At 46.7% G+C, this 144,179-nt stretch overlaps 1 long non-coding RNA gene and 1 pseudogene across 4 annotated transcripts; one reads left to right on the top strand and one right to left on the bottom strand.

The window, feature by feature from the left end:
• Positions 1-53,619: 53,619 nt before the first annotated feature.
• On the bottom strand, positions 53,620-92,346 carry LOC103692198 (uncharacterized). 4 transcript variants are annotated; one of them, XR_015686932.1, is made up of 6 exons: positions 91,965-92,054; positions 90,240-90,315; positions 80,616-81,200; positions 68,707-68,839; positions 54,652-54,768; positions 53,736-54,475 (listed from the first exon to the last, which is right to left on the bottom strand). It is a non-coding gene; the product is annotated as an uncharacterized LOC103692198 (long non-coding RNA). The 4 variants fall into 4 exon arrangements; XR_015686930.1 differs by lacking the exon at positions 68,707-68,839 and having other exon boundaries at positions 91,965-92,082; XR_015686929.1 differs by lacking the exons at positions 68,707-68,839; positions 90,240-90,315 and having other exon boundaries at positions 53,620-54,475; positions 91,965-92,346.
• Positions 128,489-129,000, top strand: LOC120102174 (macrophage migration inhibitory factor-like; annotated as a pseudogene).

Raw genomic sequence — 144,179 nt, 5'->3', positions numbered from 1 at the left:
CCTTTCTCCCTCCCTTTGCATGCCGCCTTGAAAAGATTAAAATGAGGTAGATGTGTACGTGATCCACAGAGGGATACGGGTGCATGACATTCTAGAAAGGGATATGATTAAACAATAACTCATGTGTGCTGATTTAATAAAATGAGGTCCCCTGAGGACCATCAAGGCCTCTCCCTGATCTTGCCCCCATGAGGAGCTACCTTTCCAAAATAGGATAGATAGATAGATAGATAGATAGATAGATAGATAGATATGATAGGTGGATGGATGGATAGATATAGATGATAAATGGATGGATGGATGGATAGATAGATAGATAGATAGATAGATAGATAGATATGATAGGTGGATGGATAGATATAGATGATAGATGGATGGATAGATAGATAGATAGATAGATAGATAGATAGATATGATAGGTGGATGGATGGATAGATATAGATGATAAATGGATGGATGGATAGATAGATAGATAGATAGATAGATAGATAGATAGATAGATATGATAGGTGGATGGATAGATATAGATGATAGATGGATGGATAGATAGATAGATAGATAGATAGATAGATAGATAGATAGATGATAGAGATGATAGATGGATGGATGGATAGATAGATATAGATGATAAATGATGGATGGATGGATAGATAGAGATGATGGATGGATGGATAGATATGCATATACATACCTATAATATGCATATGATTAAGTGGATTATAGATAGGTAGAAGGGGACACAAACATATCTAGATAGATAATAGGAGCTTCTTGGACCCTCCTCCTATGACCTCCATAGTTGACTTTGCTCTCAACACAGAGAGGCCAGAAAACAGCTCAACACTAGAGCATGTCTGCCCAGCCAGGTTTGACCTGTCAAGCTGAAAACCACAAGAAGGGGAAAGGCAGGTCTCCAACATTCTCGAAGAACCTGGTTTTCCTGCTGTGCCTACAAGTCAGCCAACAGTCACTAACAGAAGAGTTGAGTTTGGGTCAGACATTTCCAAGAATCCACCCAAAGGCACCTGCAGGTCACAGTCTGGAATAAGTCACTCTATGGGACGACTGCCTGAAGCAGCTCACTCCAACTCGGTTGTGTGAGTGGCCCTTGGCCTGAAGCAAGCAGAAAGGCTCTGAAGGGATGCCAGAGTCAGAGCTGCCAGTCTGCTCTTGGGCTGGAGCTCATGGGCCAGGTTTCCTTTCACTGGCACGGCCATGCCCCACCTATGCTCTTCTTGCTACTGCCTCAGTGCCTGCTGACCTGTTTGTTCACTGCCAGCAACTCCCTTTCTTTGCTGGGGACTTGCCTTTTGCTGGTTTCCTTCTGAGCACCCCTCAACTGATTGTTGCTAGAAGTAGGTGTATAAGTATCCCTCTGCCCCTCCCCAGGACAGAGCGGCTCAGAAGGGGCATTGCTACACAGACCCCAAGAGTCTCTTAAGTAGAACTGAGTGCCCATCAGTAACAGGGGTGGTGTCTTAAGAGCATTTTTCTTACTTTGGTCCCTTCTTTCTATCCTTGCCTGTCTCCTGATGCCTCCTTCCTTTTAAAATGCGCTACTGGCACTGCTGTCCTGATCTCAGAGACCTCTTTTGGGAAGGCTAAACAAAGACAGCTGGCCTCCCATCCATCCACATTCCTTCCATCCTCCTGTGTACCAAGTCTGTGTTCACACAGGTGACACAGACCTTATTTAAGTACCATGTTAACCAATCACACCACCGGGGCTTCTATATCACAGAAATTTTAACACTGCCTTTGGCTCTGCCTAATGCCTTTCAGAACAACCTCTGGTTTCTGCATGTGAGCAGGCTAGGGGAGGAGGAATCCTGCTGAGACCAAGTTAGCATCCCTGGGCCTGCCTAGCAGCTGGCGCAAATTCACTTACTTGCAAGTTCACAGCTTGGCATTCTGATATGTGTCTTGCCTCAGACTCCCAGGAGGCAGCGGGTGGGGGAGCTCAAATAATGTGAGCCACTCTCTAAGCATGGCACAGCTAGTGACGCATCTCACGATGCAGAGGTTCACAGAAGCTCTTGGGGCCAACACAAGACCACACCTCAGTGCCTACTGGCCTGATTATTCATCGCCAGTCCCTCTGTTTCCATGCTTGGGAGTTTCCTTTTGCTGGTTGAAGTCCCAGTGAGCAGCCCTTAACCGACAGCAGATGGGAGCAGGAGACTCTCAGCTCCTTCCCTCAGGTCAAAGCAGGAAATGGCTAAACCAGTACAGTGCTTACCTCCTTACAAGTGTGAAGACTGAATTCAGGGACCAGAACCCATGTAAAAGAGATATGGTGGCTCATGCTTGCAACCCCAGTGCTAAGGATGCAGAAACAGCTAGATCCCTAGGGCTTGCTGGCTTGCTAGCTCTGCATATTCAGTGAACTCCAGGCCATGAGAGACTGTGTCTCAAAATACAAGATGGGAAGAGACTGAGGATTGACAGCGGAGGTTGATCTCTGGCTCACAAGCACACACACACACACACACACACACACACACACACACACACACGCACACACAAGCACACCTAGCTGGTAAGATTGTGTCTTTTCTGAGCATCTTTTTTTCCCTCATTACTCACTAATGCTGTCGTATATGAGGAACTGGAACATCTATACAGGAAGGCTAGAATCTATAGGGGTTGGCTATGCAAAAAAGCGTATGTGTTAGATGCCCCGTCCAAGAATTTCTGGGTGCATTTAAAGACACACACATACACAGAGAAAAAGAGTCCAGCCCACTGCTCAGTGGAAGCTTCACGGTGGGAGAGCTTGGTGCAGCTCCCAGACCCTCTTCTCTATTTACCTAGAACATCTTCAAGGGAAAATCCTGAGCTGGCCCAGCCTGGAACATGACTTACATTAACCAAGTCACACACACCCCATCCCACCCCTTGTGCCTGGGAGTCTGAGGCAAGGTACAAATCAGAATGCCAAGCTGTGAGCTTGCAGTAAGTGAATTTGTGCCAGCTCTAGGCGGGCCCAGGGATGCTAACTCAGTGTCAGCAGGATTCCCCCTCACCTAGCCTGCTCACAGGCAGAACCCAGAGGTTGTTCTGGAAGGCACTGTGGAGAGCCAAGTGCCTTCGACAGACTTTTGAGTCTGGAAAGAGACAAATGGAGCCTCCCTGAGCATGAGAGGGATTTTTGGATGATACAGCCAATCTGGAGAGCACTGGGCTATGGGCACAAAACATAAAGGAGTAGGTGTGTACAAACTGTGGCCTGTGGGCCACATGAAGGCCAAGGATAGATAGCTAGGAATGTGGCCCCGGACAAAATGGAAAACTTACTTCGGGCGTTATGAGACTTCCCTTTCGTATGTGTGACTGGGTCATACACAACTCTCCAGCTTGAACGTTGTGGGTGGTGATGATGTAATTGCTCAGTGTCAAGAGGTTGGGCACACCTTCTAGACCCTGAGAAGACTTGATACAAAGGAGTAGCACCAAACACCCCAGTTCTTTGTATTTAGATATAATACACCACAGGCTCCAGTGAAATGTGCCACCAAAACTGTCACTTACTGACTTCTTTTTAAAATGAAAAAAAAAAAAAATCAGTTGCATTATGGCTTACATGAAGTTGCTATTGAACGAGCATTGGCCTAGAAAGAGCTCCTGGCTTCCACTCTCTTTGCATCTTCCCAAAACTTACCCTCAACAATTCCTGGGGAGCCCTGGAGAAAAGTGGAATCATGGCTCAGAGCAGGAACAAGCAGGCCCAGGGAGCCCTTGGGAGGAAGACGGCAGGGACATGCCAAATGATTCCTTGCAAGAGCAGAGCAATTACCAGGGGGTCAGCTGGGCAGCCTACATCTCTGAGATGCCAGCCTGCTGGGCTCCAGCGCCTTCTGTCTGGGCCTCTTCAGTCCTTTCTCTGCTTCCTGTCCCATCCTTGGCGACAGGTGATTAGCAGAGCCAGCTGGCAGCTGGTGGTGCTGGGCACTGCCGCCAGAACGCCGGGAGCCTGCCTGCCTTGGCTCCAGCCCTGCCTGACTTTCCACATAGAACTCTATTCAGCAACTCCGTGAAGTGGTCCTGCTGGGCAGCTGTGACCCTTCCATTCTCGTGGTGCCTCTTGGCGGGGAGAGAACTGCAGAGGAAAGTGTGCAGTGTGTTACTTACTCCAGGCTCTCCTCCCTAAATACCTGGGCCCCTAGACACAGATGCTGCTTGTCGGTGGGGGAGGGGATGAGAAAGGCCCCAGTGTCATCCAAACCGAACACTAAAGCTTTGAATGAACACGTGTCCTAGTAAGGGTTATCACTGCTGTGATGGACCACCATGACCAAAAGCCCCAGGGGAGGAAGGGGATTTATTTCACCCTCACAGTTTACTTCACTGTTCCAAACAACAGTTCATTATCAAAACTCGGGAACCTGGAGGCAGAGCTGATGCAGAAGCCATGGATGGGTACTGCTTGCCCAGCCTGCTTTCTTATAGGACTCAGGACCACTGGCCGTAATGGGCAGGTCTTCCCCCATCAATCACTAAGAAAATGCTCCAAGATTTTCTTACAGCCATATTTATGGAGATTTTTTTCCAACTGAGGCTCCATTCTCTCTGACAACTATAGCTTGTGTCAAGTTGACATAAAGCTAGCCAGTGCAGCATAACAACATATAGTAACTATAAATAACATTTAGTGTGTGTGTGTGTGTGTGTGTGTGTGTGTGTAATAGAGCTAGTGATACATAGATAGATAGATAGATAGATAGATAGATAGATAGATAGATAGATAGATAGATAGAGAAGAGTCTCCCTTTCTACCCTGTTGCAGCCAGGTCTCTCTTATTTCTGCTGCTGGCCTATGTACTCAAGCCTGGCTGGCCCACACTTTCTGGGTGACTCTCCTGTCTCCACCCGCCATCTCCTACAATGCATAGCACTGCTGCTATATTAGCCAGTTTGTAAAAGGTGGGTTCCAGGGATCGAACTCGGATCATGAGGCTTTTGGGTTGAGCCCCTTTACCATCTGAGCCATTTCCCTGTCCCTCATTATTACACTTGCATATATGCATATAATGTTTTAACCATATTCACTCGTCATTACCGCCTCTTCACCCCTCCCCTCCATCCTCTTCCTCTTCCTAACTAGTTGCCCTTCTACCTCTGTGTCCCTCACCCCCTTTTCTTGTACCAGTGAGTTCAGTTAGAGTTACTCAGAAGAGCATGGGCAACTCTTCAGGGGCTACACCACTGAAGACAACGTCTCTTCCCTCAGTGATCAGTAACTGCATATAAATCCTTGGGAGGGGGGCTCTCTGGTTGTTTGACTGCTGCATTACATATTATACATTACATACATATAGTACATACAGCACATTACGTAACACAGTACACAGAATGTATTACATGCATTCAATACATACAGCACATTACACATATATAATACACACAGTACATTACATACACACAGTGAATACAGCGCATTACATATATACAGCTCATATACAGTACATACAGTGCATTACCAATACAGTACATACAGCACATTACATATATACATATGTATATGTACATACAGCATACTACATATAGTACATTATATACACACAGTACATCCAACATATCACATATATACAGTATAGTATATACATACAGAACATATAGTGGATTATTTAATACAGTACATACAACACTTTACATACATACAGTGCATTACCTACATATAGTACATTAATGGAGAGTATGTTACATGAGGCCAAGATCTGTCTGAAGTGATCGGTATGGACTGTCCTAGTGTCTATGGTAATCCTGTACTTGTAGGAGACTGTGTAGTCTGTTACTGGTTAACGGGAGAGAGGAAAGGAAGGGAGGGGAAGAACAAAAGAGAGAAGGAAGGAAGGAACAAATGAAGGAAGGATGGGAGGAAAATACCTTCCGAATTCTGACAGTCCGCTATACTACAAGTTACTCGTGGTTCGTGTCTACCCATAAAGGCTGAAGCTGGGAGCCAGGCCCTGGCTTCCCACGGTGGGCTTTACAAAGCAGAAGTCAAAGTACAAGTGTAAGGCGGGCTGACGGATGTGTGTGAGGGAGGTGACAGCCGGTGCTGCTGCTTGCTTCACCTTGGTCCCAGTGGGCCCAGGGATCATGGCACTTCTTCTAGTCGGCAACTCCACATTCAGTTGCAGGAGACTGTGACTCAGGGGGCCCCAGGGAGTCAGACGAAGGCTGAGGCAAACACTGGCATGGAAGACCCACATCCTTCTGTATGATTGGCTGGCAATGTGGCCACGAGTGCCTCCCAGCAGATGGCCATGAGAGAGACGCCTGAGCACAGCCTGGCTGCCATGTGGCTTCCTGGCAAGGGACGGATGGCAGCCTTCCCAGAGACCTGGAGCCCTTGTCTCACTTGGCACTGTCCCCATGGTCCTATGTTCCCTCCCCTCCCAAGGGTGGAGTCTTTCTGTATATCTGGGACTAGGGAAAGTCTGGGACTAGGGAAAGTGTGTTTATCCTTCATGTGTGCACACATCAAGCTCTGCCTTAAAGACAAACTGTAGATTTTCTGCCCCACTTCTCAGAAGTAGTGACTGCTTCCCGGAAGAAGTGGGTGACTCTTTCTAGTGGTGAGAGAGAAACGTGGGCCGGGGAATGCTTTTCCAGCTTTTACCTGTGTCTCCATCCTCCCAGGACTCCGCTGAATTTCAGACTCCACCGGGCTGCAGTAAGGTCAAACAGTACAGTTATGAAAATTCTCAGGCAATGTCAATGCTAGAGGCCCATGGCTCCCCCAACAAGGGGAGAGGAGGAGGGGGCTGAGAGGGAGGGGAGACGTGGAGAGTGTAAGAAGGGGGGCAGGGGAAAGGGAAGGAAGGAGAGGAGGAGGAAGACGGAATAAAGGAAGAAAGAAATCTAGATGTGGCGGGAACACGGGAAAGAAAGAAGAAGGTGAGGAAGGGAGGGACAGAAAGAAGGGAAGGAGAGAAGAGTGGAGAGACAAGAAAGGAAGGAGGGATGGAGAAGCTGGGGAGAGGAAGGGATGAAGGAAAGAGGGAGGACAAGGGAGAGATAGGGGAGGAAGAAGAGAGGGAAGAAGCAAGAAGGGAAAGAAAGGAGAGGGGGTGTGAGCAGGGAGAACAAGTGTCAATAATTAAAAGCATTCTTGCACTATAATCAAGCCCTTGTTCTAGGAACAAGTTTGGGGTGGGGTGGCTAACTGGTCAGCTCTTCTACTTTTGTTCCAAAGTGAGGCCAAACTAGACGTTGAAGTGTTTGCTACCAGAGATCACTTCCCTAGCTGGATGAAGGAGGGAGGTGTGGCCATGGAAAACTTTTCTTCTATAGCCCCACCCTACCCACCAACCCCTGAGACTGTCCCTTAGAGATGTGGCAGAAGGTAGTACACAGGGCCCCATTCCCTGGCCATCTGCCCCTGGCTGTAGAACAACTCAGCCTCCCTGCTTCTCCCACACAGCCCTTTCCCCAGGGCTTCCGGCCAGTGGAGCTAAGGCAGGGATACGGCGTTGGCCTCGAAGTGGCATTTTCCTTTTCTTTGGCAGAGATCCAGGGCCCAGAGCTCATTTGGGAGCATAGCAGAAGGCGGAGAGAGGACCCATGAGTGGCCTGCTCTTACACTGCTGAGAATCTAGTGGGCTTGGACATTGGGGTCACCAAGGGACAGACGTTGTCCTTCACAGGCCTCGTGTTGTCCACTGCGTTCTGAAGTGGGGAATCAGCAGCAGCCCCAAGTGGATCAGAAGCTCAAGAGCTCTTCTCCGCTACTTATCCTTTGCCTATTGGGATTTTCAGATCCACAAGAGTCTTTGTACATTTCCTTTTGAGCCAAATGTCAGCCAGCCCTGTGAATTCTCCAAAAAAGAAATAGAAGAGGACTCAGAGGGAGACGTGCTTAGTCTGCCCATGAAGGCATCGGCTGCCTAGGTTTTGTCAGAAGTAGAGTTGCCTCACTTTCTAGCTGTCTACCTAGGGTCAGAACAGGAAGCCCAAGTGCCTCTGAGTGGCATGGGAAGGCATGGGAGCCAGCAGGGTGGATAGACAGTGACAGTACAGCAAAGTGGCAGCTTCCAATGGGGAGCGGGGGGGGGGGTGTGGGACTGGGGACCTGTGTTTCTCAGACAAAGGCTTTGGGGGACATTCTAAGACTATTGTTTTGAATGGTGATAATGGTGGGCTTCTTAAGGAGAAGTGTACCGCATGCCAGGCACACTCTGTGTTTTTATTTCTTTGACCCTGACCATGACTTTGTAAGGAGGTACCTTAGGAGTTCCCTCTATCCACCGGCTATAAGTTATATGGCCCACAAAAAATGTTTGAAACCACAGAATATTACTGAAGCCAGTTTACATTACATTCTTTCCATATACATACCAAACTATGATAAAATCAGCATGTAAGTGAGACACAGGAAGAGATTAACAATAGTAACTTAGCAATGATGTTATTCGTAATAGAAGCTGTGCGAATCTGCCTCCCCCAATGTATCTTACTGAACTTACACATTTTATAATTTAAGGCGGTGCTTCTCACTTCTCTTTGGATGATTCAAAGTGCTCTCACAGATATTATTGTGTTTCGTGGTATAAAAAGGGAATACTTACATTTGACTGCAGTATTGTCATATCCTGTACTATAATGTACTATATTATACTATACTATACATGGGGCTAGGCAAGACAGAGCAGGATGTGCAAAAGTAACTTTTTATTCTCCAGATGTAATTGTTGTCTCAGAGGCTTACTGCTAAATAAACTGACTTTCTAATTCTTTCTGAACTCTGGCTGGCTGGTTCAACTCAGCTGTTCTGGCTCAAACTCCTCTCCAATCTGACTGATTCAAACTTGCTTCTCTCAGCTTCTGACTGAATTGCTCTGCTTGACAAAATTGCCTCTGAACTCTATGAACTGAACTACACTGATCGCATAGAACTGAACTGAACTGAACTGAACTGAACTGAACTGAACTGAACTGAACTGAACTGAACTGAACAATTGCGCTGCACTCAACTAAACTCAATGGAACTAATGAACTCTCTCCCTGTGCTGCTCTGAAGTCGCTTCTCTTTCCTGTGCTGTTCTCATAAGAGTTGGGCGTATCCTCTCTCTGACTCATTCTGTCAAACCTTTCTCTGATTTGTCACTTTGCCCCTCAATAGATGTCACTTTCAAACATGACTGCGGCCTTCCACAAACTACCTTCATCGTTAGGGATTAAAGGTGTATACTGAGGGTGTGTCTGTATTTCAGCCAGATCATATTACAATATGTAATCCAGAGTGTGTCTGCATCCTGGCTGGATCATCTTTGTGATGTGATTCCTTTCCAGAGCAGCTGTGTTACTGGATTAAAATTCCTCAGCAAGAATGGCATGAGAATTCAGGAGAGAACACAATTCGAAACTTAAGAATTATTAATTTCTGGAACTTCCCATTTAATATTCTCAAGTGGCTACGGGTATGCGAATTCAGATGGGTAGTATGGTGGGATATGGGGGGCTGAGACGATTAAATAATCCTGATTGTTAAGTCACAGAATTTAGGATCATGAAAACAATCTCTGAGAGTATCTGTGAGGGCATTTCTAGGTCAGGTTAATTGAGAAGGAAAGACTCGGTCTGTATGTGGATGGCATCATGCCCTAAACTGAGCTCTTTGACTCAATGAAAAGAGAAAGTAAAGCTGGGCAGTGGTAGTGCACACCTTTAATTCCAGCCCTTGGGAAACAGAGGCAGGTGGATCACTGAGTTCCAGGCCAGCCTGGTCTACAGAGCAAGTTCCAGGATAGCCAGGGCTACACAGGGAAACTTTGTCTCGAAAAACAAAAATGAAAAGAGAAAGTGAGCTGGCAGGCAGTGTTCCCTCTGCTTCTCAACTGAAGAGGCCATGTAACCAGTTACCCCAAGCTGCTTGACTTCCCCACCATGTTGGACTGAGCCTTCAAACTGGAGCCAAAAATATGCTTCTTTCCTTAAGTTGATTTGCTGGGTATTTTATCACAACAATAAGAAAAACTATCAACAAATACAGGACCCCCCACTGTGTACCCATTCATGTGAACAGGGAGGAGCCCCAGCCCCAGCTTGCTAGTCTTTTAGCCACTGAAATGACAGAGCTGGGATTTAAGGCTAAGAAGAGCAGCTTGAAGTCCATGTCCTACAGATGCCTGGAGAAATTTCTAGATTTTTTTTTCTTTAATGGTCACGCTTGAATTTGTTTTCTATCCTGTGTAACCAATTACCACAAATGGCATCTGGTTAATAGCTCACCATTCTGTGGATCAGAAGTTCAAGTGTGGTTTGTCAGGACAGTCTTTGCCACCTGCAAGGCCAAAGTTGAGGTAGTGTTGAGTAAGATTCAGCTTCCAGCCCGTTTTGGTAGTTGGTAAGTCTTAGCGTCTGACAAGTCTCCTACTGCGTTCTAGTTCCTATTGGCAGATGCTCATACATGAACACCCCAGCATACACAAATGTGCCTTATCGAGCAATTGTGAGCCAAGAATCCCCAGGGTCCAGGTTTCATGTTCTGCCTACCTCAGCACTTAATGAAAAAGATCAATCGATCAGATCTCATGTTCTGATGAGCTAACTGCAGGGCAAGGCCTGTTGTTGGGTTCTCTTCTTCATTCAGCAAATCTATATCCCACTCCCTAGACAGTAGGGAATAGAGCCACAACCCACCAGCAAGCAGCCGCAAACTAGGCAGGCTCCATGCTTCCCCTCTGGGATAGCTCACAGCTGCAGCACCCACAGAGGGGTGTCTGAGTGAGAGTTTGTCTTGAGTTACATGCCCACAGTCCCTGTCTGCTCTCGTCCTTCCCTATGAATATTCATGATGACAGATAGCTGAGTCCCTGGTCGGTTTCCTGTGTGGGCTACAATTAAACAGGGATGATATCTAACTTCTGCTTTCTAAAGACTTGGCCAAAACAAACAGAATTATGGAAGAACGGAATCCTGCTCCATCCCTGATCCTGGATGACAGCTGTTAATTTGACAGGGCAGCCTCCAGCATGACCCCACAGGTAGGCTGGCCCTGTGAGGGCAGAGAGAAACTAGCATTCATATGGTTTGACATATCAGGATTGTCTTCTAAATGCAGAGCATCCTCACACCCTCCCCCCACCATTTGGAGCTTAAAATCCCCAAGAGCTTCACATTACCTGCAGCTAAAATATGATTATGCACAGGCAAACGGCCTGATCCAATATGCACAGCCTCTGGTTTAATATTCTAATTAGAGTGATTTTCTTAGTAGTTCCTCGGCCCCTTGAAGTGCGTGCTTTAGGAATTCAAGTGGTTTCCTCACTCTCACCTGCCCACTCTTGTCTGCACACATTCCACCTAAGTATAGCAATCTCTCTCTCTCTCTCTCTCTCTCTCTCTCTCTCTCTCTCTCTCTCTGTGTGTGTGTGAGTGTGTGAGTGTGTGTGTGTGAGTGTGTGTGTGTATGTATGTGTGTGTGAGTGTGTGTGTGAGTGTGTGAGAGTGTGTGTAGGAGAGTGTGTGTGAGTGTGTGTGTGAGTGAGTGTGTGTGTGAGTGTGTGAGTGTGTGTGAGTGTGTATGTATGTGTGTGTGAGTGTGTGTGAGTGTGTGAGAGTGTGTGTGAGTGTGTAGGAGAGTGAGTGTGTGTGAGTGAGTGTGAGTGAGTGTGTGTGTGAGTGTGTGAGTGTGTGTGTGAGTGTGTGTGAGTGTGTATGTATGTGTGTGTGAGTGTGTGTATGTGAGTGTGTGTGAGTGTGTGTGAGTGTGTGTGAGTGAGTGTGTGTGAGTGTGTGAGTGTGTGTGTGAGTGTGTATGTATGTGTGTGTGAGTATGTGTGTGAGTGTGTGAGAGTGTGTGTGTGTGAGTGTGTGTGAGAGTGAGTGTGTGTGAGTGTGTGTATATGAGTGTATGTGTGTGTGAGTGTGTGTGTGAGTGTGTGTGTATGTGTGTGTGAGTGTGTGTGTGTGAGTGTGTGTATGTGTGTGTGAGTGTGTGTGTATGTGAGTGTGTGTGAGAAGACAATCTCAATGTTGATCCTCCCATCTTGTTGGAGAGTCCCTGCGGTTTGCTGCTGCTGTGTGCCAAGCTGGCTGGTCTTCAGGCTTCTGGGCATTCTTCTGTCTCTGCTTCTCATCTTTCCCATCTCCATAGGGGTGCTGGGATTACAGACACTTGCTTGTTCCAACAGTCCGGGCTTGGCTCCACTTGGGTTTTGGGGGATTTGAACTCATGTCTTCATAATTGCTTGTCAAGCCCTTTACCCTCTAAGCCATAAACATACATGTTTATGTGTTAAACATGTATCCATCTGTCAGGGCCCTCGGAGAAAAACATCCAAGGAGCACGGGTGTGGTTTAAGGAGGGGCCTCTTGTTAGAATCAGTCTCTTCTGCTCCCACTTCTTTTAAGACTGACTCCCAAATCTGGGATTCATTTGCTGATTAAGGTAGACATTGTGTAGTGTTATTTGACTGAGTGGCCCTCTCTTGTTTCTTGGGGATGGACCCCAGGCGCCACCGTGGGCTCCATAGAGTTTTAGTCACTCTGAGCTACACATTTAGACCCTATCTCTCCTAAACCCCAATGAACAAACAAAACATGTCACCAGGCTCCTCTTTGAGAATTCTTACAGGCCACCGGTGGGAGCAAGCCAACAGGGTTTTATTTGCTTAAAGACTTAATAGACATCAGGGAGAGTCAGTGACTAATTTTGGGTGGTAGTTACAGGCCTAGAGCTATAAACCTACCTTAATCTCTCTCTCTCTCTCTCTCTCTCTCTCTCTCTCTCTCTCTCTCTCTCTCTCTGTCTTTGTCTCTCCACTTCTCTCTTTGTCTGCCTCTCTGTCTCTCTTCCCTGTGTCTCTTTCTCTCTGTCTCTTCTTTCTTCTCTCTTCTCTGACTGCCTCTCTGTATCTCTCTGTCTCTCTCTCCCTCTCTCTCTCTCTCTCTCTCTCTCTCTCTCCTCTTCTTTGTCTCTGCCTTCTTCTCTGTCTCTCTTCTCTTCTCTCTGTCTGTCTACCTCACTGCCTCTCTGTCTCTCTGTGTCTCTCTCCTCTTCTCTCTGTCTCTGTCTGCCTCTCTGTCTCCCTGTGTCTCTGTCTCTTCTCTCCTCTCTCCTCTTCTCTGCCTCCCTGTCTCTGTCTGTCTCTCCCCTTCTCTCCTCTTTCTCTCTCTTCTCTCTGATTCTGTCTGCCTCTCTGTCTCTGTCTCTGTCTCTCTCAATCTTCCTTCCTCAGTTTCCCCGGTAAGGCCTTGAATGTTGAAAACATGGCACCAACAGGCTTTGCCCTTTACCCTTCTCTCTGCCTTGCTAAAAACTGTTAGATTCCATTCCTAAAGCCAGACCCCAAGGCCCTTCCACTTATTTGGCCACAGACTCATTCCTGAGGCAGAACACCAAGGTCCAACAATCAAAATACATTATTTGCTAACACAGTCAGTCAGGATTTACCAACTCGCCCTAGCACAGACTGACACACACACACACACACACACACACACACACACACACCCTCCCTTCCTAACTTTCTCCTTAAAAACCAACTCTTGAAAACAACAATCACCACCTGGGGAAAAAACAAAACAAAACAACACCTGGTGCTGCTGCCTGCCTTGGCCAGATCTAACACCCTACTCTGCCCTGTCCCCACCCACTACCCCTGCTTGCCCCTCTCAGGTAACAGCTCTCCTTTGTGCTGAGAACTTGGTGTGCCCTGTATCTTGGACCAACTCCAAGGGGCTGCACTCCCTTACATGGAGTCTTTCCCCAGGAATCGAGAGGGATAAAAAGTCAATAGAATTGAACAACATTGAGCTTTATCACCAAATGAGATTGGTTGATCTGAGAGTCAGTGTTTAAAGGAGCGTGACAGAAAAGATTATTTTGGAGGAGAGGGGTGAGTGCTGAGGCCACTCCTCCACATCTAAGGTGGGGGTTTGGAGCTAACACATGTTGTTTCCCCCGTGTGTGTGTGTGTGTGTGTGTGTGTGGTGCCCAGCCTGGGCCTGCCCCATCTCACTTAGTCCTCACAATGGTGCCAAGTGCTGCATTCAACAATTACCAACAGTCGTCAGCTGAGCAGAGCAGTCTATGGGGATTTTGTACCTCCCAGGTTACACAGGTGGCGAGGGGGGGAGAGCATCCAGACACCGGGCCTGGCTTTCTTTCAGCTGAGAGACGTTTTCCAGAACTCTGGGGTACCAATCTACCTCTCTTCCCACTCCAGCCTGTAAGCCCAGTGGTGGAGAGCTTCAAGAGTGAAAAACTAAAGCTCTTCTTTTTTTTGAAATTTCAATATTAGCCTCTGAAGTCTGCCAGGGAGCTGAGAAATGAATTCTGGGCTTCTCCTGGGAGAAAGTGCTCACGGTTTTATTTGTTTTAATTTTCTCTCCTGATGAGAAATGTACCCTGGTTAGAGAGGCCCAGAGTAAAGCAGACCAATGATTGGTATTTTCCAGTTTCCTTAGTGGACTCACATAGGTTTTTGAGTTCTACCGACAGTCCAACAGTTTCAACAGGGTTCCTCCTCTAGGAAGCTGAGGTAGAACCAGGCTCCCTAGTACCCTCCTTCCAGCTCTGTGTCACCAAGACCAAGGCAGAGATTGCAGGAATTTTGTTGGGAAGAGGCCAGTTGTAGTGGGACAGGACAGAGTTAAAACTCTACATGATAGCGCTCTACCTAAGTGGATAGCAGTACCCAGTCAGATGTCGTCTGTTGGGACAACTCTGAGGTCATGGCCTGCTTTCTCCCAGAATTTATGGCCCCTATACTGCCTGGACAGAGCCCGGGACTCCTCCTCCTCATTTCTATTCTACATGTTTCTCTCCCTTGAGCTTCTGTTCAAACGTAGTTTGTATACATCTTCACTCATGGCTGCTTATGGGAAGCCTCAGCCTAAGATCTTGGAGAGGAATCTCAAGCCAGAGAGTTCCAGAGGGCAAATCCAGATTACATACCAAGGTTCAGAAACCCAGGAAGAGAACTGTGTCGATGACATGGGGTGAGGGAAGTCTCAGAACAGGTGTACCAGGGTTAGGGATGCTGTGGTACAGGGGTAGACTGTGTACTGGGAAAAACCCTAGATACAGCCCTAGCGCTGTGAGCAAAACAAAACACAAGACACCAGCCAGGAACACAGGGCCTCATGATGTGGAACTTGGGGGTGTCCTCCTGCATCCTACCAGAAGGTGGGGGACCCTTCTCAGGAAGGCATCATGATTTTCTCCCAGTGTTCCTCTTCTTCCTGTGGGAATGTGACAATTCAGAAAGCAGAGAGAGTGCTCAAAGGTCTTTGATAGTCACACTGGGGAAGGGCCCCAGAGACTAGACCGAGCCCTTACTCACATGGGACAGAGAAACAGAGAAACATGAACAGTGAGTCTGTACTGGAGGTGGGGACAGACGTGCATTTCTAGAATGTTCTTGAGCTCTGTTATGCTTGGCAGCACATCTGTGAGGTCCACTCACTCTCTTGTGAACTCTCACTGGGAGTGTGCTTTCTTTCCCCACCTCATGCTGCAGGTTCAGCCCTCCTCTGCTTTCCTCAAGGCCCCCAGCCTCTTTTCTGCTTTCCTAGTTAAAACTCCATCTGCCAAAGGCTCCCAGTGTGCCCAACACCAGCTTCTAATACGGATGAGTGTCTCTAATGGCGCGCCCAGTGCTAAGTGCTTTAAATCACAGGTATATTAAATCCTCATTTACATATGAGAAAACAGAGCCAGGGAGGTGACGGCCATCCAGCTCCTCTGCCTCTCTGGGATCTGTTCCTGGGCTGGCTGCTCCTGCAATTTGGGCCCTTAACCACTTTCCACTTCTGGAGACACGTTGGGGAGGAAGCCTCAGTGTCTGAGGTAGGTAATAATTTGAAACAGATTTTGGATGTTTTAAGATGCACTTGACAGTTTACAAAACCTCGGATATACAATGCACAACAAAACCTTCCTGGTAAGTCTGGGCCATCCAGGGCAGTCTGCGGAAGGAAGCGGTGCTCGGCGTAGTATATAAATGGCGAGCCAAGCGCTGTCCACCCTCGTCAGGAAACGGAGTCTCAGTTGAAGCGAGCGGCCAGAGACCCAGAAAACAAGAGCTGCATCTTGTTTGTGCTCACCGGCCGCTAGCTCATCCTTGCTGGGCTCTCGTTTTCAGAGAGCGCCCTGATTTTCTCTGGAATGTACTGGCCTTTCAAAGAAGCTTTATTCAGTACTAGAAGCCCAGTGGGGAAATCAGAAACAGAACGTCAAAAAAAAATACAAAGGGCTCAGGTTCCAATAATGCTGTTGGAATGTGCGACCAGGAAGCATTCCTTTCTTCTCTGGAGAGCTGGCTTAGCCTTCGTGGAGGCTTGAGAACGAGGTGAGAGGAGCCCAAAGACGTTCGGTGGAACTGCCAGGTCGGACACCCAGGCCTATGCCTGCCATGCCTGTGGGAATTCGCCAGGGAGCCTGAACGATGCCAGGCCTGAGGATCAGGGAGGGCCTGTCTTCCAGCTTTGATTCGTTCTTCTCTTGTGGATTTCTTTTCTGTTTTCATTTTTTTTTACACTTGATCTTAGCCAAAAGGCCAAGAAGCGATGTTTTCATTTTTTTTAAAAGCTAAAACTTCATTTTTTAATTTGCTATCTTGAAAATAAACAAGCTCATTTATCCTACTGTTTCTCACCCAGAGGGGAAGATTTTGCCCCAACCCAGAATTATTTTTGGTTGTCACAACCAGAGACTTGGGAGGATGCTATTGGCATCTAATGAGTAGGGGTCAGGGGTGTCCCTAAACACTGTACAATGCACAGGACAGATTGTCCAACCAAATGTCAGGAGTGTCCGGGCAGAGTTCCCTGTGCTGAGCCCTTTGGAATGTTCCTACTGAGTTAACATCCAGAGCACAGATCAGGGCTGAGGAAACCTTAGGTGTTTTGAAGGTGAACAACGGCATCCCTTTGAATTGTCTTGGTGGAAACTTCAGAAAATTTACATTGAGCCCTGATCTACAATTCCTTCTTCCCCTCTCCCCTTCCCCCCGCTATCATTTGCTGGACTCCTGCCTTGACCCACAGTCACAGGAGGCCTCTGTTTTGCTGTATAACCTATCATTGCACTATGAGCTGCCACATCCCCTTTAGGATACGTCCCTGGGATAGAGCCAACCACTTGTCACTCAGTCTCTTAAGCAATTTCTGTGTGCACAGCCGGTGCACATCACAAACATCCCAGTTAATTGGAAGGAGACAAGCACAATCACCCTGTAGTCCTAGAATGAGCTCTGGGCTATACCCTGAATTAACTTATTTGCTTGTTTGTGTTTGCTTTTGTGGTACTGGACTTAAACCCAGGGCTTGTATGTGCCAGGCAAGTACTCTGTCACAGAGCTACATCTCCGGCTCTTCTTTTTTTAATTAGATGTATTTCTTTACTTACATTTCAAATGTTATTCCCTTTCCCAGTTTCCTGTTGATAAGCCCCATCCTCTCCCCCTCCCCATACGGGTATTAACCCCATCCATCCCCCTTACTGCCCTCCATATTCCCCTGCCCTGGGGGTCCAACCTTGGCAGGACCAAGGGCTTCCCCTTCCACTGGTGCCCCAACAAGGCTATTCTCTATTACATATGCAGTTGGAGCCCTAGGTCAGTCCATGTATAGTCTTTCGGTAGTGGTTTAGTCCCTAGAAGCTCTGGTTGGTTGGCATTGTTGTTCTTATGGGGTTGCAAGCTCCTTCAGCTCTTTCAATACTTCCCCTAATTCCCCCCAAGGGGGTCCTATTCTCAGTTCGGTGGTTTGCTGCTAGCATTGACCTCTGTATTGGACATGCTCTGGATGTGTCTCTCAGGAGAGATCTATATCTGGTCCCTTTCAGCATGCATTTTTTAGCTTCATCAATCTTATCTAGTGTTTGGTGGCTGTATATATATGGGCCACATGTGGGGCAGGCTCTGAATGGCCATTCCTTCAGTCACTGCTCTAAACTTTGCTTCTATATCCCTTCCTATGGATACACCCCATTTTAAGAAGGAGTAGGAGCATCTGCATTTTGGTCATCTGTCCTCTTGAGCTTCCTGTGGTCTGTGGATTGCCTCTTGGGTAGTTCCAGCTTTTGGGCTAATATCCACTTATCAATGAGTGCAAACCAAGTGTGTTTTTCTGTGATTGGGTTACCTCACTCAGGATGATACTTTCTAGTACATTCCATTTGCCTATGAATTTCATGAAGTCATTGTCTTTGATAGCTGAGTACTACTCAGTACTCCACTGTGTAGATGTACCACATTTTTTTAATCCATTCCTCTGTTGAAGGGCATCTGGGTTCTTTCCAGCGTCTAGCTATTACGAATAAGGCTGCTATGAACATAGTAGAGCATACGTCTTTGTTGTATGTTGGAGCATCTTTTGGGTATATGCCCAAGAGAGGTATAGCTGGGTCCTCAGGTAGTGGAATGTCCAATTTTCTGAAGAACCTCCAGACTGATTTCCAGAATGGTTTTACCAGTTTGCAATACCACCAAGAATGGAGGAGTGTTCCTCTTTCTCCACATCCTCGCCAGCATCTGTTGTCCCCTGAGTTTTTTTATCTTAGCCATTCTGACTGGTGTGAGGTGGAATCTCAGGGTTGTTTTGATTTGCATTTCTCTGATGACTAAGGATGTTGAACACTTCTTTAGGTGCTTTTTGGCCATTCAATAATCCTCAGTTGAGAATGTTTTGTTTAGCTCTGTACCCCATTTTTTAATAGGTTTATTTGGCTCTCTGAAGTCTAACTCCTTGAGTTCTTTGTATATTTTGGATATTAGCCCTCTCTCAGATGTAGGATTGGTAAAGATCTTTTCCCAATCTGTTGGTTGCCTTTTTGTCCTAATGACAGTGTCTTTTGCATTACAAAAGCTTTGCAGTTTTATGAGGTCCCATTCTTTGATTCTTGATCTTAGAGCATAAGCCACTGGTGTTTCGTTCAGGAAATTTTCCCCAGTACCTATGTGTTCGAGACTCTTCCCCACTTTTTCTTCTATTAGTTTGAGTGTATCTGGTTTGATGTGGAGGCCCTTGATCTACTTGGACTTAAGCTTTGTACAAGGTGATAAGAATAGATCAATTTGCATTCTTCTACATGCTGACCTCCAGATGAACCAGCACCATTTGTTGACAATGCTATCTTTCTTCCATCGGATGGTTTTAGCTCCTTTGTCAAAGATCAAGTGACTATAGGTGTGTGGGTTCATTTCTGGGTCTTCAATTCTGTTCCACTGATCTATCTGCCTGTCTCTGTACCAATACCGTACAGTTTTTATCACTATTGCTCTGCAATACTGCTCGAAGTCAGGGATGGTGATTCCCCCAGAAGTTCTTTTATTATTGAGTATAGTTTTCGCTATCCTGAGTTTTTTGTTATTCCAAATGAATTTGCAAATTGCTCTTTCTATCTCTATAAAGAATTGAATAGGAATTTTGATGGGGATTGCATTGAATCTGTAGATTGCTTTTGGCAAAATGGCCATCTTTACTGTATTAATCCTGCCATCCATGAGCATGGAAGATCTTTCCATCTTCTGAGATCTTCCTCAATTTCTTTCTGTATGACTTGAAGTTCTTGTCATACAGATCTTTCACGTGCTTGGTTAAAGTAACACCAAGATATTTTATGTTATTCGAGACTATTGTGAAGGGTGTTATTTCCTTAATTTCTTTATCAGCCTGTTTATCCTTTGAGTAGAGGAAGGTTACGGATTTGTTTGAGTTGATTTTATACCCTGACACTTTGCTTGCTTATCAGGTTAAGTAGTTCTCTGGTGGAACTTTTGGGGTCACTTAAGTACACTATCATATCATCTGCAAATAGTGATATTTTGATTTCTTCCTTTCCAATTTGTATCCGTTTGACCTCCTTACACTGTCTGATTGCTCTGACTAGGACTTTGAGAACTATATTGAATAAGTAGGGAGAGAGTGGGCAGCCTTGTCTAGTCCCTGATTTTAGTGGGATTGCTTCAAGTTTCTCTGCATTTAGTTTGATGTTAGCCACTGGTTTGCTGTATATGGCTTTTACTATGTTTAGGTATGGGCCTTGAATTCCTATTCTTTCCAGGACTTTTATCATGAAGGGGTGTTGAATTTTGTCAAATGCTTTCTCAGCATCTAATGAAATGATCATGTGTTTCTTATCTTTGAGTTTGTTTATATAGTGGATTACATTGATGAATTTTCATATATTAAACCATACTTGCATCCCTGGGATGAAGCCTACTTGATCATGATGGATGATCATTTTGATTTGTTCTTGGATTCGCTTTGCAATCCAAAAATTAATGCAAAATTCAATAAAATTTGAATTTTACTGAGTATTTTTGCATTAATATTCATAAGGGAAATTGGTCTGAAGTTCTCTTTCTTTGTTGGGTCTTTGTGTGGTTTAGGTATAAGAGTAATTGTGGCTTCATAGAAGGAATTCGGTAGTGCTCCATCTGTTTCAATTTTGTGGAATAGTTTGGATAGTATTGGTATGAGGTCTTCTATGAAGGTCTGATAGAATTCTGCACTAAACCCATTTGGTCCTGGGCTGTTTTTGGTTGGGAGACTTTTAATAACTGCTTCTATTTCTTTAGGAGTTATGGGGTTGTTTAGATGGCTTATTTGTTCCTGATTTACCTTTGGTACCTGATATCTGTCTAGAAAATTGTCCATTTCCTCCAGATTTTCCAGTTTTGTTGAATTTAGGCTTTCATAGTAGGATATGATGATTTTTTAAAATTTCTTCAGATTCTGCTGTTATTTCTTCCTTTTCATTTCTATTTTGTTAATTTGGATGCCCTCTCTGTGACCTCTGGTTAGTCTGGCTAAGGGTTTATCTATCTTGTTGATTTTTTTCAACGAACCAGCTCCTGGCTTTGTTGATTCTTTGTATTGTCCTTTTCGTTTCTACTTGGTTGATTTCAGCCCTGAGTTTGATTATTTCCTGCCTTCTACTCCTCTTGGGTTTATTTATTTCTTTTTGTTCTAGAGCTTTTAGGTGTGCTGTCAAGCTGCTGACATTTGGTCTCTCCTGTTTCTTTTTGCAGGCACTCAGAGCTATGAGCTTTCCTCTTAGCACCGCTTTTATTGTGCCCCATAAGCTTGGAAATGTTGTATCTTCATTTTCATTAAATTCTAAGAAGTCTTTAATTTCTTTCTTTATTTCTTCCTTGACCAAGTTGTCATTGAGTAGAGCATTGTTCAATTTCCATGTATATGTGGGCTTTCTGTCATTATTGTTGTTATTGAAGACTAGTCTTAGTGTGTGGCAATCTATAGGATACATGGATTATTTCTACCTTCCTGTATCTGTGGAGGCCTGGTTTGTGACTGATCATATGGTCAATTTTGGAGAAGGTTCCATGAGGTATATCCTTTTTATTTAGGGTGGAATGTTCTATAAATATCTGTTAAATCCATTTGGTTCATAACTTCTGTTAGTTTCTCTATGTCTCTATTAATTTCTATTTCCATGTTCTGTCCATTGATGAGAGTGGGGTGTTGAAATCTCCTGCTATTATCGTGAGGTATAATGTATGCTTTGAGCTTTAATAAGGTTTCTTTTTTGAATGTAGGTGCCCTTGCATTTGGAGCAGAGGTATTTAGGATTGAGAGTTCATCTTGGTGGATTTTTCCTTTGATGAATATGAAGTGTCCTTCCTTATCATTTTTAATGACTTTGGTTGAAAGTCAATTTTATTTGATATTAGAATGGCAACTCCAGCTTGTTTCTTGGGGCCATTTGCTTGGAAAGTTGTTTTCCAGCATTTACTGTGAAGTAGTGTCTGTCTTTGTCTCTGAAGTATGTTTCCTGCATGCAGCAAAATGCTGGGTCCTCTTTTTGTATCCAGTCTGTTAGTCTATGTCTTTTTATTGGGGAATTGAGTCTGTTGATGTTGAGAGATATTAAGGAATAGTGATTGTCGCTTCCTGCTATTTTTGTTGTTAGAGGTGGAATTATGTTTGTCTCTCTTTTGGTTTCCATTGCAAGGAAATTATATTCTTGCTTTCTGTATGGTGTAGTTTCTCTCCTTGTGTTGGAGTTTTCCATTTATTATCTTTTGTAGGACTGGATTTGTAGAAAGATATTGTATAAATTTGGTTTTGTCATGGAATATCTTGGTTTCTCCATCTATGCTAATTGAGAGTTTTGCTGGGTATAATAATTTGGGCTGGCATTTGTGTTCTCATAGGGTCTGTATGACATCTGTCCAGGATCTTCTGGCTTTCATAGTCTCTGGTGAGAAGTCTGGCGTAATTCTTATAGGTCTGCCTTTATATGTCACTTGACCCTTTTCCCTTAGTGCTTTTAATATTCTTTCTTTGTTTTGTGCATTTGGTGTTTTGACTATTATGTGACAGGAGGAATTTCTTTTCTGGTCCAATCTATTTGGAGTTCTGTAGGCTTCTTGTATGTTTATAGGCATCTCTTTCTTTAGGTTAGGGACGTTTTCTTCTATAATTTTGTGGAATATATTTACTGGCCCTTTAAGTTGGGAGTCTTCACTTTCTTCTATACCTATTATCCTTAGGTTTGATCTTCTCATTGTGTCCTGGATTTCCTGTATGTTTTGGGCTAGGAGCTTTTTGCGTTTTACATTATCTTTGACAGTGTCCATGTTTTCTATGGTATCTTCTGTCCCTAAGATTCTCTCTTCTATCTCTTGTATTCTGTTGGTGATGCTTGTATCTAAGCTCCTTGTCTCTTCCTTAGGTTTTCGATATCCAGGATTGTCTCCCTTTGTGCTTTCTTTATTGTTTCTATTTCCATTTTCAATTCCTTCACCTGTTTGGTTGTGTTTTCCTGTAATTCTTTCAGGGATTTTTGTGTTTCCTCTCTAAGGGCTTCTACTTGTTTACTTGTGTTTTCCTGCATTTCTTTAAGGGGAGTTCTTTATGTCTTTCTTAAAGTCCTCCATTATTATCATAAAATGTGATTTTAAATCTAAATCTTGCTTTTCTGGTGTGTTTGGATATCCAGTATTTTCTTTGTTGGGAGAACTGGGCTCTGACTATGCCAAATAGTCTTGGTTTCTGTTGCTTAGGTTCTTGTGCTTGCCTCTAGCCATTGTGTTGTCTCTGGTGTTTGCTTGTCTTGCTGTTTCTGAGAGTGACTTGACTCTCCTGTAGGCCTCTGTGTCAGCACTCCTGTAGAACTGTTTTCCTGTTTTCTTTCAGCCTTTCCTGAGAACAGGTGCTCTGATTTCAGGTGTGTCAGCGCTCCTGGAGACTGTCTTCCAGCTCTAGGCTCGGGAAGGAATCAAAGGTTCCTGCCTCTGATTGCTCCTAGATCCTTGCACCCAGGAGGCACAGTTGGCACTATGTGATTCCCTCTTGGGTCTGGACTATGGGCAGAGGGTATTCTCCTCTGACTTCTCAGGAATGTCCAAACTTCTGAGGGTTTAGCTCTCTCCCCCACGGGATTTGGATGCAGGGAGCTGTTTGGCTGGCTCAGTTTGGTCCTGGGTGCAGACCAGAACTGAGGGTACCAGCAGCTGTCTGTTTCTATATTCCTGTGTCCAGAGGCACTGTGCAGTTTCCCCTTAGACTAGGGATGTGGGCAGAGGTGTGCAGAAGTGGCAGTCTGTCCTGCGGTCTCAGAATGTCTGCACTCCTGGGTGTTCAGCTCTCTTCCCCATGGGATTTGGGTGCAAGGAAAACACACACTCTCTCTCTTTCTCTCTCTCTCTCTCTCTTAATTTGATTTTTTTCGACGTTTATTTATTGTCTAGGGGAAGAGGAAAATGTAGAGATCATAGGATAACTTTCAAGAGAGTCCATTCTTTTCCTTCTACAATGTGGGTCCCAGGGTTTAAACTCAGACTGCTAGGTTTGATGACAAGCCCCCTTACCCTCTGAGCCATCTCTGGCTCTTTTTACTCTAAGACAGGATCTCACAAAGTTACCCAGGTTGGCCTTGAAACTTGCTCTGGCTGGGTCTGCAGGAGAGAAGCCTTTGACCTTGACTGAGTCGGGCCCCCATTCTGAAGCTCAGTGTACATCTTTGCTAGGAGAGCATTAAATGAACCTCCATGCCAGGTGGTCTGTTTGTTAACATGTCCCTTGCAGCTCTGTTCCCAAGAAATATTAATCCTTTGACCTCAGTCTCTCAAGTAGCTAGGATTACAGGTGTGTCACCTGGTCCTGTGGGGCCACTGGGCCTCCATTTTCCAAATGAGAAAATAGAGACACTGGTTATTCATTATTTGTGATATGAAGCAATAAACCAATGAATGACACATGTACATGTGCGCGCACACTCTTTCTCAGGAAGATGCGCTGTATTTATGGTGAGGCTCATTTACTAGCTGATCCTGTAGTCCCCAGGGTCGTGATCTGAGAGGTTTCAGGGAATTAGTATTTTACCTGAGCTCTGGCTGGGCCCTGCAACTTCTTCTGAAGGATGAGCCTTCCTTGAGCTCAGTCTGCGAAAACACAGGACAATCGAGAACAATTGTTCTAGTTTGCTGTTAATTGCTCTGCTGCTAAACGCCATGGCCAAAAGCAAGGCAGGAGGAAAGGGTTTATTTCATCTTAGAAGTTTATAGCCCTTCCCTTGAATTTCAGGGTAGAAATTCAAGGCAAAAGCCAGGAGGAAGGAACTCTGCTCACTGGTTTCCTCTGCATGGCCTACTCAGCTTGCTTTTGTATACAACCCAGGAGCACCTGCCCAAGGGTGGCACCGCCCATGGTGAGACGGGCCCTCCCCCATCAATTATCAATCAAAAATAAATGCCTGACCAATTTGCCTATAAGTCAATCTGATGGAGGCATTTTCTCAATGGTGGTTTCCTCTTTCCAGATTACAAAGTGTGTCAAGTGGACAAAAACACCTAAGCAGCACAATGGTATTGGGTCTGTTTGCTCAAACTGTGTCCCTTGCAGTTCTAATTCCAAGAAATGTCATTCCATTTGCCACCGCAAAGTGATGAAAGGTCCATGATTGGGAATATGGGGAGGTGTGTGTGTGTGTGTGTGTGTGTGTGTGTGAGAGAGAGAGAGAGAGAGAGAGAGAGAGAGAGAGAGAGAGAGAGAGAGCAAACCTGAGGAGAACCTTGAACTTTTTTTCTTCAGAAGCTTGCTTGTTACTTTATTTTGTTTTGAGACAGGGTCTCTCATTGACCCAGAGCTTGCCAGCAAGCCCCAGGGATTGTCCTGTCCCTACCTGTCCCCGTTTGTTTCGACTGCTGTAATACAACACTGACCAAAAGCACTTTATGGGAGAAAACAGTTTATTTGGCTTCCAAGTCTGTATCATAGTCTGTCACTAAGAGAAGTCAGGGCAGGAACTTATGGAAGGAGCTGACACAGAGAACATGGATGGTGCTGCTTACTGGCTTGTTCTTCTGCTCATGCTCTTATACAGGCTTGGTTCACCTGCCTAGGGGTGATGCCACCCACAGTGGGCTGGGGACTTCCATATCAACCAGTTGTCTTGATAATGCCCCCCAGACATTGCCCAAAGGAAAGTCTGATGAAGGCAGTTCCTCAGTTGAGGTTCTCTGTTCTCAGTTGTGTCAAGTTGACAACCAAGACTAGCCATCCTATCTGTCCCCTCCCACCCCCATCCCAACACTGGGATTAGGAAACTGTGCCAAGTGCCCAGCTTTTTCACGTGGGTTCTGTAGACTGAACTCTGTCCCTCATGCTTGCAAGTCGAACACTTTTCAAGCTTTGCAATGTTTTAGATGAAGGAAAAGTTTTCAAACTCAAGATCGGTCATTCCATACCCCCATTTCCCATGAATTCTGGGAGGAATAAGTTTTCATTGCATGCCAAACATGTGCCCAAGGAGACCGTTCTCTGAGGACCTTGAATTCCTCCCATGTATTTTAGTTCTTTTTTTTTTTTTTTTTTTTCGGAGCTGGGGACCGAACCCAGGGCCTTGCGCTTCCTAGGTAAGCGCTCTACCACTGAGCTAAATCCCCAGCCCCCTCCCATGTATTTTAGACAATGTTGGGTGCCACAATGTCCAGGTCCCCAACTGACTTAGACATTCAGCATCTCCACTGTGAGTGTGGGGGAATAGGCTCCTGAAGAAACACCTCTGCTGTAGGCATCTGTTATTGTCAGCTGGGGACACAGGTGTGTCCGAGCCTTCTGTTGAGACTTTCCTGGCCTTGGATACTCCCTGTTTCTCACCATCTACTCTGAGGAGAAGGTCTGTGTCTTTCCCCTGAGGGCAGATGCCTGCAGGTGGCCTGCTTTCTGGACGCTCCCTCAGGCTTTCATTACTTCCCTCCCAGATGCTCCGCAGAATCTTAGGAAACTGAGAGTTGTAGGTGAAAAGAATCAAAGCCTTTGATGGGACCACGGCAGGCATTGGAAGTCAGCTGGCCTCCATAAGTCCCTGAGCCCAGTGTGTCATTCTGCAGCGAGCCACTGCTGCGCATTGGAAGGCAGTCACACTCCCCACCTCCACACACATTCCCCTGTTAGAGACAGTCAGAAAGGAAGCCTAGACTTCATCTCGTTCCCACTTCTGATTCAGGCCACAAGGCAAACAAGGCCACTGCTGACAGTCGCAGGTGTCTTGTATTTCCTGATGTCAGCAACAGGAGTTAGCAAAGACATGGTGTGTGTAATAATGTCCCTGTGGCAGGACAGCTTTCATTGTGATGCCTGCTGTTCACAAGGACACTCTCACTTTTCTTCCTTGGTGGAACCAGGCAAATGAAAGCCCAGGATTCGTGTCCTTCTCTCAGAAGCACGTGTGGGCATCCCTCCCCTCAGTCTCTGGCACAGCTCTCCTTCCTGGAGTAAGGATGCCTGCCAACAGCTCTGGCCATCCAGTTGTACAAGCAGTGAGCTGGGGAGGACTAGCTCTCTATAAGCTGCTAGGACCACAGGATGCCCCTGACAAGTGCCAGCCAACTCCATACCCAGCCGCAGGAAGAATCAGAGCTCTTGCTGTGTTCCTGGCAGCCTGAGCTTCAGGAACTTGGCATCTGGGCTGCCCATGGGACAGGAGGCAGGCCAGACTGGGCTGGATTTGGCTCCATCTGTCTTCAGCTCCTATCTGGCCTTTTGGCTGTGAGGTGGGATGGGAGCCTACACAGGTCCCCACCTCTTTCAGCACCTGTTCAACAGGAGACAGGATGACTGAACACTCTCCAATGGGCAGGGTGGCGGTGGGTGGGATGGAGCTTCCCCAGGACACCATGGAGAGGGAGGGAAGACTTACAGTGGCCAACAGTCAGAGACCAGGACACACTACGAGACCCAGGCCTGGCAGGCAAGTCTAATTTCCACTCCATGTCTTCACGTCCTCCTTCCTCAGCATGGCTGCTCCAAGCAGAGATAGATGTCCAGATAAACTCCCCATGCAAACTCATAATCCCAACAGTCCCTGCCATTCCTGTCCATTCTCTTAAAGGTTAATCTACTTTTCTCCTTATTAATGACGGACCACCGCAATCTAGCTGGGTCTCTCCCATGTTTGGGTAGATTTAGGCTAATAGGCTATTTTATTTCCATGGTAACAGCTTCCAGTGTTACAGGAAGATAATTTTCCAGACAAAAGACTTGCGGGCCTTATTATTCCGCACAGATCTGACGGGGAAGGCAGGAAGACCAGGCCCAGGGGCTGCTCAGGATGCCCGAAGTCTAACATACTCAGGTACCTGTTTGCCTCCAGCTTCCCAGTCTCCCGGGCTTGTTAAGGGGAAGCATTGTCAGAAACTGGCAGAAGCTGAATGAAGATATTCTTCAGAAGACAATGCCATGAATGTGTTTCCTTATCAACTAATGGGGCCAGGGTGACAAGTGGCTGGCATTATAGTGATTGCCACCACAACAGGACATCCACCCTTTCCAGTGAGCTAAGGGATGACCTTAAAATAGTTTTTCTGCTTCCAAGGCACAGAAAAGGCTTGTGGTGCGTGTGGCAATCAGATAGTCAATACCTGCCTCACAGCCATCAGACTGGTCACAGGCTAGCCCGGCTCTTGGAGAGCTTAGAGTCTATTAGAGAAATAGGAGGGTGGAGTTTTAAATAGAGAAAAGGAGCTGGGAGATGGCTCCATCAGCAACATGCTTGCTGCACAAGCACAAGGGCCTGGATTCTGATCCCAGAACCCATGTGAAAAAGCCAGGCCTGGTGGTTTGTGCTTGGAATCCCAGCCCTGGGGAGGCAGCATTAAGGAGATCCCTTGAGGAATCCTGGGCTAGCCAGTCTAGCCACGTCAAAGAGTTCTAGGCAAACAAGAGATCCTAGAAAGAAAGGAAGGAGACAAGGAAGAAAGGGAAGGAGGCAGGGAGGGAAGGAGGCAGGGAGGGAAGGAGGCAGGGAGGAAGGGTGAGTGAAATGAAAAACTAAGGGCTGTGGAGACACACAGACACAAGATTTCCAGTGCTTTCTGAACAGCCAGTCTACCCAAAACAATGCACTTCAAGTTCAGCAAAGGGCTCTGTCTCAAGAGGAAATCAGGTTACCTTCTGTCCCTCTCCCCCCATACACATACACACACAGGCATATATGCATATATCCCAGCACTATATGCACACATGAGCATGTACACACATGAAAGGTAGAAGCATCCTGTACCTGAAGTAAAATACACACACACACACACACACACACACACACACACACACACAGTAGAACAGTGGTTCTCAACCTTCCTAATGCTATGTCCCTTTAATATAGTTCCTCATGTTGCGGTGACCCCTAACCATAAAATAATTTTCATTGCTAATTTATAACTGTAATTTTGCTACTGTTATGAATTGCAATGTAAATATGACACGCAGGATATCTGATATCCTTCAAAGGGGGTTGTTTGACTCCTCCCCCCAACCAACAGGTTGAGAGACACTCAACTGGGGGAAAGAAACCAGGCAGGAACAATACCTTATGATGTTATGATATTGCATCAAGGATGGGAAAAATGCTAGGGTCCCGGTAAGTAGTTTGAATGAGATGTCCCCTATATCCTGGGCCTTTGAATATTTGGTCCCTCCTTGATGACCTTCCTTGTAGAGACGTAGGAGGTATGGCTTTGCTGAAGGAAGTGCATCATGAGGGGTAAGCTTTGGTGTTTCGAAAGCCACATGTCTTTCCCAGGTTGGTCTCTTTTTACTCTACCTAACTCAAGTTATGAGCCCTCAGCTCCCAGCTTCCAGCTCCAGTCACTGTGTCTGTCTGCTGCCATGCTTCCCTCCATGCTGTTAGACTCTTCTTCCTCTGGGACGGTAAGCCCCACACAAACTCTGTTTTCTATAAACTGTCTTGGCCACCGTGCTTTTTTTTTTTTATTCAGAGCAATAGGAAAGTAACTAAGACCAAGGCCAGAAGAGACCCTTGGGAAAGAATTCTTTTAGAGGGCTGTGTAAGAGAAGAAGCCATTCCCTTGTTAACTAATCAACTCCTGTGAACATTATCTAGGGTTTGGGGATTCAACCAGGGCTAAATTGACTGACTCTGTTTTTATACCTTGATGGGGTAAAGATACATTAATTAATATTTAGCATATTAATTAGAGCAGTCCCCAGGGAAGTTCTTAATGTGGCCAGAAGCAGAGAGATGGGAATTACCACCAGAACTCCTTCATAGGATTAGGCAAGACCTGAACTGCACCAGGGGAAACCAGTCTTCTTATGGACACTGTAGGTTTATATAGTTATTGGGAGTTTTCTGGAAGGTGGCATCCAAAATGTCTTAGTGAAGGAACGCCATGCTGTAAGTTGTCCATAATTAACACCATGGTCTGGCGAGGCTCAGACCAGGAACAAAGTCTTTCCCAGGACTTGTAGTCTAGGTAAAAGCTTGAATGGTAATGAGAAGCCAGGCATGAGACCTAGATATAGCAAGCACCAGATGCTGGCTGCCACAGGGGCATCCCAGGGACTGAAAGAGCTCTTGTGGCTCCTTCCAGGATAAGGATGGGAACAAGGTACCCAGGGCTGTTGAGAAGATACACAGGGGCTGCTCTCCAGTAATGCTGCTCAACAGGGACACAAGACAGCCACAGGTAGATCAGAAACAGCTACGGGAGGAGCCATGGCTAGTGTGTAAAAGGAACTGTATCACCTCAGGGACCCCGAGACCAAGTCCTCAGTACAAAGGAGATTTATTTGTCCCAGAGGGACAATGGGCAGGGACTAAGGGACAAAGACAAGAGGCAGAAGACAAGGGAGAAGGGGAAGAGAACAAGAGAGTGAGAAGAAACAGGGGCAAGGGAGATGGGGAGCAGTATTTGTCCTGGAGCACAAAGGCCTGCCTCTGGATAGAGAGGAAAGAGACATGGCGCAGAAGAAGATGGCAGTTTATAAAGGTAAAGTTGGAACCCCCTGTTAGGATGAGGAGTTTAACTTTAATTGGGCATGTTAATTAGGTGAGCCAAAGGGGCTTCTGATTGCTGGACTTAATACTTGGATAGCTGGACTTTGACGGTCAGCCTCAGGGGAAGGAATTGGCCAAAGAAGGGAATGAACTTTCATGGCTAGCCTTAGGGATAATAATAATAATTATTATCATTATTTTTTAGCAAGGCAAAGGGAATCTTGGAGAAGGGTGAAATTTGCCAGAGCCATGCTTGTCATTCTCAAGCTGGTTGGCCAGAGTCCCTTTAGTATGGAGACAAAGCAAATGGTGGCCTACATTCAGTTCAGAGATGAAGACTCTTTGCCACAGATCATGCCCCCTCCCATTATTTAATTTATTTATTCACTTTACATATTGGTCACAGCATCCCCCCTGGTCCCCTCCTCACAGCTTCTCCCCTACCCTTCTCCTTCACTTCTGAGACAGGAAGCCCATACTGGGTTCCAACCTACCCTGGCACTACAGGACGAGGCACATCCTCTCCCATTCAGGTCAGACAAGGCAGCCCAGTTAGGGGAACAGGATCTACAGGTAGGCAACACAGTCAGGGTACCCCCAAAAAGACCAAGCTGCACATCTGCTACATATGGACACAGATCACTTCTATTAGAGACACTCAGGATGTAAACCCTCGTCACTTTCTAAGTCTCGCCGAAGTCTGTCTGAAATAGCTTGTCTGGGGTAAGGTCTCGGACTCTGCATTATACCCAGGATGCCCTGGGACTGTTGCACGGCAGGGTTAGGAGCAGCAGCCAGTAACTGTCAGAGCTCTAGTCTGAGCCTTGTCCATCCCAGCTGGGTGTGAGAGAAGGCGGTGGGCTTCCCATACACCTGTCTCCTTCTTAACTCACTGATTCCCACCAACACCTTCGTTCCTCCCTTCCTAAGTGCTCACTGAGGGACAACTCCAAGGACATGAAAGAGTTTTATTCTCTGCTCCAGAAGCCCTAAGCTAAGAAGGATTCTGAGGCCGTAGCATGCCTGTGGGAAGGAAGGCGATGAGGTATACAAATGAGAAGTTATAGAGAGCTTTTCAGACCAGCTAAACCAGCACAAGGCACCTCTCTCCTTGATCATTTCTGTGAGAACACACACCACCCTCTGCGGCCATCTTGCTTAGTTTCTCTCTTGTCTTTGCCCTGGTCTCTACCTTGCTGATTCTAAGCTCCGTAGGCTCTCTGAATATTGGGCAGAATGGAACCTGTCAAGCAGAGAGGACACATGGATGGTTACCAGGGAACGGAGGGGAGGTCAGCTAGGGGGAGGTTGATGTGGCCCATGGACTCACATGTGGATGGAAATTTCGGTCCTGTATGTGTGTGAGTGTCAGTATCTTTCCGTCATGTGCCTTAGTTAGGGTTTCATTGCTGTGAAGAGGCACCATGACCAAGACAACTCTTATAAAGGACAACATTTAACTGGGGCTGGCTTACAGGTTCTGAGGTTCAGCCCATTACCATCCTGGAGTAAAGCATGGTAGCATCCAGGCAGGTATGGCTCTGGAGGAGCTGAAAGTTCTACATCTTGTCTGAGACAAACAGAAGACTGTTTTCAGGCAGCTAAGAGGAGGGCAAGGGCACACCTGCTCCAACAAAGCCATACCTCCGAATAGTGCCATTCCCTGGGCTAACCGTATTCAAACCACCACAGTATGTACGTGTGTCACTGTGTGTATGTGTTTGGATCTATATGTGCATGTGTGTGTACTATGCTTTGACTGAAGGTGATATGTTAGCAAACATGCATGATATATTAGCACAGAAACATGCACACAGACACCGGCAAAGGGTCAGGCCAGCTGGGATGCCTGGAGTAACGTTATCCCATGTTAGTTTATGTCAGGCCACTCCATTGTGAGTTATACAATGACACCACTGGGAGAGTGTGGCAGAGTGTGCCCAGCTCTCTCTGAGTACTTCTGCAATTTCAAGTGAAGCCTGCTTAAAATCAGAAGGGACTTTAGGAGAAAATAATTCAATGTCACATCTTTTAATGTGGCCAGTAGCAGGGTCCCCATTCTTCCTCTATCCCCCACTGCTGGGTGAGCAGTGCTGACAGTCCCTTCTCCCAGGCACTCCTGGCACCCTGGTCATCTCAGCAGAGGTTTCTGAAAGCTACTGCTCTGAGGGCCAGCATCTGAGACTTCTCACCAGCTCCAGGTCACATACAGGAGCCTGTGGGTATCCAAATGGCCTCCAATGGCACAGAGATGTCCCGTGGTGAGATGTGCCTATGGGACTAAAGTCATGGTGAGCCTGTGCCACGAACATCATAGCAGATGGCAGTTCAGCACTGCAAGAGAGGTCACTAGAGTGATAGAAATAGTCTGCCTAACCCTCCCTTCTGCCTCCTAGGGGACACTTTTCACTGGCCACATCTACTATATCACCCATGTCCTAGTGGCCCCCATCCAGAACCTCCAATTTCCTACACCCAGCCTAATCTTCCCACGGACCCAGTAGCAACCCTCAGCCACATCCAACCAGGATCCTGAGAAGCACAGCCCACAGGCGTCCACCTCCGGTCTTGTGGAGCAGGGCAGTGGAAATTGAAACCTGTGGTTTGAATAAGAACAGCTTCCATAGGCTCACATATTTGAATGCTTAGTCATCAGAGAGCGGCACTACTTGGGAGGGATTAGGAGGTGTGGCCTTGTTGGAAGAAATGTGTCACTGGGCTTTGAGGTTTCAAAAGCTCAAGCCAGCCAGATCTCTCTCTCTCTCTCTCTCTCTCTCTCTCTCTCTCTCTCTCTCTCTCTCTCTCTCTCCTGCCTTCAGATCCAGGTATAGAACTCTCAGCTCCACCAGCACCATGGCTGTCTACATGTGGCCATGTGGATAATGGTTTAAACCTCTGAAACTGTAAGCCAGCCCGACGAGTTGCCATGGTCATTGTGTCTCTTCCTAGCAATGGAATTTGACTAAGACAAGAACCACGAGAAAATAGAGTAGGGCTGCACACTGTTGTCAGCCAGGAGCCACCACCTCTAGATTCCTACATGTGGTTGTCCCCTTCACCCTACAGGAGCCACAAGTCCAAGGCTTTTTCCACACTCCTGCTAAGAATGAAACGGTACAACCACTTTAGAGCAGTTCTGATCAATCTAGCAATTCTGCTCCCGGCACTTACTCAAGAGCAATGGCAATATTTCACAAAAAGAATTGAGTAAAAATGTATCATTGTCTTCATAATACAGAAACTATATTTTTAAAAAATGTATCCAGCTGTAGAAAATCAAGAACAACAGCATAGAAAAGCAAAACAATGGAAAAATACTTAACCATGAAGAGGAATGTTATGGCTACATGCAATGTAAGCGGTGAGTCTTAGATGTCAGACTTGAAGAGGGATTTCCGTTTTGTTTGCATTTCTTTTATATAGAATCCAAGAAAAGGAGAAACTCATCTGTGGGGACAGAGATTAGATGGTGGTTAGGGTTGGGGTGGACACTGACTTGGGAAGGACAATAGGGAATTCGGTGAAGAAAGTTTCCCATGTCTTGTTCTGGTCTCATAAGCAATGCCCCTTCTTTTGCAGTCTTTGTTTCAGATGAAGTCTGATGGGAGGGTTTTTCTTTTTTAAGAGTATCATGAGCCCAGGCTGCCTGAAATTTGCCATGTAGCCAAGGATAGCTGCTCCTCCTCTCTGGATCCTTCTCCCCTCAGTGTTAGGATTATAGGTGTGCGCTACAATGCCTCATTTTATGTTGTGTGATGTGAGTGAACCCAAGGCTTGGGGCATGCTAGGCAAGCATTCTGCCAACTGCCAAAAGTGAGCTACATGTCCAACCCTAACCAGACGCTCTGTCTGGTAGAGAGGACGCCCCCTGCAGTTCTACTCAGCAAACCTGACCCTTCCCCCAGCTTTCAGCCAGCAGGAGATGCCCAATGGCTTCCTCTCCCACAGCCTCCTTTGGGTTGAAGTATTTTAAGTGAGAGTGGAAGCTACTTCTGAGTCACTCAGCTACTCCCCATGGCTACAGACTCACGTGCCCTGTTTGCTTTTCTCTGGCGAATCTGCCTTTCATTTGGGGAGGTCCCTGCTGGGAATTTAGAAGGCTGGAGGGAAACTGAACACTTTGACAATGTCAAATTAGGCATCTTGAAAGAAGAGGCAGGCCAGAGGGCAAATTCCATAGTTCTTACTGTCAAGAAGGGCAGGATGGTTTCTGCTCAGCAGATTTCTTGTCTCCCCTTTCCTTGCCCTGGGATGTCACCCAGGAGCAGCACATGGTGTCTCAGGCAGAGGGTCCTGACAAAGCTGGAGCTAGAATGTAGCCAGAAGCCTTATCACACACAGAACTCAGGGGCACCAGACAGGCTCCAGGAAAATGGTTGATGGGTGTTTTACATCAAACTAAGTGGCCATAAATATTTAATAACACGGCCGCTACTTTTAAATATATCACCTGCTACTCGGCAATGGTCTCTTCTGGCTTCATTTAGATACCTTGTAAGAATCGGCAGGAAAATGTAACAAGCACTCTGCAAGTATTCCCTGAAGCACTCCTGGCCACGCCCCCAGCCCAAATCTTGCTAATGCTCCCTGTGGTCCCAGAGGAGATAACTCTCCCCCACCCCACCTGCCAGTCGCAAGTCTGTGGCACAGGATTGTTGCAGCCTAGTGTCCCCCTGCCTCGGACACCATGCTACCATCGCCTGAGAGAAGAGGACTAAGAGAAGATTCTTCCTGGGACAGCTGAAGTTTGGAAGTGCAAAGTTGGGGCCAAAGTAGCCAAGCTTCCTCTATGATATGGGCCAGGGATGGTTAGAGACACTCAAAATAGGAGAGAGGGAACTGCAGAGAAGCTAGCCCTAGCCCTCCAGAGGACTTAGCTGAGGTTGGTCCCTCCCTTAATCCTTCCTGCTATGCTTGTTAGAGCTGCACTTCCTCAAAACCCAGAAAGGGCCATCCTCACCACTGACTGAGAACAGCATAGCAGGCCTACTAGGTGACAGTCTGTGAGAGATTAGGTGGCTTGGGTGATAGTTCAGTGAGTAAAGCGCTTTCAAGGCAAACAGGAGGATCTGAGTTCAGTCCCTGAGTCCATGTTAAAAAGAATGCGCTTGTAATCCCTGTGTTGAGGAGGCTGAGACAGAGAGACCCCCGAGGCTTCCTAGAAAGCCAGCTGTAGTGGTTTGAATAAGAATGGCCCCGTAGATTCCTATGTGTATGCTTGGCCCACAGGGAGTGGCACTATTAGGAGGTATGGCCTTGTTGGAGGAAGTTGTCACTGTGGAGACAGGCGTTGAGGCCTTATAAGCTCGTCTGGTCAGTGTGTCACAGTCTCTTTCCTTCTGCCTGTATACTCAGGTAGCTCTCCAGGCTCTCCAGTACCGTGCGTGCACACACAGTGCCATGCTTCCCACCATGATGATAACAGACAGAAGCTCTGAACCTGTGAGCCAGCCACAATGAAATGCTGTCCTTTATAAGAGTTGCCCTGGTCATGGTGTCTCTTCACAGCAATGAAACCCTAACTAAGACATCAGCCTAGCTGAACTGGGTAAGCTTCAGGCTAGTGAGAAACCTTGTCTTAAAAAAGGGAGGCATCTGTCTCTGAGAAACAACAGTTGAGGTTGTCCTCAGCCCTCCACATGTACATGGATATGCGTACATGGACTCCCACCCCGGCACATGGGAATGCACCCACACACATGACTATGCACACACACAAGGACTAGAACTAGGAATGAGAGACTTAGTTCAGGGTCTCCACTGAGCTGTAGGATCCTGGACAAGGCCTTAATCGGGGTGGATTCAGTTCTGGACTCTTTGTATGGTGGCTACATAGACCAAGTCTTTAAGTGGTTTTTACATCAAAAGTGTCAAGAATAATGATGATAGGGGAAGCTCATTAGGGTCATCTGCATTCTGGGGCTCTTGGAGGTTAGGACACACCAAGCGCATAATTTATGACAATGTTTAAAAGTTAAGCAAAGTTTAAAAGAAAAATAAGCTGGTATATTTATTTTTCTTTTTTTTTCTCTCCCTTCTCCTCCTCCTCCTCTCCCCTTCCCTTCCCCTCCTTGTGTGTGTGTGTGTGTGTGTGTGTGTGTGTGTGTGTGCATGCACAAGTTCCCATATGTGGAGAAGGTTACATAGTCAGATGTATGTGCTTGTGAATGGATGCCAGAGCAAGTGTATTCCTTGAGAATTGTTCTCCATTGTATGTTTTGAGGTAGACTCTCTCACTGAACCTGAAGCTCCATTACTGGCTAAGCTGTCCAGCTAGTCTACCAGAGTCTCTCCCTGCAGCTCCTCTACTCAGTGTTGAGAGTGCAAATGTTTACCACCCCGCTTGGCTTTTTGTACAAGTGGCAGGAATCTGAACCCAGGTTCTCAGGCTTGCACAGTGAGCACTCCAACAACCAGGCCGTTTCCCTGACCTACTCAGCTTTCTTAAAGAACTAGGTTTTGACAGTAAAACTGTAAGGTGGTTTATGAGTGTGTGGTTTAGATTTAGGAATAAGAGGAACATAGGCATAGTTAAGCCCAAGAGCAGAAGCTTCCTGGTCCAAAGTTAAGACAAGCTGAACAACTGGTCCAAAGCTATTGTTGTAGATGGGCACCAGGAACCAGAACCAACCCAAAGACTTCCCTGCATTTAGTCCTTTTAAAATCTGTTCACTTGTTTCCCACTTGCAGATTTTTCTGAAAGAAACAGCTGATTTTATTCTTATCTTTCCCCCACCTCACCCCTTTACCTTTCCCCTTACTGATCAGTGTCTTCAATAACCCTGTCTCTTGCACTTTCATATTCTCAGTCCTTCACCCTTTGGTTCTTTGGTCCCATGACCCCATGGCCACAAGATGTCTGCCGCAGTTCCTGGCAACACACAGGAACAATACACAGGAAGTGACAGCAGGCATCTGGAGAGTTCTTTTCTCTTGAGACTCCTGATGATGGCTAAGAATCTTTTCACCAGAAGTTCCAACCCTGGGCACTGGGCCATCTGTGAATGTTCTGACTGATCTTGGAAAACACATCTGAATCCAGTGTTTTCAGCTCCTTCCTAACCAGATGACTTTGCTGGCAAGAAAGGAGACAGAGAGAAGGTGATGGACAGACATACACCAGAGTCTCCCATTCCCTAAAAGCACCTTCTCTTGTCACCTGAACTTAAGGTGAAATGTTTTGTCTATGTCTAGATGTCATCAGCATCACCATGTAAAAGTCCAAAAGCTGACAGGCCCACAATGCTGTGTTCTCTACAAAGGGCCATTGATACCCCTCAGGCACGAACTGAGCATTTGCAAGTGGCTAGTCCCTAAAGAACTTTTGAAGGTAGATTCTTCTTGGGGGTGGAGAGGTGGCCCAGCACATTAAAAGCACATGCTACTCTTCCAGAGGACCTGAATTCAGTTCCCAAACTCCATGTCAGGTGACTCCTAAACAGCCCGTTTCTCTAGTGCCATGGATCTGATGCCGGCTTCTGGTCTTCACAGGCACTCACACACATGTGCACATAACCATACAAAGACGCACACAGATGCATATGAATAAAGATAAAATAGGTTCTTCATGATGCATCATCCTACAGCTTAAAAACAAGAGAAGCATTTTGGTTTTTTTTTTAGGCACACTGTGCGTCTAGAGACTGAAAACCATACTTTACCCTCCTCCAGGTCAGGTTTCTCTCTAACTGCTCTGTGGCCCTACCCATCAGCCTGATTGTCTTAGTCAGGGTTACTATTATTGTGACAAAATGGCATGACCAAACAGCAAGTTGGAGAGGAAAGAGTTTATTTGGCTTACACTTCATATTGTTAATCTTCATCATGGAAGGAAGTCAGGAGGGGAACTCAAGCAGGGCAGGAGTCTGTAGTCAGGAGCTGATGCAGAGGCCCTGAGGGGTGCCGCTTACTGGCTTGCTTCCCATGGCTTGCTCAGCCTGTTTTCCTGTAGAACCCAGCCAAGGGATAACACCACCCATGATGGGCATGGCCCTCCCCCATCAGTCACTAATTTTAAAAAATGCCTTACAGATAGATCTTATTGTGATATCTTCTCCATTGAGGCTCCCTCCTTTCAGATACTCCAGTGTGTGTGTATGTGTGTGTGTCCAGTCAACACAAAACTAAGCAGCACACTGACCTCCATATCTGGAGTTCTTTCACACAAGGGTCCAAGTCTCTCAGTAATGTGGCTGTTATTGTCTGTCCAATCACAATGTCTGGATCTATCACCCAGTCATGAAGAGTGGCAGGCTCCATTTCTGACTTTTCAAACACAACTCTAAGCTGTGTGTGCTTTTATGTGGTGCTGAATGTGAATCCAAAGCCTCATCTCTGCTGAGTGCATAGTCTACCACAGATACACCAGATCCACCCCAAGGCCTTGACTCAGTGTTTACCAACCTCTGCCCAGAGTGCTTACCATAACGATAGCTGACAGAGACTGAAGCGGCACGAGAAACACACCGACATGTTGGAGGAGGCAGGCTGATGAGTTGAGACTGATTGGTTGCAAGAAATGGGAAGAACTTCAGTTGACTCCATAACAAGAGGGGCCAGGAGAGGACATTTAACTAATCTGATACTAAGCAGCTTCCTACAGCTACTGTAACAAAGCGCCAAGCACTACATGGCCAGAAGGTCCATTTCACAGTGCTGGGTGCTAGAAGTGGAGACTAAGAGGAAGATGAGGTGATTTACTCTGATGTCTCTCTTCATGGCTTGGGTAATCTACATCTTCGTGTGGATTTTCTGTGTACACACAGCAAGGAATATCAGGTCTCCCTGGTGCCTTGGTGTCATCTTCGTTTTATCTTTTTTCCAATCTTCTTTTTCCTTCCTATCCTTTGTTACTTCTCTTCTTTCCCCCTCCTTTCCCAATATTCTCTTCTCAACAGGGTCTTACTATGTTGCACAGGCTAGCTTCAAACTTGTAACCTCCTCTCCTCACCTCCCAAATACTGGATTGCAAATGTGTGCCATGAAACCTGGCCATCTCCTTGTCTAATAGTTCAGTCATATCGATCACTCTATTAACCCAATTAACGCCATTATCTCTTTAAGACTTGCTCTCTTAATACAAGGGCATCCTGAGGCCCCAGCGATTAGGACTTCTATGTATGAATGGGTTTAAGGGGTGACATCCAGCCCACAGCAGCCTCACAGCTCTGTCATTGGTTCCATTATCAGGGTGACTGTCTTAGTTAGGGTTTTACTGCTGTGAACAGATACCATGACCAAGACAACTCTTATAAGGACAACATTTAATTGGGGTTGGCTTACAGGTTCAGAGGTTCAGTCCATTATCATCAAGGCAGGAACATGGCAACATCCAGGCAGGCATTGTTGTGCTAGAGAAACTGAGAGTACTACGTCTTGATCAGAAGGCAGCCAGGAGAAGACTTGTCTTTCAGGCAGCTAGGATGAGGGTCTTAAAGCCCACACCCACAGTGGCACACCTACTCCAACAAGGCCACACCTACTACAACAGGGCCACTCCTTCCAATAGTGCCACTCCCTGGGCAAGCATATACAAACAACCACAGTGACCAAACAGGTCTTGATTGGTGCCAGGGTGGCATTAGGGTTCTATCTTGGGCCGGACTCAGATTGCACAGTTCCCGTGCATGAGGGAGGAAGAAAACAAAGGCAGCAGGAATCAGAGTGGCTCAGTAGAGTCTGCTGCGTGGCCTCTGTCAAGGGGCCATAACTTAATTCCTGTTAATTGCTCCTTTTAGGATCCCAGGTTCACTGTGGTCAGACGGTCCAGTTTTGTTGGAGAAGTAAATATTCCTGGGATATTGCTAAAGTTCACACTTTTTACGAAAGCTGTCCCTACCAGATGAACTCTGCCTGCCAGCCCCACCTATCTGGTTGATAGATTCTGCTCAGGTAGAGCCCCTGCCTCTGTGATAGGGTCCACAGTGGGACTATGAAACTTTTGACATCAGCAAGATTCACACACCAGGAGGCAGACAGCTGGATTAATTTTAAGCATTCTATGCATACATACTCCAGAGGAGAAAGGCCATTATCTCTTAAGATTTGGTAGTTTATATGTTATCTTCATAAGGATGGGGAAAGGGATGTGGGCTCCTTAGAAGAGAATGGTTGGATGTTGGGGAAGATTCATGGACAGATACACTAGTGAACAGTAAGCTTTGTCTAGAGGTAGTGTCACCTTATACTCCACTGTCACTGAAGCCAGTGGTCAAAAATGAATCCTGAGAACAGTGGGATATAAACTTCCACTCTGCCTTTATCTGCATCTGAACCTCAGACCTAATTGAGAACCTCTGGGTTTGGCAGTCTCTCCTCTGATTGGTCCTTACTTTTCACCTATTTTGCATATATACAGCAGGCACTCAGAGCCCACCTGAGCCTCCAAAATTTCCTGAACTCAGCCTTCCCTGGCACCTGAGAGTTTTCTCTCATTTCCTACCTGATTCAATAAATCCATGTGCCTGGTAGAAACAAGGGAGAAACTTCAGACACCCTGATAAGCATCACCAGAGCTGGCAGGGAAAGGGTTCGGGATGTGTGAACTCCTTCCATCGTGTCTGATTTTAATGAGGTCATTTGGAGAGTGCTGGCTGTAATTTGGCACCTTGCTCAAAATAATCATTGCACCAAAGAAGGGTGTGTTGAGGCTGGCCCTGCCTGAACTCCTTCTGAGCTCTGCTGCCAAGCCTCTCCTCCTCTTTTCAGAGGGAGCTTTCCCACTGGCCAGATGGAAGGAGGGGAGGCTGAGTCAGCAAAACCACGCTCTGCATGGGTTGAGCCACAAACCTTGGAACAAGGTCTGACAGCAACTTGCTGACTCCCTGAGGCAGTGGAGATAAGGTCATTTGGGACCCTTCCGTGTCCAATTTGTATTGCCAATGGGAGGCAACTTGGGACAGGTCTGGTAAAGCAAAACTGAGGTGACGAGGAACAAAGCTGGAACCCAAGGGACTGAAATTAGACATTTGGGGACAGTGTGGCTCTGAGAATCTGGAGGGAAGTAGCAGGTCTCATCAGATGACAGCATGTCTGTCATGGTGGGTCTCTAAGCCTACCTTATCAGTCATTCATCTTGTACTCCACTCTCCTTTAGGCCCCCAGGCACACGTGTGTACACACGTGTACACACACACACACACACACACACACACACACACACACACAAGGCATTCAACAGGAACGGCCTGGCGTTTCTTACCTGACCAGCTTACAGATCAGTTTGATTTTAGTGTGGGGCAGGACCTGGGGGCTTCCTCTTGTCTTCTCATCGAGCCACCAAAGTCCCAGCCCACCATCTGAAGTGGCTGCTTTTGTATTTAAGTAAAGTCTCCATCTCAGATGAGCTGGCGCCCTGGGAAAGTAGCTTTATCATTTGTTACTAGGAGATATAATATTGTGAAGAGGAACGTAAGTCACATGAATAGTAAGCAGGTTAACTCTCTATCCAGTTTGGCTGCTTTGGCATACCCCTTCAGCCACATGAATCTATTTGCTGTAGCTGTTCTCACTGACGCAGTGAGAATCCAAGAGATCAGCGGGGACAGCCGAGTGGGGAAGGAAACACATTAAACCACACCCACTGAACTATTGTGCTGTTTAAATCCATTCTAAAGACATGGTAAGACCCGTGAGGCTTTTCTCTCGGTCAATCAACCCCGCCAGGGCTCCCAGAACATCTGTGTCATTGGTAGTTCAGTGTCAAACACAGAGAGCAGCAGCTACAGAATAGCGACTTACAAGCTCAGACACTTCCTAGCCGCCGAACTCTGCGTCGACCTGTTTCCTGTGACTTTTATTTCCCTTTTCACTTTTATGATTCATTCACCCTTTACAGGCTGCGGTGTCTTCTGACCTTTTTCATTCGTTGGAATGGGTTTATGAGATGCCTGTCACGTGCCGGGAAAGCCGAGCATAGCGGGCAGCAGTCTTGCTTTTGAAGGATCCTGGTATTGCGCTGTGGAGGAGGGGAAGCAGAAGAAAACAAGCAAGTCACTGGCAGTTAAGTGTGGGCCCACCCAAGAAGCCACATTAAAGGTGGGGTTTAAATGTCAGGAAGGAGCTAGCTTTAAGACTGGGGAAGAAAATGGTCTAGACTAGCAGCTCACCACTAGGGCAATTCTGTCCGTCCTTCTGGATATCTGGCAGGGTTCGAATCTGTTTTTGGTTGTCACAACTGAGGATAAGAAAGGGCTGGATGATAGTGGCATCTCGTGAATAGGTGCCAGGGATGCTGACTAAATTCCCTAAAATATACAGGACACAGGATGCCCCTTGGCCCCCATGCATACCCGGTATAGAATTATCCAGCCCTCACTGCCAAGAGAACCAAGAGTGAGCGATTCTGTATTGGTCAAGGAAAAAAGATTCAAGCCAGGTAAATAAGAGGGAAACGTCAGGAAATAAGACGGAAGGGGTCTGAGTGTGTCCGTGACCCCTCGATATAGCATTGCATACTACCCCCAAACTCAGCAGCTTAGGACAATGAGTGTTCATCTTTGGCATGCAGAACTCTGTGGTCCTCTGGACTCCTCTCTGTACTCCTTCAACAAACAGCTAACTGGGGGTGGGCTTGGTTCTGGTGGACCTGGAAGCACAAGGCCTACAGCGCAGACCCCAGCATGTCTACTTTTCTGCCTGTGTCACAACCCTAAGGAAGAACTGGCGAAAGTGTCACAACTGAGGTCTAAGTGCACACATAGAAGTCCACTCTGGAGTATATAGCCAGAGTAGGACTATTCTGGAAGGTGGAAAAAGCAAGTTCTGGGAGCCGTTCTCTGGGTGTGAGGAGGAGGAGAAGGAAGAGGGCACACAGGCTGGTGCAAATCAGGGAGGCACGGACTGTGGATTGTACTGGAGGTTCATGGGAAGGAAAGCCATTGGGTAGGTTCAAACTGAGGAATTACACAGCCAGCTTCACACTAGAGAATTATACAGTCCTATCGCACTCAATGCTTATAAACAGCTGCTTTGTGAGGGGTGGGGGGACTGCAGGAGCGAAGGGAAGACAGAGAGACCAGTTAGGGCACATCGCAATACACAAATAAGAGGAAGTTATCTGGGATTGGGGTGGGGTGGTGGAGATAAACAAACGAGCAGGTGCAGCATTTCTTCCAGGATAGAATCTTCCAGGCATCCTGAGAGACATGAGATGCAAGGAAGAGACAAGTAGTGTGAACCTTCAACCATGGGTCTTCCCCTCTCTAGACTCCTGGGTTCAATAAATCTTTACTCTGTTTGTTGGAGTTGGAGTTGGGGATTGAAACAGTCTCTTTATGCAACCCAAGATGGCCTCCTGCCTCTTGATCCTCCTAAATTTTCAGCCTCCCAAGTTCTGAAATTCCAGGCCTGTGCCATCGAATCTGGCCTGAACCTCTACTCTTTACAAGCCTCGCAGAGTGTAGCATTCAATTATAGCAACAGAAAACGAGCTAAAACATTTAGCTAAGAATTTGCTTTTAAATTTGGCCTTGAGGTACTGCACTAGGTCAGCTGGGTACCATTTTCTAAAGCCAACAACTAAAGAATGTATTGGGGGAAGTGCCAATATTTTGTTTAACTTAACAATGTCAATAAACCTATACAGAAGCACTGGGCTTTTTTGTCTTTTGTTGTGTGTGTGTGTGTGTGTGTGTGTGTGTGTGTGTGTGTGTGTGGTTGTTGTTTCTTTGTTTTATCTCCTTTCTCCAGAGCAGAAAAGAGAGCATTACAGAAGAATGGCACATCCTAGACCATGAATCCGCCAGTAGTAGAGCAAGTGGGATTAACACCTAATTAGTCTGTATGGGAACTACATCACTGCAAACTCGCCCTTTCTCTTCCCAGGGCTGGAGGCAACTTAAAAGCTTCTTCATTTTGAGACTTTTTTTTTCTAGCTAGCTCTAGTATTAGCCATTGACATAGGATGCAGACATTAGGTTGAAAGCAGAAAACCTAGACTGTTTTCCCAGCTCATCCACTAATGAGTGTGTATAACCCATCGCAGTTGAAAGTGTGCTTCCAAATGTCTCCAGCCCTTGGCTTCTGCCCCAAGGAGGCTGTGACTCTGTGTACCCACCTTTCTCTTCTGGTTTTTAAGGTGGAAGCATGCCAGGTAGTCACAGGTCTCTGATGGATGTGAGAGCAGCTGCTGGTTTCTGTTTGCTCAGCCTTTTAGTTGTTATGTGGGAGACTGCCAAGTTCTCCGCATGCTGGATCAGAAACCAACTATGCTTTTCCAAAAATCATTATTATTAGGTTTCTATCTGTTCCCTTCTCACCCATATACTAGGCAGAGAGACTTCCCATTTCCCTCTACCCAAGACTGTCCAGCACCCCCTTGCACATGAAAGAAGCCAAGATGTGGGGATCACAAATGGACATGAGAGCATGGGTACACTACTTCATGTTGATTGTCTCAGCTATAAATGAATCGCATAATCTTGCCACAGTCCCTTTAAGTACATAAACACCATGGCAGCAAGGCATGGGGGACTCCTTTGGACTGCGTGACCCAAAGAAGAATTCACCAAGCCACAAAGACTACCGATATACATACAGTCGTCCAACTCAACAGACATTCTGCCTATGGAGTTTTTACATATGGTACATTTAACAACTGGGGACCACAGTTATTAAGTGAGGGAGTCCTCCTAGGGGCTAAGAAAGATAGGAAGGACAAGAACGGGACAGTTTTCTTTAATGTTCCCAGTAACCGCATATTCTTATGCTTCTCCATTATTGGAATTTATTAATTTTTAGATGAGTCACACTGCATGCATGCTGGCTTGTTTTGATGTTATGAAAACAAAGCATTATTCAGAAGAAGAAAATTAAACAACTTCTCGGTGACATAAAAACGCGGGAGGGTGTCTTAGGGTTCTCTAGAGTCCCAGAACTTATGGAATGTCTCTCTATATTGAGACAATTCATTGTGATGACTTACAATCTGTTGTCCAGCTAACCCAACAATTGTCAGTGTGAATGGGAAGTCCAAGAATCCAGCAGTTGTTCAGTCCCACGAGGCTAGTTGTTTCAGCTGGTCTTCTGTAGAAGTAGGTTCCAACAGATGGGCTGGCAGGTAAATACAAGCAGGCAAAAGAATGAGTCTTCCTTCTTCCAATATCATATGTAGGCCTCCAGCATTAAAGATGTGCACCACAATGCCTGGATCTGGGACTTACTTGTCCCAGGCTGACCTTGAACTCAGAGATCTCCTTGTCTCAGTCTCCTGGGATAAAAGGTATGTAGTATCTTCCCTGGGCCTAAGATTTTCATGGCCACTATGCCTCAAGATCTCCATGCCAAGATTCAGGTCAAAGACTTGTGTCTTCCAGCCTCAAGATCTGGATCACAGGTGAGTTTTCCAATAATGTAGTTCATTCCAGATATAGTCAAGTTGACAAAATAGGACTAGCCAATACAGAGGGAGAAGATAGGAAACCCTGAAGGTGCCATTTTGGTTCCTCACACTTCCGTCTCATACAGCTCTCTCCACCAAGTTAGAACCTATATTATTTTCTTCTGAAATAGGTTTACCCCTCTTAAGGGCCACATGAAGTGACACCTGGTAGTCTGGCCTGCTCCTAGTCCCCCCCAGCATCGACCCAGTGGCAGCATCTTTGTTCTCCATAGGGAAGCTATGACCAGTGCCTCTCACGCCTTAAAATTTGCATGGAATTAGCTCTACCTTTCTTGGCTGTTTTAGAAGTCAGTGGCTGATCTGATCAACAGACATATGCCAACCCAGGTATGGGAATGTAGCCAACGTGAACCATAATCAGGCCTGGGATTTAAATGGCTGGGCATGGGAGGGAACTGTGCCCACTGGGTCAGTCACTGGCAGGGTCCCAACCTTGCAGCTATCTTACTAGGAAACAGCTGGGCTGCCTTTGCACTAGCCTCTGAGGAGACGCTAAGGAAGGTGTGTATGCACACCAGGGTTTTATTTAAACAGTGATACCAGAGGGCATGGGTCAGAGGAGAGAAGTGAGATCAGTTAAGAAGCATAGCAGGGTGCATGAAGGAATGGGTGCTGCTTGGGCGAGCTGGAGACACGAGAAGAATGTAGACGGTGAACAGAGATACTCACCCAGAGATAGTAACTCAGTTTTGAATCTACTAACTCAGTCACTCTCCAAGGGGACTTTTCCCAGCCCTCTATAGACTCAACAAGATCCTGCAACAGGATAAGCCCCCAGGGCGATGATTGTAGTGACTGCAGCTGGGAGCTGTTGAGAATCTCTGAAAACACAGGCGCTGTGCTCAGAGCCTGCCTGAGGATGGGGCAGGACGTGAGGTAGAAAAGAGCCTCCTTGTCCTGAATGCTGGCTACTGTTGCAGAGTCCCTTGGTTTCTTGTTTAGTGAAGGAAGCAATTCGGTTGAGAGATGTATACAGTTTATTCAGCAAACGAAGCAAGGCAAACACTTCAAAGAGAGATTGGCGTGCGCTGTCCGAGGCAGTGAACCACTCGGTGGGTTCTGTGTTACAGATTTTAAAGACATTTTCATGAATTGTTATGAGATCGGTGGCATCTCCATTTCAAACCACAGTCAACTGGATCTTTCTTTCAGGGTACTTTTCTCGGTAACCTCCCCCCCCAAAAGCAGGGAAGTGCCAAAACAACTGTTCAAGTAATATATAATTGTCTGGCGTTTTGAAAGTACAGAACCGTTGTCGGTGCACACATGTGGGCAGATGCCCCTGTGCCCGAGTTTCTGACACATTCACAACAGCCTAATAGATGCTTAACCACAAAGGGCATTCTATCCAAAGACATAGCTACCAAGGTGCAGTTTGAGTTTCTCTGTTACTTCTCAACTAACCCCTTACCAGCCTGCATCACCACAATTCACCTTGACTCAGCTCGATCTGCCCCAGCTGATGGTTTGAGGTTTGGTTTTGTCACTTGTACTGAGAAGAAATCTAATGACTGGATGGGGGCAGATTCTGTAATGAATGGCTGTCGAGTCCTCTCTGGCACCTATTATAGAATTTATAGAGTTTTCAAGAGATTCATGCTAGAACAGTGGTTCTCCACCTGTAGATTATGACCCTTTGGAGTCCAAGACCCTTTCACAGGGTCACCTAAGACCACTGGAAAGCAGATATTTACACAATGATTTCTAACAGTAGTAAAACTACAGGTACGAAGTAACAGCAAAAATAATTTTATACTAAGGGTCACCTCAGTATAAAGAACTTTGCTAAAAGGGTGCAGCATCAAGAAGGCTGAGAAACACTGGACTAGAATAATGAAAAGACCAGTATGACAGAAACTCCCAACAGGCACATGGTTTGGTGACAGGCATGGGGAGGAGGCTGTCAGAGATCCTGACAGCAACACCCTTCAAGGGAGGGCTTGGCTCCTCCCACTGGGCCTGCAAATAAAGGTGCCCAAGTGTTAGCTCCCAATACCAGATGCCTAGAGCTTTCCTGGTTTCTTTGCATTAGTCCAAAGCCTCGTGTCTACCTTTCTGTCAGTGCAAAACTCTTCAAACACAGTTTATTATTCCTTTATTCGGCCTCTAAAACAAACAAACAAACAAACAAACAAACAAGCAAGCAAACACCCAGGGCCTCATATAACCCAGACTGGCTTTGGACTTACCGTGCAGCTGAGGACAGCCTTAAGCTCAGGCTTCTCCTGCTTCCTCATCTTGAGGGATGCCATCCTAGGCGTGCACCACCACAGCCAGTTTAGACAGCGCCAAAGGTCAAACGCTGGGCTTCGTGAGCACTCGAGGCAAGGGCGCTGCTGACTGAGCCACAACTCCCAAGACCTCAGCCTGGTATTTTGACTCGTTCTGTCACTTGTCACCTGAGGATCCTGGCTCGTGCAGAGGTGCAGAACAAAGCTGTCCTTACACAAACCAGTGCCATCCCTTTATCTCATTTCCAGACACTATCGTTTGGGGAGGCGTCTGGGAATTGTCACCAAGTCATACGCTGTCTGTGATGCCAACTTGAACAGATGAGAAATGTGCTTCTACAGCTAACATGAGTGAAATTCCAGGCCCTTTGTTACTGGGCTATGTTCCTACTCACGAAGCACATTTCCAGGTTAATCTGTTAGAATTACATGGTTAATTGCCTCATATTTTCAACTCATGTTATAGGCTCTATGAGTTAGAGAGAAATACCGTGTGTCATTTCCCACATGGGGGACAAACCCTCCTGAAGAGCAAGACACACAGAAAATGGCTTCCTCACTGGTATTAACGGCCAATGATAATTTGGGGCTAACTCCTGCATATAACTAAGTTATAAAAGAGCCAAAGGTCATGATGAGGATGGGACATGCAAGACTCTATGGGAGGAAGGGTGGAGGGTGAAGACAGAGAGGTGCCCCAAAGTTCCAGTCTAACTAAAGTACTATGTGTGCTCATCCAAAACAGAGACCGAAGATGCAGCTCAGTGGTAGAGGGCTTGCCTTTTATGTAACACACACACACACACACACACACACACGCACAGGCACACACACACGCACACACAAATGAAGTTACAATACTGAGTGAGAAAGAAATATATGCTGGAAGTTAATCTTGTGCCAGCTACAGGAAAGCAAATTCAGCCAGAGAGGTGAGATCCGTGGTCATAGGTGGGAGTGCTGTATACCGTAAAGGAGGGCTGGGTGAGTCAGGGTGACGTCATTCCATAATATTGAAATGGCACCAGGAGACTCGGGGTGTACTGCCATTACGCCCCAGTGTAAATGTTTAGTTGACAGCCGGAAGTGGACATTGGCTGAGGAGCAGCTGGAACCTGAGATCAGCAGCTGAGCCCGTTAAAGGGGTCCTGATAAGTTGTAATAACAGAAACAGGCAATGGCCATTCTTTGTGAAATGAGTTTGTATTTGTGACATTAAGCCTTTTATTACCTGTGAAGGGAAGTGGTTACATCACAAAGTCATTACCAAACCTAGCTTGGTGATTTCACACAATTCTAACGGATTGGGAAATCAAGTGCTACCTGGCTGGGTCTCTCAGGAGCTTGGAGTCTCTCAGCAGGCTATAGGCCAAATATCAGCCATCGTGTCCATGGTCATATGCAGGTGTGACTGGGACTGGTGGATCTTCCAGGTGGCTCACTCTTCTGACTGGGCCTCTGTGGTCTGGGAGCTTTGGTCTTTCATTGGTGTATTTGAATGTCATTGGGGGACGCAGGAAGTAGAAAGTTCAGGGTTGTTTATGACACAACCTTGGACAGCTTGTTCTTAGCTCTCCACAAGGCATGCCTATTCTGTGTAGAAGCAGAAGCTTGGGGGGCAGGAACTGAGAGACCGGAAAGTAAGTGTCAAGGCTACGCCGAATCTAGAACTTTGAAGAAAGATGCCAGCGATTTCTCTATCTTATAGAAGTGGAATTGGGGGAAGTAACTAAATCTCCTCTTTCCATAACCCACAAGTGAGAGAGCTGAGATTTGAACTCAGGTCTGACCGTGTTGGGAAGCTTCCCATTGTTGTGAGTCTCTCTGTCTCTGTCCCTCTGTCTCTGTCCCTCTGTCTCTGTCTCTCTTTGTCTCTCTGTCTGTCTGTCTGTCTGTCTCTCTCTCTCTCTCTCACACACACACACACACACACACACACACACACACACACACACCACACATTCTAACATAAGTCAGTGTTCTCTGTAACTCTGGGCAGTGAGTCACGCTATTGGTATTAGCAGTCGTGACCTGGGCAGTTGCCATGCCTGGCACTGGTGGATCATTCACAGAGCAGCTCTTTGTGAATCACTGAGTAAGACCCCTTTTCACCTTCTTTCTTTTCCAGGAAGTGCTCACATCCTGTCATTTTTCTAATGAAGGTACTGGGAACTAGAAATGGTAGAGAGAGCAGACCAAGAAATGTGCTCTATTAAGTTTTTGGCTTGGGCTCCTGTAACTCAAGATGAATTTACAAGAAAGAAGCACATATTAACTTAGCATGACGTTTGAAAGGCATGGGAGCTTACGAGGCAATGAAGACCTAAAAAAAATGGCTTAGTCTGGGTGCTCTTATATTTGGTTCAGTTGAAGAGTGGAGAGTCATGGGAAACTGACAAGATAGTGAAGGCAGAAGGTATCAGAGTGATCTGGGGATAGTATAGATCCTGACACCAATGTCTCAACGTCCCCTGTGACAGAGCAGATGGGACCACTGGGAGGGTATCCATCACCTTAAGGCCCTTAGGAGAATCCTTCCTGTACCCATCATTGTGCAACCCTTCCACTTAACATGTTCATTTAGGGGTCATATGCCCTGACTACTGTCTAGGGTACCTTGGGACTGTTGGGTAACAGGCTGGGGATACAGAGGCAGGAAGGCTGAGGAGCAGACTTGGGTGCCCCCAACCTGACCTCAAGCTGCAGGAGACACTCTTTCGGGAACTGCTATAAGTCTTTGATGTGAAGAGGGGAGGTTGGATGTTGGGCTGCTTAAGTTGTCTTTCCTTCTGAACATTTCCCTTCAGTTGCTAATCAGGGCTGTGCATTCCCTGCCCACAGCTCTTCACAGCTTTTGAAGGGTAGGATGTTGGTGGCAGCATTTATTTTGGAAGAACTTTAGACCTATAGAAAACTGGTTAACCATGCTGCAATGGGCGGCCATACTCACAGGTGTATATGGGCAGTATGACTAGTAACTGATGGGTTAAAAATATATCATGTTATGTATATTATAGAATATGATATATATGTATATATACATGCATGCATGCATGCATACATACATACATACATACATACATACAGGGATCAGGGAAAATGGATTAGGATTGGGGAACATTTGAGGGAGGGGTGAAAATGCTCAAAATACATTGTAGAAAATTCTCCAAGAATAAAAGATGAGTTAAAAAGTTATAGGAAAAGAGCCCCAAATAATTTCCTGATGCCTTTACCCAGATTTCCTGTTTATTCCTACTTTATGACATTTGCCTGTGGTCGGGAGAGGGAAGGGGACAGACTGAGGAAAGGGGTGGGGGGGGTAGATCTGTTATCCCTAAATATTTCAATGTTTATTTCCAAAGAACAAGTCTGTTTACATTAATAACACAATTACCCAATCAGAAGATTAACATTCAAGTAAACTTCCCAGTCAGGCTACCTCTCCAGTGCTGCTGTTTGTCTTGATTCTGTGACAGTTCCACACCATGCCTTGCTGTTTGTGGTAGGATCAAATCTTGTTCCATTCTGCCAAGCCGGCCCCCATCCCCCACCTCCACTCACACCCTTCTGGTTTTCCTGACTTTGTTGAGGCCTACTGAAGGTCTTTAGCATTCCCTTTGTGTTTGTAACCTTGGCGTTTTCCCCAAATGCACACATTCTCCCCCTGTCACATGTCTGGCTGAGTGCTTTCTCACAGTGAGATCTGCCACAGGCATTGGGGATAAAAAACGTCCCAGAGTGGTGTGTTTGAGAGCGTGACCTCTGAAGTCAGGGGTCACGGTAATTTGTTGACTTAAAGGAGTTTTGTTTCTTGTGGTTAAGATGGAGCCCAGGGGCCACTGCACAGGCTGGAGCAAACTCTGTACCACTGAGCTATACCCCTGGCCTGAGATTTCTAACTGTAAAAGAGATTTTGAGATTTCCTGTTAGTGGTTTATTTAAGGAGCAATGTCAGGACAGAGAAGTGAGGAGTGGGCCTGATAACACATGCTAACCACCAGGCTCTCCGAGAGCCTCAAGAAGCATTCTCAGTTTACAGTGAGCTGTGCTAGGCAGTCACTACTGTGGACAGATGAGCGAGCTGTTCAGCTACCCCCAGCAAGCTCTCAAACACAGTCTCCACGAGCAGAAGACAAGCCCAGGACTTTGGGTGGGAGGCTGCCAGCTTTCTGGAAAAGGCCTTTGCTGCAGCTACTGTGTGGGCCTCTGCAAAGGCCTGGGTGATGGCAACAGCAAGGTTTCATGGGAGATAGCACAAACAGTAACAGTTTTAGACATTCTTTTGTTGTTTTTGTTTGCTTTGGTTGGTTGGTTTATAGTTTCAACACTTGTAAGGGAAACAAAATTTGACTAGTGTTCTAGATTGATGGCCCCCTTCCGACAGGACAGAAATAGCAGGAGCCACAAGCTGTGAGAAAATGCAGGCTTGAGGGGCATGCCCCAGGACTGAGCCACAGTGTGTGGGGCAGCTGGAGAATTCTGATGCTCTGTGCTGTCAACAAGGCCCCTCGGAGAGGCTGAGCCGACTGATAAATCACAGGGCTGACTAACATAGATCAGTTGGTAGAGAGCTCACCTGGCATGTGTGAGGACCAAGTCCAACCTTTAGCTTATCTCTAGAACTATGTAAACCAGGTATGGTGGTACACATCTGGAACCCCAACCTTGGGCAACGAAGGCTGGAGAAACAGAGGTTCTAGGTCATCGGCTACAAGAGCCTGTCCTCTAACCCCACCCCTCTCATCCTGCAAAGCTGTACAAAACCAGGACTCAAACCAAGGCCTGAGCGATCCCCAAGGCACTCTCTTTGTAGATCTGAATATAATTGTAAGTGATCTCAAAATGAAAAATTAAGTTCATGGTCATTTAATTTCCACACTTTAAGGTCTGTCTCAGAATGGTATGGGAGAGATTTAATGCTTCTTCGGAAGGTGGATTGATCCAGGGAGCCAAGTCTCTCTAGCAGCTAACTTGCTGATGGGAAAGTGTCTGTGAGGACCTCTTCCTTACACCAGCCCTTGGGTGACCTGAGGAGCCCAAGGCCTCAGCACACTGCTGGATCCTTGATAAGCAGGCTCAGGCAATTCTCTTCCTTACCCCGTCCTAAAGTTCACCCAATGCATCTTGTGATAGAATACAGACAGGAGAGGGTTCAGTCTCCCACAATGCACTGCGTCCACTTGTACCCTTTCATGTGTGCTAGGCTAGAAGTAAGCAAACAGCTCCGACCTTGGGACTGACTCTTCAGGGGGCCCAGCCTGGGGCAGGCTCCTGATCACTCCAGACAGAGCCTACTGATCTGATGCTGTCACTTGTCCCTTTCTTCCCCACAGACCACTGAGAGAAATTCTTCAGCCTCCTTGGTTTGTTTGTTTCTTTTGAGACTGGCCACAAACTTATAACTCTCTGTCTCAGGTTCCTGGCTGCAAAATTACAGCCACAAGTCACCATGCCAGCACACCTAGTTTAGATCTGTTCTTTTGTCCCCTGATATCAGTTTCTAAGACATCCCAGCAAAGGTGTCTGTGGTGGACCTTACTATCATATCCATCATTTTTAGCTCCTCTTCTTAGGAAATCTCATTTTGAAAGCTACGATATGCCTTCAAGTCATGTTAGAAATACCAATGATAGATTATCTACTTTTCATAGTATTATTTCTCATGAGAGGACCTTTGTTGAAGGTTCTGGTTGGGCCTCTTTGTAGTCCCATGGTGATACATTCTGTTTGGCCTTGTATTTTTTTGTTTGTTTGTTTGTTTTCCCAAGACAGAGTTTCTCTGTGTAGCCCTGGCTGTTCTAGAACTCAGAGATTTGCCTACTTTTGTCTCCCAATTGTTGGGATTAAAGGCAATCCTGCTTGGTTTTGCTTTTTTTTTAAGATTTATTTATTTATTATATAGAAGTACATTGTAGCTGTCTTCAGACACACCAGAAGAGGGTATCAGATCCCATTACAGATGGTTAAGCCACCATGTGGTTGCTGGGAATTGAACTCAGGACCTCTGGAAGAGCAGTCAGTGCTCTTAACCACTGAGCCATCTCTCCAGCCCTTGTTTTTTTTTTTTTTTTTTTTTTTTTTTTTTTTTTTGTTTGTTTTTTTTTTTTTTTTTTTGAGCTGAGGACCAAACCTAGGGCCTTGAGCTTGCTAGGCAAGTGCTCTACCACTGAGCTAAATCCCCAACCCCTTGGTTTTGCATTCTTATGGCCTGTGATTTACTGACAGCCAGAATAATCTCTCAGAACTTCCGTTTATCCATGCCTGTACAGCTGACACTCAGATAAGAAGAAGAGAGACTTTAAGCTGGAATTGCTGCAGCCTGGGCTTTGGGGCCAGAATGCCTGAGTTCAATCCCCATCTCTGCCACATCCTAGTCATGCGATTTGAGTATATAATGACTCGGAACCTTAGTTTCCTCCTCTATGGATGACCTCAATGTGTCATGGGATGAACTGAGCTCTTGCTTAGAAGTACTTGTGGTCCGCTCTGAAAATGTGTTAGTGACAGTGACAATCACAATGGCCACGATGATAATGAATCTCCTTTCCAAGTCAGTGGTCTCTGCATTCGGGCCAAGCTGCATTTTCAGTCATAAATTCTCCATGTTATAGAAGTTCACTGCGAACCAGAGAGGAAGGGTTATCAACAGCTGGAAGAAGACCAAGCTGGCCCCAGCTCCACAGTGACAGACAACAGGTTGCTTGATCACTCTGGGGCGGGAGGCTCCAGGGTAAAGAGGAATACATAGGTTCAAAAAAACCCCAGAAAAGAAACAAAACACAAAGGAAACTCACCACCGGCAAGCTGAATCCAATCAATGTGTTTCTGGATTGTATTTGTCCCACACAGCGGCTGCTGAGGAAGAAGTCCACATCGGAAAGCAAGGCGCTTCTCTAGCTCCTGGGCCAGAACTGATAGGAGAAGCCAGGGTGAAAATGGGCCAGGCCAGTCATGGCTCCCAGGGCAGGAGAGACAGAGGCTGTGTGTGAAGGTTTTGCCTTTACTTTGGCAAAGAGGCTTCTTTCTGTGGGGGTTGGGATGTTGCCCTTTTACTGAAAGGACCATGAGAGTACACTTGGGTTCCTCCAGGATAACATATGTGCAGCTACCCGGGAATCATGCACTTCCACTAGGGATACTGGAAATTCTGGGGATGATTTAGCTGTCAGTGACGGAAGAACCTGACTCAGCACTGCACAACAGCCACAGGGACGCAGATTAATGGGATCTCTCGAAGCCTGAAGGCGCACGGCGGTGGGGTGCTGTGTGTTTAATGCACCATTGTGAGAGTATTAAGTTCAGGGGGCTGGTGGGTAGGAAGTATGCAGTGACAGCTAGAATGGAACTTCAAGACTCATTAAAGGGACGAGGGAAGATGGCAGCTATCTATCTCCCTCAGAGGAACTCAGAGAGACAGAAGGTCTTCGACAAAGTTTCCTGAAGTCTTCTCCGGACTGTCAGAGTTCTCACTAGTTTTTCTTGCAACAAGCAGAGGGGTGGCCATGACCTCTGAGTGGCCATTACAAAACAGACGGATGTGAGGGAGTGTGGTCTGCCCAAGTGCTGGCCTTGTAGACACGGGGCAACCGATCATGGCATTGAGGTATTTGTCTTCCCTGGCTCTCACAACCATCAACTCCTGTCTGAACCAGTCCAACTCTTGCTGCGAAATAACAGAAACTGGCTCTGAACTGAGCCGAAGTGAAGTGGGGACCAGGACAGACCCTGGGACCAGAGGCTGGAGCTGAGGAGACAGGCAGGCACCCAGCGAGCACTTGCAGTGGTGAGTGGGCAGCGGGAAGCACGGGGACTCTAACAGAAAGCATCTGTCTAGCATGCCACCGCTGCCACCGCCAGGAATAAATTAACCACCCTGTGGTTTTTGTCTCCCTCCCTGCAGATTTAGAGCCCAATTAACTCAGCCCTCTCGGGCATGTGTGCTGCCTGTTCACCAAGGGCGGCCAGGGGACTGTGGTGTGAGGCAGGGAACTGTGTTCCCCTAATACTGCACATGCAGGGCGGGAGGTGTGGGATTCAACTTGGAATTCCCCTTGGAGAAGGAAGAGAGCCGTGGTTAGCAGGCTCTGGAATCAGTTTGGATACCAAGCCATGAGCAACCATTTCCTCACTAAGTGGATTTGGGAAAGTCTTTTGAACTCCTTTTCTCAACTCCCTTGCCCATAAAAGAGCAAAACTAATCTTTACCTTAGAGTAACAGTACAAAGCTTAAGTGGTTACAGCCTTCAAAACATCATTAGCACCAACATTTGTTAGCTGGCCGTATTTCTGTGGCTGCTATAATAAATTACCTGAAGCCACGTAGCTTATGACAACAGATAATGGTGCTCTGTTCACAGGCCAGACATTGAAACCAAGGCACGGACAGGGCTGCTGCACTGTATGGGTGCTCTGCTGGAGTCCTGTTCATCGATTTTTCTGATGTCTGATAAATCTGGCATTCCTTGGCTTCTGGGCACATCAACTCAATCTATACACTTTCTTTGCCTGGCCTTTTCTGCCTGTCTTCCTGCCTGTGTCTCAGGATACTTGCAGTTTGCTTATGAATAACTGAGTCATCTACCGAGACCTACTCTTGAGATTCTAGTTCAGTCACATCTGCAAATCGTCTTTCCTTGTGTTAAGGTCACATTTACGAGAGCCAGGTGAACATATGTTTAGGAGGTTACTATGAAACCCACCATGGTAATGCTTGCTTTCCCGCTAAATAAATAAAGGTGTTAGATATTGGCTATCCAGGCCAGGAGGGCTCTTATGTGAGTGTTGTCTTCACTGGTGTGGAGGAGGGTGGGTGTTGGGAAGCCGTGGTTGATGCGGTCTGAGTCAGGCAGTAAACTTGTACCATCAATATGGTCTTGATCAGGGGCCAAAAGGGTGTTTTGGAGCTGAAGTAAAACAGACCAAACATGAGAAATGACATATCACTTCCAAAATATGTTGTTCTCTTGCTAGCAATCTGAGCTGTCACCTGAAGAAGCAGCTGATTGATTGAAGGCCCTCCAACCTGAGAACGATGACTGAGGGACCAGAGGTGGTGGCTTCTGAGACATCCTCCATAGTGAAGCAGAGAGACACAAGCCCTCTTGAGCTGCAGCTGGCTCCTGTGCTGCTGAGAGAGTGTAGATGACCCGGAAGGGGTTGACATAGGGAGGAAACAGTTCAAAGACCCAGAAATTCTTGACTACCTCCTTGGTGGCAGCAGGAGAAAGAGAATCTGGAGCTGTTTAGCAAGCAGGCATAATCAGAGGTGGTGTTGAGATTTGGATATGAGTGTCCTCCTCAAAGACTCATGTTAAGAGGTTTATCCTCTAGTCCGTGATGCCATTTTGGAAAGTTCTAGAAATTTAGGAGCTGAGGTCCAACTAGAGGAAGTAGGTTGCTAGAGCTGTGTCCCTGAGGGTGTATCTGTTCTGTTCACCGCCTCCCACTCCTACTTCCTGTCTACCACGATGTAAAGATGTCCTTTCACTATATACTTCTACCATCATTATATTCTGCTCAGGCACATGGAGTCACATGACCATAGGCTGTGTCCCTGGAAACCATGAGCAAAGTAGACAATTCCTCCCTTCAATTGTTCCCCTCACCGTGGCAGAGAGTAGCAGAAACCTATGTCTACCCAAGGCTTGTACCATGGAGGCTGGTCCTGTCTACTATCACACACAGAGAAACACACACACACACACACACACATGCACATACATACATGCACATACACGCATGCACATACATGCACACATACACATGCACATGTATGCATATACACACACACACACACCAACTCTGCCTCTTCCAGGCACACACAACCTTGGGTTTCTGCCCGGCTGAAAGTCTTCCGGAATAAGGAAGTGACTTGCACCATAGTGTTCTTTTCTCCTGTCCCCGGAGCGGAGCAGACTCTGAGACCCCATACATGTAAATACTGTTGATTTGGGAGCTGGCTCCAGGGAGGCTGGGCAAGAAGATGAGGAAGCAAAGGAAGCCAACTGTGGAGGGAGTGACATCTCCTCCAGACTGAAGCCCACAGGTGACCAGGAGAGAAAGGCCTGAGGTAGAAAACAGGTTTGGTAAGAGGTGCTCTGGGTAGGTAGGTAAGAATTCAAGAGCCAGCGAAGGTGCATGTGGTACTCAAGCTCTTGGGCTTTGAAAGCCTGAGTCCAGCTGATTCTGGAATTCTGCCAAGTTCCTCATGTCTCTGAAGTGTATTTTCCTCCATTGTCAATGGGAGAGGATACCATCTTCCCTTAACTGAATGTGAGACACTGATGTGTGTAGTGGAATTCTGGTTTCTTTAAACACACACACACACACACACACACACACACACACACACACACACACACAGAGAGAGAGAGAGAGAGAGAGAGAGAGAGAGAGAGAGAGAGAGAGAGAAATATTTTAAGAGTATGCTTGCATTTTAATCCCAGGTGTAGGATATGTGGCTTCTTCGGACTGTCTGCAGTCTGTCGCTGACTGTGATTTACCTCACGTTCTAGCAGAGGCATGGCTTTGCCAGCTGCAGATAGTTTCTGCGATTGTGTGACATTTGGAATTCTGGAAACTTTTCAGAGGGTGTATAAAGGCTGGGGCCTGAGAGGTTGGTTGGTGCTGGTTGGTCATTCAGGGGGGGTTGGTTGCATTTTGTTAGTAGCCAGGGTCGAAGAACAAACTAAAGGAAAGAAGTTAGTTTCGGGGGTGTCTATCTTTCTCTCCCCTCTTTCTTTCTCTTCTATCTAGGCTAGGGGGTGAAATGGGGGAAATAAAGAGTGGGAAAAAGAAGGACCCACAAAGTGGCAAAGACCAGCTACAGATGTAGGATGCACCATGGCCAGACCGCTTTGTACTCTCCTAGGATAAGCACAGCCCTGCTAACCAAGGTTCCAATCAGTGAACTCAATGAGAGGTCAGCAGAGCATGCTGGGTTACACACCCGTCGACGGCACAGCCTGAACTTGCCGCGTTTGATGCATCACTTGCTTTTGATCCACGCTGAAATCTACATACATATGAGACATCCATCTGTAACTAAGAACAGAGTCAGACATGTGCAGCCTGCTTGCCCAGGGTGGTTAAGGGACTGTGGGGGAGACAAGGAACCCTGACCCATGCTGCTGCACATGCAAGGCCCGAGGTGGCAGGCCCTGCTTAGTTTTCTCTTGGAGAAGAGGAGAACACAACTGTTAAGGGAGCGAGATCTGGGGTCGTTTTACTTCCCAGGTTCTGGTCTCCAGTGAGCTAAGACAGGAAGTAAGAGAGGCTAGTAACAGGGTGAGTACAGAGGGGACTGTCCTATGACCCTCTTACAGTGGTTAAAGAATAGCTTGCATCTCCCCATGGCTGCTACAGTGTGTCTAGCTTCACAGACCTTCCCAGCCTTTAAACTTGAAGAGCAAAAGAGAAGAGCTATGTGGAGAAAGCTTCTTAAACAGATCTAGCCTGGGGCCTGATCCAGTGTGGGTCTTATAGAAATCCAGAGTCAAATGAAGATTCTGCAGAGCAAAGAAAGGAGCTACATTCCACATCCTTTCAATCCCAACCTCCTTGGGGCGTTCACGCGCAGGCTGTCTCAACCAGCTTTCTCCAGGAAACAGAGCCAACCGCAAATGCCTCTGTGCTGTTATCCCACTGGAAAGTGCAATCCCAGCAAAGCTGGAGAGAGGACAATGGCACTGAGGTGTGCGTGAATGACGTGTGCCAAGCAGGCCAGAGGGCAAGCATCTCTAGTCACTGGCCTCTGACAGGCTGGCAGGCACCTTGGAACTGAGTGCTGTCAGAGCAACAGTTGTTCCTCAGCTCCCGACTCCTGGGGGCTAAAGCATTGTTGCATACAGTGGTAAACAAACCCCTCAACCTTCGGGTTGTATTTGTTGGCATGGGGCATCTCGTGTCCAGGTAGTGACAGAGGTTGGTGTGTCCTCAGGAGCCAAGCTTAGGGGCCAAGAAAATGTCTCTGTGCTCACTTTACAAGCATAAGGTCTTGAGTTTGACGGGGGAGGGGGGGAGGAAGGGAATGTTGGGTGTCGGGGAACAGGAGAGGGGGAAGCCAGGCATGGTGACTCATACTTTTAATCTCGGGCCTGAAGAGTGGATACAGGCAGATCACTGTAGCTACAAACAGTCAGCCTAACCTACTGGGAGAGTCCCAAGGTAGGGAGAAACCCTTTACAAATAAAGGTAAACAGCACCTGAGGAATGGCAGCCAAGGTTGACCACAAACTCATGGATACTCGCCCACACATACATGTGAACATATCAACACATGTGAGCACACACGCACACAGGCACACTCACAGTGTCCCGTTAACTTAGGGGAGAGTTGTCACAGGGCAAGGGGCTCAACCCACAAGGTTTGTTTAATGTTTCCATTCAAGTGTAGGATACAAAAGTTTTCCACCTCGCTGCGTTTTGAAAGCCTCATGAGACTATTTCCAGAACGTTCCTTATCAGAAAATACATCACTCTCCTCTGTGCGTGAGAGCTGATTTTGCATAGCTGCACGTTAAGAGTCCATCGATTGGCTGGCTGCAGGAAGGAACAGTCCTACAAAAGTAAATTGTTCTGCCAAGTGGTGCTTACCCATGCAAGCAAGGCATTTACAACTCTTAATCATATTTGAAAGAAACATTTGTAGAAGGTACATGCCCTGGGCACAAATAATTTGGTCACAAGTGACAAAAATCTACTGAGATTAGCTTAAGCAAAGTAGGGGGCAGATACAGATGACCGTGGAATCCAGGGGCTAAAAACGGTATTTTAAATGGTCAGGTTCTTTCCCAGGAGACAGATGGAGCCTCACCGAGTCACAGTACATTTGTGCTATTAGGAACCATGTAGTCATTGATTCTGTTTTGCGTCTGCTTTGTTGGTCTTCCTAGAAGTGCTGAGTTGGAACTCGGGACATTCTGTATGCTCAACAAACAACTTTACCACTGAGCCATAGCAGCCCTCTCCTTGATTAGCAAATAATTACCAATATGACTGGGGTTCCTGATCAATGCTCTGCGAGGGAAGCTGAGTTCAGGTGCCAGATGGGGCTCTAATACACTGTAAAATTCAACATTTGCATGTTGTTTTGAGTCCGTGAGAAATGAAGCCACCCCCTAATCCCAGGGGAGTAGATTAGGTAGTGGGGAGTGTATTATTGACGGCCTGAAGGCTCTCAGGAAGAATTCCTGACATTTAGCGAGCAAGAGCTAGGGGTACTTAAAGTCCTCCGGTACTGCGTCCCACAAGCGAACAATTTCCCTGAACAATTTGCACGTCCAGCCCCTCCTTCCTTTCCTCCCTCAGTCCACCAAATGCCAGAATAGTTTTAGAATCCCTGTAGGTCTTCATTTGCTCTGATGAATGGCCTTCTTTACTGAAACCATAGCTGCTTCTCAGATTCTTTCTGTGACCTATCTGTGGCTGTGGAGGATTTAGTATGGGGGAGGGGGAACTCTTTGCCAGCACTGCGTGTTGCTGCCCAAGCATTGCCATTGCCCCCTTTCTGAGTGCACAAAAAGCTGGGAGGAGTGTAATCAGAGATAGCCAGTGAGTTGTGAGCCAGGAGCCTCAGAGCTCCCAGGATGAACAATTACTTCACACGAGTGGCCCAGGAGGTCTTCTGGCCTGTGTTACAGCAATAGACACGACCAGGGAAGATGGCAGCTCTTTCAGCCTGGATTCCCAGGATTCAGACCCTGACAGATCAGAACACAAACCCTTCAAATCCACCTGCACAAAGTCTGGTAGGAAAGTAGTCTTTTATTGTGGGGAAGAGTTACAAATTGTTTGTTACTCCAGCAACCCAGCCAACCTAACCGATACAAAGTATCTGAATTGTGGTTTGCCAGGAACTCTTCTTAAATTCTTAACAATAGAATTCATTTAAATCCCGCATGCCTCCTCCCCTCCCCCCATCACGGGCAGGGAAAACAGAGGTCATGTAAGCTCAGGTGTTGTTATTCAAGTACACACACCCTATTTTGGGATAGGTTGACCTGCCTGTAAGCTTCGGGGATGTTCCTGCCTCTACCTCCCCAGAACTGTGTTTTCAAGCCTGTTCTATTCCAGCCAGACTTTTCTTTTTTACAGTTTGGATTCTGGGACTTGAACTTAGGTCCCTATGCTTACAAGCCAACCTCTGTACAAAGGAGGCATCCTTCCAGCCCAACAATATAATCAAATGTTCCTACCACCCTGTGAAATAGCTAGAACTGCTCTTGCCTTACATAGATGAGAAAAGCTGGGACTCACAGAGTTAGCAGTCTAGGGACAGTAAGCACTGCGCTGGGGTTCAAAGCCAGTCATGCTGGCCCACAGGGCTACTCTACTCTTTGCGTCAAGTTTCTGTTTTCAGCATTCTCAAACCAGGTGACTCTGTTCCTGTTGGCTATTGCTTATTGCTGTTGTCTGTACCTGCCACTGGCTGCACCCCTCCTTTCTTCTCTTCTAATATGCCGTTTCTAATCCATTATGGATGAAGCAACCAGATAATTAGGCATGTTACGCATGTTATAATTTGTGGCTAATTGAGCTTGGCCACCTTGATAGTTGCTCTGTCCCCGCACCAGGCCTGCTCTCTCTTGTAATCCTGTGGTTGGTGGCTGCTGTATCTGTCTCCCCCTCTGGATGGCATGTGCTTTTGTGGGGTGCTAATGAGCTTAATTCACCTTTGCGTCTGTCTGTCCCCTTCCCCCCAGCCCCTAGCGCAAAGCTTCACATATGGTAGGTGGACTAACCAATATCGGCTAAGACTATTAAGTAATTAGGTCCTGAGTAATAGCCGGAGAGCTCCTGTAAGTTAATTAGATGGGCTTTACAAGTAGCCTTTGGGACATCTGTTTTAGCTGTCTGGAGGCCTTTGGGACTTTCTCAGTTGTGTCTAGGATGCTAAGACTATGGGACAAGGCAGCCGATGAGTTCCCTCCATTAGTCAGCTGGTATATGTTTGCTAGGATTTGGAACTATTAAAAACAACAGCTGATTATGCTTCCTGAGTATCCACTGTGCCCAAGATACTATCTGAAGCACTTTGTGGCTATTGATTCGTTATTAGCCACACGGCCATCCAATCAGACGGACACTACTGAATCATCACCCTGTTTGAACACTAGGGAAACTGAGGCACAGAATAGATCTTCCCTTGTGACTCCCGAGCAATGAAGTAATTAGGCTGCCTAAGTACTGGGGTGAAGAAAACAGGGAAGGTGCGTCCACCCGCAGAAGGCTAATATAGTGGGCAAGCCAGATAAGATGTGAGCAGGCTAAGGCATGCTGGGGAAGGAGACAAACACTGAACTGTCACTAGGAGGGTGTGGTGACACAACACAATGGCAGCTCTGGTGGCTGGACTCAGTCACCACCAGTTTGCTGGGACTGAGAGTGAATGTAGGAGATGTGGCTCTCTGGGTATGTCTGTGAGAGCATTTCCAGAGGGGATTAAATGGAGGACCTACCCTGATTTTAGAAGGAAAAGGGGGCTGAGAACGGCATTCATCTCTCTGCTTTCCAACTGCAGATGCATTGTGGCCAACTCCCCCTCCCAGAAGTAGCTCGGAGGTACATCTTGATCTACAAGCAGAGAGAGAGAGAGAGAGAGAGAGAGAGAGAGAGAGAGAACACCCAGGCCTGGTATGGGCTTTTGAAACCTCAAAACCCACCCCCAAATGACACACTTCCTCCAACAAGGCCACGCCTTCCAATCATTCTCAAATAGTGCCACTCCCTAGTGACTAAGCATTCAAATAATTTAAGTCCTTGGGGGCCATTGTTACTCAAACCAGCACATTATGAATCCAAATTACTATGCAATATAGAGCCTAAAATACTAAAGATTTTATTTCCTATTCTCTCCTAGAGATCCTGGGGGTCAGGAAGGAGGGCCACCAAGATGTCCTCTGCAACTGCTTTCCTAAGAGGCTTGGCTGGGGTGGAAGGTCTGTTTCTAGGATGGTTCAATATCAAGGGCAGGGATAAAATAGAGCAATAGATCACTCAGATGCCTGTGAGGGATGGAGAGGGCCTGGTTATAAGGTCACGCCAGGGCTGATATCAAGGGTTGAAGTCTAAGGAGCAGGCTGTTGGAAAAGGAAGGGTGCAGGCAGTCTGAAACCCCAGGAGCACAGGCTGCAATTCCACTAGACTGCTTGAAACTAGCTTGCCCTGGGCAACATAGGCTACCATGCTGGGTTTCTTGTTACAAACCTAACCACACAAACCCTATTGCCATAGTAACTTTTCTATTGCTGTGGTAAAGCACTGTGATCAAGGGAAAGGGTTTATTGGGCTGACAGTTTTGGAGAGTGAGCCTGTGTCTGTGGAGTATAAACACTTGCCCAACTGCTCAGGGCTAACACCACTTGGAGATTGGGGTGTTGTGCCTCCAGCAGGGCACAAAGGAGCATTCCTTTTGGTTTTTTTTTTTTTTGTTGTTGTTGTTGTGGAGCTGGGGACCGAACCCAGGGCCTTGTGCTTGCTAGGCAAGCGCTCTACCACTGAGCTAAATCCCCAACCCCACAAAGGAGCATTCTTTAATTGTGCATCTTTTGGTATTGCTACTCAGTCTTCCAACAAAGAAAACAATGACTAAGAACCACCATATTGTCATGGGCAATGCTGTCCTATCACTAAGACATTTCTTCAATTAACCATGCTCACCCTGGCTATGAGGCATCAGTCAGTGGCTTCAACACAAAGCCTAGGATGAAGGGTTTTGTTTGTGTGGGGTCTGGAGTGTGTGCTTCAAAAGTAACTCCATGAAGAGTCCAGACAAAGCAGTACAGTGCTTGGACTATCCCAGGGGGGCTATCATGTGTCATTTTGTGGCACAAAGATGGTCTTGCCCAGAAGAGATCTCGGTGGGCACACAGCACTCTCCACCTGCCATCAGAGTTATCTCTTCTTTAACAAGATTGGGTGGGTTCAAACAGCTGTGATCGGTTCATGCACAGATGCTCAGGGCAGCATCACTGACAGGCCACCCATGCATCCCATTGGGTGAGTAACAGATAAAATGGGAGCAATATACACAATGGAATGCAATTCGTATTTTTAAAAGGAAGGATTGTCACTCGTGGTACATGCATGAACTTTGAAAGCATCATACCAAGAGACAAACTAGTCAAAAGAAGGCAAGTGGGACATGATTCCACGTATGTGAGTTACCTAGAGTGACCTGGTTCAGAGAGATGGGGACCAGGAAAGTAGTTGTCAGGGGCTAGAGGCTGTAGAAATAGGGGTTCTTTAACAGATAGGAAATCTCCAACTTGCACGTTGAGAAAGCTCTGGAGAGTAGATGTACAGCTCAATGAATGAGCCCTGTGATACTTTGCTACACATGAAATGGGTAAAGTGGGGACTAGTGAGAAAGCTCAAGAGGTAAAGGCATCTGCTGCCAAGGCAAGCAACTGAGCTCAATTTCCAGACCCCATATGGTAGGCGGAGAGAGCCAATTCCTCTGACCGCCATACATGCTGCATGGTATTCTTGTGCCTATAAGTACGCGCGCACGTGCTCTCGTGTGTGTGTGTGTGTGTGTGTGTGTGTGTGTGTGTGCGCGCGCATGCATTCACACGTATATACACACACACACATGCACACACAGAGAGAGACAGAGACAGAGAGACAGAGAGACAGAGAGACAGAGAGATAGAGAGAAAGAGTTCCATTTTGAAAGCTTTTCCAAATCTTGATTTTTCTCTTTCGTCTCTTCAGATCTTTCTGCTTAGCAGCAGTGGGGCATGTGTGCACATGTATACACTCATGTGCACTCCTTGGGGCCTGAGAGCAGCAGGCAGGGCTGCTATGACACTCTGAATAGCCATGGACTACCAGATAAAATGCCCTTGATCTGACAGGTGCACTTCCAACCGTCAGACCGAATCACTCGACAATCCAACAGCCTCCAGCTGATGGATTTGCAGAAGTACTCAAAGATAATTGGCATTTTAATGGGAAAGTGCCATGTTCCCACGTGTCAGAATAGCAATAAGATACCCCAAGGGCCATTAACACAGCTCATGGGTAATGAAAGCTGCTCACCCATCAGTCCTGGGATCAGAACCCATCCCACGCTTGAAGCAGAGCTTCTGAGGGTGCCTGGTCCTTGCCAGCCACTAAATTGCAGATCTCATGATCAAATGATGCTTCCCATCCACACGCATGTGCCAGAGGCACTGAAGAGAGTTGCACTTCTGCCTGTCATTGCCTTTTTCCCCCCCCACCTTGGTGGGGCTCAGGTGATTGAGAGCCACAAGAACAGAAGGAACAATTGTTGATAAACTCCCAGAGCCCACAATTCAACAGGCATTTAATCCTGTGCATCTACCCTGTATGGAATAGTTGTGGACATCTGGCATGGTGTGCCTGGGACCCCTTGGCCACATTTCAGCCACCCTTCACCCCTTACTAAGCATCTGGTGTCTATGTAATTGTGTGACTGATCCTTTCTGATGCTTAATGAGTTTGTTATGCATCCAAGTGTGACCTCACTCTGTCTTGGCAACTGATTCTCGCCCTCATCACAGGGATGGGAAGTGGAGGCTGGGAGGGAAAGTGGCTTGCTGAGGTTACTCAGAAATGAGAAGTCAAGTGGGTGACTACTTACATCCCAGCTCAAGGCTTTCCCCCACCGCCCTGTGATGATGGTAGACACCAGGATAGACTTGCCTGGGTTTAGGGAAGCATTATTTACCAGTGCTTCTGTAGGCACTGAAGCATACCTTGGGTGGTGGGACATTTGACATCTGGGTGCTGGGCATAAGAGTGAAGGAAACAGGCATGTAAGTCTCTGGAGTGAATAGGAAGGTCTACCCTTACCTGCATGGCTACATTCAATGGCCAATGACACATGTAGAATATGGGAGAGGTTTAGACTCTTGTTATCTCCCACCTGATGCCCTTCTCCTGCCCTTTGGACATCAGGTCTCTGACCTTCAGATGCCGGCTTAGCCACATTGGGCATTCACTCATACTGAGACCTTCAGATCTGGGCTAAGCCATAATATGCTACCGGCCTCTGGTGTCAGCTTGCAGAAGTCTGTGGTAGGCTTTCCTTCTCAAACTGTATAATCAAGGATGCCAGTCTCTTGACTAAATTCCTCTCATGTGTTTGTTTATCTTCTCAGTTTTCTTTTTCTTTCTTTCTAATGAATTCCCGACTATCTATCTATCTATCTATCATCTATCTATCTATCTATCTATCTATCTATCTAACGAATTCCTGACCAAAATGGCTATTTTTTATGCACTCCCTAAACACTAGTGATGTCTTACATTTCTGTACCTCTCATGGAAGTATAATATCCATTAAGAGGTGAAATTTGTCCCCAAAATAGATCTTTTAAAAATTGTGTACAAGTGCCTGCGAGTGTGTGTTTGCTTGTGCGTGATATGCTGAGGGTTACAGTTGATGCTTTTCAGTTACTAAGATTTTCAAAAGGTTCGGGAATTTTTGATTTTCGTTTCTACCAAAGGACCTGTCTGCCGCCATTTTAGTCAGGATGTGACTCTGAGGTAAAGGTCAAAGACTGATAGGAGATCTCAGGTGGAGGTGGGTGGAAGTGCCCCGTGGGGCTCACCTTCAGTGACAAGTTGGAAGAGCTAGGCTTATAGTAGGAAATGGATGGATCCTTTAGCCAGGGCCCTGAGTCAACTGTGTAATGAAGGGACCATATAGAACTGTAGGTATGATGTAGGAAGACCAGCAAGGGATGGAGAGATCATGACAGGAAAAAGCCAGAGGTGTTAGCTCCTGTAGATTCAAAGGAAACATGAGCAAAAGGTTTGGCCCTTAATGGTTTTCCTGGAGACACATATCCAGCCTGGTGAGTGCTCATAAAGCCATGGGAAACACCAGAGCTCAACTCTTACCATCTCCTTTCTTCGTGGTGCCTCTACCATTCATCCCAACCCACACACAAAGGTCAATGGAGCCCCCAGGTGTGCAGTGCATGGGGACAGCCTCCCTGGGCAAAGAGCATGGTCACGTGTAAAGAACAGTTTGGAATAGGAACAAGAAAATCATTTGGCTCATCAGGCTAACAAATTGGGGTTGTATGCAACGCTGTCTTAAGACTAACTGGTGTCCTGAGAGACCACTGTTGGGGAAAATGCTTGCTCTCCGTTTGTGTTGTGTTAAGTGAAGAGAGTCTCGGCTTTCTTACGTCCTTCACTTGCAGTTTAGAGAGAATAATTAGCTGGTTAGAAGGTGAATGGTGACAGAACAATTTAGCCCAACCTGGTCACAGCAATCATCCTTGTGTTTAATCCGGCTATAGTACCATGGAGGTCTTTGTAAGAAATCCTTGCCTGCTGGGAGAAGCACCATGATTCTCCAACATTGCCAGAAGCTAGGTGCACATGGCACAGTCTGGGATATGATATTAGTAAGGCTGTAACTGGCCCTAAAAAATGTCCAAATTTGGCTTTGTTAGCTATAATTGATATTTTATCATACCAGTTGTACATTCTTGTTACTGTACAGTTTCCAGCCTTAAGGGGGAAAACAAAAGCTGTATATAGTTAACCTCAAAAATAACTGCTGAGATCCAAGCATAAGGCAAAGAGCTATTTGGTCCTAATAGGCAGGAACCGGGGCTCATTAAGTCATTGGCTTTCCCAGCCTCCTTCCCGCCCACACTAGCCTGTATATGCAGAAGGTGGAATGACAGATCACTCAGGGGTCCCTGAAGTCATCTAGGGGACAGTGGGTTCCTTCACTTCTCCCAGAATGGGAGGATGGTACTTCATCCTCACAGCCACACAGCGAGAACTTCAAAAGCTCTCCATGGGATTGCTCACACAAGGGGATAACTCAGAAAGAGAAAGTGGTGTTGTCCTCTTCTTACCAATGAGAGTTTCAATTTGGGACACCTCGCCACTGACCATCCCTTCCTCAGGGAAGGTCTCCACAGCCAAGGACATGGGGCAGCCTGGGGTCAGGGTTGTCTGTCTCTTGAGCTTCCCTCCCTGCAAACAGCACTGTAAAGGAACAGCTGTGTTACTCTGTGCACCTGTGAGACACTGGGCGAGGCTCTGCTGGGAATTTATTATCTTCGGTGGCATTGGTGGAGGACCTCTCGTGGCATGCAGCTGGGCCTGCTGCTTTGACGGGAAGGTGCAAGGCAGGCTCAGCTGGTAGTATCGATCACTTTGTCTGCAGTTGCCTTCCCAGGTTGGCTATCCCAAGAGAGATTTTTTTATGTGGCAGCTCAGGGACCCTTGAGAGCACAATGGCCCTGCAAGGGCTTTGAAGAATTCACCACAGAAGTCCCAGAATGTCCCTTCTGACACTCATTCTGTCAGCTAAGCTTTAAGGAGAAGAGAAGGCACTCCCTCCCCCTCCAGGGAAAGTGCAGTGGACTCTTCATCAGTCTTTATCCATCCCTGCGGCATTGGACGAATATCTGGGCAGAATGTATGTTTAAGGTCAAGGGAAGCCCTCTCTCAGGAACTCCGGCATTACTTAGTTATCTGCCCCAGGAGAGGGCAGGTTGGCTGGAAGCCCAGATGAAGGCATTGCCAGAGAACTCAGGAGAACCTCAGAAACGGCATCATCAATTGAGGTGCAGCAGTCTCTTCTTCCGCAGCCTGCCTCTCAAACCAAAAGCACTAAGGAGGAAGTCCAGGAGTTGGAGAGAAAGAAGCTGGAGGACAGACCACAGCCCTTTCCAGGTGTGCTTCCAGGGCTATGAGATGAAATTAAATTGGGATGCAGGTTTGACAGCTTAAACTTGCCTAGATTGAGCTTTTGAAGTTAGAAAGTGAAGGGTTTTTCTGGACTCTCAGTAAAGGGGATCAGACAAGTCTAGGGAGACGGCTTAGTGGATAAAGTGCTTTCTCTGACTGAATTCAATCCCCAGAAGGTATTAGGGGTGCATATCTCTAAGCTCAGTTGGAGAAGCAGAGACAGGAGGCTCCCTGGGGCTTGCTGACCAGCCAATCTAGCCAAAAAAAGAAAGCTCTATGTTTAGTGAGAGACCCTGTCTCAAAAAAATATGGCAGAAAAGCAATTAAGGAACAACACTTGACTTCCACTTGCCAACCTCCACACACATATGCACACATACACTGCACATATATCCTGACACATGTACACAAGCACAAGTGTATGTTCCTTTCAACACCCTGTGCACACATGTATATACTGCCCCCCCAAACAGACTCTGTCTGTGTCTGTCTGTCTGTCTGTCTGTCTGTCTGTCTGTCTGTCTGTCTCTCTCTCTCTCTCTCTCTCACACACACACACACAGAGGTGGGATTGAACACGGAGCAGCTACATTAGAGAAGGTCCAACAGTTTGTGTCTTTCTTGACTTCAGAGTGTGTGGCCCAGGAAAGAGTGGCCCAACACACTCATTGATGGAGTTTGCCAAGAGACAGGCTTGTAAGGTTTGGAGATTAAAGATGCTAATGTCTGAAGTACATTACTTATGCTTCTTCAGAATGATCACTATGCCCCTCCTCCCTCTTTGCCCCTTTTCCCTCGCTCTGCAGTACAGGCAGCAGCACAGGTGTTGGGGAAGCATAACTTTCCCTACCTCCAGAAGTTCACTAGCTAATAGCCTAAGAATTGAACTGACAGAAGGCGGGCTGGGCGGGTGGATTGACACATGGGTTTTATTATTCATGTGCATGAGCATTTATAGACAGGCAGTGACACTCTAAGGAGCATTTCGGGGAGAACTTTTATTCCCTTTTAACAAGGAATGAATGCTTTGGGGCTGAGGGATGATACATTGTGAGAAAAGAGGTATAAAACAGAGAGAGTGGGATAAGGGATGTATTAGATCTGTTTGTGGGACTCATCTTGGCTTGGACCCCTCATCTTTTCACTCTGCTCTTTTTGTATGTGTGCATTTGAGATCTGTCACAGAAAGGAATGTGGCCTTCAGGCTGCACTCTGGTGTCATCAATCCCCCTATGTTTAAGACACTGCTGAGGGTAATGTCCAAGTCACAGTAGGACCTGCTCTCCCTGTTTGAGGCTCCAAAGGCATGTTCCTTCCCTTAAGGCACAGGGTACTGGGTGTTAATAGTGTCAGTCAAGGATCAGTTGGGGTCCTGAGCAAGGAATTGACATTTTCAGTGTGGGTACCTGGGTACCTCTGCAGGGCAGAGGACAAATGCAGAATCACCGTGGTGGGCATTCAGAAGCCCAGAGCTGGCACTGAGAGCTATGCTTGAAGGAACACTTAGAAGACAGGGACACTTGTGGAGGTGACTGTGACTTGGATGGGTACTGTCAATTTAGGGCCATTCCAGGAGAGGAAGTAGATAAGTTGACAGAGCCCAGATCATTGAGGATGAAGTCTCCTGACCACTGAGAAGGAAGGGGAACAGGAAGAAGGGGGTCTGAGGAAATAGTGGGAAGCACTAGCATTATGGAGGGAGTGATAGTCTAGATGATCGATTGCCACCAAATCAGCATGTGGTGAGTTCAGATGTGGGGCTGAGCGTCTCCAGGTGTTTCGGCACCTGTTTCTCACAGGTGTGTCTGTGAGCTCTACTAATACTGCCCCGCTCACAGGTGATAGCATCACCAAGAAACAACCTGCAACAGTGACCTGTCCAGGACCATGTAGCTGGGAAGACGCACGAGAGCATCTAAAGCACATGGGTAGGCTCCGAGGCCTGGCCCTTGACCCTGTGAGGCAGACCTCCAGTCCTCAGAGAAACAGAGTCCTAGGCCTTGGTTATTAGCACAGGCCCAGCACTCCTGGACTTCTTACGCCAGCTCTGAAGAGGATTGGAGGCAATTGCTTCTTGTTCACTCCTCAGAATCCCGGGGATGAGGGAGGGATGATCAGGCTCTGAGGAACAGTAGTAAATGAGCAGACGGGCCAAAGTAGAGGAAAACACTTTTGAAAATGTAATTATCAAATGACAAATGAACACAGCTCAAAGTTTTAGTTAATTAATTTTTAAAAAAATCAATTTTTTACTTTAAAATATTAATTTGTGTGTGTGTGTGTGTGTGTGTGTGTGTGTGTGTGTGTGTGTGTGTAAAGGTCACAAGACTACTTGCAAAGTCTCCCACTATGTGGGTTCCAGGGATCAAACTCAATCACAGGGACCTTTATTCACTGATCATTTCATTAATTCACCAAAACATGGCCTGCAAATGAATAGTGAGAAATACCAAAATGGACTTGCTAGTGAATGTATAAGTAAGCAGAAGTCATCATAAAAATTGCCACTTGACAGAAGGTTCAGATTGGCTGAACATCTCTGGCCCTCTTTCCATTTACCTACAAGCAAGATATAGATGTGCAAAATATCTTCCCCTCCCCCTGCCAGGAAGGGCAAGGGGTCGGCACCGAAGATGACCTCAGATGTCATTCACAGAGGAAGGCTCCAGAGGCAGCCACCAGCCAACATGCTCACTGGCCCTTAAATCTATGTGTGTATATGCATGTGCATGTTTGTGTACATGCAGGCACTGCCGTATGTGTCCCTGCATGTGGAGGTCAGAAGGTAACCTCAACCTTCCTTTTTTGTTCTGAGGATCAAACTCAGGTCCTCATGCCTTTACAAGAAGCACTTTCCCATCTGAGCTCTCTCCCTAGTCCTCCTTTATTAATCTTCTTAAAATCTTTGTCTCCTGGAGAGCGGGGGCCCTTGACTCTTGTCATGTCACTCTCTAAAACGTTCCCACCCTTTCTGAGGTATTGCTGAATCAACCCTTGGGGTCTATGTATTTCTAGGCTGCTTCCCCAGGTCCATGAGAGCTAAGCCAGGCTATGAATGCAGGCCAGGCTGCTGTTAATATGCTTCCATGGGTTTCTGCCCTTTGCTACAAGTGACTGGGTCAGTAAGAACTTGGACAAGGTAGTAAGAGCGTTTTTCTTCCTCTACGGAGGCAGCACACTGTAGGATGATGTCACAGGTGAGGCAGGTACAGGATAGAAGGAGGCCTGTCATTGGAGGAGAAGAAAGGATGGGCAGGAGAGAAGTTTGAAGGAAGAGGAGGAGACTAAGGGGAGAGGAGGAGAAGGAGAGAGGGAGAGAGGGGAGAAGCCATGGCAGGTGATGTTAAGATTCTGTTCTGTGTATTTACAGGTTGTTATTAATGTTCTCAAGGGATGGATAGTACCGGGCTTTGTATGTTTAAGTGGGCAATTATATCTTACCAATTGGATCTAAGATTATTGTGTTGTGTGTTCTTTTATGTGAGGGTTTGAGTGTAAGAAAGTGTGTGGCTGGGCTGTGTTTCTGCCAAGATATCTAGCAGATATCTTGGGGCACCGCAGTGAGGACCCAGCGGGGTAAAAGACCATCATTACTTTTTTATTTTTATATTATTACAACAACAGCACACCCTTTTCTACAGAGGCCTTCTTCGCTGTACACACTCTTTGTAGTGTTATCACTCCCCCCTTAACACAATTTTGAGATAGTTCACAGAACAGTGGCAAGGACAGCCCACCATGGATAGAGACCCCTCCCCAACACTGTGTCTCAGTGTTCCCCTGAAAGGCATCCCCCTGTATCAAAGGTTCTGGCCAATCTCAGCAGTTAAGCTGACAGTCATATAAGGGCTTATCACCCTTCCGCAGTGGGAAGTTGGTGACATCTGGTAGCTAAAGGAAATAGAGGTCTTCCTGGCTCTCTGTGGACACAGCCCACTGTGACCTTTTTCTCTCCAACTTCCCCTCCCTTAGACTTTCCCTTCTAAGAACAACCTTTGGTAGGGATGTGAGCATGCTGTACATGCTCATGCACATGCTGTCCTCACACACAGATACACACATGCACACACAGACATACGTGTGCACACAGATATATACATGCACTCACACACAGATACACACACACAGAGATATACCCAAATGCACAGATACATAGACATACACATGCTCACACAGATACACACACACACACACACACACACACATGCCACAAAGATACACAGACACACACATGTTCACACAGATACACACACAGGCACAGATACACAGACACACACACAGGCTTACACAGATACGCAGACACACATGCACTTCTCTTCTTGGATGATAAACCTTGATAACTAATCCATCACTAAAGAAAAAGACCCTTACTTCCTCTTTTTCTCCTGAACATCATGAGAAAAACAGCAAGAGGATGGGGAAAGTTCATTTTAGTCTATTCTTTAAGGCAGCAAAGAAAATGAAAAGACACACAAAAGAATTGAACTTGTCTGTTAAGTTAAATCTTAAGTCCAATTAACTGACTAAAATTAAAATTCTATACCTAAACTCTCGCTCTCTTGAAGTCTGTGCTCAATGTCACCTTCTTGACGAGCTGTGTCCTCCCCGCCTGCCTTGTCTCACTGAGTCCACCCGCCATCCCTCACAAGCTCTCCCTGGGTTTGCCCATTTCTTTGACTTGGAGCACACAGATGACTTACTGAGTCCCTTATCCATTAACTCTTTGGAGTCAGAGTCTTTTGTCTCTCTTGCTCAACATCTTATGCTCGGGGCACCTACAACAATGTCTATCACATCAAAGATGCTCAGGGAAAGAGTCTCTGGGTGGACAGATGAATAAAATCTCCAGAACCATGACTAGTCTTCTACACTTGGTTCTCCAGCGGAACTTCTGGGGGTCCCACATCCATTGTCTGACCTCTGAGGGGACCTTCCATCTTCTCCTTCTTTTTAACATCTCGTTTGGTCTCTCGCTTTGAAGGCTGCCTAAATTTAGGGAGCAGGAGATAGACACGGAAAGTTCCAGAGCTCTGATGAAAGAATCAAAATGCTGGAAGTTCCTTTCTCTGAGCGCTAAGTGGGTTGGTGATCAAATGTTCCCAGATGAGGAGGTCGGGTTTCATAGGACCCAAGGCCTGTACATTGCTGTGAAGAGAAACAGATTTTATGGGGGAAACATTCCCAGAAAAGTAGGTATGAATGTGTTAGCCAGAATGAGAAATCATACCAAGTCTTTCACTAGAGCATGGGGACTCCAAGAGGCCTTTCCTTCAGCATCTCTTTAGACAGTTTGCCAGGGGCTCACACAGATGTGCCGGTTCATTATAACCAGGCCCTTCCCATTGGTCCCGAGGACCATAGCTCTGTACTATCAGAGAGCTAGTTAGAAATGCAGACACTTGGGCTGGAGAGATGGCTCAGTGGTTACGAGCACTGACTACTCTTCCAGAGGTCCTGAGTTCAATTCCCAGCAACCACATGGTGGCTCACAACCATCTATAATGGGATCTGATGCCCTCTTCTGGTGCGTCTGAAGACAGCTACAGTGTACTTATATATAATAAATAAATAAATCTTAAAAAAAAAAAGAAATGGGGCTGGGGATTTAGCTCAGTGGTAGAGCGCTTACCTAGGAAGCGCAAGGCCCTGGGTTCGGTCCCCAGCTCCGAAAAAAGAACCAAAAAAAAAAAAAAAAAAAAGAAATGCAGACACTTGAGTGCCACTCTAAACCCATTAAGCCAGTGATTCTCAGCCTTCCTAATACTCCCTCAACCCTTTAAAACAGTTTCTAGTGTTATGATATTCTTTAACCATAAAATTATTAATGTTGCTATTTCATAACTGTAATTTTGCTACTGTTATGACTCGTAGTGTAAATATCTGATATACAGGATATTTGACACAGGACCCCCAAAAGACAGCTCGACCCACAGGTTGAGAACCGCAGCACTGTCTTTGCAGTGAGGTCCTATGGCCTTAACTCTTAGACACAGCATGATTCCGACCCAGCACCCCGTGGAGCCACACCAACACCTACCTAGTATGTGATTCCAGCCCCCCAAAGCCAAGAGCTCTGCAGCTAGCTTCCTTCCCATGTGGGCGAGTCTGCCTCCTCTCCCCAATGGCATAATAAGTATCTCTAATGATTGGGTATCTCTAATGCTACAGGGTGTCAATTTGCCGAGCCCTGGCCGGAGCTCTGAGAAAACCTGGGAGACATGAGATGCCCTAGTGCCGATGTCAGAGCCAGGAAAGAGACGTGAGCAGTCTGTATTGGCTGACTGAAGCAATCAGGGAGGCAGGAGGTGGACGAAGCCACCTGTGCCCGCCCACGGCTCCTCAGACTTACACATTTTGCATGTTCGCCTAAGGACTGTGTGCAATGGCCGGGGCCTCCTGCCAGTCCCACTCCCCTTGAATCTCTCAGCTGAAAACTAACGACAGCTCTGGGAGTGGCCCATGTCCTGCACTGGCTCAGGAGTTTCCCAGTGGAATTGAGCTCTCACAGTAGTAACTTTCATGAGAGAACATCTAGTGGCTTGTCCTTCAATCCCCACCGTAAGTAGTTTCTGGAGTCCTTTCCAAATAACCATTAGAGCACACTCTGCATCTGAGGCTGTGCCACTAGGGAACACCGCCTTGGTCTAGATGGAGAAAAGGTGGCAGCTGATATCCCAAGCTGCCTTTCCTACCAGGAACTGTAGCAACCTCTGCCAAACCGAGCTGGTCACCAATTTGTCTCTGAGTAGACCAGAAGTTCAGAACAGTGACTTGGACCACTTGCTGTCTGAACCCTGGCTTAGTCCTGCTGCAGAGCTGACAAGGGTTTTCCTAAGCTCAGTGGCTGGAGGCAATAGGGTGGAAGAGGGCACACTATTGACAACCCCAGTTAAGAACCTCAGGGCTGGAATTTGCTACCTACTGAGTAAGGACAAACAAAACCGAGGCTCTCCACGATCCACCTGCAAGAAAGAACAAAACCCCCGTCTCCACTTCACCCCTCTTGACAGCTGCCGTGCCTGGCTTCCCTCCCTTATCTAAAAATCCATTTGCCACCACTGTCTCTGCAAGATGGATTGTCTGTTGACTGTTAGCCTGGGTCCATACGCATATGCCGGTTCTTTAAAAAGGAAGAACGGTAGAAAGAAAGAGAGAAAGAAAGAAAGAAGAAAGAAGCCACAAATACCCTGTTTTGGGGATTGCAGAGTGCCCTCTTGTGGCCAGAAATGTGTCCGTGCTGGCTCCCTTCCAAATTATCTTATCTGGAAAGATCTGGATGGGATTGGAGAAGAGGGGCTACAGGAACCTTCTAGAGAATCTGTCTTGTTTTTGTTTGTTTGGTTTTTTTACAACATAAGTAAAGTTCAGCATGGTTTTACAAGGCTGCTTCTTGCAGCACATTTGTGAGCACATCTGAAAAAGCTTTCTCCTGTATCTTGTGTGTATATGTCTATATTTGTGTGTAAACACATGTTTCCATATGAATGTGTGTATATGTGTTTGTGTCTTCCAAAGTCAGCCCCTCGAAAAATGCCGACGAAGCAGTCTCTGGGAGGGTCCTTGAACTACACCAGCCCTCAGGAAGAAGGCAGAGGGCAGGCAATTATCAGGGAGTTAATAGACGCAGTGGGCTGTTGCTAAGCACAGAGAAAGAGGCAGTGGGGTATTTCGGTGTCTTAATGGTCCTGGTTACCTGGAGTCACCCATTACTTAGCAGGGTGGTCTCTGAAGAGAAGCAGCCCAGGGTCTAAATTTCCCATGCTGTCTTCACTCCTCAGGGAAGAGAAGTGGCAGCAAGTACCAATCCCCCTCTGCTAGGGAGTGTGGAGAGAGTTGGCAGGTGCACTCACATATCAGGTGTGTACAAACAGTAGAGAATGCTTCTGGAGCTGTTCAGGCTAGAAGGAGGAAAGACTGGCTGTGTTGCTGAGCCTTCAGGCTATGCAGAAAGCTCTGAGGTTGCTACAGTGTATCTATAACAAGAGAAACCTGGAATGCTGGCAGAGAGCAATTCAGGAGAGAGCGAAGATGAAAGGCCTGTTGGGGGTTCTCTCTCTGCGTGTATTAGTTTTCAAATATGTCTTCAATGAGCAGAGTAATCTCTCCCAAGTTCTGGGGAGGGTGACAGGCAACTGGCTCCTGTCCCCGTGCTGGAGCCCCATGTGTATAGACATAGACATGTGTGCTCTGTATTTGTTTGTAGAGTGACTGTGTTAGGATGGAATGAAAGAGATTTCAAAAGGCAAGGGGAAAGAGAGAGGTCAAGATAAGAAAGCACTATAGAGGGAAGTAGAAAGTGCAGAATGTTGGGGGACAGCAGAAGGCTCCTGGAGCTCAAGAAGAAAATTCCTCGAGTCAGACAGGAGGGAATAATTCTGAAGGTTGCCAAGGGGTTTGTTCTAGAAGCCGAAGAACAAACAATCATAATTTCCTAGGCCAGTAAAGTATTCTCTAGGAAGTGCCCCAGAGTCCCACACTCTTTTCCTTGACTGGTATTTTATAATGTCCCTTCACTAACAGGAAATGAAATCTCCTTTAAAAACAGAAAGTGCCTACTCATGAGTTTTAAAAATAGATGTAACAGTCCAACTCCAGGATGAAGGAACTGAAGAAGTGCTATTTATGGCCCTGTATACAGAGGCTCGGATGCCTGGAGGGACATCAGGAAAGGGTCAGGTTCTTATCCGTCCCAGTGAAAACAAATGGCTACAACTGTACAACACACACAGCCCAGTTCCACTGCACCTCACGTACTTGAAGAGTAACTGTAAGGGAGCAGCTGTAAGTGTGACAAGTGACACACTTGACGACATATCATGATATTTTAATCCCTTTCAAACAGCTTTTAGTAAAAACTGGGCACGGTGGCGCGCACACACACACACACACACACACACACACACACACACACACACACACCCCTGTAATCCCAGTATTTAAGTAGAAGTAGAAAAATTGTGAGTTCAAGGCCAGCCTGGGCTACATAGCAACTTCCAGAACAACCTAGGCACCATAGTGGGACCCTATGTCCCATACACAAAACACACAAACAAAACTAAATGCATGTGTCCCCTTGGCTTACACAGTAGGTATACTTCTAGAAGTTTCCATACATACTAAAACTGTTGAAGAAACATTCTTTGCCTGTGTGTAGGAGAGAAGAGGAGATGGGGCACAGGAGACAGCTAGTGTCTGATCCATGGTGTCTGAACCCCCTTCTCTCCCCACAGGCTGAGGCCTCAGTCATCTGAATGCTTGCCTGGGCTGGCCACACAGTCTGTCTCCTTCCTGGGTGGCTCAGATAACTGTGTACATTCTCTGCCACTGCCACAAAGTACTTGACAGAATTCCGCATCAGAGGAGGAAAGGTTTGTTTTGGCTCAGTGTGAGAAGCTGCATCCCTGCTCAGCTGGCCCATTATTCTGGAGGACATAGTGGCATCGCATATCATGGCAGGGGAGATGTGGCAGGGAGAGCTTCTCTCCTGGTGGCCAGGTAACAAAGGAGAGCAAAGAAGGGGCCAGAATTCCATTATCCCCTTCCAAGCCATACCGGACACCAGCAGCCACCTTCCTCCCACCAGGCCCTACCTCTTCTCCATCCAAGTGCCTGACGAAAGCGTCACAGGTTTAGAACCAGGTCTTAAGCACAGGGGCCTTTGAAGATCCAAAGTACAACGGCCCCACAACGGGCAGGTCAGCGCTGGCTGTGGCAGGCAGCTTCAGTTCTAGCTTCCTGCAAGGCGGCTAGAATGCTGCCACAGCATGGCCACTGGCATCCCCAGAGTGAGCCTCTCAAGAGATTAGAGGCACACAGAACTATTATTTTCCTAATTATTTATTTGTTTGTGTGCATGTGTGAGTGTAGGAGCCGCTGCATACATGTGTTTGCCTGTGCCCACAGAAGCCGGAAGAAGGCCTCAGGGTTTCTCTTTCTTTTTCTCCTTTTGTTTTGAGGAGGGGTCTCTAGGCTGGAAGTCAGCCAACCCAAGGAGTCTATCTCCATTGTCCTTAGAGCTGGAGTTACAGATGGATGCAGGATACTGTCTTCTTACGTGGGTCCTGCAATCTGAACCCCCGCCCTCCTCCTGTTTGTACAGGAAGTACTCCTAACCACTGAACCATCTGACAGAACCATTCTTCATTGCTCAGCTTCATCTCTCTACCAAATGTTTTCCCTTAGATGAGAGCCTCCATGACTGTTTATGACCAGGTAAGGAGGTTAGGCCTGCGGTTTGAAGGAAGGGGTATCAATATATACTGACAATCATATTACAAGCATCATATATACATGTACAATCATATATTACAAACATCGTGTCCCAGAGAACCCAAAATTGAGTTTTCCACTCCATGAAATCTGCTCAGAAACCACAACTCGGGCGCGTCTGGGGAGACAGTGGATAAAGTTGTGTTTGCTGCACAAGTATGGAAACCGAAGGCCAGAAACCTCATCTCCCCAAATGACCAAGGCATGGCATTGTATGTCTGTGATCTCAGAGCTGAGAGCCTGGGGGATGGAGAAAGACAGAAACTGGGGGCTCCATAGGCTAAAACAGCAAGCAAGCCCCAGGTTCAAGAAGAGACTCGGTCTCAAAAAATAAGGTGGAGAGTGATAGAAGACACCTAGAATTGACCTCTAACACACATATGTGCACACATCAGGGACACACACACACACACACACACACACACACACACACATGCTGAGCTGTGCAATGAAATTCGGTATCTGGCACAACGTCACGTACCACGTCTTCCTGACCTCCTGTACGCCCATCCCTGCTTTATCAGATGCCAGGAATGCTTCTCCATCATTGTGAAAGCACAAAGTACAACCACTTTCCAACAGTCCCCTCTTTGTGAGCATGGTTATAATGGTAATTGAAAGTGGAAATTTGGGACTGGAGAGCTAACAACTGGAGCCAGGCACAGGGACTCCCTAGCAGGTCCGGGAGTATCTCCCAGGCACTTTTAAGTTGTACAGTTATCCTCCACTCCTTATGCCCTGGCCCTGAACCACCCTCCTCTGGCTCACCACACAGGCTGAGCTCCCTCTAGCTTAGTACCTTTGTTCCAGCTGTAGGCGTGTAGAACAGTCTTCTCTCCCTGTACCCTGGTTTCTTTATCCCTTTCTCACCGTGACCTCCTTCATTCCAAGGTGTCAGATCCCTTTGGAGAGCAGCTTGCTTGATTAGGGCAATTGGTGCAGTTTACCTCCAGGTTTGTGTGATTGCTCTGTTTTCAGCTTCCTCAGCACCACCGTAAGCTCAGTGATGGACGAGAAGGGGAAGAAGGGAGGAAGGAAAGGAGGGAGGGGGGAGGGAAGAAGAGTTTTGCATCAGCCCCACAGTGGGGCAGCCTTAGGTACCACAGACAAGTTCGGTCTTCCCAGAGTGAGCAGCTTCGTGGTGGCAGGAAGGAGTGGGAAGGCCCAGTCCCTATGAAAACATTGGTGAAGATATATATCTGGCAGTGCCTGCGCATGCATAAAGAGGCGTATTAGCTCCCTGGTTCGAAGTGGAGAGCCACAGCTGCTAATAGTGGTGTTGCTAGGCTGTTCTGCCGGGCGTGATTTTCTGTTTCAATTACGCTGGTGTCCGTGATTTAGCAGCCAGGCTGGCAGAGAGTCACTCCTGAGAGGTTGGTCGTAACTGCCAATAGGAAAAAGACGGCCTGAGCTTCCCACCTCAATCTCTCCCTCTCCCGCCCTCCCTCCTCTTCATTACCTCGCTCTTTCAGCTCACTTTCTCTTCCCACTCCTCCCGATTCCCACTCCAACTCCAGCTCTCATATCTACTCCATCTTCTCTTGTCCATTCGGACATTCCGGTTTATGCCCTGGCCCAAGCCTCACTGTGGGTGAACTGGGATTTGGAGAATTGCAATGACTCTCCTTGATTGTCAACTTGACCACATCTATACTGACTAAAAACTCAAGTCGCCGGGCACACTGAGAGGGATTTTTAGTTAATTGGACCATTTGAAGCAAGAAGACCCACCCTAAATATAGGCCATATCTTCCTGTGACAACCTATATAAGGGACAGGGAAAAAAAACTTTCTAGCCTTTTGTCAGGCCACATTCTTCAGGATTCACTTCATGGACTGAATAACTACTAGATTCTTAGACTTTCCATTGAGAACAGCCATTGTTGGACCAGCTGAACCACAGCCTGTTAGTCACTGTAATAAATCATATATATATATATATATGTATATATATGTATATATGCATAGATGTCTATGTACATACATGGTAGATAGATGCATAGATACATAATTACATACATGATAGATAGCAGATAGATGCCTAGATGCCTAGATAACTACATGATAGATAGATAGATGATAGATAGATAGATAGATAGATAGATAGATAGATAGATAGATAGATAGATTTATTCTTTCAGTTATGTTCCTCTAGAGGGATTTGTGGAAGAACTGGGAAACCCCTGGACATTCACTATTAGTCCAGAGTGGGATTCGTTAGTACATTTTATCTCTGTGACAAAGAGCCAATGGAAAATCAACTTAAAGGGGAAAAGGCTTGTTGGGTCCTGGATTCAGAGGCTTTTGTCTATAGCCCCTTAGCTCTGCTGCTTCTGATTGGCATGGTGAGACAGGACATCATGTGGGTACATGCACTTGGGCCGGGTGCCTCATTCAGGGTACGAAGATGACAAAGAGAGGGAGACAGGCAGGGTTCAGGAACAGACAGATGTTTAAGAGACATGCCCCAGTGACCTGCTTCCTCCAGGGAGGTGCCCTCTCTGCAAATGATATTATCAATGGGCCCATCCATTGATGGGGTTAGTGCCTTCACAGTCCAATCAATATTGCTACCATTTGGGATCGAAGGCTTTAAGCCATGCTCCTCAGTGGGACACTTCACAGCAAAGCCACACAGTAAACTGGAACGGTCTACAGACATAAAAAATGTTGTCATCGCCATTACTCTACAGAGAGCAATCGTAGCACCAGACAGTGTTTAGGCTTCCTGCCAGGGGGTCCCAGCACAGTTTCATTGCAGCCTCTCAGCAGCCTGGTGCCTGCTCTTGTCATAAGTGCCCCCACTTTACAGCTGAGTGCAGCCGAGACTGGGAGAGAGTTGGCATCAGTGAAGCATGGGCTTGGCCTGGATCCACCTGATGACCCAACTGGAGTTACGTAACCGGTTCTGCTGTACCCAGCAGCCATGTCTGATGCTTCATCCCCCTTCCCCCACAGCACCCTCTTCCCCCACTGCAGTTCCCATCACCACTCTGCCTATGCCTGAAGGCTTTGGGGTGAATTACAAGATGTGAAGGGAAGAGTGAAGAAGAGAATGGTGATCTAACCCCTGGAGAAGCCGTCAGGGAAGCGGGAAGAGATGGTCTTCACTCCACCACCTTACTCTGGGTACCTCAGAGGAGCTATGAGATCTGTCTGGCATCTCCTACCTGGTGGGCTGGAGAAGTTCCACAACTAACTTCCCAGCATCAAACTGTCACGTGCAGGAAAGGAGACTTAGCAATAACAAGCCCTTGCTTTCGAGGCCTCCAGGCTTAGTGTTCATCCTTGACTCATGGGCCGAGCATTCTGAGTCTAGTGCCAGCTTCCAGGACTCGAGGGGCAGGCACGGTGACAGCAGGAGTGATGGGTATGTACATCCTCTGCCCTCTGAACTCCACAGTAGGTAACGCCCTTGAATTGATAGGCTGGCTCTGTCCCCCAACTTCCTCTTACGCCCCACTGCCTATGGCACACCTTTCCAGCCCCTGGTTGAAAGGCCCAGAGTCACTTTGTTTCCAGGACCCCTCAGTAGCGCACCCTACCCCCAGTCCCTGTGTCCTTGCCGTTCATTCTAAACCTTCATTTGTGCCGTTCCCAGCACCATGCACCAGGACTCCTTCATTACCCCTAACCCTCTGTCCCTCTCTTGCACGTGAGGGTACATGGCCCATATGTAGGCTCATTTAATCCCACAATACCTTTGATAGTAGCTATTAGTCATCCCATTTATAGATATGAAACTGAGGCTCTAGACAGTGAAGGGGTACTGCTAGCTCTCGGGCTAACCTGTGAATTAGAAAGCGGTGCCGTATCTGTAGAATGCATTCCAAAATGTACCCATTCTCCCTCCACACACACCATGAGTGGATGAGTTATCAAGACAGAATGGCACATGCTTCCTGGCTCTGGGGAGGAAGCCCCACAGGGCAGAGCAGGTGGGTTTTCAGCCCTTACCTTCTAAGCCAGGTATCGAAGAGAAGAGACCCCCTATGCAAGCATGCATGGTCTCGGATGTAAGGAGTTGGCCCCTCAGAGTCAGTACAGGACACACCCAGATATCAGATTCTCAGCCAAAAGGAGAATTGTTACTCTGGAGCGGCAAGCCAAGTTTGGGGGTGGGGCATTGCTGCCTCTGGATTGGGCAAAGGCAGACAGCAAGCAGCAGCAGGTGTTTTTTGCAGGAGTGGGTTTTTAAAGAAGAAAAGGGGGTTTCTGTGCTAGGAAGAGTTGGTAAATCCTAATTGGGTGTATTAGCCAAATAATGAATTTGATTGTTGGGTCTTAGGGATGTCAGTGGCCAAATAAGGGAATGGACCTTGAGGACCACAGCACTTTAGGAAAGGAATCTAATGGTTAGGAAGGGAGAAAGAAGGGTAAAGGGCAAAACCTGTCAGCGCCATGTTTGCTGTGCTCGGGTCTGTTCAAGAACTCTTCATTCCCACCCTTTTTTAAATTTTATTATTGGCTTGCAGGTATTGGGTAAGTGGGCATCATTCTCTCTGGCTGCTTCCTGCTGATATTGGGATGCCATTGTTAGGAACCCAAGGGGACTACATTGTTGGTCAGGTCTGGGAAGAGCAGGCAGTGTCAGTTACTGTCCAGGCTCTGAGAGACCATCTGGGGCTGTGGGACGGTGTTGGGCAGTTAATGAGGCTGGATCGTCTGGGGCTAGCCGCTTCAGGGATGTCTAGGATGCAGTCTGTGAGGGAACATCTGAGCTGGCGAGTTGCTGGAGTACTTTGTAGTTGATTTGAGATCAGTTAGGACACACTAGGGAGGGACAAAGGACTGTAAGGTTAAGGAGTTTGGGGGGAAATATATCTTGGATGTACATTTGAAGCTTTTAGGCTCATGATCTTGGTAGTTGGGTGAGGGAAGTTCCAAGACCAAATAAAGAGGGAGAGGACCAGGGACACGGGGAGAGATCCCACCCTCAGGAGTAAACAGATGGGGAAACATTGGCTGTAGTTGACAGGAGTACTTCTCTAGAGTCCGTTCAAACTGTGAAAGGTGGATTCAAGTTGATTTCTTGAAGCTTATAAGAATTTTTTTAAGTTTATAAGAGATAAAGGTTTTAGATATATTAGCATTAGATAAGTTCCTGCCTTAAGTCACAAAAATCTAGTAGCGATAGGGTTGGGAACTGGACCCAATCCTTTCCTTTGTCATGTCTGTGGTGGTTTGAATATGCTTGACTCATGGTGAGTGGCACTATTAGGAGGTGTGGTCTTTTTGGAATAGGTTTAGCCTTGTTGGAGGAACTGTGTCACTGTGTAGGTGGGCTTGGAGGTCTCCTAGTGCTAAAGTTTCGCCCAGTTCAGAAGACAGCCTCCTTCTGGCTGAGTGCAGAAGACAGTCTCCTTCTGGCTGAGTGCAGAAGACAGTCTCCTTCTGCCTGCCTTCAGACCAAGATGTAGATCTCTCAGCTCCTTCTCAAGCACCATTTCTGCCTCCATGCAGCCATGCTTCTGACCTTGAGGATAATGGACTGAACCTCTGAAACTGTAAGCCAGCCTCAATTAAATGTTGTCCTTTGTAAACATTGCCTTGGTCATGGTGTCTCTTCACAGCAACCAAGACACAATCCCTTCCCCCTCCCACCCTGTCTCACCACTGCTTACCCTTCCCTCCTTCCTCTCCCCTCCCCTCCCTTCCCTCCTTCAATGCTGTATTGTGTTACTAGATAAAGGATGTGTCCGTGACATTGCTTATTTAGGTGTCTGTGCATGGGTGTTTATGAATGTGTATTCTTTGTACATCATGCTGTGCCTGTTCTTTCAGTAATTGTGTATGGGATGAATGGATGAGAGAATGAGCTGTTTCCTCAAATGCATTATAAGCACGACAAGCAGGGGCTTCAGTCGACATTAGTGGACGCTTCTGTGTTCCTATGTATTTTAGTGACTCAGTAAAGATACCTTGTCAGTGCTGAGGGTGGTTTTATGCTCTGACTGCTGCCAGAGTTTGTCACAGGGTTGCATTGAGACATTTCCATGGAGCCTGACTGAAGAGAAACACTTCTCAAGAGAAAGGAAAGGGCATCCATCCCTAGCTGAGGGAGATCTTGGTGAAAGGGACATGCTGGATTTTAAGACAGTCTGGAAATCAGCTCTGACCGTCAGAAGTGTGTTCTAAAGAGACCAGCTAAAAGTCATCCCAGCCTGAGACCTAGCTCCACCAGACCTCTGTTTATAGAGAAGAACTGGAAGCCATCCACATGAACCGAAGGCACCACAGGTCCCTGGGAGTACAAGGACAGGAGCAACTATCCCTGTCCTTCGACTTAAAAGGCCTGTCAGAGGCGTCCTATAACTAAACCTGCCCGCAGCATGCAGCTGGAGTTCCAGCTCTGTGAACGTGCGGGCATGGAGGGAGTGAAGGGGGAGCAAAGGATGACCTGCTTTACAAACCAGCATTCTCCTCTCCACTTCCATCGAGACCTCAGCTGCAGCGGGCAGACTGGCCACAGCTCATAGAGGTGCCTGCTTTCAAAACACTTTATAAGCTTCAAGTCTGTCTCACAACACTGTAAGCTCAGTGCATTTTACATGAAAGCCTCGACTTCTCTCAACTATAGAAAAATCGACCTTAAGCCAAGATGATGTCACATACCCTCATACCCAGAATCTGAGGAGGTGAACCAAGTTGCGTGTTCAGAAAGGGCTTTCCCCTCGCTGGTACTGTGGAGTAAGACCTGCTAGTTCCAGTCACCAGACACACCAGCTCCCTCCACCACTATGAAGAGAAAGGATAGGCTCCCTCTCCCCCCCCTTCCCCTCCCTATCCCTTTCTATCTCCCCTCCTCCACTGTGACTGTCTGCCTGTCGATTTTATTATCCTAGTTACTTTCTTCTTAACAAGGCATGTAACTTCTCAACCTGATTAGAAGATTAGCCCATTATTAACGTAAAAGCAAACCCAATCCAGTCTATACTAGTTTAATCAGGAAATGGGACTGTACAAGGACATGAAAATGCCTGTGAGAACTCAGAAGAGAACATAGGTGTGGTCCTCTGAAGGGACCAGAGTGGCAATTAGAATGTCTCCATTAGTTTTCCTCTCTGCTCCTCACTCCTTCAATGCTTCTCCCACCCCATCTGTTTCCCTCTCTACCCTCCCAACCCTCTTCCCCTTTCTCCTCCCCCCATTTCCTCTTTCTTCTCCCTCTCTTACCCTCTCTTCTTTCTTCCCCCTTCATAAAAAACAAAACAAAACAAAAAACAAAACACCCCACTCATCTACCAAGAGCACAAGTGAAAGATCTAGACATCCCAAGAGAGTAACCCTCTCCCTTAGTCCCATTTCATGGTTCTGCCTCACAGCACATTTTAGTGAGTGAGTGAGTGAGTGAATGAGTGAGTGAGTGAGTGAGTGAGTTAGTTAGAGACAGGGTTTCTCTGTGTAGCCCTAGGTGTCCTAGAACTTGCTCTGTAGACCAGGGTAGCCCCAAACTCAAGAGATCTACCTGCCTCTGCCTCCCAAGTGCTGAGATTAAAGGTGTAGGCCGCAGCTAAGACTGTCACCCCACCGATCACCAGGTTGATTAGGCTGCTCTGGCTACCTAGGAGGGTATCCCCTTCCACCCTCACTGCTCCACTCTATATGCGTGCCTCCCAAAAGCTGCTCCCTTGGTCAACTGCATACTCAGTCAAAGAGAAAGATCTTCCACAAATAGAGGAGGACTGGTCTTCCATCAAGGATATACTAGTAGCTGTGCTCCCCTGCTACAACCTCTAAATCTCAAGACTTTTATTAGGAGACCCTTGAAATCTACTCACTTCTAGTTATGAGAGGGAACCACACATCAACATGTTGCTGGACTAAGCAGTGCCATAGTCTGAATTTGAAATGTTCCCTCATAAGCTCATGTTTTGAAAGCTGTGGAACCTTCAGGACATGGAACCTTGCTGGTAGAGGCAGGTCAGTGGGAATAGGCATTTGATGACTCTGGCCTGGGCCCTAGTACTGGCCACTTTTTCACTATGAACAAGCCCCGCCCACTCCAGCACGATGGACTGAGACCCACTGAAACCATGAGCTAAAATAAATCTATCCTCCAAGCAGATGTTTCCGTCCTGTATTGTGGACAGAGGAACTTGAAAATAGCTATTGTGGACGTGTTCAAATGAGCAAACCCTTTAAGAGTGCCCAGGATGGGTGACACTGAAGCAGGGACAGAAGCCACCACTGTACCCTTCATCCAAGCCAGCTCCTTTAATGCACATGGACCAAGGGTGTTCTGAGAAGTTGGCACAGGGAATGGTACTATGAACAGGCCATGAAAAATTCATTAAATGCCCGCCTCTCTGTGAGGAAGCATGCCAAACTTCATTCATATGCATCATTAATTCAGTCCCCGGCTGGACTCTGGCTCAATGCTTGCAGTCTTTGAGCTTGGATGAGCAGTCAGACCACGGTCCTCTGCAGGTGATCTATGCTGATGCTGCCTTTGCTCTGGCAGAGCCTCCTTTCAAAGTTATTGCCAGTTAACAGATTCTCCATAGTCCTAACTACCCCTCGGAGGACATTTGGGGCCCCAGATTCATAGTTAGCACCTTTTCCTGCTTAATTACAGCGGTATGGAGAGCTCCACACCCCTCTGTTTGCTTTGCCTGTTGAGTTACTTGCTCAAAGCCAGGGCCACCTTCTTGGCTCTAGGAAAAGCTGGAGAGGGAAACCTTTCATCACAGAGCAGAAGTTGTCTACCTCAGGGAGAGATGTTTAGGAGGAACAGGAGGGAGAACACCAGGTGGGGGGTGTGGACTCTTGTCTCTCCAGGCTGTAGAAGGAACTCTTTTATTCCTACAGCGAAACTAGTTCCTATCTTTAAGTTATTACTATGCACCTGCCATTCTTTTTTATGGTGACCATCTCTAAGAGACCACACCTCCTGTGGCCCTGCTATTTGTGCATGGACCCTTCCCACAGTGAACCAGATCCAACCTTTGTTTCCGACTAGTAGACATCTGCAGAAAGGACAGCATGTGACCCCGAGGTTAGTAAAAGACATTGTGGCTCCAGCCTCAGCCCCTTGGTTAGCTTGCTCTGGGGGAAGCCAGCTACCATGTTGGAAGGACACTCAAGCAGCCTCCTAGAAAAACCCATGTGGATAGAAATGGAGACCAGCGTAGCTAGCTGCTAATCAGGATGTGCTGGCTGCCTCAGTGGTGGGTGTTCCAGCCCATCAATTCCCAAGAGACCTCACTCTAGTTTTTGTGCCCGAGCAGAGATGAGCTGTCTCCACTGTGCTTCAGTGGGCTTATCCACACACCTTAGAACACAGTGTCTTAGTGAGGGTTTCTATTGCTTTAAAAAAACACCATGACCTGAAAGCAAATTGGAGAGGAAAGGGTTTACTGGGCTTATAGTGTCATGATGTAGTCCATCACTGAAGGAAGCTAGGGCAGGAAGCTGGAGGCAGGAGCCCATACAGTGGTCATAAAGAAGTGCTGCTTACCAGCTTGCTCTGCCTACTTTTTATAGAACCTAGGACCATTAGCCTAGGGTTGGTACCACCCACAGTGGACTGAGTTCTCTCTCATCAATCCCTAATTAAGAAAATGCCCTACAGTGGGATCTTATGGAGACATTTTCTCAACTTGGTTTCTTAAACCTCTTTTTAGATAACTGTAATTGAATGTCGTTGACAAAGACTCGCCAGAACATGCAGTAAATGAGCATTGGTGATTTAAGATGTGTTTGGAGAACTCTGTCATTCAGCAGTAGCTCACTGGCTCCCTCTGTTGTACTTTTTGTTTTTGTCTTAACGGTCACAACAGGCTATCAGGTGGATGCTAACAGCCTTCTTCATTTTACAGGCGAGGAAACTGAGGCTCAGGTTTTCCTCTTGCCACCTCCACATAGCAAATCCTAGATCAATGGAGACTCAACTGTGCTTGGTCCTCACCCTTCCGATAGCAATGGACCTATAGTTCCCCATATAAGAGCGTCTTCTTCCCCTCTCTGTGGGGTAGGTATCTTAGGTTTCTATTGGCATGATAATTACCATAACCAAAAGCAACTTGTGGAGCAAAGTTAACATATTTCATCTTCCAGCGTCTAGTCTATCCTTGAGGGAAGCCAGACGAAGAGTGAAAGCAGACACTGTAGAAGGACGCTGCTTACTGGCTCTCTCAGCCTGCTTTCTTATTCCACCCAGGACCACTCCAGGTGGGCTGGGCCCTCCCACCGTCATCATTAAAAAGGTTCTCTCCCTAAAGGACCTTAGTTTGTGTCAAGTTGACAAACAAGTACCTGGCAGTGAGCTAGAGATGTCATAGCTGTAATTCTACAGTATCCTCTGCAACTGTGGGGCCTGCATGCACCCCGACCTTGGGGAAGATCGCCTTGAATCATGCTTTACACGCTCTTACGCATTGTCCAGCAAGGAAGCCTCTCAGCTGCCCATATGGACACCTACCTTACAGCCACTGTCCTTTCCTTGTTAGACTCCCCAACGATGACTCCCAGTGACCTGTCTCCATTCACATCATTGTCTAGTGGTCAATTCATAGAATGGACCCGAGGCCAAAACAGAGAAAAAAAATGAAGGGTCAGCAGGTAACACCACTTGCCACCAGGCCTGAGGACCCAGGTTCTGTTCCTGGGACCCGCGTGGTAGAATGGAAGCCCCGACTCACAAAGTTGCCCTAGAGCCTGGCCCAGCTGAGCAGTTTTTCAGGCAAATTCTTGAACATCCACACAACAGACCTAAACCCTGCTAGGGCCGTGTGGGTCCTCGGCAGCAGCCATACAGAAGCCCAGTTTCTAGCGGACTTTTGCAAGGCAGGGAGAGTAGAGGTAGATAATTGGAGAGATAGCTGGGTTTAACTTGATGGCACGCTGTATAGAGTATTAAAACATCATGAATAATTTCATGTGTAATTTCTGTGTTTTATGTACCAATGAGGAGTTTTAATTAATAAGATTTAGGGATTATCTGTCTTTAAGGGTTAACCACATATCTGAGCTCTCCTTTCTTGTAAATCTTTGAGGATTCGTTAATTAAGTGGGGCAAGAGAATACTACCGGATGTTGGCTATGCTTTCAAGTTTGCCATCACGTCACCGGTTTATGCTGAAATGGGCTTCATGCCTTCAGACCAAAGCGATAAAGTAAGTCTGGAGCCTGCCCCTCATTGTGTCAGCCAGGGGTCCCCGCACACCTGGAGGTTGTGAGCTGCTGCAGCCGAAGCCCCAGAGAGCAGCGACAGCAGGTGCTATGTAGATTCACAGGAGTGGAAGTGCCCGGGTTCAATTCTTTCCCCCTCATTTGATCTCTTAAAAACACCAGCCTAGATATGAAGGGAGGGGCCTGGTCTTATTATAGCTCGTTCTGCCATGTTTGGTTGATATCCCTGGGAGGCCTGCTCTTCTCTGAAGGAAATGGAGAAAGAATGGATCTGGGGAGAAGGGGAGGAGGGACTAGGAGAAGAGGAGGAAGGAGAAACCGCAGTCAAGAGGTAATACATGAGAGAAGAATAAATTAGGAAAAAAAAATATCAGTGACTTTATCAGTCCCCATGGGCTGGACCAGGGAGCCAGAGACTCTGGGGAAAATCCACCTGGATCTGGAGAAGCCCAAGCTTTTATCCGTCCCCACAGAGCCTAGAGGTCCATGGCCCCTGGGCTTTGCCTTCCTAAACCAGGAGCAGTCTGGCTTCTAGCAGACAGGACCCCCTCAGCCTGTCTTTTTCTTTGCCAGTGGCCTCCGGTTCACACCTGCCTCTTCTTTTACCTCCAGAGCTAGTCTGGGATGCCTTTGCCTTTGCATCAGAGAGGAACGAATAAGCAGAGAGCAAAGTAGCAACTGAGAAATGTATCTGCCTAATAGAACCTTCTAGTAAGTTCTCTTCTCCACTACCACCATCCATCCACAGGCTGCCTGGGTAGGGTGAGGGGTGAGTGTGTTTTATAGCCATGTATACCTGAAGAAATTCAGCACACAAAAGTCTTCACAGACCAACAATACACATTAGGTATTAAAAGCGCAACACATCCTAGAACCAAGAAACCAATTTTAACCCAGTATTTTTCCAAAAGCAGCATTCGCATCTTTTAAAACCACCTATAAGCACCTGATAGAGCACCCACGTTCTACAAAACAGTTTGGAATCACCATCCAAAATACGCAAATTATTGCCTACCTTAGAATTTTTTTTTCTTTCTGGAGACCGATTCATGGTGGAGATCTTGCATTTGTGAAATAAGCCAGACAAGGCCACTGTCCTTTGCCTGCCAACCTCTTCAGATGGCTGAAGAGTTAAATGAGCGTAGGAGTGTTGGGTGGAGCATACAACAGTACAGAAGTACAGATGTTGCTTATTACTGCTTGGAAACTCTCAGTTGCAGTCTTGTTTATAAGCATTGCTCAGAGGGGAGCGTCTAACATCTGCGGCAGGTGGGTGCCAGGCGTTAAGATTCAAGACCTGCCAGATGTGTCAGTTAGGACACCGGAGGAAAGGGGGAGTCAGACGCAGATGGGGCAGTGAAGCATTCCAGTGCGGTATTAAGGCCAATCTCAAAAGCGCTCTGGATCTGGGCTTCAGAACTACTACCCCTTGTGGAGGCCAGGGGAATGGGTCATTCTGACGTCATTGGATTTCCTGGATCCCAGATAAAGGAGAGATGGTCACGGAGGGGGCTTTCTATTCATCAGAAGTGATCTTACCTACCTTAAGCCAACAACAGTTGGTAGAGTAGATCATTCATTTGTGAAAGGGGACCTGGCTGCTACCCCATCGGGTTCAAGGAGATTGAAGTTTTAATTCTTGATTTCCTGAGACTAGCGATTAACAATCCAATCACCGAGCCTTTATTGATTTGGAGAGAAGATTAATGTCTTGCTTCTTGAAACTGACCTTTAAGTACTAAACAGGCAATATACAGAGAGACCTTGCTATGGATTGATGAGGTTTGTCCCCATAGACTCGTGCGTTCGTCACCTGGTCCCCAGCATAGGAGCGGGAAGGAATCAAACCTTTAAGAAGCTCAATACACAGTCATTAGGTTGTGGGAGCTTATGAATGGATGGCTGTTGTGTTATAGATGTAGGTCAGATGTGGTAGGCGCTAATTAGCATCTGTGAGAGTAGTTGCTATAAAAAGAGTACGTTTGACTCCTCCCCAGACTCTTTGCTTTCTTGCTCATCATGTGACTCAGCTGCGCATGCTCATTTCCCATCTGCTTCTTGGCCCTGCTGTGATGCGTGGGGTACAAGCTACCCCACACTTTCTGGGCCTTCCAGCAACCAGAACTATGAGCTAGATAGGCTTCTGTGTTTCAAAGACTTCTGAGCCTCAGCTATTTTGTTACAGAAACACATAACTGGCAAAGACAGACACAAATGTAACCCTCCCCTTGATGTATGATAATTAGGGAAGGTCAAATGTCCCTAAAGACATAGTCTATCTTTCCTCTCAAGAATCCAAAGGATATCTTGGGATCCTACTCCTAACATGACCTTCTGACTCTTCTTTGACCTTCATGCATTGTTTGCTTGGGTCTCTTGTCCTTGAAGCTTCTGTAGTTGGTTCAACCATTGGGGGTTGGGTCCACTAAGAGATGTTTTCTTCTTCCAGCTATTACGACCCCTGGCCAGGGAGAGTGGTCATGCTTACCCAAGGCCAAAATTATCAGCTCTACTTGTGTTGATTCCAGGAACTGCTCCTTCCCCTCACCCTGTCCACACATGTATGTGGGAAAGGAAGGCTCCTTTCTTTGGGAGGAAGTGTACCTGGCTTCATTGTTTCTTCTGGGTTTCCTTCCGACCTCCATCTCTAAGTTGAATCTTCATGAGGTTCTCGTTAAGGACCAAGTCCCTGGCCATGGGCCTCCCGATGATCCTGATACTTTACACTGTGAATGTCATGTGTCCTGGACTTGAGAGTTCAGAGTGGAGCATCCTAAAGTGTGGCGCTTTCACTCTCTGCTCTATTACACTTTCTTTCTTTCCTTTTACAGATCCTTCATTTTTATCATGTTTATCTACATGCATGTGTATGTGTCTGTGAGAAGACATGGCACATGAGACAGGGGCCCATGGAGGCCTGAGGAGGATATTGCAGCCCTGGTGCTGCGGGTACAGGTGGTCTTGGACCGCCGACTGTGAACGTTGGGAACTGAACTCTGGTCCTCTGGAAGAAAGGTCAGCGCTTTGCACCGCTGAGTCTTCTCTCCAGCCCCTTCCTTGCCTTTGGCCTTCAGCAGTGCTTCCTGGCCATTGTAGAAGAGTGGTACCCATTCACCATCACTCAAAGGCTTTCTCCACTACCTTCCCAATACATCATCCTCCACAAAGAACGAAGAGAGTGAATGCTTAGCTCCGAGCCTCAGTTTCCCCTTGGCAAGACGAGAATAGCCCATAAATGTTAAAGAAGGTGTCGTCGTAAACACAAAGAAATTAAAGGTCGCAAAAATTTAGGTGCTTGCTCACAGTCACCCACCTATGAGAGAGCGAGGCCTGAAGGGAAGAGTATCTAATAAATATGGAGCACTTGATATTGTACCGCACGCAGCCTTCCAACTTTCTAGTGTGATAAAATCCAGTGTCTTCGTAAAGAGTCAGGAACTGAGATGGCGGGGGCTGAGTTTGTTACTGTAGCAAAGCACGTGAGAGAAACTATTGAAAAGCAGCAAAGGTGTTCGGGCTCATGGTCACTGGGGTCCCTTGCTCCTGGCCTCCTGCACCATGAAGCAGAACATGCTAACATATGAAAGAACAAAACTGCTTACCCATGACAAATGGAAGGCAGAGAAAACCATCAGGAGGGAGCCAAGGACAAGATATTCCCTTCCAGTAAGCCAGTTCCTTCAAGCAGGCCCCACTCCCTAGTTTCTATTACCTCCCAAGAGTGCCATCAAATTCCAAACCCAACATTGCATTACCCTGATGAGTAAGTCAGAGCCTGTATGAGCCAATCGCCAAGAACATATGCCTTTTGAGTCTGTTTTTGTGTATGGGGTGGGGTGGGGTGGGGGGATGGCATTTTTTCATTTGTGCATTTGGAGTTTGCCTTTGGCTTATAGAGACAGGGACTCCTGAAGCCCAGGCTGTCCTTGAACTCGCTGTGTAGCTGGGGATGACCTTGGATTGTTTTTACTTCTCTGCCTCTACCTCCCTAGAGTAAGGATTACAGGCTGAACCTACGCGTGTGTTGGGCTGAGGATGAAACCCAGGGGCCTTTGTGCCGGTTACGCCAGCACTCACCCAATGGAGCCCGAGCTGAAGCTCCCCTCAGGTTTTTTCCATTGGATTTTGTTTCACAAGGGCCCTTAGTGGGGGAACACATCACCTCTAATGCATAACAGATTTCTCACAATCTAAGAAAACACGGGAGAAGTCTCCTTTGGCTTTTCTTCAGGATCTGGGCTGTATACTTCCCTTGTCACTGGCGTTATGACTCCCGGAGCCTGTTATTTTACAGACCTCCCCTATGGCTTTGCAGCCATTCCAGGGTCTTTACCTGTTTTCCATACGACAGAATCTTATGAGGATCACAACTGGAATTGTGCCACGTGGAAATGAGCCCATTTCTAAATCTCCAGCTTTGGTTTCTTGCCTGCAAGATGGCAGAGAGAGGGGGCAGGCCACAGCAGTAGTTTGTCAAGATGACTATTAGAGGCCTGAATAAACAATATTGACAATGCTTTCTGCAGAGAAGCTTCTCTGTAAGCCCTACATCCCATTCCTCCCCCTCCAGGGTGTCCCACCCACTCCCCAGGAATCAGCCAGGCACCACTGTCTTGGGGAGAGCAGTCCAGGAAAAGGGAGGAGACCTCCACGTGTCTGCAGCTTTGGTGTGCCTTTTTGAAGGCACGCTGCCTTACACATCAGCTGAGGTGTGGAAGGAAGTTATGTCAGGCCCTGTCACGCGCTGGGCACCTTCTCTGAGGTCAGGACACTGTGAGCAAAGCCTCAGAAATCCCAGCGTGCAGCTCAGCAGCGTGCTGTCAGAACTGACAGCCACCATCTGATGTGAATTACCTCCAGCTAGCAAGAGCTAAGCCCTTCACAGGACTTCACTTCCTAAGGAACTCAGAAGCGCAAATGAGGCTGGGGAGAAAAGCCGAGCATTTGCAGGGATTAAAGACATCGGATAGCGCATTTCCTGGCCCAAAGGACCCAGCCATGCGGCTGGGGCAGAGGTGGAGGGATCTAGAAGTGGTTTAGTTACAATGATAACCTATTTCTGTTGGCTGCTTGTGTGAAGTCTAAGGAAAGGCTAAGCTAGATTATCCTTAGATACAAGCCAGGCACCTTCAGAAGCAAAAGCCTGGGCTTTCTACAGGTTTCCCATTAAAGTAACTAAACCCCTTCTGTGTGCTCTGCTCTCTAATCCAGAGAGAAAGTGAAATAGACAAAGGACAAGAGGCCAAGCAGAGATCATCCCTGGGCTAATCAGCCATAGCCAAAAGGAAGGAATACAGAGGGCAAAGGGCCCTTCAATGGGGTTCCTTTTAGAGACCAGAGCCTAAGGGTTGGACTTGTCTCTAACAACAGGCAAGTTATACATAGCAAGCCTGTGCCTGGTTCCCAGTGCCCCACACTATTTGCATAGTTTTCTGGGACATCTTTGCACCCTCTCACTGTGCCAACCTCTGTCCTGACTCGGCTTCTAAAGGCTCCATTCCTTCTGCGAGGTTAGTTATTTCTAGCCTCTGACTCTCGGGGCTCCAGTTCTCAGTTAGATATCAGACCACAGCCCCTGGGGCTGGCTCGCAGTTTCCTTTGCAAGGTGACTAGAATGGTGTCGTTGCTTCATGTTTATGTCTTGGATTTCTCATTTTACATTCTGTTCCCATTGTCAGCCATACTGTCGTGAGCAGGCAGGTGTTTGCTATATTTTATGTTCTCTGGAGTTAGATTTCTGTCACTGTGATAAAAATCCCTGAGGAAATCCAGCTTAAGGGAGGAGAGCTTTGTTCTGGTTCCAGTCCATGGTCCCCTGGCCCTGTTGCTTTTTCTGTGGAGAGTCAGAAAACATCATGGAGGAGCAAACAGAGCTGTATGCCTCATGGCAGCTGGGAAGCAAAGCAAAGGAGAGGAAGGGGCTGAGGTCCCAGCATCCCCTTCAGAGATATGCCCTCAGAGACCTATTTCTCCTGTATGCTTCACTTCTGAGACTCCACCATCTCCCAACAGCATTGCAGGTTAGTGACAAAGCCTTCAACCTGTGGCCTGTGGGGGACATTTGAGATCTACAGCATAACATACAGAATTCACAAACCCTTAGAAGACCTTAGTCTTTGTTTTTCACAGAAGGGCAGAGGCTCAGTGAATACAAACTCTGTGTGTGTGTGTGTGTGTGTGTGTGTGTGTGTGTGTGTGTGTGTGTGTGTGTGTGTCTGTGTCTGTGTCTGTGTCTGTGCCTGTCTGTCTGTGTGTGTGTCTGTCTGTCTATGTGTCTCTCTATGTGTATGTTTGTGTGTGTGTCTCTTTGTATGTATGTATGTGTGTGTCTGTGTATGTGTCTCTATGTGTGTGTGTGCTTGTGTGTTTGTGTCTGTGTCTGTGTGTGTGTCTATGTGTTTCTCTGTGTGTGTCTGTATGTTTGTGTGTTTCTCTCTATGTGTGTGTGTGCTTGTGTGTGTGTCTCTTTGTATGTATGTATGTGTGTCTGTGTATGTATGTGTGTGTGTGTGTGTGTGTGTGTGTGTGAAGTCACACAGCTGGGGAACTGAAGAACTGGAGCTGTTAAGGTCAAATCATGGCAGCCCTAACAAGGCAGGATCAGCAGACCCACTAAAAAGAATAGTGAAAAGCAGAGAAAGGAGGTTGATTCAATGTGGCTACCTGGGAAGGGGACCAAATGACAAGGTCTCATGACACTTCCTCAAGACCTTTTTTGAGGTCCAGACCTGACATTTAAGTTTAGATAAGAAATAAGCTATGCATAGCTGACTAGTTGTCCCAGGTGTGGTCCTGCCCGTCATTGGCCCATCATTGTCTGAGCTCCAGTGTCTCGAAAGGTGGTCTGAGAATGTGTTAGGATTGTATGTAATCTCTTCCTGGGAGACACGTTCCTCCTCTGGTTGGTACTAGGCCTTAGCTGATCTCCTCCCCCAGCATCTCCACAATGGTCGCTTAGGAGTTTAGAAGGAGGGAAGTAAGGATCTCTCTGTAATCCCTTCCCTCCTGTTGGAACGAATCTCTAAGAACCCATTGTTCTCTCTTTTTACCTACCCTGTCTTTGTAGAAACCACCGAGGCCTCGTGCTTCTAGAATCCTTGGCCCCCATGTTCAAGGCTTTGGCTCAGTGAGGCTGGGCAAGGCTTTAGCTCTTGCAGTTTCTAACAAGCATCCCCCGGGTGACTCTAACACACATCCATGCTGGAATCCCAGAGCCTTGGGGTATCTGGTTCCTATCTGATTTTTCTGCTTTGACTGTGGTTACCTGGAAGGGGATGGTGGAGAGAGAGCTGTGGCCGACAGAGAAGAAAAGCTTTGCCGACCTTTGTATTCAAAGGGAATAAAAGGGATCGTGGTCCAGGAAGGCAGCCTGAGGGTGGGAATTGTCCTTTGAATTGCCGGGACAGGGAATACATTCTCTTCTGTTTGCTTTGGCAGCCTCACCAGGGCCGGGCCTAGGAACAGGTGGACCTCACAGGGAGGCTTATGGGCTCCAGAATTGGCTTGTAAATAAGTCATATGCACAGCTGGGCCTCCGGCCTCATAAATATTGACCAGCTGTGATTAAACAGTCCACTCCGGGCCACATTATCTGGTGGGAAGGCTCCTTTATTGTGCTATTAAATAAGCATGAGGCCGCACCTGCTCTATCTATCTGACCATCCTGTGGAGGAGGATGCTCTGGCCAGGCATCACGTAACCAGATAGGTAAGAAGAGCCATTGATTTTATTAAGCAAGCTTTAAAAAGATTTATTTCATCACTGCACACGCGTCATGTTTGTGTGTGTGTGTGTGTGTGTGTGTGTGTGTGTGTGTGTGTATGCACACATAGAAGCCAGAAGGTGTTGAGTATTTTCTTCTATCATTCTTCTCCTAGTCTTTGAGGAGGCCTCTCCTTGAACCCGGGCCTCACGTTTTCTAAGATGGGAATTGGACAAGCCCAAGTAACCCTCTCATCCCTGTCCCCCTCAGAGCTGGAGTTCCGGCTATGCAGGATCCCCAACTTATGTGACTGCTGAGACTTGAACTCCAAGTCCTCATGGCACAGCAAGTGCTCAGAACTGCAAAACCATCTCTCCAGCCCAAATCATTTAGCAAGTTTTTTAAGATTTAAACTGAGAATCTCATACATGAGTACAGTGTTTCCATCATTCTCATCCCTACCTCTCCAACCTCCAGCTGCATCTTCGTTCCCCTCTTTCTTTATTACTGTTATATATGTACATATGTATACACACACACACACACACACACACACACACACACACACACACACCCTTCTAAGTCTATTTAGTGTTGCTCATTTAGATGTATATGTGCTTCAGACTGACCGCGTGGGATTGGATAACCTATCAGGGGCTTCTTTCTGAGAAGACTGATGATGCTCCCTCTCTCGATGGCCATTCATTAACTGCCTGTAGTTCTGTATCTAAGGGGAGAGACTTGTGAGATTTCCAACATGCATGTTGGCCTGTGTCTCTATGCGAGTTCTGGTCAGGCAGCCCTGTTGTTGTTGTTTCCTTGGTGCAACTTCCATATAATAAGTAGAAGATGCTGTCTCACAGTAGACATCTTGCTTGGCTGCCCCTTCTTCCTCAATGGTCCCTGAGCCTTAAGTATAAGGTTGTGATGTAAATGCATCAACTGGGGATGGGCCTTCCTCAGTCTAGTGTCTGCGCTTTGACAGTTGTGGATTCTGTAAAATCTTCATCTGCTATATAGGGAAGCTCTTTTGTTTTCTTTTTTTGTTTGTTTGTTTTTGTTTTTCCAGATAGTGTTTTTCTGTGTAGCCCTGGCTGTCCTAGAACTCACTCTGTAGGCTGGTCTCCAACTCTGATCTATCAGCCTCTGCCTCCCAAGTACTAGGACTAAAGACATGTGCCCCCATGCCTGGCCAAGAGAGGCTTTTTCTTTTTCTTTTTTTTCTTTTTTTTTTTTTGATTAAGCAAGTTTTAGATTGAGCATTTACTGTACACAAGGTGTTGGACTAGGAGCTGGGGGCAGGGTGGATGGTGAAGATATTTTAACTCAACAGAAGACACACTTAAAATAAGTTTCCTTCCCTAAAATTATCAAAACGATATTTTAAAAAGATGGCAAAGGAGAAGGAACCAGAGTTCTCTTAGTGGGGGAGTTTACTTGAAAATGTTGGGGTGTGAGTTTCTCACAGGTAGGAATGAATGAAGACAGACAGACAGCTCTGGTACAGCAGGGGATTGGATTATTCTCTTCTGCCTGCAACTGAAGCCCGCCTATAGGCAGTGGAATGGGAGTGTGTGTGTGTGTGTGTGTGTGTGTGTGTGTGTGTGTGTACGTGTGTGTGTGTGTGTGTGTGTGTGTCCTATAACCATCCTGTCAAGAATGAAGATATTCAAAGGAGAGACTCTTGTGCTCCTCCCTTTGACTGTCAACTATTGAAACAATGGGACCCAAGGAATTGGAAAGTTCCCAGGAACCTCACACAGGAAGCCTGACGCCTGTCAGAGGAAGAGCTTGTCTCCTGCAAAGAGATTTCACACAGTTCTGACAGTTTGTCAGGAATAACTGGAGCTGAGACTACTATGACATGTGGGACCACACCATGACCAACACTGTTTAGATATGCACACCCCTTGTCTTTATTTAAATCTAAACCTTGTTCCAAAATCCGAACGGGGTCTTGGGATGGGGGCCCTGTTTTCCTCTTCCCAGTGTGGCCACAGTGAGTAAACCTCCTTTCTCTGCTTTATACTGTTATGTAATTGGCATACTGAGGAGTGGGGATTGAGCCTAGCTTATTAGGGCTACCTAAGATCTAGTCTTTCATCCTAATGATGTCAGTAGCAAGCAAGCTGCCAGCACACCCTTATGGGATGCTATCAGGATGGGAAAACTGCAGCTGACGCTTTGGGCATCCTGTGTTGACTGAGTTGGAGGGCACCTCTGACTTTCTGTAGCTGGACTAATCCAGAAGTAGACAGGAAAGGTAGGGAGAGGCTCCCAGTCCCAAAGTCCATAGTCAGAAAAGATGCAGGTTTTCCCGGGCTGCACACCAGAGCCTCACCTCCAGGACTAATTAACAGATGGCAGGATGGCTTCCTGGGCTGTGTTCTTCAGAGTCAGGCTTTTGTTTGACTGATACTTTTGCCATCATCTGTCTACGTCTGTCATAAGCCTGGCCTAGCAATCTGCGCAAACTGCAGGGCTCGAAAGAACAAAGGTGCGTGCTCTCCTGGGTTGGGAGAGGAAGATATTTGCTGACCCATGTTCTTTCTTGTTGCTTTCAGCCACCCTTTGTGCTTCCTGCCTCTGTTGAGGCAGGATTACCTCTGGATCACCCTGAAGCCTTCTCGCATCTGTGTCTATGACTCTCCGTGTGTGCACCCATGCAGATGTGGTTGCAAGGAAGTGGGGAGGTCAGAGGTCAATCTCAGGTGCCCCCTGCCCCACTCAGCTGCCCACCTTGTCTCTTTAGACAGAGCCTCTAACTGGGACCTGTCACTCACTGATTTGGCTAAGTTGGCTAGTCAGTGAGTCCCAGGGATGCACCTGTCTCTACCCCCTCAGCACTGGTCTTCCAAGAACACGCTTCCACATCCAGCTTTTTACATGAGTGACGGAGACAAACTTAAGTCCTTAGGCGTATGTGCAAAGCACCAAGCACCCTAGCTACTGAGTCATCTCCCCAGACCCATCTGTAGACCGCTCTGTTCTTATAGGGACACTAGTCTTACCGGACTAAACCTGTAATAATGTCCTCAGTATGATGCCACCTGTGCTGTGGTCTGTGTGTGTCCTGTGTAGGCTACTGTGTGGGAACCTTCACTCTCAGTGCAGTGGTGTGAGAGGTAAGGCCTCCTCCAGGATTCGGTTCGAGGGACTGAGTCCTTCCCAAATGTGAATCAATGCCTTCACTGTGGCAGTGGGATCGGCTAGTTGGGAATTTGCCCTTTTCTCTTGCCTGAGGTTGTCCTCTCCTTCTGTCTATTTCTACCATGGTAGGTCCACACCAGATGCAGCTGCCCCCCGCCCCCCTCAAATTTCAGAACCACACCCACATCAACTTCCCTTTATAAACCACCCAGTGTTGTGTTGAAAATGGACCATGACTGTCTGTGAAGACCCCCCTACCCCCTGCCATCTCCAAATAAAGCCACATTCCCAGGCACCAGGGAGTGAGGGCATGCATATGTTTCCACTCCTGAGCACCCCCACTCCAGGACCTGTCTTAGTCACTGTTCTATTGATGTGGAAAGACATCATGGCCAAGGCATCTTTTTTTTTTTTCTTTTTCTTTTTTTCGGAGCTGGGGACCGAACCCAGGGCCTTGCGCTTCCTAGGCAAGCACTCTACCACTGAGCTAAATCCCCAACCCATGGCCAAGGCATCTTATAAAAGACAGCATTTAATAGGGGTCTTGTCTACATGTAAGAGAGGTAGTCCACTGTCATAGTGGGGAGCAGGGCAGGCATCGTCCTGGGTAAGTATCTGAGAATTATACATCCCAATCCTCCAGCAGACCGGGATGAGGCAGAGGTGGGGGGCCTGGGTCTTGAAATCTCAAAGTCCATGCCAGTCACACACACCCTCCAACAAGGCCACACCTAATTTTTCTAAACGGTTCAACAACTGAGAATTAAGCATTTAAATAAACCTATGGGTAAGGATGGGGGTGGGTTAGGGATTTTCATTCAAATCACAACAGTTTTTTTTTCTTCTTTTTTTCTTTTTGAGGTAGGATCCTTCAGTGTCGCTCTAGCTGTTCAAGAACTTGTTATGTAGACAAGGCTGATGTAGAACTCACAGAGCTCTGTCTCCTGCTTCCTGAGCACTAACATTAAAGGAGTACACTACTACCGTACCTGGCTTTGGCAAAAAAGGTCTTGAGCTGTACTAGAGTAAATAGGAGGTTGTAGGTTGACTGGATGAGGGAGTTCATCTATGCAGCTTGAACAAGGGTGCGGTCCATGCTGAAGTAGGACTTTGTGGCAATGCAGTTCAATCCATAACACTGGGCTTGCAAAGTGGGCAGAGAGGTACGTTCAGTGTTCCTGTGGCCTTTGGCAGGATCAGTCGGACCAGGTTTTAAGTTTCCGGGACAGTCAGTCATGGGTAGTTCTCAGAAGGAAGAAGACTTTCTCTAAGGGGTTTGTAGTCATTGTTTTGATTTATGGATTTTATTAATGTCAAGGAGGGGAGCAGTTAGCAGGAAGGTACTGTGTGGGAGGGACTGGGAGGCACAGCCAAGCTAAGCGTGCAGGAGGGCCCTGGTGGGAAGATGTTATTTCTTCAATGTCTCTCACGGAGGCGTTTATTAGAAATGGCAACAATGTGTCCCACCTGATTATTGTCAATACAGGATGCTGAGAATCCTGAGGAGATGGATGTAAGGGTTCCCACAGCAATAAACAGCGCGGCTTCCATCCCTATAGGAGTGCAGCTTTGTACAGCATATTCACTTGTTACTCTGTATGTAAAGGGGATGGGCTTGAGGGCCTTCTGTGGATAGCGAAATCCACCTATGCTCAAGCTCCTTCCAACAAACAAGGCAGTGTTAGCCTAATCTAAACGCATCTCCTGTGCCTTTTCAATCACTTGGTTCCTCACAAAACCTAATAAGAGGCAAATGCTGTATGAATGGTTACTATACGGTGTTGTTTGGGAAATGGTGCCAAGGAGATTGATCCATGTCTAACACAGGCACAGTCTTTTAATGAGACTTGTCAACCTGCACTTGGGAGAATGGGAAAATGTGGAATCCATGAGAAAGGAAGGCTGTTGTGGGAGGGAGGCTGCCCTCCAGGGTGTTATCATCTTGAAGTGAGAGCATCTTTGATGGCTTGCAGGAGACCCTCACAAGATCAAGGAAGCTGGGTGTGGTCATAGAACTCTCAGCAGAGATCCCAGCCACTCCCTCCCTCCCTCTGGCCCCTGCCCCCAGCTGCATGCAGTCTCAGGAGGTGCTAGTAGGCATGCCCAACCTTTCTATATGACTCTAGACCACACAGTCGTTATAAAAAATTTCATAATGTTCTAAGTAACTTTTAAATTTGGTGGTGGGCCCTGTTAGTCACTGTCCATGTCATCATCAGACTTACAGGTTGGACACACCTGTCAGGAGAGCTAGAGTGAAGAGAGGTGGGCAGCTAAGGGCCATTCCACCTATGAGGCCTTCAGTGGTTTAGCATCCATGCTGGGTGGGATGTCTCAAACAGGGCTGTTTGGGGGGCTCATCAAACTCATTGACTCACCAAGCAGGACTCGCTTTGGACAGTCATTAGTGCCCTAGCTGCGTTAGATAGACGTTTGTTCCATGTGTCCCCAGGAAAAGAAACACAACAAGGATCACTGGTATCAGTTTTTGGGGCTCCACCATAAGGTAGCGAAGTCTATGCTTCAATCCACCACATTTCACTCTCACCATTGACTTCGGGTTCAAAACCCAGGTGATGATAGGCCGTCCCTAGAGTTCTGGGGGGAATCCGCTGCCCACTTCTTCCTGGCTCATCCTGGCTTATGGCTATGCTACCCGTAGTTTCCCTCAGTCCCCACACGGTGCTCAACCTTTAAGGCTTGTCTGTCTTTTAATTTCCTTTTCCCACATGGTCATACTTTATGGAAGATTAAAGCCTAATTACTTAATCTTACTTTTACTCTTTGCCTTTACTCCCTAAGTCACTCCCAAAGTAAATATGGAAGATTAAAGCCTAATTACTCTACTAATTACTTAATCTTAAACCAGTCACATCTATAGAGAACCTATTTCCCAATAAGTTCAGGGTTAGTACTGCCGTGTGTCACTGTGGAGGAAGCAATCCAACCAAAGCACTGGGTACTGGGTGGTGAGTGCAATAATGGGGAAAATAGAGAGGAACACCTAGGAGATGGTTTGACCTCCCGGAAGAAGGGACACTGAGGTTGAGAGGATAACTTAATTAGAGTTACTACTGCTGTGTTGAAACACCATGACCAGAAGCAACCTGGGGAGAAAAGGGTTTATTTGACTTACATGTTCTGAGCTCACTGAGGGAAGCTAAGCAGGAACTCAAAAACAGGCAGGAACCTGGAGACAGGAGTGGATGCAGAAGCCATGGAAGATTGCATCTGGCTTGCCCCTCATGGCTTGCTCAGAGCTCCCAAGACCACCTGCCTAAGGATAGCATGGGCCAGGTTTCCTGAATCAATCACTAACTTAAAAACATGCCCTACAGGCTTGCCCATGGCTTGATTGATTAAGCAGGCAATTTCTCATTTGAGATTCTGTTCTCTGGAATGACTTCAGCTCGTGTCAAGTCGACATGATAGTGATTATCTAGGTATGTTGGGAAGTATTAATCGGCAACTTCACAAACTGTAGAATCACCTAGGAGATGGATCTCTGAACATGCCTGGGTGGTGGTGGTGGGGTGTATCTTGATTGCATCAGCTGAAGAGAGAGGACCTACCCATAGTGGGTAGCACCAGGCTGGGATCCTGGACTGTAAAAGTGGCAGAGAGAGGAGGCTGAACATCTGTGGATGCAGTGTGACCAGCTCTTGCTGTTGTGCCTTTCCTACTGTAATGGACTGCAGCCTTGAACCAAAATACACCTTTCTTCCTTAGGTTGCTTTTTGTTGGGACTGTTTCATCACAGCAAGAGGAAAAGACACTAAGACCCGGGGTTAAATGATTTCCAGCCAGGGGACAGCATGTGTACAGACTTGGAGAAAAGCAAAGCAGGGCCCTTGTGAAATGACCAGTAGTTCTGGCTGGCTGGAACTTTGAAAGCAAGAGCATGAAAAGGAGCATGATGGGAGAGCAATGTGGCTGGGCAAGTCAGAACATTCCAGAAGAGCATGTGATGGTAAGAAGAGGGACAGATCCAAGACCCCTAATCTGTAGGAATTGTTTCCTTACTTCAGGTCTCTAAGTGTAGCCATTTCTACATGCAGTGTCCACAATGAAACTTAGAGATATAAAAAGAAGGTCCCAGTGGAAGCTTCCAGAGTGTCTATAAAATGGAAGGACACCTGTTCTGTTAGTTATTCCACACTGGCCATATAGTACTATGAACGACATTGTTACCATCTGTCTCCTGGGAGGGGAAAAATAATCAAATAGCCCATGAAATGCTTAATTATAGACTTCAATAATAATATGTTAGCATAACTTGTAGGAAATTTGTCTTTTAAAAAAAATCAGAGTTTAAATACGTCAGCAGTTGTTTTCCCTCTAAGTTCCGAAATAGTTGGTATAGTTTCTTTACACCTACTAGGACCCCAGAGCTGTCTGTTGTATTGGTCTACAGTCCATAGGCTATCTACCATTCTATGGTGCAGGATGGCTGCAGGCACCCCATCTGTCAAGACTAGGAGGTGTGAGGAACAGAGGGCAGTGCCAACCAATCAACCAAGCTCCCCACAGATACCCTTATAGAAGCCAATCATATGACTACCACCTAGATGCAAAAATAGGCTGGGAAATGCAGCCTGTGATGGGGGTCACTGCCACTTCAAAATTAAACCACAGTGGTAAAACCGAGGACAAAAGGGACAGAATAGAGATTAGGTGGCATTCAGCTGCCTCTGTCGCAGGGGGACATGAAGCAAAGGAGCATCATTCTGTGAAGAAGTGATGCTGATGTTGACAATTGTGTGATAGCAAGGGGCAGGCCAGGCCGAAGGGAAGGCATGGGCTTTTAACAAAGAACGGAAGAAATTCTCTGAAATGGAAGATCAAGGAGGGGCAGAGGCCTAAGAGTGCAGGGCCTCATTAAGATATGGTGCTGTGCCTGGGGAGATGGCTCATCAGGGACCTAAGCTCTATCCCCAGAACTCACCTCAAAGACCTGGGCATGGGGACATGCACTTGTAACCTCAGTGCTAGGCAGGTGGACACAGAAAGATGCCCGAGCCTGGGGCCAGCCAGCTCAGCCAAACTGTCAATCAAGCTCATAAAAAAGTGAGAGATACTGTCTCAAAACAGACAAGGTAAGGGTGACTAAGGAAGACACTAGAAATTGATCTCTGACTTACGCACTGTTGTATACGTACATGTACTCACACTCATGTGTGACACCCCTTACACACCACACACACAGAGGATTTAGAGAATTGTGCTAACTGTGGAGGAAGCCGCTCTCCTCTGTCTAGGGTCAAGCAAGCATATGGGAGCCTTGTCTTCTGTATATGTTCTGGACACCTGTGACATACATGGTACCAGGTCCAGGGGATGGATACAGAGAGGTTACATCACATTGCAGGTGAAGCCTGGTACTACAGAAGGGTGGCCATATTCTGGACTATAGCTCACTGTGCTGATCCATTCAGGGAAGAGTGGGTGTCAGGGAAGGGCTGGCGACAAGGCCATGCCAGCAGCTACTTCAGAGAAGAGAGGTTTCAGAGTGAATAGTCCATCCTGTGGGAAGGGCACCTGGCAGCTGGAGTGTCACCTTCTGTCGAATTGGAAGCATGCAGCACCACGTACTCTTATCTTGGTAGATCAGGAAATCAGGGATCAAAAACAGGTCCTCATGCTTGTGCAGCAAAGCACTTTACCAACAGCCACCTTCTCAGCCCCACAGCTTGCACTTCCGCAAAGGCTTTCTCACTTAGTTCTTGTGGTCATGAGGAAAGGGCATTGGTGTTCCTCAGCCCAGGGTGCACACCTGGAGGTGGTCAATGATTTGTTCGAAATCTTTCAGGCAAACTTTATCCACCCTGGCTGGGTTCTTCTAACTGAGCTCTCTGCTTATCTCTTCCTCAAGCAAGAGGATGTCTATGGGATGGTCACTTCTTTTAAGTCAGAGGTTCTCAACCTGTGGGTCATGACTCCTTTGGGGGTAACCATCAGAAAACACAGGTGTTGACTTTATGATTTATAACAGCAGCAAACTCGCAGTTATGAAGTAGCAACATAATTTTATGGTTGGGGATCACCACAACATGGGGAACTGTATTAAAGGGCTGCAGCACTGGGAAGGTTGAGAATCACTGCTTTAAATACATCTGTTGCAAATAGATGGCACTGTGATGGTTTGTATATGCTTGGCCCAGGGAGTGGCACTATTTGGAAGTGTGGCCTTGTTGGAATAGGTGTGTCACTGTGGGTATGGGTTATAAGACCCTCATCCTAGCTGCCTGGAAATGAGTCGCCTCACAGAAGCCTTCAGATGAAGATGTAGAACTTTCAGCTCCTCCTGCACCATGCCTGCCTGGACACCGCCATTCTCCTACCTTGATGATACTGGCCTAAATCTCTGAACCTGTAAGCCAGCCCCGATTAAACGTTTGGGTTTTTTGTTTGTTTGTGTTTTTGTTTTGTAAGAGTTGCTTTGGTCATGGTGTCTGTTTACAGCAGTAAAGCTCTGAGACAGGCACTGTCCTTTTTTTTTTTTTTCTCACAAGGCCACTCCAGCTTGGCAGCTATGCCTGAATGACCTGCTCAGCTAAGGATTCCGAGGCTATTTCTAGGCTCCACTGGAACGTTAGTATCAGCCCTGAGTGCCAGATGACTGACTGCACAGGGGACGAGTGGCTGAGCAGGCCACCCACTTGCAAAGACAGATTTTTCTTGTCTCTTACTCATCAATAAAATAAAAACAATTGTGTTTGCACCTCTGTGTGTTTGTGTGTGTGAATGTGCACATAGGTAGATGCATCCTGGGATCCTGGGTGTTGGATGCCACAGGATGCTGTGCCATCAGAGTGTCTTTTCTCAGGAAACTCTGAAGTTTCTTTCTACTCCAGGAGCAGGTGGGAAACATTTTGTAATATGTCAGACTCGCCTGTGACCCACAGGTAAGGTGGTAGGGAGGCACAGGCAGGAACTGTGTTTCCTGCAGAGCTCGGGGTTTAAAAGGGAATGGCTTGCTACGAGGCAGGTGGTGGGATATAAGGGACCTTGGGCTATACCAGCCTATGGCCACACAGTCATTAACTGGGGTGACATAGGAGGAGGGGCTCCTCTTACGTAGGCTTCAGAGTCTTCAGTTCAGAAAAGACAAAGAAGAAACTATAGCAAGCTCGGACACAGAGACACTGATGAAAAGGACAGTTACCTTGGGTTGGGTGCTTTGTTTGACAGACATTGCTTCATATGCCCCAACTTGCTTCATCTTCAAAGGACCCACCCAGGTGGCATGGGCAAGTCCCACACCTAGCAGACACCGGTGGCTTGGAGGAATGAAGCAGCAGCGTTGTGCTCCCCCGGCTCTGGGGCTGTCCAATTGTCACAAGTCACTGCCTTGGCATGGTGTCTGACCTTCTGATACAGGTTTCACTTCTATATCTCTGGGATTTCCCACGAGTCACTGAACTTCTCTGGGGACTGGGTTTCCTTTGTAAGAAGAGAGGCCTTCATTATGGGAACGATCAAACACCTGGGGAGTCTTTAAAAATCAATAGGTGGGCTCTGTTCCCAGAGGATTCTGAGTTGGTAAGTCTGAAGCTAGACCTAACAATCTGTATTGCCTTAAACTTGATCATGAAAATGTCCCCCCAAAAGTAGACTCAAAAACAGGGAGGACGACGCCCATCAACAGCTCCTGTCCTGATGTCAATAGCTGTGGTCCTCCATCCCAGGGCACACACAGCTCACGGCAGCCCAGGGCTTCTCTGCCTTTTTTCTGTGGTTGTTGGGGGATTGATTGATTGATTGATTGATTGATTGATTGATTGATTGATTTTTGAGTCAGCATCTCACTATATAGCTCCAGCTGACCTTAAATCAAGGTTCTCCTGCTGCCGTCTCCCAGGCCTGGGATTTCAGGTGTGTCCCTCCACGCCCAGCTTCCCAACAGTTCCCATCCATTTCCTCTCCCAGCCCTTCACGGTCAGCCGTCCATTCATTTGTTTTCCCGCACAACCCTTTATTCGTTCTCTACAGTTCCTGCATCTTTATTAACAACAGTTGCTCCCTCCTTCCCATGTGCTCCTATCTCCTGTGGGAACCAACTCGTCTTTTTATTTTTATCTGAATAATTCTAAAGCAAGCCACTCTTGTGTCACAAATGCCACTATCCCATTCAGCAAGACAAACAATAATTCCTTAATCTCAAACACAAGCAGGCAGCTGTGTGTCTGAGATGCCCCTTGGGTCTGTGATCACTCAAGTTTGACAATCGCTGGAGTAGCCCACCTCCTGAGGGGCTTTCCAAATCAAACAAGCTGCCTCTTGAATCTGCAAAGAATCTCCCAGCTAATAGACTTGAGCCAGTCTCCACCTGCTGGTAGGAAAACTCACCTGGACTAGAAACTGGTAAATTAGAACCTGGTCCTATGGCGAGGTGGTGTTGCCATGGAAACTCTTGGAACATCTAGGAAGTGGTTAGGCTATTTAGGCCTGGTTCTTCCTCACTGAGAACAGTCAGGAGGATACTGAAGCAAGCAAGCCCCACCCCACTGTCATCTTCCAGCCTCCGAGGAGGGGCGCTGCCAAGCATAGGGCCAAACCAGTCAATCAGGATGTAAGACAGGTTCAGACTGTTATCACAAACGCTTTCATCTCTGAACGTTTCCAGACCTCAGATCAAATCATCCATGAACAGCCCCTTAAGATTTGCCAGGCCAGCTGTGGAGTCTGTCCAGTTGGAGAGGCCACAGGTTGACAAGATGAGACCTGTTCCGCACACCTGTGGCTGGGGCCCTGAGCCGCTCACTGCCTGTCTAGGATGAAGGCTGCAACCCTTCATTTATGATGGGGACTTTGCCATCTGTCCGAGTGTTTCAAAACCCATTTCAAGCTGGGTTGGTGCTTCAAAGCTTATAATCCTAGCTGCTCAGTAGGCTGAGGTAGGCAGATCTAAGTGTAAGGCCTGTCTGGGCTGGTGAGTGAGTTCAAGTTCAAGCCTGTGAATTTCTTTAAACTCTGTGGACTATCTAATCCAGGCTGCGAGGCCTGGAATTCGAAACAACACATTTTAAACATGTGAGTGTCAACCCCTTTTGAGAAGAGGTATGGTTCTTTTTTTTTTTTTTAATTGGATTTTTTTATTTACATTTCAAATGTTATCACCTTTCTCAGTTTCCCATCCATAAACTCCCTCCCTCCCCTCCCCCTATTTCTATGAGGGTGTTCCCCTACCCACCCACCCACCCCTTCCCACCTCCCCACCCTGACATTCCCCTACACTGGGCATCGAGCCTTGGCAGGACCTTGGCTAGGTTTCTTCCTATAAGTATTTTTGTTCCCCTTCTAAGAAGGACTGAAGCAGCTGCACTTTGGTCATCCTTCTTGAGCTTCATGTGGTCTGTGGACTGTATCTTGGGTAATTTGAGCTTTTGGGCTAATACCACTTATCAGTGAGTGCATTTTTAATAGCTGAGTAGTACTCCAATGTGTAAAAGTACCACATTTTCTGTATCCATTCCTCTGTGAGGGACATCTGTGTTCTTTCCAGCTTCTGGCTATTATAAATAAGGCTGCTATGAACACAGTGGAGCACGTGTCCTTGTTATATGTTGGAGCATCTTTTGCCCCGGAGTGGTATATCTGGGTCATTGGCAGCTCTGTTTATTTCTGTGTGGGTGCATGCCTATTGTGTTTGTGAGTGTGAAAGTATGCACATTCATGTAGAAGTCAAAGGTTAACCCACAGGGATTGTTCCTTAGGCCCCTTTCAGTTTTTGTTCTGCAACATCTTACTGGCCTGGGATTCAACAATTAGGCTAGCCAGCGAGGCCCAGGATCTGTCTGTCTCTGCCTCACATCACTAGAATTAAAAATGCTGCTTCCCTTTCCCAGACTTTTTTTTAAATTGTGGTTCCAAGGATCATATTCAAGTCTTCATTAGTGTGCACAGCAGGCCCTTTGAGCTGTCCCCCTCGCACCGTGACACTTATAAAGGGGAAATTTCACTTCTTAAAGGTAACTGTGAAGCCAGGGCTAGTCAAGGACTGCAGTCCCAGCTACTTGGGAGACTTAGGTAGGAGGATGATGAGTTCAAAGCCAACCTGGACAGCTTAGTGTTTGAAAAATAAAGAGTATAAAAGTAAAAAGGAGTTCCGGGGATATAGTTCGGTGGTACATCTCTTGCCTAGCGTATGATAGCTTCTGATATTAATGTCCAGTACAGAAAGAAGGAGAAAGAATAAACTGTTTCATCCCTACTGAGCTAAATTACAGCCCTGAACCCCGAATAAAGAGTTCGCCCAGGAAAACTCTATCCATGCTTAGAGGAGCAGAAGTTGGCAAGGGATCAAAGCATCTCGTTACTTAAAGACGAGCCACCAGGGGCATATGCATATGGCCGGGTATTTGGTGGGCTGGTTCCAGGCAACAGTTTCCTCATTAGCTTCTACATGAAAGCATTTTCTGCTGAGGCCTGCAATTTATATTATTCCAGTTTTCAAAGAACATCCTTCAGTGGCCAGGCCACTGACACCTGACTGGTCCTCCAGCCGTCCTCAGTCATCCCCCATGCTATTCCCACCAAGGAACAAGCTCATATGCCACAGAGCCAGATGTTTGCACCCAAGTGAGGAAACTGAGCCAGACTTAGCAGTGAAGTTCATCTTGGGGAGGGAGACCGTGTCACTTACTGGTCACAACAGAAACAACAATCTTTTGGATTAGCTCGCTCTTCGAAGTCCTCTGTGGCTTCCACCTCGGTGACCACTTAATCCGGTGAATAACAGTAGCTCTGGGAGACAGACAGGCTGTGTAGCCAGTCCTGCAGGCAGGTAAGAGAGATCTGGACTTTGGACATGCAGGATCCAAGACTAGCTGTGAAGGCAGCCCACATATTTGTAGGTGACAATGTCATGCCTGTGTCAAAAGGTTGGCTAGACTTGCTGGGATTAAGGTGATCTTTGGAAGGAAGGTGATGACTCAGGAGATCCCCTCCTAAAGAGGTGGGCACTCGGCCTTTCCCTTGCAGTGGCTCACTGGGCAGGAAAAAATGCAGAGCGTGGCTTCCCAGTAGTGACATGCGAAGGTCCCAGTCCAGTAACTTTCAGGGGACAGGGGATATCTGGGGATCTCCCTAATGATCCCCCTCTTTCCTGGGATTTGGGGCCTGGAGTAGCAGGAAATGGCTCAAGACCTTCAAAGTTGCCCTAATAACCTCGCTGAGTTGGCAAGTGATAGCTTGATGGGACTAAAGCCTGTGGTACTTGCTTGGGCAAGTCTAAGGACCACAGGGACAGGTCGCTTCTCTACACTTGGCTTGTGCCCGTGCCGCAGAGCATCAGATAGCTGAATGAACTAGAAGTGTTTGCCTTCTCCAGCTGGGGTACAGTTCAGGTGGTAGGGTGCTTGCATGGAGCCCTGCATTCAGTCTCCAGCACTGCCTAAGACAGGGGTGATGGCACAAATATGTAACCCCAGTATTTAGGCGGTAGAGACAGGAAACTCAGAAGTTTAAGTTAGGCCATGGAAGGGAATTCCTGGTCACTCTGAGCTACCTGAGGTCTTACCTTAAAAGAGAGAGAGAGAGAGAGAGAGAGAGAGAGAGAGAGAGAGAGAGAGAGAGAGAGAGAGAGATATTTCCTTGTAAGTAGCAGAAGGCTCCCACTCTTGAGAATGCAGGTGGTTAATAACGCTTGTGGGCCCGTGCTGATTAGAAATGTGACACAAGCCAGAGTCCCTGGAGAAGAGAGGATTTCAGTTGGGAAAATCCCTGCATTAGATAGGTAAGACTTAGGGGCATTTTCATGACTAGCGATTGACATGGAAGGGCTCAGCCCCTTGTGTATAGTTCCGTCCTGAGAAGGTGGTCCTGTGATGTAGAGTAAAATGAGGAGTGATCCACTAGGCAGTGTTTCTCCGTGGCTTCTGCTCCAGATCATGCTCCAGATTCCTGCCTTGAATTCCTCAGTGATGAAGTGTGACCTGACACTTAAAATAAACCCCGTTTCTCCCAAAGTTGCACTGGGTCATGTTGTTTTATCTCATCAATAGAAACCCTAAGCATGACAGGGATTTAGGAAATCATGAAGTCAAGAGCAGCAAGGACCACAAATCTAAGAGTTAAAGAGCACACACCCCTTGCCCAATGGGGTTTTGGGCTCTGTTCCTTGCTTAGCTATGTGACCTCCACATAAGTTATTTAGCCTGAGTTACTCATTCATAAAACAGAGATAATATCAACAGCTTTATAAGGGGATAGCATGAGAACTAAATAAAAGATGATAGTTGCAAAGTACTTACCTTACAAGTATGTCCCAAGCTGTATCAAGGGTAAGATGGTGTCTATTCTTATCATGGAATATTGGCAAAGGAGGTCGAAGTGCTAGTCTGTTAGAAAATACTCCAGGTTACTCATTGACACCTCCATTTCTACAGATACCCAGTCAACACGCCTTTCACACAAATGCATGCCAAAATTAATATCTCATCCCATTCCAGCATATGTTATAGTTCCTCAGTACCTCTTACTGCCCTTACTGCTCCCCTATCAAAATTCTATATGGTGTGTATGACTTAAATAGCCTGGAGGGTCCAACCTCAAGGCTTTATGTGCAGAAACTTAGCTCTCATTGTAAGGCACTGTGATGGTTCGTATATGCTTGGGTCAGGGAGTGGCACTATCAGGATGTGTAGCCTTGTTGAAGTAGGTGTGTCACTGTGGGTATGGGCTTTAATACCCTAGTCCTAACTGCCTGGAAGTGAGTCTTCCACTAGCAGCCTTCAGATGAAGATGTAGAACTCTCAGCTCCTCCTGCACCATGCCTGCCTGGATGCTGCCATGTTCCCACCTTGATGATAATGGACGGAACCTCTGAACCTGTAAGTCAGCCCCAATTAAATGGTGTCCTTTATAAGACTTGCCATGGTCATGGTGTCTGTTCACAGCAGTAAAACTCTAAGATAGACACTAAAAGAACATGAGTTTAACTATTAGCCCTTCGCAATAGTCGTTAGTTGGATTTAGTGGATAAGGTCATTCGGTTAGAGACCTGATGATTAGATCCTGGGGAAGTGTTACAGGATGAGAGGCAGAAATCAGTCTCTCCCTCTCCCTCTCCCTCTGCCTCTCCCTCTCCCTCTCCCTCCCTCTTTCTCTTTCTCTCCTTCTTCCCCCTTTCTCCCTCCCTCCCTCCTTCCCCCGTGTGTGTGTGTGTGTGTGTGTGTGTGTGTGTGTGTGTGTGTGCGTGCGCATATGTGCTTTTTGTTCCATGCCGTATGATGCTTGAAGCTGCCTTGAGACTGCCAGCAAGTGGGCATCATCACACAAAACCCCCACACACTCTAGAAATGGGGACCAGAGCAGACTCCTATCCTGATCAGAGTAGCCTGCCTCAAGCCACAAGGAGTAGAAAATGATAATGTATGCCTGCTCTGGGGCCTCCTCATCTCTCCTATTAAAACCTCAGAAATAGTAATATTCTGCTGTAGAGCTGTAGCCCACCTCTGTCCCATCACTTTCCTTCCTTCTTTGTCTTCTATTCTTCCCTCCATCCATCCATCCCTCTTCCCTCCAGGGTTACTTTATCCAACTCTTCTCCTTTGAGATAGTCAGTCCCCTCCTGCTGGAAGCTCCCTGGACCCCCGTCCTCCCCAGGCCTCTGTAGTCTCTCCTCGAGCACTCCCATGCTGTATTCTAACCACGTTAGCTTCACCGCAGCATCCACGGTTCTCAATTTTCCTGCTCGTTAGAATCAGCTGGAAGCTCCATCAAAGCCCCGATGCCCGGGCCTCACCTCAGACCAATTAAACCATTTTGTAGGGATGAGACTCAGACATCAGGAATTCTCAACCCCCTGTAGGTGGCTCCAATGTACAGCAAAGGCTGAAGACCACTATTCCCAGACGGGAGAGAGAGGCTGAGGTGTACTGCGCGTGTGTGCAGTGATGTTTCTCTACTGGTGCTTAGTCTTATACATGTAGGAAGGCCGAGCATTGAGTTTGGGAAATTCTCGAACTACATCATCATCTAGGAGGACAGAGGGTCATGTGTGCACGCAGGCTAAAAGAAACTGCTGGGGATCTGTGCAGGAAGCCCAGGCAGGAGGGCTGAGAGCTATCACTGAGCGTCCTCCTGGGGCTCATATAGGAGTGCACAGCACAAGGGAACTTATCAACTTGATTATGAACTTGATTAACCCATCCAGGCACACTTAGGCCTCACCAGCCAACCAGGAGGACTTGAAGGCCCTATACAGTACTCAGGTTGCAGACTGGCTGGCTTGTGGATGTGTCTCTGGGCCAAGGAGAAGATTGAGGCTTCTTCCACATCCTGGCAGTACCCTTAGTCCCTTGCATGTCTCTCTGGACACTGAAAGAGAACACTGAGACCCTGACCCATCCAAAGCCTCCAGGAGTCCTGCCAGTCCCAAACTTGCCTTCTTCCTAGGTCTCTAACTGGTGGGATCTTCCTGTCAAGCCCATATCAAAATAAGCTAAGAAACTTGGCACCTTCCTTTCATGGGGTCCTCACTCCGAAAAGTAAGTGCTTCCTCTTACCCCACCCTTCCTGAAGAGGACAACTAGGTCTTTGAATATTGAAACCTCAAGACTCCTTTGTCTTGGGCCTTATTTAGTAAACCTCAGAGCCCCGCATAGCTGGTAAGACAGGCTCTGGTTGCCAAAGACCTGGACCATTGAAATTAAAGAGAACCTAAGAGGTAAAGAAGTAGCTTGGAACTTGGGGACCAGGGGCAGGAAAGTAAGCATCTATGTCTATCCACCAACAGCCTGGGAAGGACAAGGCTCTGGTCCTGTGGGGGAGGGGCAAATGTTTTCACTCGCCAGCATGTGTTGCACAAGAGGTGAATTTGAACCATTCTCATCCTGCTAGAAGTCATTCAGTAGTTGGTAAAGGACACTAATTGCGAGACCCCGCACAGTGAAGTGCAAGATAAGGCAAGAAAACCTAAAATTCTATGTGGGCTGAATTCATTAGCTACTTTACAAGAGGTAGGGGGTCACCAACCCTGATTTTGTGCCTCTTGGTTGATGCTTTACAGACAAGAAATCATTTCACCTACCCTAATCCTATGAGGCTGGTGCTTACCAACCTCATTTTAAGCACTCCAAATCACAGCACGATAGTCATTTAAGAGAACAAAGCTAACACATAACAAGCCACCATTGGGCTATCAGATGGAGGGGTTCTTTTCTTCTTTTTAGAAGACTGATGATTGTGGTGTGGTGTGGTGTGGTGTGGAGGAGGAGGTGGCAGTGATGGTTGGTAGGTGTGTGTGTGTGTGTGTGTGTGTGTTTGTGTGTGTGTATTTGTGTGTATATGTATATGCTGTATGTGTGCTGTGTGTGTATGGTGTGTGTATACGTGTGGTATATGTGGTTATATTCTCTGTGTATATTATGTACATGTTGTGTTTATGGTTTGTGCATATATATGTGGTTTATGTATGAGTATGTGTGCAATATGTGTATGTGCATATATGTATGTTTAGTGTGTTGTGTATATGTGGGGTGTGTATACATATATATGTATGTGCCTGTGCATGTCCTGTATATGTGTGTATATAAAGTGTGTATAACATGACTTTATATGTATATGTGTGTGTTTATAAGTGTATGGTTTTTTTATGCATGTGGGGGAGTATAATGTGTTCCATGTGTATATTGTGTGTGTCTTGTGTGTGTGTGATGAGTATGGGTGGTTTGTGTATGTGTATATTTTGTATGTATGACTATATGTTGAGGGGTTGGGGATTTAGCTCAGTGGTAGAGCGCTTGCCTAGCAAGCGCAAGGCCCTGGGTTCGGTCCCCAGCTCCGAAAAAAAGATAAAAGAAAAAAAAATACGACTATATGTTGTATGTGGGTTGTGTCTATGTGTATATATGTGTATCATATAAGTATGTGTCTGTGTGTTATGTGTGTTTGTGTGTGTGTGCATGTGCTATGTGTGTATGAATGTGTTGTGTATATCTTTGTATGTTGTATGTATACATGAATGGTATATATGTATGTGTATGTTATATATATATATACATGTCTAGTGTGTATATATGTGTGTGGTATGTAGTATGTGTGTATTTTGTGTACATGTTCAGGTGTATGTTGTGTATGTATTGTATATGTGTGTATATGTATTGTGTATGGTGTGTTTATATGGGTGTGGTGTGTATGTATGTGTGTGTTATATGTCTGTAATGTATATATGCATGTATTTTATATGTATGTATATGGTATGTATACATGTGTATAGTATGTGTATATGATATGTGTATGGTATGTGTGTATGGTATGTGTATAGTATGTGTGTATGATGTGTTGTATATGATGTGTATATATATGCATAGTATGTGTATGTGTTTATGATGTGTATATGTGTGAGGTGTGTGTGCAAGCACATGTGCATATGTGTGTTTGTGTGTGTGTGTGTGTGTGTGTGTAAGTCAAAGGACAACTGTTGACAAGTTGACATCAGGTATGTTTCTCCTCATTAGGTCTCAAGGATCCAGCCTAAGTTTTCAAGCTTGTAGACAAGTTTTATAGCTGAGCCCTCTTCCAGACTCTTTCTTTTTGTTTGTTTTACTTCAGTTTGTGGTAGAAGACACAAAACTGAATATACAACTTGGGAATCAGCAACAGATAAAATATCATTTAACACTGTTATTTCCCCCAATATCTGTTCCTTTGTGGAGTCAAACTACCAGAAATAAGGTGAGGGTCTGGGCCAGGCCCCTCAGGCTCCTGGGTTCAGAGATTCGAAGATTCAGGCAGAGGTGCCCTTATGGGAACCTGAGAGAGGTCCACGAGGTAGCCCAAGGTTGGGGAGCATCCTAGACACTGTACTTCATGGTAACTGAGAAATGCATGTGTCTCAAGAACATACAGTTGTGCTTGAAGCTGCTGGCTGCCACATCAGGGACATCGCAGGAGTGTTTTGGTCTCCAGATGGGTACGGTGCCTCTGACAACACCTCTATAGAAAGAGGGTGACATACCAGCTGGGGTGAAAAAGAATCCTGTGGGAAGGTGATGGCCTTTTAGTGCACACCCAATGACTGCATCATGAGTGTGAATGCCCGCGTCACCTGGCATTCTCTCTACCCCCTCACACAACAGCTCCCCTTTGTTTCCCTAGATGCTGAAGAGCATTTTCTTTGGTTCATAAAGAAGGTCAAATCCCATCTGGTCAATAAGTGTGACACAGCTGGAAGGAAGTACCGAGAGCAGTCTAACATAAAAAATAAGTAAAATGACAAAGAGTGGGGTCAGCGAGCAGCCTGGATCAATGAAGCCCAAACTCTGGGAAAATGTATCTGTGGGTGAACCCCAGGCTTCCAGGATCAATCAACAGCCCTTGAAAAATTGTGTCTTCCATAAAAATGTCACCTGAGCCTTCAGTGTCACAATGAAGGTGCCGATAGCCTGGCCGAAAATAAATGGCCCATTAATACTCATTGATGGCTTTATTGATTGGTATGTCCAGTATAATTAGCCCCGATGATCTTCAATCAATACAGAATGTGGAGGATCTGGAGCTAAGGAATCCTGAATAGGAATAGAAAGATGTGCTGTCCTGAGGGCCATGGGCTTGCTATGTAGGCTGGAAGCATCCTGAACTCATCCGGGCCTGGATTTCCTCACCTGTAAAATGAAAGCCTAGCAGGGCAGTGCTTCCCATGGTGATTTCAACAGACCTTAGAGCATTCTTTGAAATGTTAGCGTCTCACACAGCACACACACAAATGTGTTAAGTGGTCGGATTTGAGAAACACTGGTTTTAGACAAATTATTTAGACAGGACTTCCCAGAGGTGTCCTGGGGATTATGACAGTCTCTGACAGTTATTGTGACACTTGTCTATTCGTTCCCTCTGTATTAAAGAGTACCGGGCAGAAGCCAGGTACTATGCAAGGTGCTGAGGGGATAGAGCAGTGAAAACCTAAGTCTCTTCATCAAAATATTCAAATTCTAGTGCAGGATTACAAGCAAAGCTTCTGTCAGTCAACAAAGATAACCAGAAAAATGACAATTAGTCATATATATATATATATATATAACCCCTCTCTAAACACATAAAACCACCCGTGAAGCGGAAGGTGGTACTGTTTTGTTTGTAGGAAAGGTGAGACACGTCCTCTCTGATTAGGGGATGTTGGCCATCAAGGAGCTCCATGTCTAAAGGGTCATGGCCAGTGAAAGGGCCCTGGTGTAGGGATATTGGTCTTGATCCTGAGACATTGAGGAGGAGACTTTGGTGATAAATGACTTTCCTCATCACCGTGACAAAATCTCTGACAGGGAGATGTGTGTCAGCTCATGGTTTCAGAGGGCTCCAGTCCATGGCCACTTAGCCCCATACTTTTGAGCTGAACATCACAGTAGCATGAGTAGCCCTTAACTCATGAGGATAGGAAATAGAGAGGGGAGGTTACTGGAGACCCCATGTAACCTTCAAAGACACATCTTGCCCCAGTGACCTATTTCCTTCAACTATGCCCCACCTTCCAAAGTTTCTAGAACTTCCCAAAATAGTGCTCCCCCCCAGCACATAATTGTAGAGCTGGAGCCTTTCACATCAAGCCATACAAAGGAACAAGGTGTAAGGGACTTGGCCTTGATAGAAGGGGACTTTTCCTGTTGTATCTCTGAGCTCCAAAGCTAGAAGAGGACTGCCAGCTTCCACCATTCTTAGAATCTAACATCCCAGTGGAATAGGGGGTGGGGTTTCAGTGCAGACGTAATGATGTCACATGAGGTGGCAGCTTAACGTTCTAGGCTGGCCAGTGGGGGGAATGGATATCTGCATTACAACATTCTTTTGGAGAAATGACATCCTACAGCTTTTTCAAAAGTACAGAACAGTGGCTGGTTAATAGGCTCAGTGGTTAAGATTAGTCGTTAGTCTTCCAGAGGCCCTAGACTTGATTCCTAGCCCCAAATGCAGCTCGAAATTGTGTATCACCAATTCCAGGGGTTCGAGCACCATCTTCCTACCTCTGCGTTGTATTCAGACATCAGGTGCACAGGATACATTCTGACTGACATATAAATCTTCTGAATCAGAACGAGCGCTGTGCTAGTACCAACCGCTCATTTGACTGTGTGTGTAATGTTGGGCCATTGGTTTGTCTTTCTAAGCCTCAGTTTAATTATCTGTAAAATGACAATTCCTATACCTTTACTGTGCAGGAAGGTGTGAGAGTTCCTGGAATAATGCAAAAATTTTAGACCTGCCCCAACTCCACCATAAGTGCCAGGAAATTTACCTGCTATGATAACCACTTTTGAAAAGCCAGAGAAATGGGCTGGGATGATGGCTCATTAGATCAGAGTGCCTGCTACCTTCCCAGAGGAGCTGAGTTCAATTCCCAGCACCCATGCCAGGCAGCTCACAACCAGCCTCAGTGGATCTATAGCTTCAGTGGATCATTTGCTCTCTCCTGATCTCTGTGGGGACCCATATGCATAGCATATGCTCACACACACGCATACACATGAATAAAAAGAAATAGTTTAAAACTACATAAATAAAAACCAGAGGAGGGGCCTTTTTCTGGTTTTAACCCAAACCCCTCTTTAAGCTCAGATGACATGAAGATATAGTCACAGCTCTGTGACTGTACCGTAAGGATCTGTCATTGTCATCTATCCTTCTACTGTCACATAGAGCAGCAGGCTCCCCAGTCTCACTCACTTACTGGGGAGGGGCTGCGAATCCAGTAGAGGGCAGTTGAGGACTGGACTAGGTGGCTGGAGAAAGGAAGCTACTGAGAGGGAGCCGCCATGTAATCTGGAAGTGTGGATCATCTCACTACAGGAAGGCAGCCTGGCCACAGAAGAATCCAGAGACTCCCTGAGAACCAAAGCCCTGGCCAACCACTCATTGCTCCACCCAAATCTCGAAAATCCACCCCCTTTGTGGAGTTACCGAGACCTAGAGTCAATAAAATGCATTGTTTCTAAACCAGGGGAAGTCGAATTTTCCTTTCACATTATAGCCCGAGGCATCTTAACTGATAACCATCAGCTCAGTTATCCCTATCAAATCTCCATGACAACCCTCCTTTAAGACGAATCTATCCCCACAGTTACGAAAAGAGAAACAGGTGGGGAGGATTTACTGTTGGCCTCTGCAAGAACTAAATTTTGGGAGAGCAGGGTGGGTAGCTGTGGGGTGGGTAATCAAAGCCTCGGTTTGTTATGTACTAGATTCTTTTTTAGTTTTATATTTCCATTTCCTTTCACTGTTAACTCGGGAAACCAGATCACCCTAGATTTCTTCGGTTCCTCATACCTAAAGTGGGGCTTCTCCTTCCAAGTTCAGCCTTGCACATTCTGCATGCTGCTGGCTTGACAGGCCCACACTGTCCTTAGATGTGGGTACATTTTTTTCTGGCTTCTTGTTTATGCTGAGAATTCATTTAACAAACCCTTTCCAGTTAATAAGAATATAAAACAGTCCCTGCCCTCCCCACACCCCAACCTCAACTCCATAGCTGAATTACAAGTTGTAGGGATTAAGTCCTCTCAGCTACCCTGCTCCTGGCTCTGCATCTTGCATGTTTGAAGTTCCACTAGCTTCTTGGACCCCCCCAGGGCACACATCTTTGTGTGTGTGTGTGTGTGTGTGTGTGTGTGTGTGTGTGTTCATGTGCATGCATATATATATGCTTGTGTGTTTGTAAATATGCATCCTCAGGATGTTGTCTACCTTTCTGTTGTTAATTTTTTAAAATTACTTATGGAATTGGGGGAATGGTTCAGTGGTTAAGAACACTGGCTACTCTAACACAAGATCTGAATTCAGTTCCCAGCATCCACATGGAAACTCCTAACCATCTGCAACTCTGGATCTAGGGGCTCTGACAGAAAACCGACTTCTACAGGCACTGCATACATGTGGTTCTCTCTCTCTCTCTCTCTCTCTCTCTCTCTCTCTCTCTCTCTCTCTCTCACACACACACACACACACACACACATACCATATAAGCAAAACACTCTTATACGTAAAATAAAGGTAAATAATCTAAACCTTATTTATAGATTCAAGTTCACCAGTTTTGAATTAGGTAGAGTTTTTTAGATATTCCGGTCTTTGTAGACAGGCTGGCCTTGAACTCCTGATCTTCCCGCTTCAGTGTCCTAGGGTTTCCACCGTTGGTTTTATGCAGTGCCTGGGGATCAAACTCGGAGCTTTGTGCTTACTAGGCAAGCACTCTGAAGGCTGAATTACATGCACAGCCGCCATCTTGGTTTTTGAGACAGGGTCTCTAGCTTGGCTCACCAGGTCCTCATAATTTGCGAAGTAACCATTACCAACAGAGCTGTCTCCCCACCCCAGCCTATGCCATTTTCCTTGGTTGGTTCATAAATTTTCCACGTTCTGCCAGCATCTCAACTGTATATTTTATATTTTCTGTCCTTGGGGATTAGAAACACAAACGTGTGTCACCATGCAATTTTCCCTTATTAAGAACAACCTCTAGGTAGAAGTCCCAGTGGTTATTTAGGGTAATGGAAGTGAAAGGCTGTTTGTCACTGAGATAAGAAGCGGAAAATCTGCCCTCGCCATGAATATAGAAGGATGATTTGCCTAAATGATTCAGAGAAGATTTGTCTAATATATTAATCATGAGTAAGAAGAATTGTGTTCATCTTAGCACTGTTTATATTAGAACGCTGCGTTTGTCATGCTGGCCTGAATTTTATAAGCACACTATACAAGGAGGAAACATGAAGTAGATTTATTCTTGTGTTAGAGGAGTTCGTGCTTTATCATACGCACTTGGCTTCTGGCTATGGACAAAGTCATTTATCTGCAAGTCTTCTCTTCCACTCATTTGCTACGGCTGTAAGATTAACCAATGGTGTAGCATCCTTGTTCAGTCCGTATTTATGAAGGGCGGCTGTTCTCACCCAAATAACTTCCAATATGTTTTTTTAAATTGTAGCATCTTTCATGAAGATGTGGAAGTAAGCCCTTCGGGCATGAAAGCTGAGGTTCCCATCTCATGTTAACAACTTGGAAGGAATTTTTATTAATTTGCTTGAAAGGGGGAAAGCAACGGCAGCTGAGAGCTGGGAAAATAAATAAAATGTTGTAATCGTGGTGACTCAACTTGGACCCTCAGGTGTTAGGCCGCGCATGCGCGCTGAGGGTGAGAGAATGATGTTGGACTAAAGCTCACCTCTAGTTTAGTGCAAGCGGTGCATTGAATATTAGTTACCTGCTTGGATTTTCCCCTCTGATCAAGGGCCCTGATGACTACGACAGTGTTTAAAGGCTGGCAGTTATGTCCTCGGGGCAGAGTGCAGCCTATTTGAATTGTCCTCATTGGTTCGGGCTGTGGGGTTTTGCAGAGGAAGAAACGCTACTGCGGTTGAAGGCCCTTCTTTTCTATCCTCTCTGAAATGCTCTTGCCTAAGAGAAGAGAGCCAGTACATCTCCCTGTTCTGTTTATGAACCGCTTGCGTTTTAAACTCCAGTTTTCTCTGCTGCTGCCGGAAACCAAAACCAACCAAACATACCCCTCAGCTGCTTTGACTTAGCCCAGGTTTGACTGGCTTGGTTGTTTTATGTTTATTTTCTTTCTCGAATTTAAACAATTAATTCCGGCCAACAACCCAAGTTTTTACTTTGTTTCAAATTGAAAAGGATTGGCAGTCAGGCTGGCTGTAATCCTAGCTTGTGGACCTCAGAGCCCCAGCAATTCATTTTAGACGGTGTTGTGACTCCAAGAAGTCCTGGCTGGGAGGAATACAAAGTCCTTAAAAACATTTTGCTACCACTGCTATGGCTGGCTTTTATAAATGCTTCCAGGAATGCATGGCAAGCGAGACTACATTTCCAGAAACAGTGGATGGGAACGCCCTGCCCTGGGCTGCGGATTCTCACATCAGGACCTCATATGTGTGCACTGTGGACTTGTCCCAGTCTTTCCCATTCAGAAGTGAAGCCTCACTCTGCCTCCCCTAAGATCAAGCTGGGGTTGGCCAAGTGGAAGACTTCAGTGTTCCCTGTGTGTTCTTCATACAGGTAACCGCAGTTCCAGGCAGCAGGCTAGTGTGAAAGACACTTCGACCTGTCTCTGAAGGCTGATTGGATGATGGTGCAGAGAACGTGATTTTCAAGGAGAAAATGACACCACTGCTGCTCCAAATGGTCACATCTCTCAAGAAGCCAACTACACAAAGCTCAGGGATCTTCAGAACTCTCATCTCTGCCTAACAGAGGTCTTCAATCTTCCTAACGTTACAACCCTTCTTCAGTACCGTTCCTGGTGCTGTGGTGACCTCTGACCATGAAATTATTTTGTTGCTACCTCATAACTGTAAATTTTCTGATTATGAATTGTAGTGAAAATATCTGATCTGCAGGATATCTGATATGTGAGTCCAAAGGGTTGAAACCCAGAGGTCGAGAACCACTGGCTTAACAGATATGGTTGCTTAAAATGGTCCAGGAGTTTTAGTTTGGACTTTGGACTGATCCTCCCTCTCTCCCTCCCTCCTTCCTTTGCTCCTCCCAGCTCTCCTTTTTCTTCTATCTCTCCTCTCTTTCTTTACTCCTCTTTTTTCTTCCTTCTTCTTCCACATGAAATAAATCTTCAGTTCTGACAGATGTCAGATGTCTGAAATGAGTCTAGTCTGATGAACAAACATACTTGCAGGCTTTCTACTGGGCAGTCCTGGGTCTTTGTTATACTTCTACCCTGTTGCTACCTGAATTCCCACAGCTCCCTGCCCAGCCACAGCAGTTCCAAATCAGATGTCCTTCCCACAGACTTTCTTCTGTCACCTCGACAGTCCAAGGTCACACCTCCCTCCTCTGAGTGTCCAGACTACTATCTGCAGTTCCTTATATGGCTGCTGCTGGGACTCTCTCTCTCTCTCTCTCTCTCTCTCTCTCTCTCTCTCTCTCAAAAGATTTCATTACCAAAATATTTAATAGCACATTTGTTGAATTATAGTGAGATAATGCAAAAGAAAAGACTCTCCCCCAAACAATGCCCAAAGACCCCTTCTCCTGTGTCCTGCCTTACTTTCTTTCAGGAGTGATGATTTCAAGACTCTTCAAACACTTGCCCAATCCTCTTTCTGGGTCAGTGCTTCTCAACCAGGGGGTCACAACCTCTTGGGGTGGGAGGGGTTTGAAGATCGTTTCACAGGTGTCACCTAAGACACAACGATTTACATTATGATTCTACGAGTAGTAAAATTACAATTATGAAGTAGCAACAAAAATAATGCTATGGTTGGGGGATCACCACAACATGAGGAACTGTATTAAAGGGTCAGCGTTAGGAAGGTTGAGAACCACTGGTCTAGGTTTTTATACCACATGCACACATGTGGACACACGGTTTGTTTTAAACTTGAATGTGTGAAATCATACTCTGTGTTTATTGTGAAATAGAAGATTGACACCTCACTCTTTGAAGGGTTGGTTTATTTTATATGACTATTTTGCCTGTATGAATGTATGTATGCATGTATGTATGTATGTATGCACACACTGCATGCATTCATGCCTGTATGTATTATATATGTATGTGTGTATGTGCTGCATGCATTCATGCCTCTATGTATGTATATGTGTGTGTGTGTGTGTGTGTGTGTGTGTGTGTGTGTGTGTGGGTGTGTGTGTGTGTGTGCTGCATGCATTCATGCCTGGTGTCTGTGGAAACTAGAAAAGGGAGTCAAATCCACCAGAAATGGAGTTCAGGAGGGTTGTAAGCTGTCATGCGTTAGCACTGGGGACTGAACCTGGGTCCTCCGAAAGAACACTGAGTGCTCTTAATGCCAAGCCATCTCTCCAGCCTTCAGACGCCTTACCTCCATTGTCCTTTTTCTCACCATCTACCAGACATCCTGACCAACCCTTTATTTCTCATTTGCTCATAGCTGTCCTTGAGGCCATGGCCTGTATCTCCCGGGGTTTTACTGAGCATTGCACAGTGCCTAGTGACACTGAGATGCTGTATACCCCTCTTAAACCCTTTGCTTACTTAAGCTGGATGATTCGGGCTTTTACACTGACACAAGAGATTCCCTGTTTGTTCCAGCAATAAGGCCATTTCCAGGTCTATGGCCTGCAAATATTTTCTTCAGGTTCTGTGAGTTATTCTTTGTACATTCTTCCTGTTTTAGTTCGCTTTCTCTTACTGTGATAAAGCACCAGGACCCAAAGCCACTTGGTGGGTGGGAGAGTGTATTGGTTTATATGTCCCCATCACTGAGGGAAGTGGAGGCAGGAACCTGGAATCAGGAACTGAAGCAGAGACCATGGAGGAACACAACTTACTCCCAATGGCTTGCTCAGCCTACTTTCTCATACAACTCGGATCCACCTGCCTAGGGGTGGTGCTGCCCACTGTGGACTGGGCCCTTCTACATCAACCATTACTCAAGAAAACATCCTACAGTGTTGCCTGCAGGCCATGCTGATGGTATTTTTTTCCTCTATTGAGGCTCATTCTTTCCAGATGACTCCAACTTGTGTCAGATTGACCAACCAACCAGTGCAGAGCCCATTAAAGGTCCAAAGTGCTTAATCGTGTCCAAATTAGAGTCTCTGTTGCCAGGGTGACCTTGCCTTGCCTAAGTTCATGAAGATTTCCCCCATGTTTTCTTCTAAGAGGTTTAGAAGTCTGGATATTGCCTTTAAGTCTGTGATCCATTTGCAGTTAACGCCTACAAATGATGCAATGAAAACGTCCAACTCCATTCTCCTCACCATTTGTTGAAAACATTATTCTCTCCCCCATTTAATTCCCTTGGCGCCCTTGTCAGAAAAAAAAGAATCAGTGGACCACAAATGTACGAGTTTGCTCTGGACTCGTTTGTACTGAGTTGGCCTATATGTCTTACTTGGGCCTGTAGTGAATGGTCTTGATTAGCAGAGCTTCTGAGTGAGCTTTGCAACAGGACATGTGAGAACCTTCCCCATCTGTTGGTTCTCAATTGCTGCGAGCTCAGGCTATTCCTTGCGCCCAAGCGGTATATGTTGGGTGGATGTGGTCAGCAGGGAAAGGAAATCTCACTGCTAACAGATGAGGGGAGCTCAAGGTTAGATTTGATTTAAATGTTGATGTTTGGTAGGGCTTTCCTCTGCTGGCAGTGGGTCTCCATAGACCTCCTCTAACAGCTCCAGGGAGGCCCGTACAGGGGCCCAATCTGAGAAGTCACAGGAAGGAGGCTGCCCACACCAGCCCTGTGCTTACAACCTCGGGGCGTGGAGGGGTTTCATTAGCCAAAGTAAGGTAAACAAAAGGATGTGCCTACCTGGCTGACTGTCCCTGACCAAGCTGAGAGGAAGCAGTTTTAATTTGAGGGCTGGTTCATTTGGAAACTCCGAGGCCCTTCCGATTTCTGACACTGTCCCTGCCATTGTTCCAGTCTGCAGTTACCCAGGTAGCCGGCATCGAGCTTTGGTCTGAATTGACTTTCTGTTGTTTATCTTTTCTAAAATAATGTACTCTGGGGCTAGGAGAGTGGCTCAGTGGGTAAGCGTGCTTGCTGGGTAAGCATGAAGAAATGAGTTTAATCCCCAGTACTCATGTAAAAGTCGGGTGTGGCAGCACATGCGTGTAATTCTGGTGCTGAGGAGGTGGAGACAGGGGGATCCCCGGGACTTGCTACCCAGCCAAGCTAACCAAATCAGGGAGCTGTAGGCTCAGTGAGGGACTCCTGTCTTAAAAAATAAGAAGAGAAGTTGAGCGCTTTACACCAGCCTCTTGTCCTCGCTCGCAGTCTCTCCCCCACCATGCCTATGTTCATCATGAACACCAATGTTCCCCGCGCCTCAGTGCCAGAGGGATTGCTCTCCGAGCTCACCCAGCAGCTGGTGCAGGCCACTGGCAAGCCGGCACAGTACATCGCAGTGCACGTGGTCCCGGACCAGCTCATGACTTTTAGCAACACGAACGACCCCTGCACTCTCTGCAGCCTGCACAGCATCGGCAAGATCGGTGGCACCCAGAACCACAACTACAGCAAGCTGCTGTGCGGCCTGCTGTCCGATCGCCTGCACATCAGCCCTGACCGGGTCTACATCAACTATTACGACATGAACGCAGCTAACGTGGGCTGGAACAGTTCCACCTTTGCTTGAGCCCGGGCCTCACTTAACTGCACCGCTCTTCTTCGAGCCTTGCCACACGCAGCGTTCTGTGTTTATCCACCGGTAATGATGGCCACCTTCCGGTCGGGAGACATAAATGGTTTGGGACAAAAAAAAAAAAAAAGTTGAACAACCCACCTAATATTGAGCACACACACACACACACACACACACACACACACACACACACACACACACACAAGCATGGCAATTCAGGGATACCGTATAATACTGTATAATCCATTTAAAGCTCTGAAGTAAATTTGAAACCAAGAAGAGCAATTAGTGACTTCATGAATCAAGGTCCGATTGACACTTTGCTTGTAAAGGAAGTCGTTTGTTAGTTTGAGACCTTATGAGTTAATTACTGCCTCCAGTTCTCCAAAACACAGGCTGGGCCTGGGTGTTTGTACTCCAAACAGTTAGAGCATGAAATCGGCACACTTAACTTCCATGTGGCTTTAATTTACCAAATACCTCAGTTGAAATAAATGATTGCCCTTGGCAGCTGAAGTGGAAACAGGACGCTCATCTGCTTGCTAATTGTTTTCTCCTTTCCTTTCTCTTGCTCTTGTCTCAAAACCAAGAGAAGGTCATGGCCTCACAGAGGGATGGGAGGCAACACTCCTCCAGTTCCACACTGTCCCAGACCCACGCTCAAGCGTGAGGGTGACATCAGCCATTTTGGCACTTGGGGTTGTGAGAGCCACTGTGGGCTCTCCAGAGCAGCTTAGATAGGACTCCCAGGATTCTCAACACCAGAAGACCACTCCCAGGGGTGTTGTGTTTTATAAAAAAAGAAAGGAAAGCCAGGCATATGCAGAGGCAAGGTGGAAACGGGGTGCCTCTGCAGGCCTATGCTGAAGCATCCCTTCCCCCTGAGGTACCAGCCTGAGGTATAGTACAGAATAAAGTTTATTTAGGGCATGGGAAGGGGAGTTGGGAAGGGGGGGGAAGAGAGAGAGAGAGAGAGAGAGAGAGAGAGAGAGAGAGAGAGAGAGAGAATAGAGTAGTAGAGGCCTGCCATGAACATAGCAGGAGGGAGACAGGAATGAGAAGGAAGAGCTAGAGAATGGAAGAGGGTGCAAGTAGCCCCTTTTATAGTGAATCAGGCATTGCTGGCTGTTGCCAGGTAACTGTGGGGTGGAGCTTAGAAGAAGCGCTAACAAGGGGTACTATCAAATATTGCTCATTCACAGAAATTCTGAGAGAAATTTCCAAAAGTTCAAAGATGGAGCCCAAACATTGCCAGAAACAGAACTGCACAAGTGGGTTTGAAATATGTGATCACCCACCTTCCCTCCCTCCCTCTCTCCCTACCCCCCCTTTTCTCTTTTTCTCCTCTCCCTCTCTCTTGCCCTATCCTCAACTCTCTCCCTTTCTTCTTTTCCCTCCCTCTGACTTCACATACAATATCCTGCTCTCCCTCTCTTTCTCGGTGCAAATCATTTCTCTCTTTCCATCACCAACATCCTCCTCCTCCTGTTATGAGAATGTGTGTCTCTGTCTCTGTCACTCTCCCAGAATCTTCTGTCTGTGCCTGTCACACATAGGTGATCTTGGTTTCTCTAGTACGTTCATAGTCTCCTCGTGTCTCTCTGTCACCCGGTCTCTGTGCCTCTGTCGCTTACCCACGGAATTTCTTCTCTCTCCCTCTCCTCGTCCCCCTCTCTATTCTCATCCACTGTACTCTGAACCTCTCCCTCGCTCTTTTACCTGCTTCCTTGCCCAGTGCAGGCTTCACTGCCACCTTGGTACTGACATCCTTCAAACCTCATGCTGTCAGTGTCCTCTGCCATCCCCAGCTGCCTCAGTTCCAATGCCACAATGGCTTCTTAGAACAGTGTTCTCAACCTGTGGGTATTGACCCCTTTGGGAGTCACAGATCAGATATCCTACATATCAGATATTTATTTGCATAACGATTCATTACAATAGCAAAATTACAGTTATGTGGTACCAATAAAATAATTTTATGGTGGAGGGGGTCACCGCAGCACGAGGAACTGCATTAAAGGGTCACAGCATTAGGAAGGTTGAGAGCCACTGTTTAGGATATGCATAGGTCACCAATCCTTCACCAACACCTCCTTTCCCTGCCACGCTCTCCCCAGGGGGTTCAACCACATCCTTTCCAGAGCTCTTTAAAGCTTCAGAGCTCCACCTTCCTAGCTGTATAGTGGGTGACTGATAGGCCAGTGGGCAGCAACTGCAGCCTGAGCAAGAAGCTTGCTGCCTTGTCTGGCTGCCTCAACCTAGTCCCTGACACATGGAAAGGGCTTGCAAAATATTTGTGAGGATAAATGAACACGTGCGGCCCCTCAGCTGAGAAATAGTTTAAATCTCTGTGCCAGACCACAGTGTCTGTGCGATTTTTAAAAATGTGGCTGGAATCGGTGCTATAAAATACTATCATCTGCCAGATTTTGGCAGCTCCCCGCCGGAGGCTAAATAACAACTCAGCACAACGCTGACTTCCAAATCACCATTCTGGGACAGTCTCAGCTCCTCTTAGGCCCCTACCGGGGAAGACACTTGGCCTGGAGAGCAGTATGGCGGCAGGGTTCCAGGACCAACGGTGCCTTAGCTGTGGCCTAGGTAATCAGCACCCTAATTCTCCAATAGGCCGTTCACTGGAAGCCCTGCTGCTTGCCCAGGCTGTCTGCCCACTCTGAGCACAGAGACTCATCGCTGGCCTCTGGCCCCTCTATCGGTTTGCTGTCAGCCTCCCCATTGATTTTAAATTTTATTATTGGCTTGTGGAATGCTCAAGGGCCTGAAGCGTTCCCTCACCATCGATTCTCTGTTCTCAGCGAAGGGAGGCAGAGCTTCGCCATCTTCATCCTTGGCTGCTGACCAGTCCCTCTGTCTTGTATCTGGAGATCCTCAGCCTGCTGGAGGCTGAGTCTGGAGGGCTGGGCTCATTTCCTCGGGCACCTGTGATGCTGAGACACCGGTCCAAGCCATGCTGAAGATTTTGTGTACTTGCCAGAACCAAGGAACAAGGGTACACACTTTGTGCCAGTGACCAGCTAACCACTTGACTTTTTTCCCCTATAAAGCCATCTGGGATTCTCAGGAAGTGGGTAATTGATCAGCAGTCTACAAACAGAAAACCCGAGACTCAGACATAGCAGCCCAGTGACTGTCGAGGCAAAGGTATGACCGCTATAGTGGCTCCACTCATTGTCCCAGCCTATGTTGTAATGTATCAATATAGTAACACAGACGTGGACAACTGATCCATAGACTCAGGGTCAGCGGTCCATGATCCATGAGAAAAGTGCCCTAGTCATGACTTGTGTCATCCCTGCAGCATCAGGGCAGGCTAAAAGGGCCTGACCCAGGGGTGGGAGTGTGGCTCAATGGGAGAGTGCTTGCTTGCCTTGCAAGCTTGAAGCCCTGAATTTCATCTCCAAAGTGACTGAAGGAAAAGGACCTGGTTCTGTCCCTCTGTACTGTATTTCACCTGGCCACTGACTGGGGATCCAGCTTCTCGTGCTGCTCCAGCCCTCAGCCCAGCTGTGTGTAACATAGCCTGTATTGGTACATTGTCGAATGCTGTTTAAGCTCTTACTGAGAAGCTGGCTCTGAACTGAGGGCACCTCCTCCCCTTTGCTTTCAGGTGTCCTCCAAGGCCTTCTGCTGGAGGGGGGATGGGCTAGCCCCAGGCTCTGTAACGAGGAGAGAGGAGAAACAGCAACACAGCCTGAGAGAGCAAATACATGGTACCTTTACAACAAACAGATGCTATTGTTTAATTCATGGTATAAATTCCCAATGGGAGCAAGGAGCTGGAGGCTCGTCCATGGATACACCCCAGTAAGAAACTCTGTCTGTGGGGTTAGAGAGATGATGGTTCAGTGGTTAAGAGCATTGACTGCTCTTCCAGATGGTCCTGAAGTTCAATTCCCAGCAACCACATGGTGGCTCACAGCCATCTGTAATGGGATCTGGTGCCCTCTTCTGGCAGGTCTGAAACCAGCTACAGTGTACTCATATAAATAAAAGTAAATCTTTTTGAGAGAGAGAGAGAGAGAGAGAGAGAGAGAGAGAGAGAGAGAGAGAGAGAGAGAGACTCTGTGGGCTTCATGGAGGCATTCAGTTGGTTTCTTTTGGTTTCTTCTGGATGCTGTAAGCTGATTATGTTGTTTCCTCTCTCTCACCAGGCTACACAGGCCATCTCTGCTGGATGCCGTAAGCACCCCTTTCGATGATGTTGTGCCAGTTCTCTGCTGTTTCCTTCTGTCCACTACTTGCTATTCGTTCTTTTACTTTTGTTTCTTAACATGCTTAAGAAACCCACTCATTTGAAACAAAGTACATCCATCAGAGATCACACACCAAGTAGAACACCTTGTGTGGTCTTATTCAATGGCTGCTGGAGCAGCTGTGTAGCCACTAAGGGATTGTCTGTGCAACCCCTAAGGGCATTTTGGCTGTGGAATCCTGGCTTTCCCCCCTACCATATTGTCCATACTTACTTTTGTACCTGTCTTATAAGGGTGAGGGTGTGTTTGTCAGCTCACAGCCTTCCGAACCTTAACCACAAAGGAGATGTCTGTCCAAACCCATGACTTTCCAGAATAGATGAACTCACTTGCTCCCGAGTTTCAAGTCCCATCAGCACAGGAGACCTTTTTGAAATCTTCTGCTTTCTGATCTGCTTCTGCACCCTTCCCCTTCCTCCCTCCCCTCTTCCCTCTCCTTTCTTTCTCTCCCTCTTCTCTTCCCTTCTCTCTCCCTGTCTTCTCTCCCTCTGTGCTTTCCTTCCTGTTATGTAGTAGACCACGTTTGTTCATGTATCCATTCAAGTTGGCACCTCGGGGCAGAGAGGAAGCAGATACTCCCAGGCGTGATAAATCCTGTGTCTGGGAATCTGGGTGGGTTGTAGCAGCCTGGAGCTAGATCTAGAGCCAGCACTATGGAGGGGTGGGCTTTTCTCATGCCAGACTGGGATACTGCTAATACCACTCCCCACCCTCAAGAGGTTTAGGAGCATTTTGGAGGAGGATTTGGGGGAAGCCCATTTACAGGGAGCAGCAATTGAAGGGAGATTGGCATTCCCCTCGGCAGGAAGCATGTATGAGCACATTTAATTCATAGAGCCATCTGTAGATTTTGTGCTAAGGTTGGATTTTCCTAGTCTATGTCAACTCTCCATGTAGCTCCTGGAGTTCTGAAGCACGGCCTAAGTATACGTTGCTCAGGCAGACATGGTAAGATGGGCCAGGCCCACATATGTGGAAAATGTCATGGCCTCCTCACTCACCACTGTCCCTTACTAGAAAGTAATTTAATGGACTGGGGGTTACTCAAGCTCCTAGTCCACCCCATCTACTCTAAAAACAGTGGCAGGCACCACACTAAGGCCACCTGTGACTGTAATTCTCACTTCCCTCATCAGAGGTTTATGCAGCTTTCTGAGTATCAAGGACAACATGTAGCATATCCAGTGTTAACTGAAGGGCCAAGCCTTCTCCTGCCCTCACACCCAGGAATCAAAGACAGTCTGACCTCAAGCCCTTACTATGGGCTTCTCATAAACCACGTGAGATTGCCACTAGGTCTCTAATCCCTGACAAGTCTCACTTGGTGCTCTTTCCAGAACTCCTCACCTCACCCCTTACTCTAGACCCCTCCCGCCCAAGGGCTGGGCTTCTACTTCTCTTCTCCCAAACTCATCCCTATAACTTAGCCACAGTGGCTAGCTCTCCTGGTCTCTTGGCCTCCTGGCCTGGGCCAGGCAGCCCCTCTCTTGTCTCCGCTATCCCTCATACTCTCCTACCCTTACCCCCATCTCTCCTCTCAAAGGGCAATTTAGCCTACAGCCTGTGCTCAGCTGGTACTCTTCCCTCTGCCCTCTTTCTCCCTTACATCTTCAGTAAAAATCTTCTCCACACTTTAGGAGTAGCCATGTCCTCCTTTATTTCATTGTTTTCTTTCCATTGTGACCCCCAGAAGACCTATACAAGTGGGCCTCCACTGTGCCTCATGGGTCTCAACTCTCTTCAGGACTCTGTCATGTTGTCAACTTATGGTATTAATAAATCTCTTATCCAATAGGCGTCTGCCTGAGTGTCCCTTATATATAAATAATATTTAATATTATCAATAATAGCATAAACATATATAAGTAGAGATAATGAAAGTAATGATATAGGGAACAGGGTCTTTGCATATAACAGATGCTTTTTTGCCCCAGGAGAGCATGATTTACAGAGTTAGGGTTCAGGATAACCAATGGTCACCAAAGTTACCCTGGACTGGTGACTTCCAGGTCTTGTGTCTTATGAACTTTAAGAAGGGATTTCACAGAGGGTAGAATTTTAGAAGCAACCTTTATTCCAGGAAATGGCATAAGAAAATAAAAAAGAGGAACAGTGCTCCCATAGAGGGGTCGCCACTGAAGGTTCTTGTGTCTGGACCAAGAAGGCTTTACTGTTAAGTCACAGAGTGGACACAAAATGGCAGTGTAGCTGACAGTGTCCCAAGATGACTACCCTGGGCCAGACTCATGTAACCGGCTAAACAGAAACCTGGGCTTCCCCTTCCTCAGAGACCTTGTGATGCAAAACTTATCAGGAAAGCCCAGTTTCCTAGTCAGCTGCCTTAGACAAGGGCATCTAGTTTCCCTTTATGCTGAGCAGCCTGCACAGCTCAAAGCACCCCATCCTGCTGACTGCCATAAATTCTGCTTGCTTTCCTGACAATCTGTTGCTCTCTACTCCATGAGACAGTCCCCTATTTGTTCTTCAATAAGCCGTTTTTAATCTATAGAATGGTTTGGTTCAATGGTTTCACTGTATTTGCCTACATTTACTAGGTTGAGGTGTGTGTGTGTGTGTGTGTGTGTGTGTGTGTGTGTGTGTGTGTGTGGTGGGATTTTAGGTACTTTTCTAATGCTGTAAGACAGCATAACCAAGGCAACTGATAAAAGAGTTTATTGGGGGCTTACAACTTCAAAGGACTAGGAGCATGGTTATAGTCAGGCAGTCATGGCAGTGGAGCAGTAGTAGCCAAGTGCTTATATCTTAAGACACAACCATGAGAGAGAGAGGGGAGGCGGGAGGGGGACTGAGAATGGAATGGAATGGAATTTTGAAGCCTCAAAGCACAACCCGAGTGGCACACCTCCTCCAACAAGGCCATGCCTCCTAATCCTTCCCAAACAATTCCACCAACTACGGAGCAAGAATTCAAACATATGAGCCTATACGGGCCATTCTCATTCAAAGGGCAAACTAGTCAGTTCAGCTATTCCAGCCATAAGATGTTCCTGGACTTCTCCATCCTGCTGATATCTGGGCTAAAGTTTGAGGAAATAAAGTCTGTACAGATCTAGTGGAACCTTCAAGGGTTTGTGGAAGAAAACATAAAAACTATCTATGGCTACTAAAGAAAGTAACATGATGTGACTGATGGCAAAGGTTTGTAGTAGGTATTCAAAAGGCATAGAGTTGCTGTGCCATCATTTCCATGCATAGCCTCTGCCAAGACATCTGTCATCACGAAAGTTTCCGTTTCCCTCACACCATGTCCATCTTGCATTTTCAGGGCCTCTCGTGCAGACCTCAGGGTCTATCCATGACACAGGAACTACTGATTCCCACCAACCTCTAGACCAGCTGAGATGCTGCAGGGAGCCAAAGCCCTGTACCCAGTGTCTGAAAACACTGTCTTCTAAGGGCTTTGTCCCTCAGAAGTCAGCCCCGCTCTCTTCAGCCATAACAGCCCATATAACTCACACCTACCAGCCTACTTTGATGGAGTTTTTAATGACACACATGAGTCTCTTGATCATTGGTTCCCTTCCAAAAACATCAGCTCCCAAAGGAAGAGGATGGCGGGAGAGCCCACAGCATACTGGTTATGTTAGTTCCCAGGCTATGACAGAGGACCACATGCCAAGTGCCTTAAATAGCAGGAACCTACCTCTCAGAGATCTGGAGTCCCGGTGTGAGGGGACAGGAAAGACAAGGACACGGAGGATCTTTACTGAGTTCTAGAGCCTCAGACATTCTTTGACTTGCACCCAATACACCCCACTCTATGCCTTCTCATAACTTTCCCTGACTCTGTCTTCACGTGATACTTCAGTTCTGGAGTAGGAGAAATGGTCACTAGAGGCAGAGGATGCAGAGAGGCAGACAGATCCAGAACTGCACAGTCTGTAATCTATGAGGGACTTAGAAACAGAAAGATCCCCACACCCCAAGGCAGGAGCAAGAAGCTTATACACCAAACCAGGCAGAGACGGACCGTAGCCAGCCAGAGATGTATCAACAGTGATTGTGATATCAAACGTCAATTAAGAGTCAGTCAGCAGAGCACAAAAACCTCCACTGCCCACTTTTTAAAAAAAGAAAAAGAAAAAGAAAAAGATCTCTTTGGTGTGTAGATGTGTGCCTGCTTGTTTTGATGTGCATAAGTTCTGGTGTCTGTGGGGGATCAGAAGAGGATATAGGAGCCCCTGGGATAGGTGGGTGTGAGCTGCCTGACATATTGGATGCCAAGAACCAGCCCAGTCCACTTCAACAAGAAGCAACAAGTAGTCTTTTTTTTTTTTTTATTAACTTGAGTATTTCTTATTTACATGTCGATCGTTATTCCCCTTCACGGTTTCCGAGCCAACATCCCCCTAGCCCTTCCCCCTCCCCTTCTACATGGGTGTTCTCCCTCCCCACCCTCCCCCCATTGCCGCCCTCCCCCCAACAATCTAGTTCACTGGGGGTTCAGTCTTAGCAGGACCCAGGGCTTCCCCTTCCACTGGTGCTCTTACTAGGATATTCATTGCTACCTATGAGGTCAGAGTCCAGGGTCAGTCCATGTATAGTCTTTAGGTAGTGGCTTAGTCCCTGGAAGCTCTGGTTGCTTGACATTGTTGTTCATATGGGGTCTCGAGCCCCTTCAAGCTCTTCCAGTCCTTTCTCTGATTCCTTTAATGGGGGTCCCGTTCTCAGTTCAGCAGTTTGCTGCTGGCATTCGCCTATGTATTTGCTGTATTCTGTGTGTGTCTCTCCGGACAGATCTACATCTGGTTCCTGTCAGCCTGCACTTTGCTTCATCCATCTTATCTAATTGGGTGGCTGTATATGTATGGGCCACATGTGGGGCAGGCTCTGAATGGGTGTTCCTTCTGCCTCTGTTCTAAACTTTGCCTCCCTATTCCCTCCCAAGGGTATTCTTGTTCCCCTTTTAAAGAAGGAATGAGGCATTCACATTTTGATCATCCGTCTTGAGTTTCATGTGTTCTAGGCATCTAGGGTAATTCAAGCATTTGGGCTAATAGCCACTTACCAGTGAGTGCATACCATGTGTGTTTTTCTGTGATTGGGTTACCTCACTCAGGATGATATTTTCCAGTTCCATCCATTTGCCTATGAATTTCATAAAGCCATTGTTTTTGATAGCTGAGTAATATTCCATTGTGTAGATGTACCACATTTTCTGTATCCATTCCTCTGTTGAAGGGCATCTGGGTTCTTTCCAGCATCTGGCTATTATAAATAAGGCTGCTATGAACATAGTAGACCATGTGTCTTTGTTATATGTTGGGGCATCTTTTGGGTATATGCTCAAGAGGTATAGCTGGGTCCTCAGGTAGTTCAATGTCCAATTTTCTGAGGAACCTCCAGACTGATTTCCAGAATGGTTGTACCATTCTGCAATCCCACCAAGAATGGAGGAGTGTTCCTCTTTCTCCACATCCTCGCCAGCATCTGCTGTCACCTGAGTTTTTGATCATAGCCGTTCTCACTGGTGTGAGGTGAAATCTCAGGATTGTTTTGATTTGCATTTCCCTTATGACTAAAGATGTTGAATATTTCTTTAGGTGTTTCTCAGCCATTTGGCATTCCTCAGCTGTGAATTCTTTGTTTAACTCTGAACCCCATTTTTTAATAGGGTTATTTGTCTCCCTGCAGTCTAACTTCTTGAGTTCTTTGTATATTTTGGATATAAGGCCTCTATCTGTTGTAGGATTGGTAAAGATCTTTTCCCAATCTGTTGGTTGCCGTTTTGTCCTAACCACAGTGTCCTTTGCCTTACAGAAGCTTTGCAGTTTTATGAGATCCCATTTGTCCATTCTTGATCTTAGAGCATAAGCCATTGGTGTTTTGTTCAGGAAATTTTCTCCAGTGCCCATGTGTTCGAGATGCTTCCCCACTTTTTCTTCTGTTAGTTTGAGTGTATCTGGTTTGATGTGGGGGTCCTTGATCCACTTGGACTTAAGCTTTGTACAGGGTGATAAGCATGGATCAATCTGCATTCTTCTACATGTTGACCTCCAGTTGAACCAGCACCATTTGCTGAAAATGCTATCTTTTTTCCATTGGATGGTTTTGGCTCCTTTGTCAAAAATCAAGTGCCCATAGGTGTGTGGGTTCATTTCTGGGTCTTCAATTCTATTCCACTAGTCTATCTGTCTGTCTCTGTACCAATACCATGCAGTTTTTTCACTATTGCTCTGTAATACTGCTTGAGTTCAGGGATAGTGATTCCCCCAGAAGTCCTTTTATTGTTGAGGATAGTTTTAGCTATCCTGGGTTTTTTGTTATTCCAGATGAATTTGTAAATTGTTCTGTCTAACTCTCTGAAGAACTGGATTGGAATTTTGATGGGGATTGCATTGAATCTGTAGATCGCTTTTGGTAAAATGGCTATTTTTACTATATTAATCCTGCCAATCCATGAGCATGGGAGATCTTTCCATCTTCTGAGGTCTTCTTCAATTTCTTTCTTCAGAGGCTTGAAGTTCTTATGGTACAGATCTTTTACTTGCTTGGTTAAAGTCACACCGAGGTATTTTATATTATTAGGGACTATTATGAAGGGTGTCATTTCCCTAATTTCTTTCTCGCCTTGTTTCTCTTTTGTGTAGAGGAAGGCTACTGATTTATTTGAGTTAATTTTATACCCAGCCACTTTGCTGAAGTTGTTTATCAGCTTTAGTAGTTCTCTGGTGGAACTTTTGGGATCACTTAAATATACTATCATATCATCTGCAAATAGTCATATTTTGACTTCTTCTTTTCCAATCTGTATCCCCTTGATCTCCTTTTGTTTTCTGATTGCTCTGGCTAGAACTTCAAGAACTATATTGAATAAGTAGGGAGAGAGTGGGCAGCCTTGTCTAGTCCCTGATTTTAGTGAGATTGCTTCAAGTTTCTCTCCATTTAGTTTAATGTTAGCAACTGGTTTGCTGTATATGGCTTTTACTATGTTTAGGTATGGGCCTTGAATTCCTATTCTTTCCAGGACTTTCATCATGAAGGGGTGTTGAATTTTGTCAAATGCTTTCTCAGCATCTAATGAAATGATCATGTGGTTTTGTTCTTTCAGTTTGTTTATATAGTGGATTACATTGATGGTTTTCCGTATATTAAACCACCCCTTCATGCCTGGGATGAAGCCTACTTGATCATGGTGGATGATTGCAACAAGTAGTCTTAACCACTGGGTTACCCCTCCAACCATACTCTTACCTACATTTAACGATCGTTTCTTAGGGAGGGTTTGGAATATGTACCATGGCAAAATGGTAGTTAATGAAGATGGTTGAACTCAGGTTAGGCTGAATCCCTACACATGGCTGTTTTCCTTATGTCTTTCCTCTTATAAAGGAAGCAGTCATATTGGACTGTGAGCTCAGTGTGACTTCATCTTAGTTAATTTCAGCTGTACTTACCCTATGTATAGGTCAAATTACATCCCGAGGTTTAGCATGTGGTGTGTGTGTGTGTGTGTGTGTGTGTGTGTGTGTGTGTGTGTGTGTGTTGGAATAGACAGCTCAGGTCATCACAGGCCTTGTTAATTTTGAAAGTCATGGTTTTCCAGCACATTATTTATCAAACATTATTCTGGATGTTTTTATATTTAAATCACTAAACTCTGAGTAAAGCAGATTTCCCTCTATAATGTGAGTATGTCCCATCAGTTGAAGGTCTAAAAAGAACAAAGTTTGACTTCACCCCACCCCAACCCCCGCCAAGAAATTATCCTGCCGGCTGCCTTTGAACATGGGTTTCCATCTTCCTTGAGTCTTGTTCTAGTGCACTTTTCTGTTGCCATGATAAACACCATGACCCAAAGCCAATTGGAGAAAAAATCAGAGAGGAACACTGCTTACTGGCTTGCTCTCTGAAACAGCTTATTTTATTTTATTTTGGTTTTTTAGAAACAGGATTACTCTATGTAGCCCTGACTGTCCTGGAACTCATGCCATAGACCAGGCTGGCCTCACAGAGATCCTTCTGCCTCTGCCTCCTGGGTGCTGGAATTAAAGACATGTGCTACCACCCCCTGGCTCAGCTTGCTCTCTGATTTACTGTTTTATACAGCCCAGGACTATAGATAGCTACTTGCTTAAAGCCATACATAGTGGGCTGGGCTTCTCACACCAATCACCAGCCAATAAAATCTCTCTCAGACATGGTCAGAGGACAAACTTATTGAGCCAGTTCTTTAGGTGAGAGTCCCTCTGCCTAGGTATCTCTAAGGGTGTGTCATTAGATTATGGATTTGAGCTTCCACATCCACACAAACACTCTCTCTCTCTCTCTCTCTCTCTCTCTCTCTCTCTCTCACACACAGATACAACACACACACACACACACACACACACACACACACACACACACACACACCACTCCCAAGTCTTCTGTATCCATGGAGAACACCAATTAAAATACAGCGGTTAAGAACACAAACTCTGGCGTATATAATTGAAAGTCAACTTCCTCTTCATCCACTCACTGGCTTTGTGCCTCTGACTATTCAGAGCCTCTGTCTCCCCAATCACACAGAGAGAACATTGCTACTTACCCACCCCCAGGGTTCCACGCACATTAAATGGAGTTAATATACGCACAGCGCTGAGAACAACGCCGTGAACCCAGCATCTGAAATTGGGCCTGTGAATGAAAGAAAAGACACAGGTGTTAGTTGATCGACTCTGCTTCTCCTCAAGTGCTTGGTGCTAGCGTGTGCTGATGGCGCTCAGCTCTAAAAGCTTAGGCATCACTAGCACCGCACTCCTGCCCTGCAGTTCCGCGGTGGACAGCTAATCCTGGAGCGATGTCTCATCTTTGGCACACCTCACAGAGATGCGAACAGTATAACCCCTCTCAGATCTGCTGTGGCTCTCATGATTTCTGCTTCCCTCTCCCCTCTGGTTCTCACCCCCTCTCTGTTACAACTGTCAATAAGATGTCCAAAGTGTTGCCCTCACATGGGACAAGTGGGACAGAAGGAATTATTTTCCTAGGGTCTGGAGAAGCAGACTTCCTTTACCCTTGGAAAAGCTCCTGTGGTCCTCTAATTATTTCGAATAACATGATGTTGTCCCGGGGATAAGGGTCTCCAAAGATGCCCTATTAACATTCAATGGTGTACAGGAAACCTGTAAGTGATCAGCCCTTCCTGACATCAATCCAAAGGTTAAAAAAAAAAAACCAAAACCCCAAATGTAGCCTAATCCTCCAGCTGTGGTTGTGCAGTACTTACCTCTATGGCGTTTCAGAGATAAGACAGCTTTAGAAAATAGAGTAATAAGCAGCCACACAATAAGGTAGCTCAATTATATAAGTTATCTCCACGGGTGGCTTGCTTAGGAAGCTGCATATGAGTTTCCAATTAAAGGAATATTAGGAGAAAGCTTCCATAAATTTCAGAGCCAGCTTAATTTTCGTGTTTGAAAACTGCCAAGGAAGAGAGTCGATTGCAAATATATGAAATATGAGAAAATGAGGCCTAATGAATTCTAAGTTTATTCACCCAAGTATTTAACTATCCAGGCCATCAAGTGGGGATAATAAATTTGAGTGTGTCATAAGCCTGGGCCACTTTAATTCACATTTGTAAGATGAGCTATAAATAAAGGGCCTGATTCAGTGCTTAATTTTTAGAGATGCTTTAGCTCATAATGCTCATGCCTACAGGATGTCAGACTCTGACAGGAAGAGAAAAGGCCTCTTCTGATTACTGGGGCGGAGGCTACCCTGATGCTTGGATCAAATAACACTGCCTGTGACAATTCAGCACCTGTTGCCAGGACAGCCACCACCTTCTAGTCTCAGAAGGTGAAACCTAAAAATATGGGTTGGGGGAGGGGCACAAGACAGCCCCGCAAAGGGGTGACTCAGAAGCAGAAGAGGACAAGCCCTAGTTTGTTTTATGGCACTATAACCTAGACACCTGAGGTTGGGGTGCTTACAAAGAGCAGACGTTTGTTTGGCCTGTGGTTTTGGAAGGGAGAAAGTTCAAGAGCATGCCACCATCGTCTGGTGAAGGCTTTCCCTGTTTGTTTGTTTTTTTTTGTTTGTTTGTTTGTTTTTCTTTCTTCTTTTTTTCAGAGCTGGGGACCGAACCCAGGGCCTTGCGCTTGCTAGGCAAGCGCTCTACCACTGAGCTAAATCTCCAACCCCAAGGCTTTCCCTGTTATACCACATCACAGCAAGATGCTAGCTCAAGCTAGCTCAGCCAAGCACCAAAATCAACATTAGGGCCGCCTTCACGCTCTCATTTTGTCTCCCAAAGACCCTCTCTCCAAATGCGAATTTGGGGATCATGTTTCCTGGATGTGAACTTTGTGGAGACATATTCTAACCAGAGTAAGGACTCTTTCTAAAGGTACCGGCAGGACTGGGACAAACCAGAAAAGGGCCATGAAATCTCAAGGCCCTAACCCCATCTAGGTCTGAAGAAAACCAGTGTGTCTGTAGGGTGCCCCTACATCCTGCTGTCTCTCCACAATCTTCTCCCAGGGAGTTCAATAAGATGTTTTTGTGTTGGCAGACAGTCTGAAGAAAAGTAAAGCAGAGCTGGAGACGTGGCTCAGCAGTGAGGAAAACTTGATTCTCTTGGAGAGGACCCAAGTGCAGTTCCCAGCTCAACACCACAGGAAACTCTGACTCCAGAGGCTCGTGCACACTTTCTTCTGTCTGTCTGTCTGTCTGCCTGCCTGCCTGCCTGCGCTGCCCCCCCTTCACACACACATGCACACACACACACACACACACACACACACACACACACACCCTGGGATAGGAGGGAGGAAGAGAGGGAAGGAGAAAGGAAGGAAGGAAGAGAAGGAGGGAGGGAGGGAGGGAGGGAGGGAGGGAAGGAAGGAAGGAAGGAAGGATGAAGGAAAAGTGTGAAGAGGAAGTGAGTGGGGCGTTTCCTGAGCTCAGTGTCCAGGGCGGGTGTCTCCATGTGGTGATTCTGCTTCTGAGAGCTGTGTAGGAGAACCCAGCCAGGCCTGAGGCTGCAGGAAAGTCCCAAGGGCTC

This window comes from Rattus norvegicus, chromosome 4 (assembly GCF_021556685.1).
Source record: "Rattus norvegicus strain SHRSP/BbbUtx chromosome 4, alternate assembly SHRSP_T2T, whole genome shotgun sequence".
Taxonomy (NCBI): Eukaryota; Metazoa; Chordata; class Mammalia; order Rodentia; family Muridae; genus Rattus; species Rattus norvegicus.
Note: the sequence above shows the minus strand (reverse complement) of the source record. Positions and strands in the feature narration are given on the sequence as shown.